Here is a 123771-nt window from a genome sequence, read left to right on the forward strand (position 1 = left end):
AAAAAGCACTACTAATTTCAGTAATTTGTTATACAAAGTTCCTTGGAGACAAACAATATACTCGTCCCACAAAAAGCTATATATATAGTAAACTCATGATAATTATAAAATAGATGAGAGTGCATAAAAAGTTGGATCTACTGCTATTTTAGACGTGTATACTTTAAAGAAGTGAGAGTACATAGGCGAGTAGAGCAAGTGCCAACTAAAAATGAGTAAAATATTACCTATCATTTGCCAGAAAGAAATAAAGTGAAGCCAATAATTTTTAGATAGTAGAGTATTATTTTGGTCATTGGTAGGTGTGGGAAAAATAGGAGAATACACATATTTGTTAGAAATACATCCCATAAATATTTCAAAAATTAAATTACTCAAACCTACACTGCATGTACTTTATCTTTTCTTTAATAATTGCTATATTTCTCTTATTTAAAAGTTTAAAATGAATTGTTACATAACTATTTTCAGTAAAATGCTATCTCTATTTATCTCCTTATTACATGTATCTCTCTTTTTATCTTTTTCCTATTCTTTACTATGTGTGCTCTCCTACATGTAGTAATTACTCCCTCCGTCCCAATTTATTTGCTACAAGCACTTTTTCACAAAGACCAAGGAGGTAGTGGGGACCATTGACATAAATGGAATTAACAAAAAAACAAATAGGTAAATTGTGGGACCTATGTATTATTGTTAAGTTTAGGTTAATGTTCTGTCTCCCTTTCTCATTCATCAATCGAGTATATATATCCATCCTGCATCTAGGGGCCCATTAGGGATAACATGCTATCCCAGAACTCTATCTTAAATATCTAAAGATAATTCCTAACACCCTCCCTCAAGTGGGAGCATGCAAATCACGAATGCCCAACTTGGACAACAAAAATTCAAACTGAGTCCTACCAAGTGCTTTGGTAAAAATATCGGCCAGCTGAAACTTAGTAGGAACATAGGACGGACTCACAAGACCTTCAGTCACTGCATCACGAACGAAATGACAATCTGCCTCAATGTGTTTTGTACGTTCATGAAACACCGGATTCTGGGCAATATATAAGGCAGATTGGCTATCACAATATAATCGCATGCCTGTAGGATGTTGAATTCCGAGATCACCCAATAACTGCTTCAACCACTTTAATTCACACACAATAGTAGCCATCGAACGATATTCTGCTTCTGCAGATGATCGAGAAACTATAGGCTGCTTCTTAGTCTTCCAGGAAATAGGAGAATATCCCAACAACACGAACCACCCACTCACAGATCTCCTAGTAAGAGGACAACTAGCCCAATCCGAATCACACCAGCCCTCCAGGCGGAGATCACTGTCAGAACGAAATAATATGCCTTGGCCTGGATTTTTCTTCAAATATCGAACTACGCGTAATGCAGCCTCCCAATGAACCACCTTAGGCACCTGCATAAACTGTGATAAAATGTGAACAGAATATGCTAGATCAGGTCTCGTAACAGCAAGATATATCAATCTGCCCATCAATCTACGATATTTCTCCGGATCATCAAACACAGGACCCTCTGCCACAGCCAGCTGATGATGCTGCTCCATAGGAAACTCAGCAGGTTTCGCCCCAAGTAACCCTGCCTCCGTAATGATATCCAATGCATACTTTCGTTGACTCATAAAAATTCCCTGTGGCCCCCTGGCAATCTTAAGACCAAGGAAATATTTCAAAGCTCCCAAATCCTTCATTTTGAAACATTTCCCAAGGTAAGCTTTGAAGTTCAGTAAAGTATTCTGATCATTTCCTGCAATAATCATGTCATCCACATAGATGAGAACATTCAACTGAATATTATTCCTGGTAAACGTAAACAAGGAATAATCAGAATATGACTGCTTAAACCCATATGCTTTCAAAGCAGTGGCCAATTTCGCAAACCAACATCTAGGTGCCTGCTTCAAGCCATACAATGATTTCTTCATCCTGCACACTACACTAGTACAGAAAACGCGATTTGCGTCGGATGTGAGGCGCCTATTTGCGTCGGACATGGGTCCGACGCCAAAGGCCTCGACGCAAATAGCCCAGACATGATCTGCGTCGTATAATATACGACGCAGATATATTAGCTATTTGCGTCGTACCGTATATACGGTGCGACGCAAATGACATTATGTGAACAATAAAAAAACGCAGTACTAAAGCATTTTCATGCTTTAGTACTGCGTAGGAGGAAAAAGAAACAAGCCAAATCTCATCAAAAAACCAGATCTAACATACAACAAAATGATGATAATTAAACCTGACAAATCTCATATAAAAAAACCAGATCTAACAAACAACAAACGATGATAATTAAACAAGTGAACATTGCATTGTAAAAAATCAAAAATCTAAACGAAAATTATACAACAAAATCTAAACGAAAATTATACAACAAAATCTAAACGAAAAAATCTAAACAAATATCAAAAATTAAAAAATCAGATCTAATATACAACAAAATACGAAATTAAAAAACTAAATCTACAATATATACAAAACAAATTACATTATAAAAAACATTGCAACGGTTCGATGTATTCGAGGGAGATGACTTCGAGAAGAACCATTTCCAGATCTGCAAATTATAGAGTAAATTTAAATCAGAAAATAAACCCTAAAAATGCCAAAAAGTAAACAAAAAAAAGATATAAAAAATAAAAATAAAAAACGAAAGGATTCGCCGGAAATGACTTCGAGAAGAACCATTTGCATGAACTAAATTTTTAGTTTTTCAGATCTGAATATGAAAATCAAATTTTCAGATTTGAAAACTAAAAAGAAAATCAGATCTAAAAATGAAAAAACATATCAGATTTAAACATTGAAACAACTTCGAACCTGTCAAAGCGAGAGACTTAGTGTGATTCGCCGGAAACTAGAAAATCAGATCGTCGTTTAGTGTGATTCGCATAGAAGGTCGCCGGAAAATATAAAATAGAAGTCGTCCGTTTAGTTCGCTTGAAACCGTTCGCCGGAAAATAGAAAATAGAAGTCGTCCTTTTTAGTTCGCCGGAAAATAGAAGTCGTCCTTTTGAGAAGGAATGTGAATTTGAGAATTTCAGATCTGAAAAAGGGTAGAGAGAGTTTGAGAATTTCAGATCTGAAAAAGGGTAGAGAGAGTTTTGAGAGATGCGTTGAGGAGGGAGAGAGAGAGAGAGAGAGAGAGAGAGAGAGGTGCTGAGAATAATTGAGAGAGAGGTGTGTTGAGAATACCGCGCGCTTTAGGGTTTATCAAATTAGAAGGGTAGGTAGTGGGCCTGGCCTCATGGCCTATGTGCGTCGCACACTCAATAGGTGCGATGCAAATTATCTACCTGATTTGCGTCGCACAGACACGGAAACGACGCACATTTGGCTTTTGCAACGCATGTAAAGCAGGTGCGACGCAAATGGGCCATGTTGTGCGTCGCACTCCTCCTACATGCGACGCAAATTCCAGCTGTGCGTCGTTTCCGTGTCTGTGCGACGCAAATCAGGGGACGCAAATCGTGTATTCTGTACTAGTGCTAGATTAGACTTATTTTCCTGAAAACCAGGTGGAATTTTCATGTAAACTTCTTCCTCCAAATCTCCATGTAAGAAGGCATTATGGACATCCATCTGATGAATGTCCCATTTCTTGACTGCTGCAACGGCCAGGAAAGTACGAACAGTAGTCATTTTTGCTACCGGAGCAAATGTTTCGTTATAATCAATCCCTTCCACCTGATGATGGCCAAAGATAACCAACCTTGCCTTCAGTCTCTGAAGGTTGCCTTTCTCATCATACTTTTCTGTATACACACACTTACTCCCCAAGGCCTTCTTTCCTGGAGGAAGTGGCTGTAATTCCCATGTGCCCTGATTTTCCAGAGCTTGTATCTCAACTCTCATGGCCTCACGCCATCCTTCATGTTTCATGGCTTCTTTAAATGATTTTGGAGGGCGCCCTGTAGTTATAGCAGCTAGAAACCTGCGATGGTTAGCAGAAAACTTCTCACAGCTAACATAATGTGTAATAGGATATGGGGTACCTGAGGACGTTGTCGAAGCAGGTGCCTGAGTTGATGAACTTTTCTTTTTCACTACCGTATGAGTAACAAAATCCTGTAACTTTTTATTCGGTATTTTGGTTCGTTTTCCTCTTCCCAAATCCTCCACATCGCCTGTTCTACACCCTCCCTGGACAAGGGTTTGGGCATTTCCCATGGTAGGCGCCACCTCCGGCCGCCCACCTTTCGTCGGAGGCTCCGCCACTCCCGGCGTCGCCTCACCCTCCTGATCTCCAAGAGGACCAACCTCCGGTCCTGGTGTTTCCACAAGGGGCATACTCATCTCCTCCTCACAATAAACCGCATTATTAGGAACTGCATGTGACACTGGTACAGGTGCAGGCTCACTAAAGGGGAATTTATGTTCAATGAATTTCACATCACGGGAAACAAAATATTTCTGGGTATCTAAATCATATAATTTCCAGCCCTTTTCAGTATAAGAATATCCCAGAAACACACACCTTCGGCTCCTACTGGCAAATTTATCACCCCCATGGGAAATATTGTAGGCATTACACAAACACCCAAAGATCTTGATATCGGTCATTTTAGGAGGCTTATCAAACAAGCACTCATAGGGGGTTTTATAATTAAGGACGACAGAAGGGGTTCGATTTATCAAATGACAAGCTGCCTGCACACAATCCCCCCAAAATTTTAAAGGAAGATTAGCCTGAAATCTCAATGCCCGGGCAACATTAAAAATATGGCCATGTTTTCGCTCCACTCTACCATTCTGTTGGGGGGTTTTAACACATGATGTTTCAAAGATAATTCCTTGGTGCAAAAAGTACGGTTTGAGGCAATTAAATTCTGTGCCATTATCAGTGCGCACATATTTAATCTTCTGGTCAAATTGGCGATCAATCAAAGCCACAAAATGCAAGAACATTGTTTCAACCTCCAATTTATTATATAGCAAATAAGTCCATATAGAACGAGAATAATCTAGAACTAAAGTCAAGAAATAAGATGCACCACAAGTAGACTTTGTTCTATACGGACCCCATAAATCACAATGAACTAATTCAAATATCCGACTAGCTCTACTATGACTCCTAGGAAAACTAGTTCTAGGTTGATGAGCACGAAAACACACATCACAGCCATCTTTAGTGCAACTACTAACATCAAAGGGACTCACACACGGTAAATGCCGCAAAACTTTCTCCGAAGGGTGACCCAAACGCTTATGCCAAATATCAATAGAGGCCAGGCCGTCCACAACGTTGATCTTCACCTTTAGAACACCCCGGAAAAAAAAAAGTCCATCTTGCCGCTCACCCGCTCCAATCAGCGTCCTCGTCCTGCGGTCCTGTAATACACACAATGTTTTAATGAACTGAACTATACAATTCGCCGAATCTACTAACTGCGGAATGGAAATCAAATTACAATCTAGGTTAGGAACAAATAAAACATTATATAGTTTCAGATTTCCAGGAAGTATAACATCTCCCTCGTGGGTAGCTTCTGCAGAACTACCATCTGGCAAACCAACTGGACATCCAGGAATTTTCCGTACAGCACATAAATGCGAGAACTATCCTGTCACATGATGTGTAGCACCCGTATCAATTATCCACAAACACTCACCAGTCATACGATCTTTCGATTTAGGCATGTTCAACAAGTCTAAGAGATTCTGCCACTGGTCAGGCGAGATTCCTGCCAAGGCGGGATCTGGTTTGGGAATATTGGTTTCTGTAGATTCGGTCATGGTTGTGAAAAAAAAAAATTCGAAGATCACGTTGTTGTTGGTTTTGTTTTGTTTTGAGTGGTTTAGGGTTTCGGTGTTTTGATTTTTTTTTTCTTTCTTCTCGTCGATCTGTTTGATCGATTCTTCTCGTCGATCTGTTTGGTCGATTCTTCTCGTCGATCTGTTTGATCGATTCTTCTCGTCGATCTGTTTGATCGATTCTAGGTCGTGTGTGGAGAGGATTTTTCTCAACCTCTGGCTCTTGATACCATGTTAAGTTTAGGTTAATGTTCTGTCTCCCTTTCTCATTCATCAATCGAGTATATATATCCATAATCCTGCATCTAGGGGCCCATTAGGGATAACATGCTATCCCAGAACTCTATCTTAAATATCTAAAGATAATTCCTAACAATTATATATGGAAACATTTACAAAATCAAGAAGGTAGTGATGGCAAATTTGTATATAAAGTGTGGGACCTATGTACTATATGTGGAAATATTTGCAAATGTAGCAAATAAGTTGGAATTTTTTCCTTGAATAATGCAAAAGTGGGTTTTAATTCCCAAAATATGCCCAAAAAAATTAAAATTCCCTGTGTACCGTCCACGTAGGATGGCACGCGAGAAAATTGTTTTTTTTTTGTTTTAACCCACCGAAACCGCTACTCAAAGTAGCGGTTTAATTTTAAAATAAACCGCTACTCTGAGTAGCGGTGTATACATATAAACCGCTACTCTGAGTAGCGGTTACCTGCGCAAAATATGGTAAGCAAATATCAGTTTTCATAATAAACCGCTACTCCGAGTAGCGGTTTTACCAAAGTTGAAAAAAAAAAAATTCTCGGCACTTGTAAACCGCTACTGCAAGTAGCGGTTTTACTAAAAAAAAAAATTTCTCGCGTGCCATCCTACGTGGACGGTACGCAGGGAATTTTAATTTTTTTGGGCACATTTTGGGAATTAAAACCCACTTTTGCATTATCCAAGGAAAAAATTCAAATAAATTGAGACACCCCTAAATGACAAATTGTAGCAAATAAATTGGGACGGAGGGAGTAATAAATAACGGTGAAATGGCAAAGATGCAATCTTCAAACCTTTAAAATGTTCTTGTAAACCAATCAAGTTGTAGGAAATAGGGATCATATACATTTCTAGTATTGTCCATGTCTCTTGAACCAATAGGAAGTTAGATGAAACCATCGGATGAGCACAAAAGTCAATATATTAACTTTCCCTCTGTGTTGCATTTGAGCTAGCTACTATGACTTGGTACGTGGTAGTTGCCTAGTTGGTAGTTGGTACATAGACACATATTAGGACATAATAATCTCACTAGAAAAAAATAATAGTACATAGTAAAGTTAGTAATAAATTCTTGAACAATCGAGTGGTCTTGGCATAATGGTTTTTCACTTTGTCCCTTAATTAATGGTCGGATGTTCGATTCTCAACCTTTGAGAATGAAAAGAGATTCTTGGCCAACCCTTTACTCTTAAGTGAAGCACCCGAGGCGAGGAGATTAGTCACTGCTATCGACGGTGGATACCTTGGTTGTTAAAAAAAAAAAATTCTTGAACTACACTTTCGTCGAGGAGATGTAATAATTAGAGCAGTTAGCACCTTAAGAGGAAAATATCTTGCTGACCAACTCCACCTTGCCTGTTATCTTTATCTTTGACTTCTTAAAGGACTTCTCCTATAAATTGTCCTGCAAACTCGGCCATTGTAACATACCACGTACAGTACAAAGTAAAGCAGAGACAATTGTTGAAATAAATTAACATGGCTAAGTACATGAGCTACTTCATTGTTCTTGCTCTCCTAGCACTTGTCCCTCTATGCTTCTCTCACAAAACACAAGGTGGGTATCTTTACCCCCGTTTTTACGACCACTCCTGCCCACAAGTGCAACACATAGTTAAGTCTGTTGTTGCTAATGCGGTTGCAAGGGAACGAAGAATGGCTGCTTCCTTGCTTAGGCTCCACTTCCATGATTGCTTTGTGAAGGTATTTGCATCAAATATACCCCTATAATATACTTTGTTATGTAAATGTTATTACACTGATTTTCACAATGCCAACACACAAGTTTGACCATTAAAAAGTTGATATTTCAGTAAATATATACGTTGAGAGTTGAGACAACTCTAATACTCCATCCGTTTCATTTTATTTTTTACACTTTGATATTTTACACTATTCACAAATTTCACTTTGACCATCATCTGTGATTTTATACGCGGATGAAAATATAGTCATGTGAGATCTTGTTAGATTCATCATAACATGTATTTTTGTGATTTTATACGCGGATGAAAATATAGTGATGTGGGATCTTGTTAAATTCATCATAACATGTATTTTATTAATATGTACTTTTTATAATTACAAAACTAAAGATATATGTCCTCAAAGTTTTGCATTGACATACGTGAAAAGTGTAAGTGTGTAGATTAAAATGAAATGGAGGAAGTACTACCATTTTACATAATAAAATGTCTGAATATTTGAAAATAGGATCAAAGAGGATATAAGAATAATATGTGAAGAAGTCTGTTAAAATTTCAAAGAACAAAGAGGGGTAGTTTTCATCTTATGGAGTTTTTGTACGCAATTTTGGTCCAAACTAAGTACTTAATTGATAACCAAGCATTTTTGTAACATATATTAGGGATGTGATGCATCATTGTTGCTAGACAACAGTGGAAGCATAGTCTCGGAGAAGGGTTCCAACACTAACAGGAACTCAGCTCGAGGGTTTGAGGTCATTGACGAGATCAAGGCAGCAGTAGAGAAAGCATGCCCACATACTGTCTCTTGTGCAGATATCCTTGCTTTAGCTGCCAGAGATTCAACTGTTATCGTAAGCATAATATTATTCGTTATTGTTGCTAGTGAAATTGAAATCTAGTTGATAATCATACGAACATAATTTGTCAAAACTTGTATTCCACTAATGCTGTCACACTGCAGGCTGGTGGACCAAACTGGGAAGTACCCTTAGGAAGAAAGGATGCAAGAGGAGCAAGCTTGAGTGGATCCAACAACGACATTCCTGCTCCTAATAACACATTTAACACCATTCTTACCAAGTTTAAACGACAAGGTCTCGATCTTGTTGATCTTGTTGCTCTCTCAGGTATGTTTTGAAGCATACATATTTCTCTTTTATCTCGTTACAAGTTTCTTATAAGTTGCGACACTTTCTGTTTCACGCTCTTTAACACAACTTTGGTCATTAACATTTTGAATTATCTATTAGTTAAAATTATTTTTAAAAAATGTTTAAACTATGTACATTGAGACAAATCTAACGTATCAATAATCTAGAAGCGACAGTAGTGCTACTTTTTTTTATTTATATGGGTTAAATTTGACAAATTGAAGTGTTGGTGCAGGTGCTCACACAATAGGTAATGCAAGGTGTGTGAGCTTCAGGCAAAGGCTGTACAACCAGAACGGAAATGGGCAACCAGACCTCACACTAGACCGCGCATATGCTTCACAGTTGCGCAACCAGTGCCCGCGATCTGGTGGTGACCAAAACTTGTTCTTCTTAGACTATGTGTCTCCCTTCAACTTTGATAACAACTACTACAAGAACATCTTATCTAACAAGGGACTATTGAACTCCGATCAAGTTTTGTTAACCAAAAATCCTGCATCAATGCAATTAGTGAAGCAATATGCAGAGAATATGCAGCTTTTCTTTGATCATTTTGCTAAGTCCATGGTTAAGATGGGTAACATTTCTCCATTATTAGGAGGGAAGGGTGAGATCAGGCAAAATTGCAGAAGGATTAATTCCTACTAAATGAGTGGATTCCCCTGTATTTTCTCTGTTTTGTTGCTTTAGTTGAAAAAATGGTGTAATGTACGTTGCTAGCTTCTTTTCATTGTTCAAGTAATTGAGAAATCTATGTGTTTTTGCTGCTTGTGGCTACTATGAGAGAAATTTGTATATCAGTATTTCAAGATGGGATATTATTAATTCATTGTTGACCACATGACTTGTAGTTTTTGTGTTTTTAACTACTACCTGACTTTGTTAACCAAATTTTTTAAAAAAACTACTGGCTTCTCCTTAAAGTTCTTAGGTGGACCGGGTTTACAATAATATATTGTGAGCCGATACTGATTATATTACACAAAAACATACTATAATAGATGAAAATTATCTGTATAAAAAACTAATTATGGCAAACAAAATTGATTATACAAAAGCTAATTATATCCATACAAAAACTAAATATATATATATATAAAAAAAGGAAAAAAAAACTAACTATATCAAATAAAAACTAACTATATCAAATAAAAACTAACTATATCATATGATGCTTACTATATTTAATAGTAAGTTATTGTATACCGTGTTGATGGAAATCTTGCACTACAAAATCAAATGTGAGTAATTATCTAGGAGAGAGGTAAAAGAAGTTTGATAGTGTTGCCGTGGCTGAATTTTATAAAGGAAAAATTGACAAAAATAAGCCAACCTTTGGCCCATCTTCCCCAAATAAGCCAACCTTTCGAAATTCCAGATATGATACAACATTTGCATCATTTTTTCCAAATTTAGGTCAGATGACCTATGACCGATTATACAGGTAATATTTTTGTTTTATATTTTATTTCTTTAATTTTCTTTATTTCTTTATTTCTTTATATTTATTTTTTCGCTCTTTATTTTTCTGTCTCCTCCCTTTCAATCTCTTGCTTCTCTCTCCTCCCTCTTTCCTCATCACCCATCGCACCTCCGACCACCGGACCTCCCACCCATCGGATCACCACCCATTGGATCTCCACCGTCACAGCGTCTCCTTTCTCTCTCTCCCTCCCTTCGATATCCTTTCTCTCTCTTCCTCCTTCGAAAGTTGGTTGTGGTGGTTTTGCTTTTTTGTGATTTCAGGTTTGTGTGGGGCAATTTCGGGCATAGGTATGATTTTTGGGGAGGGTGACGGTGAGTTTAGGAGTTGCATTGTGGTTTCGGGTTGTAATTTTTGGGTTTGGGGTGGGTGACGGTGTGTTTAGGGTTTCGAGGTGGGGTTGGGTGGTTTTAGGCTGAGGGTTTTGGGTTGTTGTGGGCTCGGTGTGGCTTCGGGATGAGGTTGGCTGCGGGATGAGGATGGTAATGGGTATGGTGGTTTCGAGGAGAATGGTGGTGAGGTTGGTTTGGTGGTGTGTTACGGGTTGGGGGTGCTTATTCAGGTTTTAAGTTTTGGAGTTCGGTGGTGGTTTTTGGGTTTGGGCTGGGTTAGTGGCGGTGGAGGGGCTAGGTTCGGTGTTTAATGGTGGTGGTGGTGGTGCTGGGTTCGGTAGTGGTGGGGCTAGGTTTGGTGGTGGTGGTTAGTGGTGAAATCTGAATTAATTTTAATTTATAATAATCATATATCATTAATCATAATTAACCTTGATTTATTATATTTATTTCTAATCATAACCTTGATTTATTATAGTTAATTTTAATCAATTATTATTAACCTGTTACAACCTGTATTAGTAGGTAAACCTAAATCAGAAGCCTAAATTTGGCTAAAATGATGCAAACCTTGGCTTATTTTTAGAATTTCAAAAGGTTGATTTATTTGGGGAAGATGGGCCAAAGGTTAGCTTATTTTTGTCAATTTTTCCTTTTATAAAACAATAGAAGTATACTTCTATCCATCAATCACTATGATATTGGTTTAAAAATTAATGTGCAATGACAAGTTCTAACTTTTTTTTTGGGTGCAAAAGACTAAAGAGGGTCAAAGCCCCAAACAAGTTTTAAGTGTGCAAGCAAACAAATTTAACTTACCTCTCTATGACTCTATCTACCAAATTTTAGTTCATATAAGCAGGCAAATGACCATGATACATCAAGAGAAAGCAAAGGCATCTGGGTGGACTCAGGTGGAGTATTGGAACATTTAAGAAAAATAAAAAGAGAGGTTTACAAATAAAAGACATATTTATACTAATATATTAAAAGGCGTGCGTAAACCAGGAACGGTGCCACGTGGCGCTCTTCATAGGGAGTTTTAGTTCATGTAATCCATGTATAATAAAAAAAATTAGAAATTGCATAGTATAGATTTTGATCCCGTAATCTCAAGTTCATGTACTAAAGTTTTAACCACTAGACCAAATTGTATTTAGTGCTATCATATTAAAGTACAATATTAATAAATGAAAATTTTCTTATCCCGGGCATAACCCGGGCCTAATAACTAGTTTACTAATAAAAATGGGTTGAAGTTACGAGTAGTCAAGAATTGACCTAGATATGTTTTAATTTGGCATATATAAAGTAAGCATTATGTTAGGACGGAGGAAGTAACAACGTTATTCCTCATTGCCTTCATCTAGACATGCTTAAATCATCTTGTATCACATTAAGAGTTCAATCTGATAGAGTATAAAACTATTCCTATGACTCTAATTATCAGCTTAAATTTTTGATTAAATTGATCATTTGACATGATATCAGAGCCCGGGTTGTTGACTTGTTGGGCCTTTCATACAGGACATTTGTCAAGCAACTGGATAAGGGCCTCTATGAGGATTATTATTGTGTCCCTAATCAATTGCCTTAATTCTAAGAAAACTCGCATGTGAGGGGGAGTGTTGAACCTCATATATGTTGTGCATATGTGAGTTGTCCCACATTGAAGAAAGAGGAGAGAAAGTACCACAATATAAGCTAGAGGAGCGCGCTACTCATATTATTGTCAATTGGTTTTAGTATGAAATCTCAATTATGATGACATTTTGGGAATTCAACTATTTTCATGAGGATATTTTGGGCATAATTATTGATTGAAAATAGAAATAAGACTTATATTTTGGGACACCTTATAAAGAAACAGGACTTATATTATGGGACGGAGGGCGTGGGCCTCTTCGATAGAAGCACTTTCCTTTGTCTTGGTCCCAATTCAACTACATCCGATATAGCATTGAAAATAAGTGGTTATTGAGTTCGCGGAACACAAACTTAATCTTCAAGTTCAGATAGCAGGACAGTGAAGAAGAGGTCAGAATTTGATTCTCTTTCACTATCAAGAGTGGAAAGAAACCCTCAACAGAAAGTGTCTTCTGATCGCTTTGGAGTTTAGGTAAATAGACAGAAGATCACCCTAAGGTAAGATGATGATACTGAACACCAACCCAATCGGTGGGGTGGTGTCATGAATGAAGACAAAGCAATCGACCAAAGAAGAAGATCAGGTCTCAATACGAAGCCTTTGTTACGACACAACGTAGACCTCTATTATATAGGGATAGATGTAAGGTGTCCGGCCAGAGTGAGCTTAGGGGGCGTAGCTAATGCCTTCCATATAAACCTATATAATATGAACCTACGGTTTAATGCAACTTTTTAGACATCTTTGGTGAATATTGTGTTTCCTATCATATAAATAAAGAGAAACACTCTAAAAATCATGTATATAACATGTAAATTATGAAGTATAAATAATGAGTTTTGATTTAGAAAAGTTCAATTGTAACTAACAATAATCGACTAAAATCACTTTAAGTTAGTAGCAGAATTTTCTAAATCACTATATGCTATAAACGCATAGGGAAAGAAAAATTACTTAACCAATAAAATTTTAAGTTTAACTAGTTAACTTCAAATTTTAATCAGTTTTGCAATGAAAAAGGAAAATTACTTCTAATTAATAATAACCAGTTCACTTTTTTTTTGAGGGGATAACTAGTTCACTTTTTCTTTTTATTTGACGGAAATTATCCAATTTAGTAATAACTAAACAAAGAGAACATGATATAAATTTGTTCTTGAACGAGGTACAACAGAACATTTTAGGATATCCTTCCCTTAACGAAAAAATAATATAATCATATACTAGTGGTAGATTCATTACTACTCTTATTAGTGTAAAATTTAAAATGCTCAGAGTATTCTAAAATTGTAAGTATTACAATAGTGCATCACATAAGATTTGATTCAGCTGGAATCCGAATCCTCCAGAATTTTAATGAAACTTTATAAAGTAGAGTTGTATCTTAACTTTATATTTTAAAATTAATGGATCATATTGGTGGAACGGAAAAAAAAATAAGAGGGTGAATTTCGATGAGAAATATAGGAAGGGTTTTGGAAAATTAATATATAAGTCATTAATTTTTTATTCAATGGTTGATATTACTCAAACTCTACCTTTCAGTTTTTTTCCGAACTTTAAAGGACCCAAACATACTCCGCTTTATTGTATGGTAGGTTTTTATGGAAATGTTGTAGGGGAAGCCGGAAAGGAGTAGTAAAAGTTTGACCAACTCTCTTACTTTAATTTGTACTCTTCCTTTTGTTTGTTGGTTGCGAGAGAATGAGTCTCAAGGTGTTAATTACACACCACGCGGGAGCCTCAACTAATGAATTGTCTTTACTAGCTTTTGAGTGTCGACAGTATAACTGTTCCATGACTATTCCATTATCAATGCTTCGTCTTGCATGAAGATGAAGTTCAGTAAGAATTTTAATTTTCTTAACATATCTTCAGATTGTTTGGTCAAAACTCAAAAGTGTTTATTAAGTTAAAATCTCTTTCCGTTGTTTCATTGTCCTAACTAATCGGCCATCAAATCCAATTCATAACTTGAAGAATTAAGCCATATTGAGGAACTTCAAAGAAGACTGTACTACATCCAGTTTTCAGAATGTTTGATGCTGAAAAATAGTACAACGAAAAAAATGTAATTAATCTTTCTAATCTCTCTTTTTCTATAGATAATGGCTTTTTTCGAGAGCATTCAGAGTACCACGTGGGTTTGTAATATTATAATTTTCGGATAATAAAAATAGATTATTAGATGTTTTGAAAAATTAGAAGATAGAATTAGGTTCTAAAAAAACTACACGTACTATTATTATTATTATATAAATTGACCATAATTTTAATTATACAAGTTATAATTTATAGTATTTATATTATTGCATCTGGCTTGAAATGTGTTTTAAAATGAGACCCATTTTCAATTATACATATACTTAAATTATAATTAGAGGTGTTCGAAACTATATATCTTCTTTTCTGGATAGTTGGTAATGAAACCCTTGATCTAACCTAGAAAATTTCAGGAACCAAAAAATAGGTATCGGATTTACCGACTAAAATTACTCCCTCTGTTTTTTTTTTATTGTTCTCACTTAGAATCTTGACACTATTCATACATAGAGAGAATCTTCTCAATTTTTTTCAATTTATAAGAAAAAATATAGTCATGTGGGATCCTGTTTGATTCGTCTCAATTAGTACATTATTAATATTCAATCGTTATAATTCTTACTAATATATGATGAAAGATATTTAAGTTCAAAGATGTGCATTGGAAGATGTGTAAATGGAAAGTGAGAAAGATAAAAAAAAAACAGAGGGAGTACTAGGGTATTCAAGAAAAGGTTAACATTGAAAATATTTTTTTTTTCAATCATACAAAATATATAATATTTGTAAGGAAAGTCCATACTCTCTACCAACTTGCCGAATGCAAACTAATTATTGCATTTAAGATAAACAACCTATTTACAATTCAAAAATTATTAAAAGAGACGGTTTAATTTTACTATAAAAGTAAACCTAGTCATTAAATGGATTAAATTAGTCACTGAAAGAAATTGACTTAGTCACTGTTAGGCTAATTCTCTTTTTAATATTGGGCTTACTATTGCCTAATTTTAATTTAAAAGTAGACGGTCTCTTACGAGACAAACTCTTTACAATTAGATGTTGCTTCAAGATGTTTTACAAATTTAACAGCACCCGATTTCAAAGCAAAATCTCAACAAAATAAAATATTGATGCAACATGGAAATTAGATTTCTATTAATAATTAATACTATTACTTTTATTTCTAGAAATTTGAAATGTCTCCAAATCACTATAAATTAAACCAATTCTAGGGATTATATAGGATCTTATGTTACCAAATACCAACCTTTAGATAATAATTAGTAGTTAATATGATATTATGTTTACCAAAGAAAAAGTCAGTGATATTACGAGAGCAGAGTCAAAATCTTGTTTTATCGTACTTTATTGTAGTACACTTTCACTTGGATGGCTTAAGAGTTGATACATAATTTTGTTGTACGACATTTCGAACAGTTAGAACCTTAAGAGAACAATTAGCTTACCAACTGCACCTCCCCTGTTTTCCTCTGTATTTTTTTTCTTTAACATCTCGAAAAACCTCTCCTATAAAATCCCTACACACCCATCTCAATATCTCATCATAATATAACAGAAACTATTCAAAGAAACAACCTTATTAGTGCTGAAAACACAAGCATTTTCTTCAAGTATCTAAGCAAACATGGCTAAGTCCATGAACTACTTAATTGTTCTTACTCTCCTAGCACTTCTCCCTCTATGTTTCTCTTACAAAACACAGAGTGGATATTATCTTTACCCTCAATTTTACGACCACTCGTGCCCACAAGTGCAACAAATCGTCAAGTCTGTTGTTGCGCAGGCGGTTTCTAGGGATCGAAGAATGGCTGCTTCCTTGCTTAGGCTCCACTTCCATGACTGCTTTGTTAAGGTATTTGCATGATTGCATCAAATGTATCATATAATGCTCATCATATTGGACTTAGCAACACTATTTTAGTCTAGTTGTTAGAGATAAAGTGCGATACTAAAGATAAGATAATATTATATCCTAACTACTAATATATCCTACAGATATTTATTATATCTTTAGTATCGCACTTTATCTCTAACACTAGTCCACTACTCAAAACTTAAACATTAATAGTTTTTGGTGCATTTTTTGTTAAATTTGGTAGGGATGTGATGCCTCATTGTTGCTAGACAACAGTGGAAGCATAGTCTCGGAGAAGGGTTCCAACACTAACAGGAACTCAGCTCGAGGGTTCGAGGTCATCGATGAGATCAAGGCAGCAGTAGAGAAAGCATGCCCCCATACTGTTTCTTGTGCTGATATCCTAGCTTTAGCTGCCAGAGATTCAACTGTTATTGTAAGCATCAAATTACTTAAACACTTTTCCAAGTAGATTAAGTTGAGCATGATATCAAAAGTACACAACTAAGGTTTATAACATTGCAGGCTGGTGGACCGAACTGGGAAGTACCCGTAGGAAGAAGGGATGCTAGAGGAGCAAGTTTGAACGGATCAAACAACGACATTCCTGCTCCTAACAACACATTTAACACCATACTTACCAAGTTTAAACGTCAAGGCCTTGATCTTGTTGACCTTGTTGCTCTCTCAGGTTATTTTCAATCACCTTATACATTTCATACCATATGAATAACTGATGTAGTTGGTAAATTGAAGTCGGAGTAGTACCCATGATTTGGGATCGAATCTACTACCTACGTCATTTCCTTTTTGGCCTCCTAAACACCGAAAAAAGTACATAATAGATTATGTGTTGGCCTTGATCCATAATTATGAACAAAATTTAATAATAGGAACCAACAATGGGTCTCACGACTAGGGGCGATAACGAGCCTGACAAGCTTGCGAACAGTTCAGGGTCGACTCGGTCAAAGCTCGGCTCATTGTGACTCAGCTCGAGTTCGGGCTCGGCTCAAGACTTAAACGAGCCGAACTGAGTTAAGCAAAGCTCGGCTCGAAAGCTCGTAGACAGCCCAATTATTATTTTATACTAAAAAAATTATTTATATATATTAAAAATTATATTAAGTGTCCATAATCGAGCTCGAGCCCATAATTGAACCCGAGTTAGTTCGAGCCGAACCTGAAAACGAGCAAAAACTAATCATGAGTTCGAGCCGAGCTCGGCTTCCCCAAACTCGTCGAGTTAACGAGCCGAGCTCATAAAAAGTTAGACGAGTTCGAGTCGAGCCAAGTGCTATTCGGGCTCGTTTAAGTGTTCATAATCGAGCTCGAGCCCATAATTGAACCAGAGTTCGAGCCGAGCCTGAAAACGAGCTCGAGCCTAGCCGAGCTCGAGCAGCAAAAACTAATCCCGAGTTCGAGTCGAGCTCGGCTTCCCAAACTCGTCGAGCCCAAAAAAAGTTAAACGAGTTCGAGTCGAGCCAAGTGCTATTCGGGCTCGGCTCGTTCGATAAGCACCCTACTCACGACATTCAATGTGTGTGGATAGAAGCATGGTACATGAATAGTAGGGTAATTATAAAATTTAACCAATACAATGTATTTTATTCATCCACCCTCATGATACATAAATCTTGGCTAATTGGCTTCCCTATAATTAATTAACAATCATTCATCATAGCACATTCCTTGCTTTTCCTTTTCTTCAACTTTGCGTTGAGATTGACGAAAATAAGTGTTGGTGTACAGGTGCTCACACAATCGGTAACTCAAGGTGTGTTAGTTTCAGACAAAGACTCTACAACCAGAACAGGAACGGGCAACCAGACTTCACCCTAGACCAAGCATATGCTTCAAAGTTGCGCAACCAGTGTCCGCGATCTGGTGGTGATCAAAACTTGTTCTTCTTAGACTATGTGTCACCCTTCAACTTTGATAACAGCTACTACAAGAACATCTTATCTTACAAGGGACTGTTGAACTCTGACCAAGTTTTATTAACCAAAAATCATGCATCAATGCAACTAGTGAAGCAATATGCTGAGAATATGGAGCTCTTCTTTGATCATTTTGCTAAGTCCATGGTTAATATGGGTAACATCTCTCCATTGACAGGGGAAAGAGGTGAGATCAGGCAAAACTGCAGAAGGATTAATAACTACTAATAAGAACCTTTTTATTTTCTGTATTTTGTGGCTTCATGTAATTTTTTTTCTTCTTTTCTCATTACTTAAGAAATTTCATATATTGAGTGTTTAAAGCTGCCTATGGCAAGATTTGAGAGATATTTATATATCAGATTTTCCAGGTGAAATAAAGTACTACTTCATTGCTAAACTCGTCACTTGAATTTTCTTGTTTTGTACTAGTCTTTGACCTTCACGCTTCGGCTTCCCTATTACTCCCTCCGTTTCACAATATAAGGCACGCACGAGGTTCGAGGTCGAACTTTGACCGTTAATTACTCTTAATATTTGTTGATAAAAAAATTTAAAAAATAATATTATTATAGTATTTTTCAAGACGAATCCAACGATATAATTTTTATAATTTTTATTTATCGTATTTGAGAGATATTTGTGGTCAAAGCAAATTTTCGTAAAGCGTGAATGCCTTATATTTTGAAACAGAGGGAGTAATATCTTCATGTATCAATAAATAACATTTCTTATACTTCCTCCGTTTTCTTTAGATGTTACACTTTCTATTTTAGGAAGTTTTAAATTAGATGTTATATACTTTTATTTTGGGTAATAACTTTTCTCTATCTCTCTCCTATCACATGTTCACATGGAACCCTTTTGTTTTTCATTCTCTCTATCTCTCTCCTCTCCAAAAGTTACCTAGGAGTCCGTGATTTGAAAAGTGTAACATCTAATAAAAAACGAAGGAAGTATAATTTTGACATATGAGATTGATGATATAAATTGAGATGAATCTAACAAAATTACATATTACCATGTTTTTCCTTACACATAATTTGCAACACAATGGTCAAAATATGTAGATTAGAAGAAGAAAAGAGCGTATATATTTTCACAAATTATTAGAATAGGCGGTTTAATTTTAACATAAAATTAGACAAAACCAATACTGAATTTTATAACAAGTTTATTCTATTTCACTCTAACCCAACAATATCCTAGTCATCCCTTCTCTTCTCCTTCCTTTATTTTCTTGATTCTCGAAATACAACAAACAATTTCAAAAAATAGCTTGAAAGTGTTACCGTTCGAATTAAACCAGTCACTAAATGGATTAAAGTAGTCACTGAATAGGTTAGAGAATGTCATTACTCAATAGATTAAAATGGTCATGAAATAGATTAAACTGGTCCCTAAATAAATTAAAATATTCACTATATAAAAAAGATGACATGTTCTCTTCTTCATATTAGACGTGGACCGTGCCTAATGTTAAACTAAAAGTAGACGGTCTCTTACAAGACCAACTGATATATCTTAGCTTTAATGGAGTGACTTGTTCAACTCACTTAATTTACTCCTTATACATTTTACACAATAGTGTCCATACTCTGCCTTAGCCCTTAGGTAACACAGTAGCCACAACATTCAATATAATATAGCTTTCAAAAAATCATCACAGTAGGAATAAGACACAATTCAAATTCCACCAATTATTATATTCAATTAAACAGATAAGATTCAAGCACTAATTAAAGAGAGGGATGAAATTACAATAGTTAATACATTATTGACCTATGCTTACTTGACGCAATTGCAAGTCCAGTGCCATCTCCAAGATCAAAACAAGTTTGTACAATAAACTTAAACATCTTTCAATACTATTGAAGTACTAGAACTATATACTTGATATAGGAACGTAAACTAGTAACAATTAAAACAAACTTATCTAACAATCATGGCGTGAGAAGATCACTGCCCTACAGTTGAATTTGTCTCGCAACAACACACGGACTCACAGCCATCAACCTCCAGAGATACACGGTTTCTGCATTTCCGGTGTTGACAGATTGAGAATGACCTTGAATATTGCTCAGAATAATAGAGGAGAAAGAAAGAGAAGAGAAGAAGATCAGATTGTGCGTGTTTCTGTGTCCCAATGAATACCAAAACACTAGTATTTATAGCGAGAGGAAAACCAAACGAGATCAGTTAATGGTTGAAATCGTGGGAAAAACGGTCAATAAATGGGAAGAATAATGGCAGCAGATCAAGAAAGAAATTAGAGAAAAACCGAAATATTAAGAAAGATTAGGGGAAAAAACAGATTGAGAACGATCTTGAATATTGCCCAGAATAATAGAGGAGAACGAAAAAGAAGAGAAGAAGAGATTGTGCGTGTTTTTGTGTCCCAATGAATACCAGAAGAACACTAGTATTTATAGGAAGAGGAAAACCAAACGAGATTAGTTAATGGTTGAAATCGTGGGAAAAATGGTCAATAAATAGGAAGAATAAAGGCAACAGATCAAGAGAGAAATTAGGAAAAAACTGAAATATTAAGAGACATTAGGGGGAAAACGGTAAATTAAGACTGATAAAAGCGGTCATTAAATGCTGACAAATAAAAACCCCTCTCTCTCTCTAAGAAAACACTTCTCTGCCTTCTCTCTAAAAACAAAACCCACTCACCCTCCTAACCCTAGAACTCGCGGAGATCCGGCGCCGCGCAGGTCTCCGGCGAGTCTCCGGCGAGTTCCCTTGTGTTTTTACTTCGTTTTTTTTAAAAAAAAAAAAATTCAGTCGGTTTTTCTTTTGTCCAGTTCGTCGTCACCACCCTGTCGCGGTTTTCCGGTCGGTCCAGTTTGTTCTCGGGCGCCATTGTCCCTCAAACCCCGCCGCCTCCTAGACGTTTCTTCATTTAAATTTCCACCGCCCTCGTCGGCACCTCGTCGCCTCCTTGACGCCCACCGTGAGTTAGTTTGTTTGGGCTTCCCCTTCCCTTCCCCCTTGTTTCGTGGTTAGGTTTCTTCCCCCTACCCCTAATTGTCAGGTTTGGGCTTCCCTTTCCCCCTCCCCCTTCGTGTTGTGTCATGTTCACTGAAAAGTTGTAGGGCTTCCCCTCGCCTTCCCTCTATTAGTGTTTTGTAGGCAGTTAGTTTAGCTGCAGGCATCCCCTCCCCCTTCCCCCTTAGTGTTGTGTAGTTGTCCTCCGGTGGTTGTGCCTCTAAACTCCTTCACTGTTTCTTTGCTTCTTCGAAGTACGTCCGTTTTTGGGTTCTTGGTGGGAATCGTATGGTGGTGTTGTTTGTTAATTTAGTCTGCTTGATTTTTTTGTTACTTGGAGGTAGTCTTTGTATTCAAAAGGTTGGCTCTCGTTCATGTTCATGTGGTTGGTTAGGGTTTTCGTGGCAAATGATTCCATGTTTGGGGTTTGTCTTATCCGATTATCATAATCGGATGGTTCTTCGAGTTCTAACCTTGGTTAGATCTCAAAATCGCTTGGTAATGATTTTTTTAATCATTGCCTTGACAAAACGATATCTGAAGACGGCTCCCCAATTTGTTAATTGGGTTTCTAGCGCGTCAACTCATTTGCGTTTCTCCTTAAAGGAGAAGCCAGTAATACCCTTCCAAAAGGGTATTGAGTCACACAGGAATGTGACTCTTTCACGGAACATGACCATAGAATTCCATGTGACAAGAGGTCAGTGGTTTTGGTCCTATTGCGAGATTCTAATCTCGCAAGTATTTGGTTACTCCGCGTATGAAATCAACCCTCTCTGTCCACTCTTTTCATCAGGGTTCTGGCGATTGTCATCCACCAGAAGAAGCGGTTCATTAAAGTTCTCTATCAACTCAGCCCTCCAGATCGAGCAGTCTTATTCTAGTTTATGTTTTTTATGTTTTTGTAGCTCTTATGTAAGAGCGATTATAGCTCAGTTTAGTTTTTATGTTTGGTTGATTGTATTAGCCTAGGTTGTACTTTCGTTTTTTAAATTAATGTACACTTTCTCGATGTCAAAAAAAAAAAATGCTGACAAATAATTAACCCAAAAAGAATAAAAGATAGTTAAGTTTATTAACTAATACCCTTCCAAAAGGGTATTGAGTCACACAGGAGAAGCCAGTAATACCCTTCCAAAAGGGTATTGAGTCACACAGGAATGTGACTCTTTCACGGAACATGACCATAGAATTCCATGTGACAAGAGGTCACTGGTTTTGGTCCTATTGCGAGATTCTAATCTCGCAAGTATTTGGTTACCCCACGTATGAAATCAACCCTCTCCGTCCACTCCTTTCATCAGGGTTCTGGCGATTGTCATCCACCAGAAGAAGCGGTTCATTAAAGTTCTCTATCAACTCAGCCCTCCAGATCGAGCAGTCTTATTCTAGTTTATGTTTTTTATGTTTCTGTAGCTCTTATGTAAGAGCGATTATAGCTCAGTTTAGTTTTTATGTTTGGTTGATTGTATTAGCCTTGGTTGTACTTTCGTTTTTTAAATTAATGTACACTTTCTCGATGTCAAAAAAAAAAAAAAAGGCTGGCAAATAATTAACCCAAAAAGAATAAAAGATAGCTAAGTTTATTAACTAATGCTCAAAACCCATGGCTTGTGTAGTAACACCAATCACCACATATTCAATAAAAGCCTCATTACACAACTCAAAGGATAGAGGAAGAGTGATGATTATAAACCGTACTCTTTCCTTCTATTCTTTCAATGTGGGACAAGATAAAATAGACTCTTCATATTTTTCTAAAGCGAACTTTGAGTTTCTAGTATAAACTCTTATAAACTCCAACACTTGACTCAAGTAAAAAGAGTAAGTTATAACATCAGGAATGAACCAATATATGTTTATTTCATTTGGAAGACTAATTTACATATATTTTTCTCAGAACTTGCTACAGTAGCAGTCACTCCTCTTGAAACAAACAAATTATGAAATTACTTGAACATGTAAATAAAATCAGAGTAAGTTACACAATTTTTCAACTGAAACAACAAAACAGAAAAATAGAGAAAATACAGATATTTTGCCCTGTTATGAACTCTTAGTAGGTATTAATCCTTCTGCAGTTTTGCCTGATCTCACCTCTTTTCCCAGTCAATGGAGAGATGTTACCCATCTTAACTATGGACTTAGCAAAATGATCAAAGAAGAGTTCCATATTCTCAGCATATTGCTTCACTAGTTGCATTGATGCATGATTTTTGGTTAACAAAACTTGGTCAGAGTTCAATAGTCCCTTGTAAGATAAGATGTTTTTGTAGTAGCTGTTATCAAAGTTTAAAGGGGACACATAGTCTAAGAAGAACAAGTTTTGGTCACCACCAGATCGCGGGCATTGGTTGCGCAACTGAGAAGCATACGCTTGCTCTAGGGTGAAGTCGGGTTTCCCATTCCTGTTCTGGTTGTAGAGCCTTTGTCTGAAGCTTACACACCTTGCATTACCTATTGTGTGAGCACCTGCACCAGCACTTCTTTTTTGTCAGTTTCAACCCAGATACAAATGAACGAAAAAAGGGAAAAAGATGATATGCAAGGTTTGAATGTACAAACTCTTAGTCCTATGTTGTAATACTTCAACTCTTGTACCCTTCATATGCTAACTTTGATTGTATTATGTAAGATTTGGATGTGTCTCAAAGTATAATATGTAAGATTTTGGATGTTTCTCAAAGTATTCTAATACAATGTATTACATTATTTTGTAATAGATATTGTAACATCTTAATGGTCAAACTTTGTGATGGTAACAAGATACAGAGAACTACACATGCTTGAAAACTAACCTGAGAGGGCAACAAGATCAACAAGGTCGAGGCCTTGACGTTTAAACTTGGTAAGAATGGTGTTAAATGTGTTGTTAGGAGCAGGAATATCATTGTTTGATCCGCTCAAACTTGCACCTCTTGCATCCTTTCTTCCTAAGGGTACTTCCCAGTTTGGTCCACCAACCTGAAGTTATTGCATATCAAAATTAACTGTTATTTTTGTTATTTCTTCAACTTAAATCTAAGAGAAGAGGTAACATTAGAGTGTGTATTTCGCCAAGTGCGTGCTACAAATTACTACTCCCTTTGTCCGATAATATGTTTGTATTTCCGATTTATGCAGTCAAATTTTACAAATTTTTGACCATATCAGCACAATAGACAATATGAAGTTGCAACAAACTAATGCTTACAATAACGGTTGAATCTCTGGCAGTTAAAGCAAGAATATCAGCACAAGAGACGGTATGAGGGCATGCTTGCTCCACAGCAGCCTTGATTTCGTCGATGACCTCAAACCCTCGAACAGAGTTTCTGTTAGTGTTCGATCCCTTCTCTGAGACTATGCCTCCACCGTTGTCTAGCAACAATGAGGCATCACATCCCTGCAAATATTATTTCAAAAGTTAAGTACCAGAAAGCTCAACTTACTTGTTACTAATTGCATAAATATGAGCGTCATTATATTTCATACAAATACCTTAACGAAGCAATCATGGAAATGGAGCCTAAGTAAGGAAGCAGCCATTCTACGTTCCCTCGCAACCGCCTTAGCAACAACAGACTTGACAATCTGTTGCAGTTGCGGGCACGAGTGGTCGTAGAACTGCGGGTAGAGATACCCACTTTTGGTTTTGTGAGAGAAGCATAGTGGTGGTGCAAATGCTAGGAGAGCAAGAACAATGAAGTAGCTCATGAACTGAGCCATGTTTGTTTTGACAATATACGCTTATGTTTTGTAAACTAATACTATTATTGACTTGATTTTGAATGCTTTAATTCGGTGATATGATATCCTGAGATGGGTTGAAAGGGTATTTATACTAGTAGTCTAGTAGAAGTCTTCTAACTGTCCAAGAAAAAGACAGGAGGCACAGGAAGAGGTGAAGTTGGTCAACTAAGTTATATTCGCTCTAACTAAGATGCTATAGCTGCTCAAATTATTGGAACAGATGAAAGTTTCATGCAAAATAATGACTTCCCTCCCTTCATTCGTCTCACAATACTTTTTACACGTTCATTTTTAATATGATCCACTATCATTTTAATCAACCATTGATTCACATTCTCTTTACTCCAAATAAAATAATACCATGTTAAATATAGAAGAGAGAAGGGAGAGAATAATATGATGTTATTATTGCTTGTTTCATATCATAAAGATTACAACCCTTTATATAGAGAAACATAACATAAATTTAACCTAACACAATTTAACCTAATGGGCTATGCCACTCATACTACCTACTTATTCTAACCATTGGCCTGCACGATCTCTAATTTCCACCAAATCTATTATAATATTACTTCAAATAAAATGAGGGGTATATGAAAATTTTGAAAAGTTAAAAAGATATACCGTATACGTTGTAAATAACACTACCATTCAAAAGAGATACTATCAAATGTATGTTGATTTCTCTCTAAAAGTTATTCAACTTTATATATGTATAATATGATTAGAATAGATGTAATAAGTTTGGGATTATTTTGGTTCAAACTCTTCAATGTTCAAAGATTCAAAGCATATGTAATACTTAGAAAATAAGAGTTGACAGGAGTATATAAAAAATATTATCATGAGCAGAAAGTTACATTATTTTTGTCCTTGGAAGGAGTCCCTTGAGTTCCAGTGAGCTAGATAAGACCTACTCAATGTTACATTATTTTGCATGAAACTTTCATCTGTTCCAATAATTTGAGCAGCTAGCTAGCATCTTAGTTATAGCGAATATATCTTAGTTGACCAACTCCACCTCCTATGTCTCCTGTCTTTTTCTTAGGCAGTTACATCTCTACTACTATTAATACCCTTTCAACCCATCTCAGGATATCATATCACAAAATTAAAGCATTCAAAATCAAGTCAAATAATAGTATTAGTTTACAAAACATAAGTGTATATTGTCAAAACAAACATGGCTCAGTTCATGAGCTACTTCATTGTTCTTGCTCTCCTAGCATTTGCACCACCACTATGCTTCTCGCACAAAACCAAAAGTGGGTATCTCTACCCGCAGTTCTACGATCACTCGTGCCCGCAATTGCAACAGATTGTCAAGTCTGTTGTTGCTAAGGCGGTTGCGAGGGAACGTAGAATGGCTGCTTCCTTACTTAGGCTCCATTTCCATGATTGCTTCGTCAAGGTATTTGTATGAAATATTTATAATGATCATGTTAATATAACTTGGTTTCTTTTTTTTTTCTACGAACCAATATGTAAGTGAACTTTTTTGGTTTTTTAACCTTTGAAACAAAAATTTGCAGGGATGTGATGCCTCATTGTTGCTAGACAATGGTGGAGGCATAGTCTCAGAGAAGGGGTCCAACCCTAATAAAAACTCTGTTCGAGGGTTTGAGGTCATCGACGAAATCAAGGCTGCCGTGGAGCAAGCATGCCCTCATACCGTCTCTTGTGCTGATATTCTTGCTTTAACTGCCAGAGATTCAACTGTTATTGTAAGCATTAGTTTGTTGCATTGCTACTCCATGTTGTCTATTGTGCTCATATGATCAGAAGCTATGTAGCATTATTGGTACTTCTTCTAGGTCACGTACTCGTACCCGCACCCGTACCCGATACGATATGTATCCTGTATATATGGGTACGCGTACCCTTTCCTAAAATTTCAAAATCTTGCCGTTTTCTGTCCACGTACCCGAATCTACACTGTACCTGTATCCGTCTATGTGTAACCTAGGTCAAAAGTTTGTAAAATTTGACTGCATAAATCGGAAATACAAACATATTATCGGGATAGAGGGAGTAGTAATTCGTAGCATGCACTTGGCAAAATACACATTCTAATGCATGTTACGTACCTCTATCTTAAGTTAAAATGAAAAAATAACACTTAATGTTATTGTACAATAATTGCAGGTTGGTGGACCAAACTGGGAAGTGCCCTTAGGAAGAAAGGATGCAAGAGGAGCTAGTTTGAGCGGATCAAACAATGATATTCCTGCTCCTAACAACACATTTAACACCATTCTTACCAAGTTTAAACGCCAAGGCCTCAACCTTGGTGATCTTGTTGCCCTCTCAGGTTTGTTTCCAAGCATTTGTAGTTCTTTGTATCTTGTTACTCTGTTTTTAAGAATTGCTAACACTTTGACTTTCGTATTTTCTAATCACACAAATTGACCATTAAAATGTTATATTGTATAAAAGTATAAAACAAGTAATAACTAAACGTTGTGCTAGTAAGTATACTTTGAGACTCTCTTAGGTGTGTTTATCCCTCAGACCCAAACCCAAACTTCAAACTGTCCCACATCAGCTTTTCACTAATTTTTATTTTTCAAATTCACTCCAGACACATCCCCGTTTTACACATTATCCCTCAGACTCTATCCATACTCTCTACCAAAAATTTAACATATGGCAGATTTGTACAAAGAAAAAAATAAAAGACACGTGGCAGGTTTTTGGTGGCCTAGAAAATATGAGTCCCATATCAATAGTCTTAGGTGGAATCTTAATTATCCAAACCCACCCCAAGACTATCCCCATTATATTAGATGAATAACGCTGAGTCTTTACCAAGACTATCAAAAACTTCTTGTAAGACTTTGCTCCAGACTATGCGTTAAACATACCCTTAAAAAAATGTATACATTGAGACACAAATATATAACCGTCAAAGTTAGCAAATAAAAGTTGCAAAAGTCAAAACGTTACATAGGATTAAGAGTTCATACACTTAAACCTCAAATATCAATTTTTCCCTGTTTTCTTTCTTTTTGGTGTTGATATTGACAAAAAAGAAATGCTGGTGCAGGTGCTCACACAATAGGTAATGCAAGGTGTGTAAGCTTCAGACAAAGGCTCTACAACCAGAACAATAACGGGCAACCAGACGTCACATTGAACCATCTATATGCTTCAAAGTTGCGCAACCAGTGCCCACGATCTGGTGGTGACCAAAACTTGTTCTTCTTAGACTATGTCTCCCCCTTCAACTTTGATAACAGCTACTACAAGAACATCTTATCTTACAACGGACTATTGAACTCTGACCAAATTTTGTTAACCAAAAATCATGCATCAATGAAATTAGTGAAGCAATATGCTGAGAATATGGAGCTCTTCTTTCATCATTTTGCTAAGTCCATGGTCAAGATGGGTTATATCTCTCCATTGACTGGGAAAAGAGGTGAGATCAGGCAAAATTGCAGAAGGATCAATACCTACTAAGAGTTCCTAACAGGTCAAAATGTTAAATGTGTGTGTGTTTTGTCTGTTTTGTTGTTTCAGTTGAAAATTTGTGTAATTTAGCCTGAATTTCTTTACCTGTACAAGTAATTTCATTATCTGTTTGTTTGAAGAAGAGTGACTGCTACTGTAGCACGTTCTGAGAGAAATATGTAAATTAGTCTTCCAAATGAAATAAATATATATTGGTTCATTCCTGATTTTTTTTTTTTCGATTGGGAAATTAAGTCAGTTCAAGGACTAACCCCTACCAAGGCTACTAGCCTTGTAGGAACTACCAGCACATTGGCTGGTAAAGCATGCTAAGGAAATACCCCAACATAGGCTTGTTCAGTTCACCTTATTTTTGCTTATTTCAGATCAGATCAGATCAGAAAAAATAAGTTCAGATCAGATCAGTTCAGATCATGCTTATATTTAAAAATCATTATATCTTCATTACATATTAGTAAAATATAATAATTGAATATTAATAAAGTACTCATTGAGACGAATCAAACAAGACCCCACATGACTATATTTTTTCTTATATATTGAGAAAAAACTAAAAGATAAGATCTTGTAATCAGATCAGATAATTTCATGTGAACGAAACATAGCCATAATGCTGGGGGTAAGGATCGAACCCCTGGCCTCAAGGATCAGAGGGGAGTACTCTACCACATGAGCTAGCTCCTCATCCATTTGGTTCATTCCTGATGTTATAACTTCCTTTTTTTTACTTGAGTCAAGTATATTAAGTTAACAGTCACGTATATGAAAAAAGAATTAACATATAATAATGGTGTATGATTAAACTTTCCAATGTGTTACTACTTAAAATTAAGCAAAAAGAACCATTGAACAAATATTATACCACAGATTTGAAAGATAAATTAAAAAGATATCTAGACAGTTGGAATTCCGTAAAAAATTAGCAGCAAGTAGTTAGATTTTCCTAAATGTATCATATAAGCTTAGGTTGAGTAATATTCCGTAAAAAATTAGCAGCAAGTAGTTAGATTTTCCTAAATGTATCACATAAGCTTATGTTGAGTAATACTCCCTCAATTTGTTTCTATTCTTTTTATTTAACATGTTTGGTAAAAAAATAATATAAAAAATTTTTTTATGAGAAGAAATTGATCGAAATAAGAAAACTTTTCGAAGGTTAAGATAGTCTTGGATACCATGCAAAAAAAAAAAAAATCAAAACACTATATTACGAATCGAAGGGAGTATAAACTAATTAAAAAGTCTGAGCTCAACATGCAACATCAAAGGTTAATTTGATTTCTCATATTCTAATTTTGATGTAGTCAGATAGAATTTTATAATCCTTGGAGACCATGCAAAAAAAAAATCATAAGTTAAGATAGTCTTGGAGACCATGCGAAAAAAAAGTCATTATATTATGAATCGAATGGAGTAGAAGCTAATTCGAAAGTCTGAGCTCAAGATACAACAATAAAGGATACTTTGGTCTCTCATATTCTAATTTTGATGTAGTGAGATAGAATTTTTTTAATCCTTCCTTCAATTGAATATCTTCTTGATAAGATAATATCATAATAAAGTCATATAATAAATTCCCCTATGGGCAAGCAAATATACATTGCATGTGGAATAGTTGTTACTACTCGAAAATCTACCCCCGTCCAATCATCCTAAATTCCAAATCATTTCTATTTGCACCAAGAAGACAAAATAGACAAAATCATAAATGATCAACCTAACCTAAATATGTACCTTGCTCAAAGAGACAAGACTACTCTGGAAGTATTTGCTTTAGTGCAGCTTTGCAACAACTAAGGTAGAAGGGATCAATTCCAAACACATGAGATAGTCTAAGGCTAGGAGAATATAATTATCTAAGTTTTCGTTCTCCTTTAATTAGGAGACTATGCGATGCGTGCGTCGACAATCTTAGGTAGTTATATACAAATGTACGTATTTTTTTTATCTAAAATTATTTTGATAGTGATGTAAATTCTTGAGGTTCTTTTGTAGATGTTATTATCTTTTTAAATTAAAGGTGAATGATTTTTAACTGTTCAATACCGTCACTGTAAAATTTGGTAGATGATTTGATAATTTTCTTTTTAGCGACTTTAGTATAGTTCTTTAACAATTATAGATGTTAATAAACCATATTGTTTGAACTTTGTAAATATGAAATAGTATGTTATCACGATTCTAATTAATTTAGTGAATTGATTATGTCAATCTAGTTTGTTTTTAATGGTATTGCATATTCCATATTTGACCTACTCATATGGCAAGTTTCATTGATTCTCATTTTTTAATTTTTTATAAAAAGAAAAATATTATTTTAAATTATTAGAGGGTATTTTAATCACTTCAAAAGAGGGCACCACACCTCCTACCTTAGCTTATATAATAGAGATATATATTTTGATTGAAGGCATTTCCAATATAATATCAGCTATGTAATGTGACGTCGTTGCTACCATTCTCGAAATCAAGACCATTAATTAAATGTATATAGCTAATTATCTTTTGATTGGTCTTGTAAGATCGACATTGCGTGATTTTAACTTAAAATTAGGTACGGCCCAAGCCTAATATTACGGGGAGAGCATGTCACTTTTTTTTTAATATAGTGACTACTTTAATCTATTTAGGGATTATGTTAATCTATTTCGTGATCGGTTTAATTTATTTAGTAATGACATTGTGACTAGCTAGTCTAATTCATTTAGTGACTAGTTTAAAATATACGTTCAGTATAACTACCAAGTTATTTTTTTTTGAAATTATATGTTGTAGTTCGATAATCAAGAAAAAAAAGGAAGGAGAAGAGAAGAGATTACTAGTATAATGTTAGATTAGAGTGAAATGGAATGGACTTGTTAGAAAAATTCAGTCTTGAATTCATCTCATTTTATGTTAAAATTAGACCGTATATTCTAATAATTTGTGATTACCTTTACATATGATGCAAACAACTTAGTTGTTGATACTTGATCCATCTAGCTTTATAGCTTTTTCTATCAAAAAAGAAATAAAACATATCTTTTCCACATTACTTGAATAATGAAAAAAAATACTACGTCTTTTTTTAATTGCTGCATTTTATATATAGCCATTATTCACATGACAATCGAGGGAGAGGTTGTACTTCAATGGAGTACTATCCCGAATTTCAGGACATTACCCAGGGTTCAAATCCTCATCCCAACAAGGGAATCTTTATAGTAGGCCTGGGTGTACCATACTCATGGTACACCCAAGGCTATTTTCTCCGAATGAGCAAAATGAGCAAATGAGCAAAATCAGCAAGCATTTCTACTCATTTAAGAAAATGAGCACACTTTTACCCAAATGAGCAAACTTTGTCATTTGCTCATCATCATCTTCCTCAATTTCAGATCTAGAAATTTCATTTTTTTTTCGCGAATTTTAAATCTCCATTGTTGTGTTTGGAAGGTTTGAAAGGAGGAGAGAGAGAAGAATTGAAACAACAACAACAGAACAATTGAACAAATGAACAACAATGAGCAAAACAACAAGAATAGAACAAACGAGCAACAATGTCATCGTCGGAAAACGCTAACCCCCAATCATCTTGAGAAATTTCAACTCCAATTTCGACAAAATCGACAAATTTCAACTCGTTTCTTTTTTAGATGAATAACTCTTCTAAAATGAAAAACAAAACTAGAACCATTGAAAAATTCATCAATTTATTCAAAAAAACATAAAATAAATGAAATTTTAGCAAGAAATAGGAAAGACCTGGGAGGAAAAAGAGCAGAAAAAAGAAGAGGGTTTGTCTCTTCTTCGTCAATTTCAGGAGGATCGATATTCAAGTCTGCCAAAACGACGAGTTTCATGAGTTGTGGCTGCTTCCTCGAGTTTTCTTCCATGGTTGACATCTCCATCTTTATGGGTTTTGTTTTTCTTTACTTTTTCACCGGTGGTGAGAGATAGAGGAGTAGAAATGAGCAGCGGTAGCATCACTTGAAAAAATGGTAGTGAAAGCACGTGGAAGAGGAGAACATGTGGAAGAGGAAGAGGAAAGAGAGTAGGCGAAATTACGAACGTTCCCCTGAAGTTGTAATTTATTACAAAAATACCTGGGTGTACCATGCTCATGGTACACCCGCATGGTACACCCGGGTGTACCATGAGTGAACTCTCCCAACAATATATTGCGATATTTGCTTCTGGGTTGTTTAGCCTTATACCAATATTTGAACTGGTGTGTCTTGCAAGTTAGTAACCTAGCAGGGGTTGGTCTTTGGACTAATTATCTTTCCTAATAAATTTTTATTTTTCACATGACAACTTTGACCTTCTTTAAATTATGTACATCAAAATAATACATAGTTATGTGAAATATTGTTTGATTTCTCTCAATGCGTATGTTCCAAATATATAATTTTTAGAAAAAAATTGTCAAAAAATACTTGATTCTGGTACCATGTTTTTTTTTACCCCCTCTCTTTTTAATTCTTGTACCATGTTTCAATGTTGCAAATAAAAAATAGAGGATGTGTATGTTAGGTATGAGGTATCACCAGAGAATTTTGGATGTCAAGCATGCTCAATTCACTATAATATATATTAACAATTTTTTGCCTTGTTAATTCCTTATAACATAAACTAGAATTTCCGACTTGGCATTCAGATAATGAGATCAATGGGTTACTCTTTAGTTAATGTAACAGGTGCATTGAGGATGCAACTCCAACTAAAGTAATTGTCGTTTTCCCAGATTGCTCAAACGCTTTTTAACAAATTAGATGAATCGAGCTTAATTATGTTATTATGTTATTGGAAATTTGGAACTTGGAAGGAGTCGATATAGAAGTCACGTTTAGTACTCCCTTCGTTTCTTAAAGATCTTCTCACTTACTGTTCCCACAGATACCAAGAAAAATCAAGTTGTATGCGGCATGGTGTGAGTAAAGTAGGAGAGAGAAAGGGGTTAAGATAAATAAACAAATAAAAAGGGGTTAAAGTAGGAGAGAGAAAGGGAGTAAAAATTGAATTAATAATGTAGTGGTGGACCATATGATAGTGACATGAGAGGGTAAATAGGGAAATTTGTTTTGCCAAATAAGGAATAAAGCAAAAGAGGGAAGATCTTTTGGAAACACCCTTAAACGGAAAGAGGAAAGATCTTTAGGAAACAGATGGAGTATAAGACTACCACGGGTCAACTTGGAGCAGTTGAAAATTATTCGCAATTGACATTTGAATCATTTGATTCTGCCATCATCAACTGCAACTACTCTCATCTCATCAATTTATTCATGATTTACCGTACTGATGTTGGAATGTTACACACCCTCACAAACAATAAGTTGATATAAAATAAAATAAGATAAAATAACATAAGATAAGATAAGTATAATTAAGATAAAATAAGTTGAATAAGACGGACTAATTATGTTAGACATTACAATAAATCAGAATATAAGTTTAGATTAGATAACATAAGTTGAGATAAGATAAGTTGAAATAAGTTAAATCAAACAGAATTTTAAAAGGAGTTTGGTTCAATTAGAGGAATGAAAAGGGGATGAAATTAAGTAGAGCGGAGAAATGATAACAATAATTGCTATAATTTAACATGGAATGAAAAGGATTTTGTAACTACTATAATTTGGAGGTAACATATTGGGATTTGAGTTACCCTCAGTATGGGTAATGATTAACTCACTACACAAAACAAAGGAGTAATGAATTTAGTAAACTGAATTTGTTTCAGGGCCCAACAAATTCCAACCAAACAAGACCTTAGGGTGAGAATACCGCAGGTCTGGAGCACAAAGTCTGAGGGCAGACTTTGGGGAGTTTTGCTCCAGACTGCCGGTAATCAGTTGAAATGGGAAGGTGAGTCTGGGAGTGAGTTTTGGTTTTCCAGACTTGCTTTGGGCCCCACAACTGATTTTTTTTTTTGTCTTCCTTCAATGCAACAAAACTCATAAAATAAAATAAATGTTATATAAAATAATATATTCAACTTTTGGTAGAGAGTCTGGAGTGAGTCTGAGGGATAAAGTGTAAAACTGGAATGAGTCTGGAGTGAGCCTGAAGAATAAAAAGTAGGTAAAAATTAGTGGAAAGCTAATGTAGTACAGTCTGAAGGTTGAGTTTGGGTCTGAGGGATAAACTCACTCTTACCCTTTAGAGAGCATGTTACTTGCACATATGGGTTCTTCATAATCCTATAAAACAAAATTGATGACCTCACATATTACAAATTGTGTTTAATCCTCTCTCTGGTTTAATTACTCCATTCACCTCAAATTTAACATTTATAGATACACAAGTTTCATTATTAATATCTTCAATTTCTAATCAACAAAATCATAAAAATTTAAGCATTGAATACATTTCTTTAAATGGAAACAGTTTAAAAATTCAAGACACATTTTCACGTCAATTGAGGTAATAAATGCTTGATTCAATATTTTATTTCCATTTTAAGCACCTTATACATAGCCCTAAGGGCAACGTATATCATTTTCCAAAATTTAAAAGGAGGTGTTTGGTTAATGCATTTTAAGTAATTTTTTCATTAACTTTTGACTTTTTAATGTGATCAGAAGGACTTTTTAATGTGATCAGAAGGTAAAAAGATATTTAGTAAAAAAAAAATATTAAAACAATTGAGCCAAAAGCTGGTTTTTGCAACTTCTTTTGCTAGCTTTGGGCTTTTGCAATTATTTTGTACTAAAGCATCAACATTAACAAGCTCATTTTTCAAATACTTTCAAAAACAGTCAATAATCAAATCAGCCAAATAAAACAACCATAGACAATTATCAAACATCCCATTTATAAATTTATACAGTAGTACATATCCGACAACCTTTTACATAATAATTATTTCTATATATTAGTAAAACAATAAAATCAAAGTGCATTTTGTGAATGACACAAAACCAAAATGAAACAACTAAACAAAAATTAAGCCAGCTAATACTTCTTTGTATTGATTGTCACCTTTTACTAATTTCTCCAGAGTATGGATATAAAACAACTAACATTACTGATAGACAACCCCTAGAATCAAGCATAGGACTATTCCGATGTTCCTGCCACTAATCGATCTAATTATTTCGATCTTTTTGATAGCCTTGATGTCCCACTAATCAATCTTAATTACTGAGGAATTATTGGAAGTAATCATAGACCATTATCATTTTATTACGGATGACAATTTTGATTAGACATACTAATCAGATAGTCTATGCGATTGTAAAATGCAAGGATGAGTATCTTATTTTTTAATTCATGTTGGTTCAATGATAATTTCAAGCGATTCAGAAATAAAAACTATAGTACTTGTTATTTTCTTATGGGTATATGTGTTTGATTCGATCTATCCTTTAATTCTTAGTTTCCCTAATATCATGTCATGTCAGATGACCAATTTTACCAAAAATTAAACTGATGATTAAAACAATAAGATATGTTTTATATTATTTCAAAGTCTAGTACATCACTCATATCGAACATGCATCCCATCGAAACCCCCTACTATAGTCGTTCTACATACTACTCCCTCCATTTCCTAAAATCTTCTCTCTTTTCGTTTAAGTGCGTTTTCAAAAGATTTTTACTCTTTTACTTTATTCCTTATTTGGAATTTCTTTTCCTTTTTTACCCTCTTATGTCTATATCATATGATCCACAATTACATTATTAATTCAATTTTACTCCCTTTCTCTCTCCTACCTTTGTTTATTTATCATTTTATCTTAACTCCTTTCTTTCTCCTACTTTATCCACCCCACACCTCATCCAAATTTATTCTCATTAGTATGTGTAGTAACAATAACAAGGAAGATCTTTAGGAAACGGAGGGAGTACAACACATGGTAGATTGATTATGCCACATGTCACCTAATAATAAGAGAAAGATTAGATATTTATCTAAATGTAAATAATAAATAATAGATAAATTGATAGGCGACACTTCATATGAAATTACAAAAATAGTCCCCACAAACTCGGATTACAATATTTAGGCCCTGTTCTTTTAGACTTATTTTCAGTTAATTTCAGTTGTTATTATTATTGATAATATTATTATTGTTATTATTATTATTATTATTATTATTATTATTATTATTATTATTAGTAGTAGTAGTAGTCCCCTCAAAAAAATAATTATTATTAGTACTACCACTATTATTATATAATATTATGATTGTTGTATTTATTATTTATTATTTATTATTTATTATTTATTATTTATTATTTATTATTTATTATTTATTATTTATTATTTATTATTTATTATTTATTATTTATTATTTATTATTTATTATTTATCATTTCCTCTTGCTATTATAGCTGACATAATTACCATATCAACCAACTTTTAGTCATGTTTTATGTGTCCACATTATTATATTTGTATCTTTTAAATGTTGAGTTTTCCTTAATATATTTTAATGAAATTGGAAGGCGTATCAAATACGGAAAACAACATCAACCCTGTTAGAACAAGAGTAATCGCAATGGCAGAAAAAAAATCTTTCAAGATTGTGCCGTGGTAGGAGACCACTGACTTGAAAGCAATTACTGCCCGACAACGGTGGTAATCGATCTTGGCCGGAATGCTCCCCAAGGTTAACACAGGCTAAAAACGGACTGCCACACATGTGCTCAGTCCTGGGTCCAAAATTTCAATCCAAGGGTCATGCAATAGCAAACCCAAACCAATCATGACATCCAACCACAATAGCATCTCAAGTACCAACTCAATAGAAGAAAGGAGGGAGGGAATATAAAAACAAGGAGAGATTCCCTCCCACAAACAATGTGGGACAACAACAAAATGAGACAAGGCTTTTCCAAGCCTTAACTCCAAAAACCCAAAACCACGTTCGGATCCAAATACTAGTTTTATAATCAAACAATGGAATTATGCAAAACTTGGCAAACAAAAATCAGTGGGATTATTCCATTGAAGCAGTCCCCTTTTCATAAGAGTGGATGTACATTGTTCGTCTCTCGTAGTAATGATTAATACTCCAACTTTATTAAAGACAATATCCCCGGCAGGCCCTATGATCACATTCTACTATATTCTTCTTATTAGCCTGGAAAGCAAAGCTCACTGTTTCTAGGTATTAATTACTGCAAATGGTAAAAGTGTAAAACGTCCACGACCAATAGGGCTAATTGCTAAAGACTAAAGAGGGCGGAAAAAGAGAAGCATGAAACTTTAACTTCTGTATTGGACAACGCTATATATATAATATATTACTTTCTCCGTTCTATAACTTTTGTATTGGAGATTTGGAGTAATAACGAACAAGATTTGTTTTTTTTTTTATTATTATTATAAAAGTTAATTGATATAAAGACCAACTTCTGCTATGCTACTAGTTTACGAGGCATATCAGCCAGGTCCGTCTCGAACTATATAGAGGCCCTGTGCGATTTCGTATTTGAAAAAGTCAATAATGTAATAACTCATCCATACTTCACATAATCATATTATGAAAAAAAAGTAGTCCAAATAAGTAGATAAACTTTTTCTTTTTACTACTTAAACTTTCTCTATTTTGGGGCCCTCACAATTAAGGGACCCTGTTCCATGGAACATGTTGAACATGCTAAAAGCCGCCCCTGATATCAGCTTAGAGGTAGGATACAAGGTTAAACATACTTTTGAGATGAGAATTCAAACCCTGAACAATATCCTGGAATTCGAGGTGGTGCTCCATTGAGCGGCCACCTTTCCCTCAACGAATAAGATTCATTAATGCTACTTTTTTCATGATTAATTGGGTCACTTTGCATTAATATATAATTATAACGGGTATGCTATATGCAGCCCTTAAGGTTGTATATAAGACATAAATATACTACTTACAATGAAAATAAGTTGTGAATTTTATGGAAAATTTTTGCATCAACCGATATAATAAATGATTAATTAATGCAACTTATTTTCATTTTTAACTTTTTATATACAACCCTTAAGGCTGCATATAGCTTTTCTCTAATTATAATTAATAATTTAAGTGTCCCGTATTAATGTTGCCGGGAGGGTCTAGGCGACTAGGCCTCTAGCTATCTTTAATATCGAGGTTGGTCCATCATGTTTTTATTCTCTACGTTTTCACCCAAAAGGCTTCATAGATGATCAAAAGTAATTTCATTTGTTTTTTCTAAAAAGAAATAAGGTGATTAATCATGCTACTTTATTCTCAGAGATAGCTGTACTTTCACTAAACTATACTCCTAAGTCCTAATAGAGTAGTTAATATAAACGTTAAATTGTACAATAATATTCAAAGCTTAAAATATATGAATGAAATCTTCCACTTTTTGACCCTAATATTAGATCATGTGCTTGCCGGATATTTTTTTTTTCTTTTTAATGTATTAACGAGCCAAATAAGGACATGTTCTCTCCATCTTATTTTCAGTTCAGTTCAATTCAGTTTAATTCAGTTCAGTTCAGATCAGCCCAGTTCAGACCAGTTCAGTTCAGTTCAGTTCAGCTCTTGACAATACGTTTACTTTCACATATCACTATTCATTTCAGTTCAGTTCAATTCAGTTCAGTTCAGATCAGTTCAGTTCAGTTGTTTTATGCCGAAGAGAACAGGCCCTAAGCGTGGGTATGTTGACGAGATTCGATCCTAAATATTGGACTCCATTTACACAAGATTTTACCATCTAATGTAGATTGACATCTATTGCTAGTCGGATGTATTTTGAGAGGATAAGAGTACTAACCAAAAATATATAGTGGATATTAGCTAGAATGATCAACATTGTTTTAGAAAATGGTACTCGGGCATGAAATTGGATCACGTCTATTTTTATAAATCACACAATGAAGAAACTAATCAGCTAAGCAATGTTGCTGTTAGTTTAGAGAGAAGGAAGAGAAATCTTATTCATAGAGAGAAAATGAAACTCTTACAATATGTGTTTTACAATCCAGGAATAGAGAGAGAGAAGAGAGTATTTATAGTTAGTTATAACTAACTAACTTCTATTTATTATAATTTACAAGATATAACTTATACACCCCCTTCAAGCTGGACCAAAGATGTAAGTCCAAGCTTGAGACAGAGTATGTTGTTGAGAATTCAGAGCCTTTGTTAAGATATCAGCAAGTTGATCAGCACTAGACACATGAAATGTTTGTATGAATCCAGCTTCTACTTGCTCCCTTATGTAGTGCATATCCCTCTTAAGATGCTTGGTCTTTTCATGGAACATAGGATTATTGGCCAAGTGTTCTGCAGATTTATTATCACAATGTAATGATATAGGAAGAGCAACAGTGACTTGTAAGTCTTCAAGAAGACCATGAACCCAGACAAGTTCAGAAGCAGCAGATGACATGCTCCTATATTCTGCTTCAGTTGATGATTTGCTCACTGTTTGTTGTTTCTTTGTCTTCCAAGACACAAGATTCGAGCCAAGAAATACTGCATATGGACTTAGTGATCTACTACTGAATTGGCATGCACCCCAATCAGAATCACTATAAGCATTAATATTGAAATCTGAGCTAGCAGAATAGAACAGACCTTGATCAAGTGTACCTTTAAGATACCTTATCACATGCATGACAGCCCTCAAATGTGGACTTCTTGGTGTGTGCATGAATTGACTGAGGTGTTGCACAACATAAGAAAGATCTGGTCTAGTGATTCCCAGATATAACAATCTGCCAACTAATCGCCTGTATACATCAGGATCTTCAAGAACATCACCAACCTCTGTTGATAATTTTAAACCAACTGACAAAGGAGTAGGAGCAGCTATGCAATCAACCATGTTACAATCAGTGAGAATATCAGTGATATATTTCCTTTGAGATAGAAAAATACCCTGATCATTCCTTTTTACTTCAATACCCAGAAAGTAGTTTAACTGCCCCAAGTCTTTTATTGTGAAAGCCTTATCAAGAGCCAATTTAACATCTTCTATTTGAGAAATAGATGTCCCTGTCAACAACATATCATCCACATATACAAGGACAACTAAAAATTGACCATGAAGAGATCTTGTGAAAAGAGAATAGTCTTGCATTGATTGTTTAAAACCAATAGACTTTAGGAATCTACTTAGTTCCTTATTCCACTGCCTTGAAGCCTGTTTAAGACCATACAGAGACTTCTTAAGCTTACAAACTTCTCCAATCTTAGCCTTTGTATAGCCAGCAGGTGGGATCATGTATACTTCCTCATCTAAAAAACCATGTAGGAATGCATTATTTACATCCAGTTGATAGAGAGGCCAATGTTTTACTGCTGCAAGAGAAATCACAACCCTGACAGTTGCTAGCTTTGCTACAGGAGAGAAGGTCTGATTGAAGTCTTGACCAGCAATTTGTTGATACCCAATAGCAACTAACCTTGCCTTATATCTTTCCACTGTCCCATCAGGTTTTAATTTGGTCTTGTAAACCCATTTGGACCCAATAGCTTGTTTGTCTTTAGGTAAAACAGTGAGATCCCATGTTTCATTGTCTTCCAAAGCTTGCAATTCTTTATTCATAGCCTCAATCCAATTAGGATCTTTCTTAGCTTGATTGTAGTATTTAGGCTCAATTATCTTACAAGAGTTTACAGCAAATGAAAGAGATTGATTATCAGAATCACCAGAAGTATGTTGTGTATATGTGTTAACAAATTTTTTCAGTTTCACATTGGGAATAATAACTCTTGAAGATTTTCTGAGAGAAGATTTGGTTGGATTACAGGCTCAATGAGTATCAGGAGGAGAAGATGTGTAGAGATAGAAGTAGAAGAGGTGGGAGAAATAGAAGAATGAGAATCGGAAGAAATAGGTTGAGAAATATTATGATCAGAATTATTATGATCATTTATATCAGAACAATGATCAATTTCAGTGGTAGGAATATCAGAATGAGGAGAAGATTTTGAAGATTCATTACCAAAGTCAATTAATTTGACTTTAGGAATATTAGAAGAAGCAACAGGTTTATCATAAGGAAATGTATTTTCAAAGAAGATAACATCTCTGGAAACAAATGTGTTATGGTTATTCAAATCATAAAGCTTAAAAGCCTTTTGTCCATAAGGGTATCCAATAAAGATACACCTTCTTGCTCTGGCATCAAACTTATCTCTTTTCACAGCATGATTATAGGCAAAGCATAATGATCCAAATACTCTAAGTTCAGTGTAAGAAGGACTCTTACCCAATACTTCATATGGTGTCTTCCATTTTAACACCTTTACAGGAAGCTTGTTTATAATATGAGTGGCAGCTAGCACACAATCACCCCAGAACTTCTTAGGCAAATGAGCATGAAATCTAAGAGCCCTTGCAATTTCTAGCAAATGCCTATGTTTTCTTTCAACTCTTGCATTTTGTTGTGGAACATAGGGAACACTCTTCTGGTGTATGATGCCTTTATTAGCAAACAAGTGAACACATTGCTCTTTTATCAATTCAGTGCCATTGTCAGATCTCAGTATCTTAATCTTCTTATTATGTTGTGTTTCTATCATAATAAGAAAATCACTGATAGTCTTCAAAACTTGCAACTTGTTGTGTAGAAGAAAGGTCCAAGTTACTCTACTGTAATCATCTAAAACAGTTAAAAAGTATGAAGCCCCATTCAAAGCTACTACTCTATATGGCCCCCATAAATCAACATGGATCAATTCAAAAATTTCAGAAGCTCTACTTGTACTAATAGGAAAAGGAAGTTTGTGAAACTTTGCAGGCAAACAAACTGTACAATTGTATTCAGTTAGACCTTCACACTTACAAGCTGCTATGTGTTTCATTTTGGACAATGAAGCATGTCCTAATCTTGCATGAAGAACTTCTAAAGACACATTATCTCTGCCTTTATTCATTATACTAGTAGAACTCTTACTAGGTAAAGAAATACCAACATCAAGATTATCTACTGTATTACAAGTAGAACTTACAGCATCATGATTCTTCCAAATCTTCTGAGTGTCAGCCAATCCTTCAACATCAAAGTAATACAATCCATGTTGTTTATAACCAGTTCCAATCACACCATTACTAGAATGGTCCTGAAAATAACATGTATCCTTAGTGAAAAATACTCTAACACTAGTATGGTCAATTAACTTTCCAATTGACAGAAGATTATGCTCAAATCCTTGCACCACTAAAAATCCAGTCAATGTTATCTTTTTGTTTAACATCACATTTCCAACCAATTCTACCATTCTATAGGTTCCATCAGGTAAGCCCACTTTAATAGGTTTTAAGAGTCTTGTTTTATTGAATAACAAAGACTCATCAAACACCATATGATCACATGCACCAGAATCAATTATCCAACTGTGTCTATCATTCTTTTTAAACACAGAGCAAGATAGAACATTAGGAGTTTTACCTGAAAAGCTAGCAAAAGCTCCAGATTGTTCTGTAGATTGCTTCTCCTTCATTGATTTCAAGACTTCTTGACATAAGGCTGATAGCATATCTGAATTCAAAGAATTAACAGCAGCCTCATTATCATCCAGAGGAGAATCACCTTGTCCAGTATTTGTAATATGAACATTTGCTGCAATTCTTGAACCAGGTTTGGAAGATTTAATGGCATTATACCATTCAGGATAGCCAATAATTTTAAAACATTGGTCTATAGTGTGTCCCTTGCCTTTACAGTGATCACATCTTTTATCTAACTTTTCTCTCTTCCAATATTTCCTTCCAGTTCCAGTATACTTCTGAAAAGTGCCTTGTTGAACTCCTCTAAACATTCGTTGTGCTGCCATGGCACTACTTTCAGCTAGGTGTTCAGAAACTCCAGTTATCTCTTTCTGTTTATCTATTTGTTGCACAATAGAAAATGCTTTGTTTAAAGAAGGCATAGGATCCATAGACAGGATATTAGAAATTGTTGTTTCAAAACCACTATTCAATCCAAGCAAAAATTGAATCATCTTATCTTCTGCTTCCAGATCACTCAACTTCTTCAGAAATGAACAAGAACATTTGTTCATAGCACCACAAGTACATACTGGAAGTCTTTTCAAACTCTGTAACTCATCCCACAATCTTTTAATTTTTCCATAGTATGCAATGATTGTCATATTTTCTTGTTTGAGAGAATCAATTTCTTTCTTCAATTGAAAGATCAATGGACCATTAGATTGTCCAAATCTTTCATGTAACTCATTCCATAATTCTGCAGAGGTTTCTACAAAACCAAAATCATCAGCCACATCTGCAGTCATTGAGCTTAATATCCGCTCTCCCATGTAATCAGCACGCTTCCATTGCTGATAGTTCGTTTCATTTTCATTAGGCATTACCAAATCTCCATTGATAAAACCTTCTTTATTTTTAGCAATTAATGCTCTTCTTACATTCTTGCTCCATCGCATAAAATTCACACCAGAAAATTGAACCGCAACTAACGCTGAGGTTGGATTATCAGAGTTTGAGATAAACAAAGGATCAATATTACCTCCAATTTCTGAATTCTTAGAATTTAAATTCTCGCCAGATTCTGTAGTAGAAATCGCCATATTCACTAATCAAAGAATTGATTATAAAATCTTCAAGAATTATTTCAAGATTCACAAGAAAATTCGAAGATTTTAGTTCATATAAAATGATGAACTTAATTTCATTTGAAACTGATCTCTTGACAGAGATCTTGCTCTGATACCATGAAGAAACTAATCAGCTAAGCAATGTTGCTGTTAGTTTAGAGAGAAGGAAGAGAAATCTTATTCATAGAGAGAGAATGAAACTCTTACAATATGTGTTTTACAATCCAGGAATAGAGAGAGAGAAGAGAGTATTTATAGTTAGTTATAACTAACTAACTTCTATTTATTATAATTTACAAGATATAACTTATACACAATATATCATCAAAAGTTAAAGCATTGCCTAATTGTCTATATAACGATGTACAATTTAGCAAACTTATCACATATATATAACATCATACATGATGCATATAGCAGTTACAAACTTACAACCATGTTGTTTCTTGAGGCCTTAAGCGGAGTAATTGCATATTTGCATGCAGTTCCAATTAGTATATCAAGTACACATGTAGAAGTATAAAGAATTTAAGAGGTCCCTCTTTTTCACCCAAAAAAAAACAACATACTATATAAGAAATAAAGTACTTACATTGCAAATTTTCAATTTAGTTAAAATATTTTTATGAAAATCAATATATTCATATTACACTATCCTATATTATAAATTTTATTGAAATGAAACAATGTTTAAGCTAAAGTTTTACTCTTTGTTTAGATAAGAGAAAATGGAATGAAGGTAATTAGGTAAAACGAGGCAACAAGTTCCCTTATTTGGATAAGAGATTGGAAGAAGGAAGGAGAAGGAGAAGGAGATCAGAAAATGATCCATTTTTCCTCCCTCTTTAACAAACATCATTCCTTTCGAATTAGACAGATTTAAATGAAAAATGAAGCTCGATCTTCCCTTCTCTTCCCTTTCTTTCCTTGTATTGCTTAAGCTAGGAATAATGAGGCCAACTCTCAACTATTCACATGTGGGATAAAGGAGTTTCATTATATTTACATGTGGAATGGATTAATCATTCCCCTTACCTCACACTTCACCTAAATGATACCGTTAAAAGTTCAAAACACAAAACATAAGATGACAAACATCACCTAATGATATGTCTTATTTGACCCACCTAAGACCTAGGTGTCCTCTTTTTGACATAACATTGCACGTTTTTATGGTAACTAATGCAATAAATAAGATGTCTTATTACCAACTCCACTTTTTTTTAACTTCTCTCACTTTTTTTCAAAGAAAAGAAATCTCCTACTATAAGGACGTAGAGCTTCAACTAATGTTAGCAAAAGCACCATTCTCAACTCTAAATATGGCCAAGTCTCTTAACCATCTCATTGTGTTATGTTTCCTAGTAGTTGCTCCTGTATGTCTCTCCATGAAATCCCAAGGGGGTCCTCTCTACCCACAATTCTACGGCCATTCTTGTCCAAAAGTTGAAGAAATTGTATGGTCTGTGGTTGCCAAGGCTGTCGCTAAAGAGCGAAGAATGGCAGCTTCCTTGCTTAGGCTCCATTTCCATGATTGTTTCGTCAAGGTAATGATCTTAAACACATATATTAAGTACTTGTTTGGTTGATACGTATACATAAAGGATTATATGTAGTACGGATTCTTAAAAAGTGGATAAGCGCGAAGTTGTTTGGTTGACAAAAAATACCAGTAATATGGAGAATGTTGTTTATTACTAAGTCAATCAAACAATCTTTGACACTCAATGGCGGATTTTCATTTGGGCAGGCCTGAGCCTGGCCTCGTAGACTTTTTTTTTAAAAAAAATTAAGCCTTGTAGTTTAGAGTCCAAACTTTAGCATATACAAACGAGTTACACGACATCATAATATGTTATTGTGGAAAAATCTGTCCCTGTAGCAAATCTTTGAAGATCCGCCACTAATGACACTTCCAGGGAATGTTATTCCTTAAAAATTACTACTTCATGGAAGCAATGCTCCTTATGTTGAACCAAACAAACATAAAAAGTACAACAATTTTGGTCATATGATTATTCTTTTACCTTGTTTCTTATTCTTTTGGGTGTACAATGATGACCACTGCAGGGTTGCGATGGTGGTGTGTTGCTAGACAGCAGTGGAACCTTAGTAAGCGAGAAGAGATCAAATCCAAACCGAAACTCGGCTCGAGGTTTTGAGGTCATTGATGAGATCAAAGCAGCTGTGGAGAAAGAATGCCCTATGACTGTGTCATGTGCTGATATCTTAGCCATAACTGCTAGAGATGCTACTGTTCTTGTAAGAATGCCCTATGACTGTGTCATGTGCTGATATCTTAACCATACATATGTACATGAGAATTATTATAATTCATCGTTTATAAATGTATGCAGACTGGTGGACCAAGCTGGGTGGTACCATTAGGAAGAAGGGATACTCTAGATGCTAGTTTGAGTGGCTCTAACTACAACATTCCTGCTCCTAACAACACCTTTCAGACCATCCTTACCAAATTTAAGCTTAAGGGGCTTGATTTAGTCGATCTTGTCGCGCTTTCAGGTATGTTAATCATATTTTTAGCTCTTTAATTAATGTAGAGAAAGGCTACATAGATAATCATTTGGCGTTGAACAAGAGAGAATGGAGCATTTTGGTGATTACACCTGTGTGTGTTTAAGAACCAACTCAACCAAAAGTTTAAGCGGATGGTTGTAGTCCAGGAATAGTATAATATGTATCACGTCCCTTCACGCGTTGAAGTGTGGATGCAACATGTCTCCCTTATATCTGGCGCTAAAATATTCAACTTAAAAAGGAGAGGGTGGATGAGTTTTGAACATGTAGCCTTTATGTCATGGTGGCTTTAGGTTAAAGGACCAACTCAATCAAAAATTTAACATGGTGGTTAGAATCACAGGAATAGTTACATACTCTTTCAAACTATTATAAGCTTATAATCCACACTTGATCTTTCGTTGTTGAACCGTTCTCTAAATTGTCTTTGTAATGATTTGTTTACTTAGTCTAAAAAAAAACAAAAGGGTACATTGATATGAAATCAAATTCCAATCTTGCGAAGGAAAAGAATGTCCTCCTTTTAGGAAAGTAGTGTTATTGTATTATTGTATAAACGGTGCTGATGGTGACTTGTTTGTCCTTTTAGGAGCTTTATAGAGTTAGGATACTCATAAATATTATGCGTACCAGTTTGTGGCTTACACAAGGTATTAAAGCTAATACAGTTACAAAAAGATGTTTTGAACAAGCTGGAAAAGACTAAACATCTCCAAACTAGTACATTATGTTTAACAAAGTAAAATTTACCAAAACGCCCGTCGTTTAGTTAACCAAAAGTTGAGGTAGGGTCAGCATGAGAGAAAGAATATATGGATTAGCAATTTAGCATCTTATTTCACTTTTTAGATGTCCAATAGTTATACGGTTACACCTTTCATTCCAAAATACTTATATCCATTTACTTATACAGGATCAAAAACACATCTTTAACGACTATTATAAAGATTATGTGAGGATATATATAAATCTAAAAAAATTCCACATAATAATGTTTTTTCTTAATAAAAAATTATATGGTTAAAGTTGATGAATTTGAGTTTAGAAAACAAATGGATAACATATGTGAAATACAAGGGCAGATCTAGGGGGTGGCCTACCCGGGCCTCGGCCCACCCCATGATCCAAAATATCTATAAGTAACTTATACTACCTCCGTTCTTTTTTAGTTGCAACGTTTGACAAGTTGCACTATTCATGTTCTCTTATTTGACCACATTTATTGATTTATATGTTAAACAAAATATAGTCATGTGGGGTCTTGTTTGATTCGTTTCGATGTAAGCTTTCATAATATCAAATTTTTATAATTTTTACTTACATACAATTAGAGATAAAACGATTTGAAATTGTACATTGGCAAGCGTGAAAGTCAAAATATTGCAACTAAATAAAAACAGAGGTAGTATGAGATAGTAATGTAAATAGGTATGGTGGAGCAGGTGGTTGGAGCACGAGTATACTAGGCTCAAGTCATGAGTTCGATTCTAAGGACATTTGTTTTTGGTTTTTTTCAAAGAAATTAATCAATAAGTTCGACCCACCCTATATATAAAAATCCTAGATCCGTCACTGGAAATAGATGGAGTAATTGATGATTTTTGGGATGAGGTTTTAACTTAAGGGTCCTTATATTGTTGCTTTTACAGGGAGTCACACAATTGGAGATGCTAGATGTACTAGCTTCAGGCAAAGGTTGTACAACCAGAGTGGAAACGGGCAACCAGACAACACTCTAAACCAAGCATACGCATCTGTATTGCGTACCCGTTGCCCGCAATCGGGTGGTGATCAGACTTTATTTAACTTAGACTATGCTACCCCTTTCAAGTTTGACAACAGCTACTACAAGAACTTATTGGCTTACAAAGGCCTACTCAGTTCTGACCAAATTCTAGTTACCAAAAATCAAGCATCAATGAACTTAGTGAAGCAATATGCTGAGAACAATGCGCTATTCTTCCAGCATTTTGCTCAGTCTATGGTTAAGATGGGAAACATTGCTCCTTTGACTGGCTCAAGGGGAGAAATCAGAAGAGTCTGCAGAAGAGTCAATCCCTAATGTGGCCATAAACTATGTTGCAAGGAAACAAGTTAAATAGCTTTCAGCCAATTTCGGACTTTATTAGCATGGAAACGGTTGGAGTTTCAACAAAACGTTTTGGAAACGGGGAAACTTAGGGTCCTGGTTTTCGTGCTTCTTAGAGATTATTTATAACTGTGTGTTGTATGACAGAATCACCTTATTTTGGGGGTTAAACTTTAAAGTGTTCATTGTTGTGTTGAGTGAAGAGTTGATATTCCTTGGTATATCTAAAGATTGTAAGTCAGATAGCATAGCAGTTTGTACGCAACTATGTGTATGTGTTTATATCTTCTCTTGCAATAAAAGATTGTTCCAGTGTAAAAATGGCTCTTCCTCGTTTAATTTGTATATACTTCCTCCGTTCTGAAAAGAATACAAAGAAAATCAGCAACCATTATACTACGACAGATAAAGCATTCAACCATAATCATAGTATGAAAGAGATAGATTAGAGTAGATGATTTTGGAACTGATGTCGCAGGATACCGCCAATATGGCAAAGACACCTCCTTTTAGTATATCAATCCAGCAACTCGAGTAATACTTCTTCATTCTCCTTTCACAAAAAAAATCATTGTGAAATAAAGAGGGTAATTTCATGTTTAAAAATCCTGCTTGAATCATATTAACCATCATAGATAGCTATTCTCTAGAGCTTGTTAACTTTGGCTTAGCCCAGCCTGCCAGCCATTATGTCAATGACTGAATTCAAGCTTTTAACCATGCATGTAAAATGTACTCAAGGAAAACTACCCAAGCATGAAGCAAAAGTCTTGAACAGCTCGAATTTAACAGCTTGGTATCATGGTGCAGACCCCAAGCTTGGGGCTAGCAAGCACACCAAGTAATCAAAAGTGTAACAAGAAACATTTGCCAGTTGAATCATGTGATGTTCGACACGGAAATTCCCTGCAAATTGGACAACATCAGAGCTGTACCAAAACAATTCTATGAATTAAGTCCTAACATGTAGTTGAAGACCTAGAGTGAAGGCCTTTCTCTAACAAGAAAAGCAATGTTAGTCAAATTTAAAAAGCATATGCTTCAGCAGCAGCATTGCTTTGACTGCAGACAATTAATGTAACATAAAAAGTTTAGTGATGCACTAGTGCATAATCTGGTTTTTCTTTCACCCTTAACTTCATATCAAACTTTCAACTAAAGACTCTAACTCAAAAACATGTCTCAGCTTAGCCCTGTAATCCAAGATCATCTTTTCTGTATCTGTTGCTTGCTCCATCTCTAAAGAAAGTTGAAAGTTCGAAACGTGAATTATCTCCTCAAGGTTAGCAATCTCTGCTCGTTTGATAGCATAGTCTTTTTCATAAACTTGCAGCTGATCTTTTATAATCTGAACTTTTGACTTTTGCTGAATTAGGCGCTGTTTCACATCAGAAGTTGGCCTCAGCACTGATATAGCCAGCTTTGCTTCATGGATCAGATTGACCCTGTTCTTGAGCCAGCCAACTTCTACACATTCTCCTTCAATATGACTGAGAGAAGCCAGTATTTCTTCAAGTTCATTCCTTGTGATGGCTACAAAATTAGTTGTCTTCAACTTTTCAAGAACTTCACAAAGATAGACCAAGTAAATTGAGCGAATAGCTACTGGTTTGTCACAGTTAACAGCTATATCCCCATGCTTAGAAAGAATAGATCTGAGAGGGTCAACATATTGAGGTTTAACCTTATACCCCCTAACAGATATGCTGCTCTCACCTTCTAGAGAGTCTACTTCAGATTCATCATCAGCATTCATTTGCTCAGCTATCTCAGTCAGATTCAAGCTTCTAGTTGGTAGGTTATTGTTCCTTAGGGAGCCACAGCTGACTCTGTCTTCTTGGGCATTATTTGATGCCACATCGTCCGCCCTCTGCCCAAATGTCATATCATCACCAATACTTTCCAGGTTTCCATGTACACCAGCCACAGGAAGATGTGCTATTTTCTCTGATGCAGATTGATGATGATGGCTACTCCTCAGATAGCAATTGACAACTCCCTCATTTGGGTTGTTTTTTGTATTGTTTAGCATCTTATTGCCATCACTAGGTGACATATCCTCATCAGAATGAGTGGCACTGGCACCTGAACACGAAAGAGGGCAAACTGTCATTATATTTCCATATTGATTATCCTCTCAATACAGGAAGGAATTTTAAAATTTGAGAAAATACCCTGATGCAGAGTTCCTTCTAGGTCTGCAGCAAATGCACCATGCATGTTCAGATCCACTGCTTCTGGATTCTGAAATATAAGTAAGACAAGTTTCGTATTGACATACAGCAATGGGTTTATACAGCAAAAATCTAAACGTGTAGTCACTCTACGTTCAGGGTAAAGGAACAGTAGCATAGACATTAATTTCAAATGCGTTAACATCTAAAATATACCTTCATTACAGAAAGTTGGATATCAGCTTGAAACCTTGAACCAGAAAGGTTTTCATCTTGTAACTGCTGAGTTTTCTGGATGGAGTTTGAGTTCCTTCCATCATTTTTAATACACTCATCTGAAATCAACTCTTCAGTCTCTTCTTCTTCTACTTTTTGATTGTAAGTGATACTGGTATCTATAACCCTCCTTGCCATCCTTTTTATCCCTCCTTTATGAGAATGCATAATTGTTACCTGACCATGATGCTTTAGCAAGTCAGGAAAGAGGAGCCTATCTCCTGAGCGCTTCAGCTGCAAAATAAGATTTTACCATTATATGGATGCACAGCAAGACGCGGTCTGTTGAAGTGATTATAGATTGCTCAAGTGCAGAGAGAGGATAGAACATCAACAATGCTCGTTCCATCACATAGCCTAATCGAAAAGTAACAATTCCAGGGGGTTTGGAATTTAATAAAAAGAAAACAATTACCCTAGCTCAAGGACTTCAAAAATCAACAAACGATCATGCCAAGATCCTCTAGAAACTTTATATTGTTAACCAGTAATCTGCATAAGTGCTCACAATATATGAATGACATCTAAAAGTTCATATCTTGGATAAGATGGATAAGAAGATCCTAAATAGGCTTATGCACTACTATATCTTGCATGTTAATGTTTTATATTCATGACCTTCAACTCAACTTTATATTTTGCATGAAATGGACCCTTAATCCATATTCATCCATTATATGGATGTTAAAAGGATAAAGCTCTAAACACAGTGTCTCACATTATAGTATTACAAAGGAAGTATGATCTTCCCAAAATGAATGGTTTGTTGCATTACTGCATTAGCATTTAGCCATCTAATTGCTCCACATCAAACAAACTGTTAGAGAGCCTATCTCAAGTACAACACATTTCATATGGTCCATCATAATCCAAGTAGGTTGCAGGATACCAGGAACGGGAACGGGAACGAATTTGGGTACGGGGACAGAAAACAACAAGATTTTGAAATTTTAGGAATGACAAAAACGATAATGACAAAAACGATATGTATCGTATCGGGCACGGGTACGAGTAAGAATAGTTGACCTAAAAGAAGTACCCGCGCTACCTACTAATCCAAAGTTTCAAATTTTGCTAAATTTTGGGCACCCATTAATATATCACTACTGAAAGCCTTAAACTTTATGTGGGTTTCAATCAAATTTACCTCTTACCCAACAAGCTAAAAACATCAAAGATCACATTTTTTTCAAGAATTTAGCATTAAACAAAAACCCCCCAAAACTCCACATTTCAAGTAAAAATATAACATATTTTTGAACACCGAAAAAAATTAGTATGAAAGAAAAATAGCACCTGGGGAGCAGAATGAGGGGAGTGATTCTTTCGAGTGTATGTTCGCTTCACATGATTGACTTTGTTTATTTCACCTGTTTCTCTAATTTTTCCTCTTCCACTTCGAGTGAACACCATTTCTGTTTACAAGAGAGACAACAAAGATGAGAATAAGACAGAGGTAATTTTTTTACAGAATTCTCTTGAAGCTTTAAGCTTGTTAATCTTTCTATAAAAACAAACTCAAGAAAAGAAAAACAATTGAGTTTTTCAAGTGCCTGTGAAATTGTAAATGGTTACTGAAGATGTAAATTTCAAAATTCAAATTTTGATGTAGCTCAAAGTACAAAAATGCAGTGTGAGATGTGAGTGTGTATGAGAGGAGGAGGGAGGTGGGCAGTAGAGTAATAGGAGTACTGAAGAACATGGAAATGGTGTCTGTAGTACTCTGTCATCAGTGGCGTGAGTAATAGCATGAGTCTTCATTTTGGGCAAAACACTTTCTTTTCCTAAACGGAAGGAACAAGGAAGGGAGAAACGAGTCATAACTCATATTCTCATAACTCATACCTAAACATTTGTTTTGTTGAGGAAAATGCCATCCATTTTTTGAATTTTTTCCTTGAATAATGTAAAAGTGGGTTTTAATTTCAGAAATATGCCAAAAAAAAATTCCTGTGTACCGTCCTATAGATTATTATTTTTCTACGCAAGTAAAACCGCTACTTGCTTGAAGTAGCGGTTTACTGAATTTTTTTTTTCTACTTAAGTATAACCTTGACGCTGAGTGATATAAACCGCTACTTCAAGTAGCGGTTCATTAATGAAAATCGCTACTCCAGGTAGCGGTTTACTGAAACCCCCAAATGTTTAGCCTATATTTCCGAATATGGGATGTCCATGGCCCGTCTCTTTTGCCAAAAAAACAGGTTGGCCCAAAATCGCTGGCAAAAGATCATGTTCAAAGCTCGCTAAATTTGGGTCGTGTCAAATAAATGTTGCCCACCTTTAGTTTATGTGATATTGTGATACCCATATGATTCAACTTTTGCTATCTTTTCATCTTACCTTAAAAAAAAACCAAATACAAGAGCTTTTGGTACCAATATGAGGAGTACAGGGTAGCAAAAGTTGTCTTCGATATCGCACGATATCTAACAGGCGATGCCTAACCAAACTCTCGTAGTAGTTGTTTGAACATATATGTGGTTCAGTGGTTGGTAACGTACTAACGTGGCATCATCTAGAAATAGACCCTCCACCTTTAACCTTTTGATCAACTAAGGCCCTCTTTAGTTCACATGTTTTTACATAGCTGAACTTTTTCTAACTTTACATAACTTATTTTTTTTCTCAACATAATTTATTTTTGTTGAAGTGAATACGAACTTTATTCTAAGATAAATTAAACATGTTCTAAAAATATGTTTTCTTCATCGCCTAAAATCTCCCAAACTTATCTAAAAGTATTGGTACTTATTGAAGTTTACTTTAAATGAAAGTTTATGTAATCTCTTGTTTTAGTCCAAATAATTTAACAGCAAATATAATACAATATAATTTAAGATGGATAATAATCCAATCAATAATCTACTCAAGAATGATATTTATATTATATGTAGAGATGTACAATAGACTCGGATGTATGGCATAGGTTTTGGACTCACAACCCCTTTGGAATAATAGATCATCGTTCATAATATTGTTAGTAATGCAAAGAGGTATATGTGTCATGTACTTCTTATGTGCAACAATGCAAGTAGGGGTGGATATATGATTTTAAGTTTGGTGTCCTAAGTAAACCATGTAATTAAAGAACATAATGAGAATAATAAAGAATTTGAACAATAATTTCATGGCACATTTGATGATGAGAACCGAGTTTCAGATTTGACAAAACTAAAATTTTATATTGTTCATGTCAGCTATTAAAAAGTACTTTCATTAAATTCTAGTCATATTCTATCCAATTTTTAAATATATGTAGCACTTTAATATCTCTTTTTTCTAAAGGGATACTTAAACTTTTATAACCCAAATACACATATTTGACCACATTGATGGCTTAATATAGTAAAATTCTCACATTTATTTGACAAAGGCAGTGAGATCATTGAAAATATATAATAGGAAAGTCTATGGTTAAATATTTTGAGTTAAACATTAGAATATAAATGCCTTTTAAGTCTTTAACTATGTTAAAAAGATGGAAAGAAAACAAAATTAACAAAGGAAAAAATGATGGATAAAAAAGAAAGAAGGAAAGGTGTAAAAAGGATCACATGAAATGAGAGTGAAAATAAATGAATCGTGCCCAATTATGTATTCATGAGCATTGTAGTACTCGCACGGATCACTTGATCATATTTAATTACCTTGCTAAAACATACACGCAGAAGTACTTTAAGTTCTTATTCTGTCGTTTGACGTGCAAAAAGAAAATTTCTTTTTGTTATTTATTTTAGGGGCTCGAGTCATCCAATACTCTTTATAGGTCCGTCCCTGATGCACGCATAAATTCATGATAAAAGAGAGTATGACATAGCCCATAGGTATTTAATATGGCTAATCATTCAACATTTTTTTTATATACAAAATCAATTATAACCCCTACTATTGTATTCAAAGCTAGTAAATAAGTCGGGTCATATACTCATATCATATTTGTATCGGATTCATCAGCAGAGGGGTTGAAAATTGAAATCCCTCAATTCTAACACAACCCATACATTAAACAAATTAACAAACCTCAACCCTAACCTGATCGTTTATTAAATGACTTACAACAATCACCCGATCTATTTCTTTGACCCGTTTATCAAGCGCGCAAATATATGACGAGTCCACACACACTAACAAGACCCATACAAGTTAAACCCGGATCAAACTATTGAGTATTGAGGCAAGCCCCTTCTGTCCTTCTTGACTTGGGTTGGGCCTTAGTAAGTCGTAAATTTCTCATTTCATCACCTACATCTTTTTAAACCCTACATCCTTCTTTCATCTCCTACCATAGTATACCTGCACAATACTGTGAAACCTAAAACTGCGAAGTAAAATTAGTCGGAAATGGGTCAATTCAGGGTGAGAAATCAATCACTCATCTTCTTTAATTTAAGGGATTTTTATCAACTTCAATGAATTTCTTTCTAATTTGATTTATTTTCTGGGTTGTCGAAAAATGGATGTGTAACAGTTTCACCAATACCAAGTGGTGGGAAGAGCTTTGCCAACAGAATCTGATGCGCATCCCAAGATCTATCGCATGAAGCTCTGGGCCACAAATGATGTTCGTGCCAAATCCAAATTTTGGTACTTTTTTTCTCATCTCTAATTTTCTCCTTTTTTTTTTTGGTTTTTGAGTTTATTTCTGGGTATAATGGAGATGAAAAAAACGTTTTCATTTTTGGTTTTTCAACAGGTATTTTCTGAGGAAGTTGAAGAAGGTGAAGAAAAGTGTTGGTCAAGTTCTTGCCATTAACGAGGTATCTATCTATAATAATTAAGATGGTTTCTTCCTACTATGTATTGATAACTAATCATATGTCAACATTGTGAACTACTCACATTGTTTAAAATAATAGTCAGCTATATGATTTTGAAATGTTTGGAATTAATTGTCATGTTTACTACTCCCTCCGGTCTTTATTAGTTTACTCGTTTCTTTTGGGAGAAACAATTTATGTTAAGGTTGAATGTATGTGTGATGGAAAATTAGTGATCCTATTTCAAAAATAGAAACAAAAGAAATGGGTAAACTAATAAGGGACATCTAGAAAGGAATACGGGTAAACTAATAAAGACCGGAGGGAGTACATAGCAATGCATTATGTTTCATGCTTGGATTTCTCATGATATGAGCGCCAAGTTTGTGAGTTGTGAGTGAGACGATCATAGGAAAGGTATGTTTTAGTAAAAATCATGTGTAATCTTTAGATATGAAGGGATGGATAATATGAGAACTATGTGGTATGTGATGTAGCAATGCTGGTTATAAGCTTACAATAGGAGTGTATTGGAGTTTGGAAGTATATTTTTGAGTTCCCCATTATTGTATTTGAAAGAAAGTAAAGAGATGAGAGAGAGTATTAGTTCCATTGCCGAGCGTGCTTATCTTCTGTAACCTCGTGATTTCCACACAATACTGGTGATTCAACTCTTGATTTGGCTGGATAATTTGAAGTTGAGAACTATTTAGAAGTAATTACAAATTTCTTTTGTATACTTTCATAGTGAAGGTGTAGATGTCGTTATGGTTCCAGTGGGGAGAGAAAGAGATGAGAGATAGAGATCATTTCCTCCACAAAGTATGTATATCTTGCGTAACTTAATGTTTGCAAAAGGATACATGGGTTTCCATTTAGGCTTTCTATGTGTTGGAGAGAAGTGTATGGTTGTTTTGGCTTATTTTTTTGGGCATAAATTTGATGTTATAACATACTATGTAATATACTTTCTATGCATGGGCTCATACTCTTTTGATCTGTCCACAGATCTATGAGAAGAACCCTACTCTGATCAAGAACTATGGAATATGGTTGCGGTACCAGAGTAGAACTGGTTACCACAACATGTACAAGGAGTTTCGTGACACCACATTGAACGGTGCTGTGGAGCAAATGTACACTGAGATGGCTTCTCGTCACAGAGTGCGGGCTCCATGCATCCAGATTATTAAGACGGCTACTGTTCCTGATGAACTTTGTAAGAGGGAGAACACCAAACAGTTTCACGCCAAGGATATTAAGTTCCCATTGGTTTTCAAGAAGGTTAGACCACCAAGTAGGAAGCTCAAGACAACTTACAAAGCATCAAAGCCTAACCTGTTCATGTAAGGGTTGACTTGAGTTTAACGCTCGTTTTTTTACTAAGAACAAATTGAGTTGCATTTTCTAGTTTCACTAGTTAAGGTATCTTGAGGTATATGATATGTATTTGCTCATAGACAGATTATGCATATTGTTAATCCAAAACTAGTTCTTTCTTATCATGTTCCTTTGATCATCTTGAATATGAAGACACTTTTTTCGAGCTCTTACTGGCAGTATTGTGTATTGTTTATGAACAATTGAACATACACCAGAATTGTGAAAGCGGGAATTTTGGATTTTGTAAATTCAACCTCACAGATTGAATTTAATTGTATTAGGTAAGAAGAATGATATTGAGAGTAAAAGCTTAGAGAGAGAAGTCTGGAAATCTCTATTTATATACAGCTTACAAGCTAGTAACCAAAAGCTTCTAATAGAAATAAGTCTCTAACAGAATCCTGGCTAAGCTAACAGATTCTGAGCTGAGCTGTACATATAACTTACAGATTTACAGAGTTGAATGGTTGATATATGACCATCTTTTTTTTGCGCCTAAACACTTGTGAAACTGGAAGCATTACTACTGCAAAATGCACTCCTTCCATCTTCATCATGCAAACTGGACACCATTTCTTTCACTTGGCACAAGTTGAATCTCTTTAATCTCATACTGATTGGGTTCTTTTCATTTCCATCATTTCTTTTTGATTTATCACTCTTTTACTTATTTTTGGACATCAAATAAACATGCAAACTAAGGAGGAAAAGATACAGAACTATTATTGGTCTTACACCAGTTGGCAAGTTGATGCACCCGCTTGACCTGCTCTCTTGAAACCTTGAGAACTTGACACCACTCCAGGGTACCTGCAAGTTGTTTAATTTCACTTACCGTCCATCGATTGCCATGACTTTAGAGGATGGTGATCGAAGGCAATGTACTAGTGTGGCTGAATCAGTTTTAATGCAAACCCTCATGCACTCATGTGTGGTAACCCATAATAGGGCTTGTAGGCAGGCAATGGCTTCTGTTTGCAGAGCTGAGATGGCTGGTCCAACATCTCCAGCACCAATAGTGTGGTTTCCGATTGTCTCTTCGAGAGTTCAGGCATGACCACCTTGTTGATGGACAGGATCCCATGAGCCGCATGAGTGTCGTTGCATAAGTATAACCGTAGTGATTATACTTTTGATATAAGGTGAGATAGAGAGGTCAGAGGTAAGAGCCCAATCATCCCCTAAATTCATGAGATGAACACACCTTGGAAGTGTAGGTGGGGATTCAACTTTCTTCTTTTTATATTAGCGAGGGAAAGTCATTAAAATCCCGTATTATACACTAATGGTGTTGCTTTCAAGGAAATTCATTGCATACATTGCTAAATAACAAATATTTGTCACCATGTAAATTCCATATATATCCAACGATGAAAATATGTGATTTATCTTTTCATCTCTTACATTTTGCAATATAATGCTTTAGTAAGAATGTAATAACGTCAAGATTGTTATAGTTTCAACGAATCCAAATGCCCAAACAATGTTTAGCAAGATTGACAATGGCCTCGTTTGGTAAAATTAGAGATTTGAACTTATATTAGAGGATTCAGCTAGTCAATCTTTAAATTTGAGTGTTTGGTAAAGAGAGATTTTGATTAGCTTATTGAGTCTGAATTTTTTTTTTTGAAAAAGTTGGGGTGAAGAGCTTTTTGACATTAGAGATTTGAGAATGAGTGTATTAGTTACATTTATGTCCTAAAGTTGTTGAAAATTACATGTCTTGATTGGTTATTTTACATAATCATATAACAATCAATTATCAGCTACTTACCAAATACATTTATACAAACAGTTAGTCAAATCAGCTAATACAATTAGCTAACAGTTAACAACTATCCGCTTATTACCAAACAGGGCCAATATCAATATATTGGAAATCCAGTCTAATTGTTTGCATTGATGACGATTATTTCATCTCTAGACAATATTACTTTGATAAAACATTTGTGAAATAGTTTTCACTTTAAGCTTGTTGCCTTTTGGCATCACATACTACAAATTTCAGTCAATAATTCTCGTAAATAAGAATAGGAGACCAACTTAAAGCATGACAAATTTGGCAAAATATGTAAAATTGAAGGAAAATTTGACTATAATAATCCCAAATTCCCAACTATGGTGTTCCAATTTTTATTTACTCTAGACTACTATGTATTATCTCAAAATAATCTCAAACAATATCCTCAATAACCATTAACTTGCCAAATAAAGATTGGTTTGACAATTTTTTTCCAGCCATTACTAAGGACGCTCTTACTTCACAATTTTTTTAATTGTTGTATTTTACCATTTAGATAATTTTTTTTTTTTGAGGGGCACCATTTAGATATTTTTTAGTTGCTACATTTGTCAAATATTTCTACTGTTAGTACGTGTACCCACATATTATTACCTTTATACCCTTATTTTGTTTCATCACACAAAAAGACAACTACTTTACGCTTTATTGCTTTATTTTTCGATAGTCCACACTTGTTTTTTTTGCCAAGTTTCCTACATTAAGCACAATAGTAAAACAAATAATTTCCCTTATAAAAAAAGAAGAAAGGAATTTCCGAATTAGAGTTTGGTCACAGTATTGGCGTATCAAACATGAAAAAGAACATATAAATCCCTTGGTGAGGTCGTCGGAGAATCCATCGCCGACGTCAAAATGACCGGAAAACGGGAGTGGGAAAACGCCACCGCCGGCGCCATCGCTGGTTTCGCCACCGTCGCAGTCATGCATCCTCTCGACGTTGTCCGCACTCGCTTCCAAGGTTAAAACTTAAAACTACTACATACACTTTTTCTATGTCCTCCATTTTCTTCTGTTTTTCACCATAATTTTGATTTTAATTTTAGTTTTATGTTATTGTTTTTGATTCATGCGTTATTTCCAGTGAATGATGGACGAATCGCGAACCTTCCAACTTACAAGAACACTCCTCAAGCTCTCTTCACCATCGCTCGTTCTGAGGTTTATTTACAATTTTCAATTTTTCTATGCCTAATTTTGTTGCTTCCAAAACCCTAAATGATTATTCTCTTGATTATTTCTGCAATTTTTAGCTTAAATTGAATTGTTTGACAGAAATGTGCATGTTTACAGTATTGGTTAATTTCTGTGTTGGAAATTAATTGCTTCAATTAGCACACTCTATGCTCTGAACTGAAATGATTATCTCAAATTTTGACTTTTTTGTGGTCTTCAACATGAATATGATCAACTATTTGTTACTCGTGTAATGTAATAAAATAGTTGCACAGTATAGATCAACATAGTTTTGATTGATTTGAGATGGCGAATTCAGGACGGAGTGAATATAGAGGTTGCTGTTTGATCTATGTACTTCTTTTTAGTTTGTATCTCTTATTTGAGACGGTATTTGTGGATTATTGAATTTCCAGGGTTTGAGAGGGCTTTATGCAGGATTCTCTCCGGCTGTTCTTGGATCATCCGTTTCTTGGGGACTGTTTTTCTTCTTGTAAGTTGGTGCTTAGTCAGTGGCAACTTTTATACTATAAAATTAAGCTCATTTGTGCTGCTGGAGAAACATAAATACATGTCATCTGTATATGTGACTCATGAGTCACCGTCGCCTGTGTTACTCAGACACGGATTGAGTGTCTACTCGGATACGGGTGTCCAAGTGTACAACTCGGCTATTTTGTAGAAAAAAGTCGGTTTTTAGTCTAAAATAAAGTATCCAAGTAAAGTGTCGTTTCGGACACGACACGACACCTCGTTTTTGAGGTAAATGAAAGTGTCGGAGTAACACTGACCGCCCCCTTTATTTCTTAAGGCTAATGTGTATACAATGTGTTTATTGAAGTAGAAGTGTTTTTCGTTTTTTTATGCAGCTACAGCAGAGCCAAGAAAAGGTATTCTCATGACACGGAGGAGAAGTTGAGCCCTAGATTCCATCTGGCGGCAGCTGCAGAGGCTGGAGCTCTGGTAAGTTCTGTGAAATAACAATGATATAGTTTCAAGCTTTTAGAAAGGGCATTGGTTTTCTTGTTTGAGATATTGAGTTGGCTGCTCTAAGTGCTTGTTGGAATAGGATAGAAAGCATCAAGTTAATAAACACAATCATCCAGATGACTGATATAACCGTCCAATGGAACACCTCTGTCGAAAAAGGGATATCTTATAACACCAACAACATGACCTGCCCTCCAAATTCGTGAATAAGCAGCCGTTCGTATGTACAAGTACAACAATAGAAGCTCTGCTACTTCAATTCTGTTATCAAAGTTGAGATAAAACTTTGTTCCCAACTGCACAGTGTAATTTGCCATACAGAGAAAGACGCTTAAAGATACATCAGATGTGTTTATGCTACCCCATTTAGCCAAATTTTCAAATGCTGGTCACTTTGTCTGCCAGAATATGAAGTATGTTTTTGGCAAGATATTTAGGCCTTAGAGTGTCCGCATTTTGATTCTTGAGTTCTGGCATTATTTCATGCACGTGAGATAAGGAAATCTGATAATCTTGCCTTATTGGAGCGTATCTGGTCCCAATAACTACTTGAACTCGCCTCTTTGTCACTTTAGAGGTGTGAGATGCTTGTTCTCATCATCGATGTCTCCTTGTCACTTGTTAGATTTGATGTCTAACCAGTAGATTTATAAATGATTTTCAGGTTTCTTTTTGCACAAATCCTGTTTGGCTCATTAAAACAAGATTACAGCTTCAGAATCCTCTTCACCAAACTCGTCAATATGCTGGTGTTTATGGTTGGTCTCACTTTTTATTCAACTTAAAATTGGCTGTTGGATGCTTTCATGGGTCATGTTACACTCTAGAGTTGTCAAACCTGTGAACTAGCAGATTTGATGGAACTATTGATCGGAATTCTTTTCTAATTAGCAAGTTTCACTTTTGCTGGGAAAGTATTTGTGAGTGCAGGTGAGTTCTAGGCTATAGCTACAGTTAGATAGAACTCAAAGACGGTTTGACTTTTGTATCATGAACTATGGCTTCAAACTCATTTGTTTATGCAGCTCCTGATGCTACAATAAGTGTAGTATGCACTTCATACAATTCAGTAATTCACCCATGCCTTTTGAATAGTAATACATCTTTAAAGTTGGAATTGGGCTATGCATCAGGAAATTTCGAAGCTAAAATTAAAGGCAAGTTCAAGTATGGGAAGTTGGTACTTACGTCGCAAGGGAGATTACAAGGTTCCGCTAGCCTAGTGGTTGAATTTTCTTCTGTCTCTCTGTGTTCCTTTTTTTTCCTTTCCTTTCTGGGTGGGGTGGGGATTGGGAGGCAGTGGCACCCTGTTCTGTGTTGTACTTGAGTGCAGGGTGTCCTACCAGTTCGTAGTTTTCAGGGTCCTCCTCAGGATATAAGTGTACAAATTGAGACTTGCTCTATCATTGTGTACATGTATTAACTGTATCTCTGTAGCTGTTGTATAGACCTCTTTTCAAGAGTTGAATGGGAGGGAGTTCATAATTGTTATTTCTTTTTTGTCACTCCAGATGCTTTTAGAACCATACTGAAAGAGGAAGGCTGGACTGCATTCTATAGAGGAATTTGGCCAAGTCTATTCCTGGTTAGATTTTTCTCACTATTTTTTCTTCAACCCTCTCTCTTTCCCAGTTCATTTTGTAACCTGAAATAGTGTGGCCCACTTTTGAACTAAGCATGCTGGATGCTTTTGTTGGAGATAATCTTTATGCAGATTTTTGCTTTGTGGATGAACTTTTTTACGCTTTTCATTTAAAGAAGGAAGTGGTTAACTTGGTATCTTGTGGAAAATACTTTGTCTGGCTCATTGATCTTCTCGGCTAACCATATAAATTGCAGCGTGCCTTTTGTTTATTGAAGATTGGGATATAAGACTTTTTCATGCTGTATGCTTACAATCATGCTACCAGCTAGTTATACTTTAGGCCTAGTAGTTTTGAAGTTTATTGGGCATCCTCGTTGGGCACCAAGGCTGCCTTTGGGGTTTCATATTTCTCAAACTTGCTTTCTTCCACAATGGCATGTTGGCCATCATATATACCTTGATAAGCTGAAAATATGGATATTATAGACCATTTTGTATTTAGTTGATTACAGATTTATGGACCATTTCAATTTCCAGTCTAGATTGCATGCTAGCCTTTGAGCACTGAGAGTGAAGATCTGAAAGTATTTCATGCCTGTAACCCTGTTAAACTGTTAAAATTCAAGAAAGCGCAGGGCAGGATTTATTTAGCTTTATTACTTCTTACACTGGTTAACTGAGATATTGTGCGTCCATAGCATAGCTCTGCGGTTAAAGGGAAAATTCTATAGGAACGCTATTAGATCAACGTTATTATATGGGTCGGGATGTTTGGCATTCAGAAAGTGATCATATGAGGAATTTGGGGTTAGTAAAGATATGTATGTTTGATGTATGTGATAGAACACCTTAAGAGATAGCATTTGGAATGAGGCATCTAGAAGTTGTTGGAGACTAGAGCTACGAATGTTAAAGGAGAAGACAAGTGAAAACCAGTTACATGGTTTGGGCATGTGAGATGTCTTGGTAAGGGTAATGGAGAGTTGGTATTATGTAGATTTTAAGATGAGTGAGGGAGAACAAAGATGACTTGGTACTTGACAGGGAATCAAGGCAGAGGATCTATGTGGATGACTGCTGGAGATTAAATCTTGATTCATACAGCCAACTCCATCCTATTGAGATGAAGACATTTGCATTGCTGTTGTTGCTGTAATCATTTCACTTAGCTGAGCATTGAGTTGTAATAATTTTACTTACTGTAAACTTCAAGATGTAACTCTGGTATGCTCATCTGTTGAACTACTGCTTTCAGCAGGTCTCTCACGGGTCTATACAGTTTGCAGCATACGAGGAACTGCGTACTCTTATTGTTGACTTCAAGTCTGAAAGGACCAAAAGTAAAGGTGCTGAAGTTTTGGTAGGTCTCGTTCTATGCTTTCAGTATGCAGCATCTCTCTGCACATGAAGCTCCATTTTCAAGTCCTCTGGTCTTTTGTACAAGAAAACTAAATTTTCTTTTAATATTTCTGCAAAACATAAATATGAGGGCCTAAGTGAGTGGGGATCGGTTTGATGTCTATTTGTTGGAAGTTAGAGTTCAGTAAAATCTAATCACCACAGTGGACTCAAGCTGACTCATATTTGTTGCCCTATCAAACAGAATTCACTAGACTATACCATTCTGGGAGCTTCTTCTAAAGTTGCCGCCATTCTCTTTACATATCCTTTTCAGGTAAATTTTACTTGATTGTTCTTTATTGTGTAATATCAATATGCTTGCTGTTCACTGATTTCTTCTGTGTTTTCACAGGTCATCCGATCAAGATTACAGGTAAGAATGATATTGTGGTGGGGAAGGGGGGTTAAAAATATTGTATTTTTGTGCTCTGATATCATGCTTAAGTCGACCTTTGAGACAAGCTGTAGTTTGTTCACTTTATTGTCTTTGTGTCAATTGAAATTATATGCTTTCTGATGCAGCAAAGGCCGAACACTGATGGAGTTCCAAGATATGCAGATAGCTTTCATGTGGTGAAAGAAACTGCACGGTGAGGCTAATCTTTGCAAATTTTATAAATATGAAGTCTGCATCTTATATCTAAGCAATTGTGTTATGCCATCTTGATACATGACTTGTTTCCCATTGCTCTGCCTTTAATCCCTTCTGGGTCAGAGATTAATTTACTCACCCATTGTCATAATTGGCAGTTGATTTTATCCTATTCCTGTTACATATTAGTGTGTTATGTCATTGCATGACCATCCCCAATTTAATAAAGATGGCGATATATTGAATTTGCTTTTATGAGCAAATTATACCAGAAAAGCACGATACTCATCCTACCCTGTATCCTTTGCTTGTCTTCTCCAAGGCAAAACAAGAGCTGTATTTTCATGATGGTTCTTTTTCTTCTTTTTTCACTTAATAGTAAATGAGCTGAAGTGTATATAAAATAAATATACAAATTTTATATGTATAGAAGTTCTCAAAAATCACCATTCATTGATCACAATCTTTGCAGGTTTGAAGGTCTTCGTGGTTTTTACAAAGGTATCACAGCTAACTTATTGAAGAATGTACCTGCATCTGCTGTAACTTTTGTTGTATATGAGAATGTTCTAAAGGTATTTAAATTGACTAGAAGGAAAGATTGATCAATTCTTGTTCATCTCCTTTTCCTTATATCTTCCGCTACCTCTGCTCCTTGATTTTTCCTTTCTTTTTGATTCCTCTCTCCTTTTCTGCGCCATTCTTGAAGTAGTCAACAAGTTGGATGCAGGACTAAAGAAATGATAGGGAATGCCAGTATAAGGAAAGAGTTCTGTCCTGTGTACTGGTAGTCATAGATAGCAATTGAAATGCTGCCTTGTGTCCAAGGGTTGCATTACATTTCACGTGGTTATATTACGAGTTTATGGCAGTTTTCTTGCAGTGTACGTCAAGTTATTGTGCATTCGTGCTTGTCACAGTTTTTTGCACCACCCTTTGTCATGTTCCCTTCGAGTGCTTGGATCCTCTGTAGACAACTTTTTTTCTCTTTTTTATTTGGGGTGGTTTTAACTGGGGTTTCTGTAATGAAATACAAGGCAAAGCATATCGAATGGGATTAGCTGAAGTTGAAAAATCCTTTCATAACAAGCTTCTAGAAAGCAAATGTACATCTGAACCGGAAGCCAAAATCTGAACCATGGCTAAGATTGTCTAAGTACATTTTGTCCCGACCCAGAAACACTAAAATTTAAAAGTATATGCTATTATCTTTCCTATACTTGCAGTGTCTGTGGGAAGAATGTCCAGAATACTGGTCGAACATAGTCTCCAATTCAGCACTCACAGAGTACTTTATACTCCAACGCATAGCAGTTCGACTTTTAAGAGTAAAAGAGCGTCACTGGTCTGAAGAATTATCTTGAAGAAAGGATAATATCTCATTCGACACTTCTTGTGGTTTTTCCAGTTGGATGAAATGGTGGCCGTCAAGAATGACAACTTTTATATCAGGGACGAGGGCCCTGAAGATGGAGCCTTCAATGTATTCCCTTGTTCCAAGAGTTTCAAAACCGATATCTTTTTTGCCGATAATGAACTTCGCTGGAACTGTTATCTTTGCTCCTTGCCAGGGCGCTAGCAGCTCCCAGTTCCTAAGACATGACATAGTTAACAAATCACAAGTCATGCACTGCTGTTATGAACAAAAAGACATGAGAAGGAAGTGATGAATGTATCTAGGAAATGGAGAAGTTTGTCCAAGTGATACAGTGTCTATGGGTATAGTTTCTAGCGCAATCTTTTATCAATGGTACAATTTAAGCCCTACCTCGATCCTTATGTGAGGCTATCCACCCAGTTAGATTAGACTTATATACTGTCTCCCCGCCAAACCCAAGGAGGAATCTAGTTTGCTCACCTCCTCCAAAGTATAGAGGGAGGAGTCAAGAAGTCAGACTATTGACCCTTGGCCTTGGAAAGGCCACCCACGGTACAATTGAGGCGTGTGGATGCCAATGGCTTAGTGCCTTGGTAAAGTCTTTTGTGGGTTACATGAAATCAGGGATTATTCCTTGTCTACATCATTGTCTTCTGTGATTCTGTATGCCTACTCTTTTTTTCTACTTCTTAGGCAAATGTCTACATGGTATATATCGTAGTTAACATAGGTGGAACTGGAAAATGCATAATCCAAAAGCGAACTACTTACAGGTCCATAGCGCGGTAGTAGTTGAAAGGGCCGGTGAAACCAGACTCCTGAAACTTGTCTGCATAAACCTGAAGTTCTTCTTCAGTGATCCATGGTGGTAACATTGACGGGGTCGGTAGATAGTCTATCATCTCCATTCCCTCAGGTGCTACCAAATTGTCTATTCTCCCTACTAGCAGGTATTTCTTCATCACTGTCAGATAGTCATACCTTGCAAATGCTGTCTCGGCTCTTCCTGGCTCCTACATATACCAACAGCTAATAAGTGTCAACTTTTTGCTGCTCAAGGGAGAGAGTGAAACAAGAGAGAGAGGGGTTACCTGGAATTGACAGGCATAAAAGTCTTCTCCAAAAGATCGTCGGAAAGAGTCAGTAGGCTTGGTGTTGGGATCTCTGGGGAAGTAGGGAACAGATAGACATACCACTCCTTTCACTCTATCAGGCCTGAAGAGGCTCAAGTGCCATGCTGCCGCAGCTCCCCAGTCAATTCCCACAACAAAAGCCTTCTCCAACCAAGTTTCAGATATAATTAGTTAACCTTTCATTGAACTACTTAAAGCAAATAAAGAGGGATCTTATATGTATATGCAGTTATTACCGTTGGTTCACCAAAGTAGTCCAAGAGGCCAAGAAGGTCAGCAACAATATGTAGCATGGTGTAAGAGGAGGGGCTGATGGGCGAGTCTGAGTCGCCATAGCCTCGTAAATCAGGGGCGACAACGTGATAACCATGGTTAGCAAGAAACGGAATCTGATGGCGCCAAGAGTACCATATTTCTGGAAACCCATGCAGCAGAAGTACAAGGGGTCCTCCTGTGCCTTGTTGCTCTGCTATGTGTATCTTAACACCGTTTGTTTTCACCCATTTGTGCTGGATTTCTCCTTCCATTTCTTTGCTCTGGTCTCTGGATCTGATCTCGTTGGTTGTTTCTCTCTTTTGGGATGGGTGCAGACTGCCGACTCCGGAGCGAGTTTTTCAATGGCTGCCCAGCTATCTGTTAGCCAGTATTTTAATTGTCCTCCTTAACTGCATGAATTTAATAATGAAACTTGGCGTTCATTATCTAATCTACGTACGCATGGTTGGTAAGTTTAAGGAAATTAAAGGATCAAAGTCAAGGAAACTTTGCAGGGAGCTGTCATCAATATATTTTATTAAGTACATGTATCCATCTCTTATTTTAATATGTTAGGAAATAATTGAGCTCAATTATACAAAGGCAAGATCCCAAACGGTTTGGTAACAACTAGTGGGTATGGTTAGCCACACTCTTCAAATCCATTGAGTTGAAAGACATTACAACTCATTAATTGTAGGCCAACACTACCATTCACATGTGGGTTGAGTTCACATACAAAATTGGTACGGTTTCATTGTAAAACCAATTGGTGATTGGTAGAGTAATTCACCAGTTTATATGTTGGTCATTCTCTCTCTAATTTTTTTAATGTGGACAACTAGTTCATAACTTATGTATAGGTTATACTTTTAGCACATATACATAGAAATTAATTAATTAGTTAATTAGTACTACTTAGGTCTTATTGACTAGCCACGCATGCTGTTTTATGGTCAAATATTTGACCTTTGGGTAAAATACTTATACACAATATTGGAATGGATAACAAAAAAAATCCTATCTTATATCGATGAATGGCTGCTCAGAAAAAAAAAAAGAAAAGGAAAAAGGTTTATCTCGAAGTGAATACCTTTAGGCCAATTTTTTTGGGAAAAAAACAATCTAACTATTGGATAGTAGTGCCAAGTTGCCAACCACCTGGCTAGTACCCCACGCTTAATATTATGACACAGAAGAAGACGGATAATTATGTTCTATTGACAGATGTATTAACATATCAATGAGAGTTTTACCAATGGGTGTGTAAGTAATGTTAAAAATATTGTTTGGTATAATGGTACAAGTATACATTTTGCAACCATTGTTTTAGGGAAGCGAATCAAGCGGCGGATTTCATGACTCATAGGGGTGACGAGACTTCGTTTTTATTGTTATTCGTTTTCTTCTTCCAATTTGATTTTTTCTTCCATCATCCAAAAGATTTCTCATATTTCATAACCACCTTCTCAAATTAAATAAAATTTCAGCAATTGATATTAAATAGCATTGTGCATTATAATTATTACATTAAAGGAAATATTACTTAAACAATTATAGAAGAATTACATCAAATATTACCAGTACATTAAAGGACAAAATTAATAAAATTCATACGATTGATACTCTATTACAGCAAGTAAACTAATTTTTTAGTTCTCCTAACATGTTTTAACATTAACCCATTTACAATAGGTGGATAGTTATTTAAATTGAGAATTCAGCCATGTTGATCTAACATGTTTTAACATTAGAAAAGTAGACACACAATCTCACATATCCACAAATTGCAAATTTTCCATATTATTATAGTTCATCATACACAAATCCTTAATTAAGCCCTCACTATCTATACTAATATATTAAAAGGCGTGCGTAAATCAGGAACGGTGCCACGTGGCGCTCTCCCTAGGGAGTTTTAGTTCATGTAATCCATGTACAATAAAAAAATTAGAAAGTGCATAGTATAGGTTTTGATCCCATGACCTCAAGTTTATGTACTAAAGTTTTAACCACTAGACCAAGTTGTATTTATTGCTATCATATCAAAGTACAAGGAGAATTAATAAAAGTGACTATTGTGACTTGAAATACATGTACCATACGGGATTTCTAGAGAGAGAGGCTCTGCCTTCTCTCTAGAAAACCCACCTAGCTCCCCTAATAGTAAATCCTAAAAACCCTAGCCTCCAAATCAATTTCTTTAGAAATCGAAACCCTAGCCTCCTCCCTCTTCTCTTTCTCCTAGATCTAACCATTGTTATGGCTTAGTTGTGTCTTCTAGTCCAATCTTCTCCTGTCCTCAGGCGGACTCTTTCTTTCTAGCCTCTAAATCTGCTTTTGCCATTTCTAAAATCAGTCAATTTGGAATGGTGCTCGCGGTGTGGGTTTGCTCGCGGTGGTTCGTGAGTGTTCGTTTGCTCGCAGTGTGGGGTCGTGTTTGCGGTGGATCCGGCGAGTGATTGGGAGCTTATTCATTTTCGGTGGTGCTCGTCTTGCCCCCGTGAAGGGTTCGACGTCGATTTGGGCCTGGGGAGATGGCGTGATGCCGCGGCGGAGCATTTACTCGAGTTCCTTAATGCTCATTTTTTCTTCGTTATTTCTGTCCTTGATGCTTTGCTTTAGAGGGTCTCTCTTGTGTAGACACCTCCTAATTTTCTCTCCTTATCAAAATAAATAAAATAAAAGTGACTATTGTACATTTGTACTCAACTTCCACTGCTTGCGGCCTAATTAACCAGTCCACCAAAAAGCCAAAATAGTCCCAGCACGCAGAGAAGAGAATGCCTTCTCTAGTCTCTACACGATCTACTGGCCACACCACCGGAGCACCGCTGCACCGAGGCACCGAGCCACATACAGTTAAACAATGATAGAGAAATAACTTGTATAGTTGGACTAGATTGACCTGTATGAAATTCCGATTTTACCAAACACTTCTTTTTACCGACCTTAAAAAAAAAATAACTACATAGTTTTAGCAATATGAACACAAGATATTAAAAAATTAGTAAATTTGTCATAAAAAAATGGAAAAACGTCAACCGTTGTGTTGCTCCATAGTCCATACATGCACCGTTTCATAATCCCACCTCTCTGGCTCTCTGTCTTCCAGTCTCTCATCCTGACTTTGTTCATTGTTTCTTTCCCTTTTAATTATTTGTTATTATTATTGTATAAACAAAGCAATCTACTGGTATTAGATTAGTCTAATAATTTGCTCCGTATTTAACCTTATTTCTTACATTCCCATGCATATTGACTAGTGACTACACTATACAGTTTAGACAACACAAGGCAAAATCATTAGCCTACATGTAACAACTAACAAGTAACAAGTAACAAGTAACAAGTAACGAGTAACAAGTAACAAGTAACAAGTAACAAGTAACAAGCAACAGAGGATTAATGTTGGTCTAGTGGTTGTAAGACCATCTTTCCACTTCTGTGACAGGGGTTCGATTTTCACACCTTACAGAGGAATCCCCGATTTTCCTCCTTTGTAAGGGAATTCTTCTTACCTTTTAAAAAAAAAAATTTAACAACTAACAACTATACGTATATATAATGTATTCAAACATGCAGATTTGTGTTGATATTTGAGGGTTTGGTGGTGTAATATGCTTACAGAAGACCCTTATTCTCTCTGCTTCTTCAGCTTCTAATCAGGTTTACGTTTATCTCCTGTTTTTGCTTTGTATTTTTACTTTGGGTCAGTTTGATTTGATGGACAATATTCTACGGGAAATGGTTTTTATGGAAAATATTTTCTGGTGGAATACACATATGAATATTAGTTTTCATTTGTTTAATTTGATGCAAAACTATTAAGATGAGAAGAGAAAAATGGAGAGATTGGAAATGACAAAGTGGAGGAAAATGATTTTTCTTTAAATTTTGGAGGAAAATGTTTATAAAGGGATATCAAACTCTTTTCTACCATATTTTTCCTTTTTAAATCTGTTGTCCAACCAAACAACGGACAATAGGAAAAATTATTTTTCTGAAAAACGTTTGGACAATAGGAAACATTGTTTTTCTGAAAAACGTTTTCCTCCAAAACTAACGGAGCTTTGCTACCATAATTTTATCTAAGGGAGGCATGTTTGTTCTTTACTTACTACCATGCATAATTTTAACTTAAAAATAACATCTGTTACTCTATTTTACATTCCTACCTCCTAATCTTCGTAATCACAGCCGAAGACTTACTTTCTCTAGTACCACTTTGTTTAATTGGAAACATCAAAATGTTTTGATGATACACTTTGTTTTAGGCTCCGTTTGGTAGGGCGTAAAATATTTTCAGTAATATAAACGCGTAGCATGCACAAAAAGTTTAAACTTGTCATAATAGTTAAAGAAAAGAAAAGGTTACAAGGATCATAAAAAGATAAAACAACGTGAAAGGACCCAAAAGTCATGTGCTTGGACGCCAAGTAATTAGCAATATCAATTACTCCATTATAGAATTATATATATACTCCTACATAAAATGAAATTTGTCTCTTCTTCTATCTCCCAACTATTATCTCCTAGCGTTTTAAGAGTGAATGAAGCTCCATATTTTCATCATACAACTGTTATAATCTAAGTGTTGCTTGTCAAGAACTCTTGTTCTTATCCTGTGTTCCGTTTATTTATTTTTTATCCATATGAACCACGAAGGTCGTATGCAGTACAAAGAAGAAGAGGGGGAATTCGAACCTGTGATTAGGCCAAGACATCCTTATATCTTTCTTCCGTTTATTATTGCACATAAAAAAGCATGCATTAATTAATTCCGTTCAAAATAACTCTTTCTTCCCCCATTCACTCAAAAGGTATTGTTCTAGATATTTTCTTCTACATGCAGTCATTAAATAGAATCTAATACTACCAAGTTTCAAGATATTCTCTGTATTTTTTTTTTGGAAACTGATGGTATTTTGGAAATCAGATAAAAAATCAAGGCGTATTTTAGAATGTTACTTTCGCTAATATTATGAAAATGTCATTGTTATATGCACTATGTGTAAGTTTCTCCGTTTTTTTACTAACATTTCATGCCTTCCTAAATGAAAAATTATAGCAACTAATCTTAAGATATCTTAGTTTACATATCTGATTATGAAGTTATCATTTTTTATTAGCTCACCAAGTAAGTTCTAAGCATTAAGGGAAAATCAGCATGTACGTAAATTTATTGCCAGATCTTTATCACTGTTTTTGCTTCCTGAATTTGTTGTAAATTAAATCCTGCCAATATAGAAAGTCTTGTTCACCTCATAAACAATTTTTTTGCAAATATAGAAATTTAAGCACACACATTAAAATATGAGATTTTTGTACATCACCTAAGGGTTTGTATTATTCAATCAAACATACACTGATAAAATGATAATATATCATGTAAATGCAGGTTGTACTAGGTAAAACTGAAGATGTGCTATCAAAATCTTGTTCTGTTTCTGGTAGTTTTTCTCTCATTATCACCAAGAAGTCAGTCATGGGGTTGGTTCTCGTCTTCATCAGATGCTTCTTCGAGTGAAAAACAGTCAGTAAACATAGATTTATCCAAAGGTTTGGTTGCTGAGTTTTCAGTAGATGCACTTAATGATCCAAAAGCAGCTGAACTGCTTGAAAATGCTAAGAGAAAACTTGGAGGAACAAATAAATGTTGGTTTAGGGCATATCAAGATTTATTTTCGACGTGTTCTGACATTTTTGCTGCTGAAGAAAAGAGGAAAAGGCTTGCTTGGCATTTAAGTGATTGTTTTCAGAAGGATACAGGAAGAAATTCATTTCCTTCTTGTGGAATTAAAACTGCCATGCTTGATTGTTTAAGGAAGTTGAATAATGATGATCACAAGACTTACCTTGAATTTTACCTCCAAACAAATTCTATCTGTCATCAGTTACAGTTAAGTAATACTTCCTCTGTTCCTTTTCGTAATTTTTGTGTTTTGTTTCTGTTAACGTTTGCACTATATGCTTTCATTGACTGTACATTTTTGATTGAATATAACAACAGAAATGTTATGTATGATGATCGATTTGTTTTAATGTATATCAATGGACAAAGTCGTGCATTGAAGAAAGTGGAAGTTAAAGTGTTGCTATTAGAAAAAAAGAAGCGGAGAAATTAGGAGCTAGTGCTTCATCTTTGCTTCTATGCTGTTCCTGTTCATTTATAAAGGTTTTGCCTAGAATCACTCCTTTATTTAGCCACAAAATACCCCTTCTTGTAAATTTATTTTTCATCACCTATATGAATTTTATTGGGTCTACAAAGTAAAGGCAGTGATGTAGACGAATTTCGACTCATAAGCTTGGGGAACTATGACCTTATTCCAAAACCTTACCAATTAAGCTCGTTGGAATTCGTCATTTTGTTAACAGTCTACAATTGAGACCTTTTATTCAAAGAACACAAAACTAACCTTAATTATCTGCAAATATAACTCAACCAAAGAAGGGCATTTCTACTATTTTAAGAAGTTGGCTTTTGTTAGATTGTAGTTAATTTTTGAAAGTTATAGATATGAAAAGAAGACTTGAAAATCATAAGAATAAGGGGTGTACCATTTTTATTTTATTTTTTCTGTGAAGTGAAACTATTTTAATAATTGAATTCCTTTCCTTTGCTCCTATGAAATCTGACAAGAATATGGTACAGGTCCAAGGCTTTCAAGTCTCAGTTAGAAGGACTAGTGAATGAACTGAAAGATTCAGCACAATTTGCAGAAAACAAATTAAAGACCATTGAAGAGAAATCTGATAATCTTCTACATAGTTCAAATGAAATACATGAATCTATAACATCCATCAATTCACAGACTCAAGTTGTTGGAGAAACTTTGAAGAACATGTTTGGACATTTGGGTGCTGTTTTAAATCACTCAAAAGAGCTTAATGAGACAGTTCAAGGTATTGCTATGTCGCAAGAAGAGTTGGTCGAGGGACAGGGGAGATTGAGAGAGAAACTGGAAGAAGATATGTCGAGAATTCAAGAATCATATGATGATTTAGGCCAAGAAATACTGAGTTTACAGAAAAAAGCTGTTAATGTGAAGCAGGAGGTGAACAAAGTTGGAGAACTTATGTCGTCGCAGATGCAAAATCTCCAAGGAAAAACTGATGATATTACTAATATGGCCAAACTTTCAGTAGAAAAGCAACATGAGCTTCTTCAAGGTCAATCCACGGCTCTTGAGGGTCTTCAGTCTCTGACTACCTTCCTATCTCAAGCATTACAGGAGAGCAGGTAATTTCAGTTCGGCTTAAGTAGCTGTTACTGGTAGATTTTGCAGTAAAAGTTAGCTGTTAGAGATTAGTTGTCTAAATGAGGAGTAGCTATTAGAACAGTCATTGGCTCATTGCTCGGTATGACTAGCTGTCGGAGTATAAAAGCTCAAACAGTGAGATGTATTCCATCTTCAAAAGCTACTCCAAAAGCGGCCCCTATCACGAAAGCTTTTTTAAACTTGGCTTTAGAAAAAGCTTCCTCAACCACTGTAAATAACTTGAAATACTACTGCACCAAACACCACTTGTCACCTTCGGTAGAGTTTTGACTTGATGAAACTTCTAACAGCTAATCAAAAAGCTTTTGCCGAACACAAGCCTTTGATCTGGTTTCTGATGACAATATTTTCTTTCATTTCAGGATTTCTTTGCAACAATTAGTGGACTTCGCAGATGGGCAACATCAAGAACTGTTGAAGCAGCAGCAACAACTTCTGCTAGCTAATGATCACTTGGCTAATAACTCAAAATCCATACTAGCAGCTCAGGTAAAAAAAAATCCCAAAATTATAGCTGAAGTTAGCAACTGTGCAAATATTGCACAATTAACTATCTGTGCATGTTGTATATGTTTTTCAGGAAGCATTTGAGTCAAAACAAGCAAGCATGTTTGCTGCCATTGATAAACTCTTTGCCTTACACAATGCTATGTTGCTCGAATCGAGACTTATCAAGGCTTTCTTTGTGTATACCATCTTAATACTTGTTCTCTACATGCTTACAAGCACAAAGCAAACTTATGCTGTGAGATGTAGGCTTTATATAGGTATATTCCTGCTTGTTTCACTCTTGAGAAGATCTCTTTCACTAGTAAATTCGTTCAAAGAGTTTGCTCACATATAATTATATTCTTGCTCATAACAGGATTATGCATTGCATTTGCAATAGAATGTGCAATACTGCGTTTTACAAGCAACGAGATCAAAGAGCACATCCATCTAAGAACAGTTGTGAAGCCACTTTTCGGACTCTATGCTATCATTCAACTTTTATACACTATTATTACATATAGGTATGTCTTTCTCTATAATTTAGCCAGAAAATACATCTGTAAGAGATGATAAGACGGGATTTCTTTAATTTTGTGTAATGCTAATTTTATTTTGATTCAATTATTGTAGGGACTATGAGACACTAAACTATAAGATGTTAGTCTCCCTTGTTGAAAAGGTAAGTGGGATGAAAAAAGGAGATCATGATTTTTCATGGAATGAAGATGAGGATGTGGACAGTGAAGTTGACTGGCTTTCTTGGGTAGAAGCTGAGTTACCTGAAGACATAAGTCTTAAGGAAGACCCAGATTATCTGCTACCAATTGCAGCTGAGGACATGGGAGAGAACTCAGTTGTCACCAGCACAGAAAGAAGATATAATCTACGTTACCGTCGATAAAAATTTTGGATTAAGATTTTGATTAAGAACATTTAATCAAAACATATATACATAGAAAAAATTTGTTACATTTTAGGATTAATGATAGTAATACAGTTATATAGACAAAATGAATAAGTTTTGTTCCTTCCTCTGTGTTATTTATGGGCTCAGGTTAAATGTATCACTTATATTAGTATATGCTAATGTTGGGACACAAGTTTTGATTAATATGTAATATACTTTCCTATAACAAAAACCGCAAATAGAAACATGCACCCAAGTACATGTAGAGGATGGTACACCCTCCTCTAAACTGCGTCATTTTACCATCTTATTTGATACAGAAGCGGACATCTATCTACTATTTGTAATGTATATATACAACGCCTTTTTATTTATTTATAATTTGCTGTTTTTATGCATTTCATTCAACTTTCAACAGGGATATTACACAGAAAAAGAAAAGCGAGCAGCAGGAAGTTCAAGGAGTACATGGGGCCTTGGGGTCCAAAATACATCACAAAAAAAAAACATGATAAATTTACATCCAAGCAAGGAATTCTGAGGATCGATGAAGTCCTTGTTTTGCAAGTGAGTTGGCCACTACATTTGAGGATCTTCCTTTGTGGATTATTGACATACGTACACCTTGATTGCCGACATTTCTAATGAAGTTGAGTATGAAGTTTAGGTTCCACTGCCCACTATTGAGGTCATTACACCATTTGACAGTGTTTGAAGAGTCAGATATAAATATCACATGGTTGTTTTGGATCCGATCACTATTTAAGTAGATTTTGATGGCACGGTGGATGACGAAAACTTCAACTGAGTTGATTTCCATGCGAGGGATTCAAGGATAAGACATGAGAAGGGACGTACACATTTACCATATGAGTTTCTAAGAACACCCTCAATAGCAGCCCAATAGAGCTTGGGGTCAAAGGATGCGTAAAAAGTTATTATACTTTTTTATGAATGGTTTACTTTTTCGGATGCATAATGAGCACCCTAGTGCATAATCCACACTTTGTGCTGCGGTGGTTGTGGATAGTGGTGGCTATAGAAGGTGGTGAGTACGGACTACGGAGGAAGAAGTAGAGGATGGAGAATGAAGAATAAAATACCATATGAACACGGTGGTATACAATAAGTCGGGCGTCGAATAGCGTGGATGAATTTTCTGCATATCATCCCCTATCATTCATCAACTTCAAACATAATTTGTCAATCTTTCTTCAAATCAATCTTCAGAAATCTGAATTAGGGACGATTTAAGATTATTGTTGATTGCAATTTTTAGAAAGTTTTCCAATTTCAACAACTCAAAGAAAAATTTAAGTTCCAATTTTGTAAATTAGGGTTATTAAATAAATTGGGTCTTTTTTCAAATTGGAAGTTTTTAGCTTCCAATAGGAATTGAAATAAATACTACATTGCAGATTATCATATCAAAGCTTCAATTTTGTCAACAATCGTTCAATTACACACATTTTATTACCAATTAGAACTCTGAGCCATACATGTATTTTAAATCCTAATAGGTACATGTATGGCCCTACTCTAGTACTCTGAGCCACCTATCTCAAAAGGAGATTAATATATCTATCCACTAGAAATAGACAATTAAAAAACTATTCACATACGAGTTAAAATCCATTAAGTATTAAAGTCATTTAGGACAAGTTTTTTCGGTCTCGGATTTAGGCATAATCTACTTAAACACCACCCCAACGCTAAACCCTTTAATCCCCATGAATAATCAATCAGGATGAAAGACGAGAATTATTTGATTTAGACCAAATACATGGTCTAACATAACAAAGTCTTCTTCACTCCTAAGAAAGCTAATTTTGACACCATTATTTACAAATCCTTCACAATTTTCTGTGTTTCTTTCGCATAATTTGTAATGATGCGGAGTTTTTGATTTATCAGTATAATTACTTTAACGATCCCGCTAATGGATGTCCCGGAGCGCTAGATAAGAAATATATTGTTCTACTTAATTACTCATATTTATACAAAATAATAGAATAATATATAATTCCGATACAAAGCATTTAAATGCATTGTATTGAAATTATACATTATTATATTATTTTATATAAATATGAGTAATTAAGTAGAACAATATATTTCTTATTTAGCGGACATCCGTTAGCTTTTGCCTTATTTTAATTAGCTCCTAAAAGGGGCAAAGAACATCAAATATGTCCAAATACAATGCCTCAGATAGAAGTTTATACAAGTGGCAAATGAGTGCAAAGATGATGGATGATACATGACTTTGACTATGCATGCGCAAAGTTCCATTTTTGTATTACCATTATTGCGGTATTCCGTGATTCTTAAGGTCTCTCCAGAGTCAAGTAAAGCTAATTGATCCTTGTCTCATTGACTATATCACCTTTCCACATTAATCAGCATGCATGCACCTTTATTAGGTTCTTTTGGATAGCCCGGTTACACCAAAGTTGAAACAAAATCAAACATATATACAAGGAAAAAACAACACAACTAAAATTAGACCAGAAGTATAAAATAGCAAAAAGATTGATTGTTGCTCATTGGATCAGTCATTCCTTTAGAACATCATAAAATGTGACAACACTTCTTCTAGCCCGATTTTTGTTTTTCCGTAACCCCCACTACCACCACCACCACCACCACCAGCCCCAAGTGCTGCTATATGACCGGAGAGAGAATGAGAGATACTTTTGGATGCACGTAATAATCATTCATTGACCATAATCGTGGACCTAGGAGTGGACAAAGCTCAAAATAAAGCTACCACGATACTCATGTTCTGTGGTTTGATGGAGTAGAGAATGCATCAATAATTCAAACTCCATTTACCAAAACAGAGTTTCACGGGTTGTTATGTCGGAAGACTTTGATAAGACTTCCCTACATCATTCACTATGCATGACCCACAGAACATTCCAGCACAAGTGGGAGAGCCATGTTCCCCTCACTTGATTTCTATTCCTAATAGATATGAAAGTACAAATTATAGTATCATGATAATATATATACTTCATCATACCATCAATGAAGTGTCAAGCCAAATAAACAACAGTGGATATAGAGACAAGAACTATAACATATTGCACTCTCTTAAGTGAGTATACGAGTGGAGCCATTTTCTCTATTTTTTTTAGAGAGGGAGGGGGTGGTTTATTCATACGAGCATACAATTCAAGTATCTCAGCATCCTCAAACCACCCATGGACAACCCAGCTTCATTTACCGTGACACATTATGAAGTAGCACAAGGTTCTTTCCTTCTATACAAAACTAAAGCCTTCCCGATTTACAATCAAACAGAAGGACAACAACAATCTGGTTGTCAACACAGCTCTCTTTCAATATGGTTTTACTCTTTCATTTAAATCTTTATAAGAGTTAGGAGACTAATCTGAAGTCATGAACAAGTGTGACAGAGATTTGTTTAAAACTTCATACTTTGTCATCATGGAACCACCACCTGGTCTCCTTTGGGGATCGTCCATTTCTACAATTCTTCACATAACGATCATTATCTTCAGGCCGTTCCTGCATTGTCATTTTTAATGTTAGTAACTTTCTCTATGTCACTATAATCGCAAACAGAAAAGTAATGAACACTAGATAAGTAAGTTAGCAATCCATTAAATGAATTGCAGATATATCGTTAGAGTGGCTTGTTTCTTCTCTTCAATGGTACAAATACTTCACATATACATATCTCCACACAATGATATCATTAGAGTAGCCTAATTCCAAAAGCTTTAAGAATTAAACAAGGCGCACCTTCACTGTAGAGCTCGATAGCATTGAAAGAATGCTAATGCAAATAGAACTCACTGTCATAGCTGGGGACCACGAATCATACAGAATATCTGCAACAAGAAGCACCATAATTTTATAACCTGATTCATAGAGTAGTCTCATCCGCAAGTAGGTTTAAGTGTTTCTATATAGACTTTTAGGAAATCCAGATTGTTGCCAAACTGACGATAAACTATTTAGCAGCGATGACCAATAACAAAATTAGGGAAGTGGGCATATGATTCACTAACTTGAGACTAGACGGCTAGCCAATGATCAGATTACAACATCAATATCTTGTTGAGAAAAGAAAGTTGTAATCATAAAGCGACAGATATGAGTAGCTCCTATTAGATCCATCTGCTCAATGACAATAAGTCAATGAGAATGAGTGGCAAGGTATCTCCCATTGCTGATGTTATCACCAGGATAAGTAAAAGGCACGACTTCTGCCCCTTCCATGTAAAAAAACATGAAACAAATGGAAGCAGACATGAAACATAAACCAGAAGTCAAAAGATGCATGATGATGGCGTTATGCAGTCATGAAGCTAAAAAAGCTTTTAAAACTGATCAGGTGGTTTGTGGATCAATTAACACAATGATCATTAAAACTCAATCTTAGAATTGATACCCTTAGCTCATAGCTTCATCAGCAAGCATTTTCTAAGTTTGTAGAGAGAAAAAAGGCTTTATGACTAATTAGGTGGTAGGTGAGTCATTACATAAAAGATCAAAATGAAATACAAGTATGGCAACAACAACAACATAGCATAGATCTCGTTGAGTTGAGTGGTTTTAGTGCGAAAGTGACACCAAAAAGCTTTTCAAAGAACATCCAATAATGGAATGATCTATAACAACAATACAACAATCCTTTTGTAGTTAGAACAATTACTTCCTAAATTAGAGTGATGACGAAAAGTACCCAGACGGGCTAATACAACTAAGTTGATACCAACAATAGTCATTCGAATAATCGGAACAAATGACAAAACCCATTTCAAAAAATGATAGAAATGTAACCCTCATATACAAAAGTTATGGAAATGAAGATTTTACCTAAGCAAATATGGCCATTACTATATATATGAGGATGAATCGGCGCCGGGGGCAAAAATATCACCTGTTCCATCAACAACAAGAACAATCCCACTCAATTCCAAATCATCATCATCAGAAATACCCAATTGATCATAGAAAAAAACAACTATTTCATTCTCCTTGTAGATTAATAAACAAAAATACCCAAGTCAATTTGATAAATCAATTATATATGTAGGCAGAAAAATAATAGAAAGGCACCTGAGGAGCTTCCATGGGATAATGTTCAGGAAAATCAACTTGAAGTTGGTATGTCTCATTTACATACAATGTTCCTGGTGCTCCATTTACTTCAATTATCCACCTTTTTCATTACAAATTTCAAGCAAAATCAGGACAGAAAAATGAATACCCAGATTCCAAAATCATACAACCAAAAGAACCCATAATTTTAAATTTGATCATTCAAGCAAAACCCTAAAGAGTTAAAATTTAAAGGGGAAAAAAAGGAAGAAAAGATATTACCTTTGAAGATTATCAGTGACTTTATGCTTGAAACCAGTAGGAGGATTAAGCTGCCACTCAGCGAGTTCTTTTTGAAGTCTATTACTTGCTATTTTGCTTAGTGTCTTTTCAACATCGCCAAACAATAAAATTTATGATCAGTTTGTGAAAATTAAAGATGATAATTCATATTTAATCAAACTACAAATGAATTATGAAATTGAATTAATTGGGTAAAATTAGAAACAAAAAAAAGGGGGAAGAGAGAGAAAGAAAGAACCTTGCGAGAAGTTGTGGAGGAGGTGGTCATCTTCCTGCAATTAATTTGAGAAAGAAAGAGAGAGAGAGTAAACGAAGGGAGGGGGAGAGAGAGAAAAAGACAACAATTCAATAATCAGGGAAAGAAAAAAAAACGTAAGTGTTTTTTTTATAATGGATTCAGTTTTGTCTCCTTAGTTACATTCTTGTACATGTGGCCCAAAATTAGACAATCACTAATTAAGGAGTACAAATTACAATAAGTCTTATATTACTTATTAGTATAAACAAATTGGGGAAAATGATTTCTTAACAAGTCAAAAGAAACTTATTAACTATTATATATATATGTTATTTTCCTAAATATTTATATATATATAACTTATTCAAACAAATTATATGTTATTTTCCGAGTTCATTCATCATACGCCGTGAGTATGGAATATACAAGACTGATCCTAATTTGAATAATTAAAATTTTGTTGTTTTCCTATCAATTTATGAGAAGTTTGACTTGACAAAGACGGAATTAGGTAAGCAACTTCTCAATTTATAAAATTCATAATTGATTTTATTAATTTCGGAATTTTAAGTAGCACAAAATTGGACGTTACGGCGTGATAAGTTGTTCAAAAAAAAATTCTGAAGGAATTGGGGATAAACATAACAATTTAAATGGAATTGAGATTAGAGAATTTTATTAACTTAGTAAAAGTGTTAGAGATCAAAAAGTTTTGTCTATGTTATTATAATTACGTATAAATTATAATTATAAGATTTTATCATGCTTTACTTTGAAAAATTAAACGTTAAAATGATCATAGTAGATTGGTGGCCAAACTCTCACATTTCATTTTAATGGTCATATGTTAGATTCATAAACATGTGTAGAAGCTCGACAAGAGTGCCATATGGCACTATATTGGAGAGTTATGTGACATTTTTCCTTTGATAGAATCGTCTTTTAATATATTTGTATGGATTATGAAAAGTATTTCAGTTTTTGTATTTTTGATCAAACAAATTTTCATTATTCTACTATGTATAAATGACATCCGCCAAACAATCATCATATTGATCATTTGTGCCTTAATCATTTTTACACGTACCCCTTTGGTTTTGAAAAAAATAAATTTTACGCAGTTCTATTTCAAGCAACTCTCATAAGTATATTTTTTTTGGGTATCATGTCTAAAAAAACTTAAATGGAACCGGTGCACACTAATTTAGTGTGCACCGGATCGATAATTTATAGTAACTGCATATAGTGAGTTTTATAGAGATATATTGAACTTATATACAATATAGTAGATTTTATTAACGGACAACATATAGTGAAGTTATATGAAATATAGTGGAGGATTTAATTTTGATGTTTTAGTATACAGGTAGATGTAGATTGTGTAGTATATCGTAACACGTGCTTTAACATATAGAAAAATGTAGTTTCTACATGCATGATATAGCGAGTGTCCGACAGATACAGTGAGTTTTCGCATGATATAATGAATGTTTGAATGATATAGTGGATTATTCAGAAATTATATAGTTTCTGCCTGATATAATATGTTTCTGAATGACATATTGGGTTTTTTCATGATATAGTGGGTCTTTGAATGATATAGCGGATTTCTGAATGATATAGTAGATTGATTAGAAATGATGTAGTTTATGCATGATATAGTATGTTTCTGCATCATATAATGAGTTTATGTATGATATAGTGGGTTTCTACATGATGTAGTAGACATGTGAATGATATAGTGGATTGTACATAAATGATACATTATTTTACCCTCGTACACGCTAATATTAACGTAAATCGGATCCATATACTGATACAAGTTAGATTATATCATGTCAACCCTTTGTCTTTTTCTACCTAACATGTTTGCTTACTAATTTTCTCTCTTTATCCACTACTAAAGCTTTATTTGGTAATTTTACTAGTTTTCTTAGTAGCCTTTTGATTTTGGGTTTTTCATGTGGCAAACGACCATATATTACGTTTGGTAATTTTAATGCTTCTAAACCAAAAAAAAAAAAAACTGCTTTGATTAACTAGTTGAAAGGTTTTAAATTTGCATCTAAACAGCCAATAACCAACAATATATTTTATTTTACATTTTTAGAAACAACCAATGTTATTCATTGATCAAACAAGTCAACTGAATGTGAAGCAGCCAACGACCAATTACTAATTTATTCTCTCCTTGTTACATTTTTAAGTGATAAAGAAAGAACAATCTGTGGAGCTTCCTTTGCAACAAACTCAAGCCATTTTGTCAAGGCAGTAGGGCAAGGGTGATAAGCTGCATCAATTTTATGTGATTGTGTTGCAGGAAAGTTTTATCAACAAATTTGTTTGGGAGATCATTCGGGATGTTGCGTATGTGTATACTCTATAAGAGGGAAATTAGCAAGGAAAAAAATTATTGGGAAGTCAGCTTCCCCCACATACATTATCTTTTTTTACTCTTTCGAAAACCCGTGGTAAGATGAATTTCCTCTAAACTATCCTCGCACAGGGCCACATATATTCCTATTCCAAGTGTGTAGATTGCAGGCTTGCAGCTTAGAGCCTTGCCATAAGTTGTGAAAATACATTATTCCTTCTTTTTTCCTTTCGATTTTTAAAACCCCACCCCGCTTAAAAAAATAAAATCCTTCATGACTAGAAAACAGTTTATTATATATTCATCATTTTAGCATATATCTCCCTGACAAATCAGCAACTAGCATCTATTCCCCTCATATTTTTCTGGCCACTGCTAACCTGTCTTCGAATAATGCATATAATCGTATTATATACCATGGTAAGTGTTGTGGAATATTCTAGGATGCAAAGTTTTGATACATTAATTGAACATTACACATACAGTAGTGCATGAAGAATATGGTATCATTTCATTCCAGGTGGAAGTCCAATTTCCAGACAAATTCCATCGGAGATATAGCTTCTTTTAGTTCTGGTGATATATTACAACTTTCAAATGTCAATTTCTGTTTCTTATTGATATCATTTTTCTATCTTCTGTTGGTTCTGACGTTCTGTATACTTAAGATCCTGCTCTTTCTTGATCATCGGAGAAAGTATTCGTTCTCATCCTGCATCGTCTTAAGCAAATACGATAACATAATCAAATCTTTTTACCCCTCTTTGCACTGAAGGGGGTAGAATCATAAAGTAAGAGGGTAAAGTGGAAAAATCACGCCCTTACCTCAGTGGTTAACACTAAGATGATGTGGAAGAACTTTATATGGGTTTAGTATGCCATTTGGATCCATCAATTTCTTAAGGGAGCCCATCAATTGCACCTGTGTCAGATATTCTCAGGAGTTTCAGACCTTTAGGCAAAGTCGTGTAACGAGAACATATGCAAGAAATGGGTGCATAAATTGGACATAGAATAGCTATACAGAAAACAATCTCACTAAAAGATTAAACATGCAACAGGTTAATCTGTTATGTTGCATTTAGCATGATTTTCAAGTTTGCTGCCATCTTGTCAAGTATGTACTTGAGAATTGTGCAATATAGCAAGAAGGGCCTCGCATCATTATGTATTCAATTGTCACAGGCTCATGGCCTAAGCTAAAACAAGCTACTCTGAGAAACTCAGATAACAGTGACAGCAGTCAACAGTCTAGGATGCAAGGTGTATCCTCAGCAATTCTCGCAAGACATACTTTAGCAATAACAAAAAATGGCAAAGACAAAGATGAATGAAAAGTTACACATTTTCTATTCTATCCTTTTTTTTTCCTTTTGGAGGGGAGGTCAAGAGAGATGCATGCAAGCGGTAAATGTCAATACTTACCACTTCAGGCGACTTGCTGTAGTAGATCTTATTTGCTTTCATCAGTCCAACCCCATGCTCAGCACTGATACTCCCACGATGCTTAGAAGTCCACTCATAGACAAAGGGCTCGATTTGTGCTAAAATCTGCAATATCCACACTCATCTGAGAAACAATGTTTAGCATGGTTTTCTACCGTTCCCACAAGATAGACAAGATAGAAAAACTTACAGCGTCATCATACTGAGGAGATGTTATATTAAGGTGCAAGTTTCCATCTCCCAGGTGGCCATACCCCACAACTTTGGCAGGGTGACCTACAAATGAAGCCAAGCTAATGCTAAGACAAAAATTTGGGAGAGCAGTCTCCCAGATCAACTGCTCACCAGATTGGTAGAACAAGATCATGACACAGTGCACAAGTAATATATATATATGATCTATTGAATGCACAGGAGACATAAAGGTCCTATCTCTTTCAGTTCATAGTTTGCATCATGATTTCACACTCTTGAAAAAACAATCATGGAGTAATTACTCTATAATCTTAGAGAAAGGGGACATTTCACATGGATGATGCAAGTTGGAGTTGGACTGCTTTGGTGGTGGTCTCATATTTATCATTCACCTAAAAGTTAAAACCCCTTAAATATAGGTTGTCGAAATATTCGCAGTCATATATCAGCATTTCATCGTAATCAAAAGATTCCCCATGTCTAACATCTAATCACACTGACAAAAGATGGGCAGAGAGCCCCATCTTATCCTGTCCTCTCTCAGGTTCCCCAAGAACCGATTTTTCATTGGGTCTACGCATCTTGATAGCCTTTCCTATGGAATGTTACTTTCTCATTCATATCTGCATCTATGCATGAGGCCATCGCTCCAGCAATGGCTTTGAAGTAATGATATGCATTTTCTAATCTTGGTCTAGAAAACTAAGAAAGGCATGCTATACCAACATTCTAAGGAAATAAAGAGGCTTTTACCAAGGCGTGTTCGCATTTCGTCAACAAGATCATACATTTTCTCCAAAGGTAACGATAAATCGTACTTGTATACAGCCCCCGACTTCATCAACGCTTCTGGTATACCCTGTAACACGGCAGCTTACATAAATTATAGTAACGGTCCGATGTTACGAGCCCAGTGAAACAGATAGAAGATAAAAGATGTTTTTTTTCATGATCCAGTTACATATATAATGCAAGATAAACTGGAACACCTCCTTTTTACAGAGAGATAAACAGAAATGGAACAGGTTGAGCAAAAACTGCAATACTTATGAGAATGTATAAGCGTACAGGCATGAGACAACAACAAATTATAGATAGATGTCAAAAAGATCTTGCGTACAGTTTCTCTTTACATGCTTTGAGACGAGTTCATCTGCAACATACTGAAATCAAATTCTAATTATCAAAGGATTGAAGGCTGTCATAGTAGAAGGCCAAGAAGACCAGAATAAGTATATGCAATTGTAGAAGATAACTACGGCTCCATGAAAAATTATCAATACAATAACAATTCAAGAATAAGTGAACAACTTATATGAATCGGGAAATCATAATTCAAAACTACATATCATGGGAAGTAACAGAAAAGGGGTTAAAGTCGAAACCTCGCGGATACGCCAAAATGAAGATACTTGACTAATGTCTTGCGCAACCACACCATCTAATATCAAACCACTTTCCATCAACCGAAACAAGAACATCTCAAGCTTCTCTCTGGACAAATAACCATCATCCAAATTTAGACCTATCATTTACTAGTCATTATTATGCAAGCTATCATGTTGACACCAATTTGAAACATGTAAGAAGACTGAACATACTATTCTTTAGAGCTGCAAAGAGGGTCAGTTAGGAATCAGGCTGGGGGGGGGGGGGGAGACAAGCCCAGACAGGTAATCTTGGACACCCTGCTTTCCCTTTGCAAGAGCTTTTAACTAATTGATGAAAAGTATATACACACAAATGTATATTTCCTCCGTTCTATAATATATTTTAACATGGAGGGGATGCACAATTTTTAGTGAGCACATGTGATGAGGAGAGAGATAGAGAGAGATAATAAAATGAGAGACTCATGTGATGAAGAGAGAGATAAAGGAGAAACTTTGACTAATTATTTTGAAACTTCCAAAAGTTCTGCGTTTTTTCTTAAATACAGAGAAAGTATGGGGTAAAGAAAAAACAAACTTCTTAAAAATTATTGAAGGAAGAGACTTGTGTAGTAACCTCAAAAAAACTACCATGAACTCACATCAACTGCTGAATCACAAAGATAGCAGTGAATCAACACCAGATACAATTGCTCCAAAGATACTTTACCTATCATAGGATTCATCACTCCCTGTTGTCTCAATCAGAACATAGAAGTTGTGCATTACAGGAGGCAGTGGGTTTCTAACACCATCTAAATTATTCAAAACCTGTAACAAATCACCCAAGTCATATGTATCTCAAATGATGTTCACTGGACAGAAATATAATTGTTAAAAAAAAAATAGACAAGGCACTTTCTTAATTATGCAAATTCTATGAAATGACTTAAAAGAAAAGCTAGTGCATTCACCAAAGAAATCCAGAAATCTCACAAAAGTGATATTGCCTGAAGTTTTATTCAATGAGGCAACAATCCACGAAAGACTACAAAAATTACATATAGAATCATTTCCTTCACCACCATATATTATTGTCTAGCAAACGGGCTGTAAAAATGTGCCATCCAACTTGAGCTAGCTTAGATGCTAAGAAGAGGGGAAAAGCCCAGTCACACTCAGCTGTTTATCCATATTTGATCTAAAATGAAGTGTCGAGTGTGAAGTGTCCATACCCATGTCAATACTGGAGAAGAAATGAAGAGCCCGAATAATATAAATAAAATCCAGCTTAAAACAAGCTGAAATTATAAGGTGCCTAACTAGCTCAGATATATTTTAGCTAGCTAAAATGTGTCCATTACCAATTTTCCTATTCTCTAATTTTGCTACTTGATCAATCAAATAAAAAGGTGACGACAGTAACAGATTTCAACTAATTAAACAACTAGTTTTACACTTCTACCAAGTATTTTGTACATAATCAGCTAGCCCATCAGCTATTTTCATACCACCAAAATCCACATTGACCAAAGGCATGTGCAGGAAAAATCAATCAAATGGTTTGCCTGAAAACGATATAAAAATCCCCCACCACAATTATTAAACTCTAGAAAGAGAAAATTGTCCATGCTATATCTTGTATCTCTTTAAATACAAGCTACGTATAGCCAGACATGCAAATTGAACACAAGTTCAAACAGCAATCTCTGGCTACTAAGTACTAAGTACATGTATGTAAGTAAAGTAGCAAGCTGAAACACATGATGTAGCCTAGTAACTCCGTATCTGCAAAAAAGAAAAGGCTTACCACATCCATTGCATGACTATCCAGAAACTCAAAAGCTGATAATACCTCCCCAAGTTTCCTTCTGGCTTCAAATAGAAGTTTCTGCAAGCAATAAATGGACAAAAGAAATAAATGTAGTAACCTTGATCCATAAATTACTCTTAGACATCCATGCCAACTGCAAATGGAATTAAATTGACGAGCTTCTAATAAGAGGCATCAGTGACATGCTACCTTAATTGAAACTGTATTTGCTATAGAAAGAAGAAGATGATATACCACCTTGGAGATTTTACTGGATGGAAAAGCTTAACAAATGAAAGGCAAAGTTCAAACCATCTTTAAATCAGTTTCCTAGATTCCAGATTGAAAACATACTGCATACAATCTGCAAACTGATTGACAATCTAAGGTGGTGAATCTAAGGCTTCAAACTGAATGAGCAGCCAAGGAACTGCACTAAATGGCTTGCATAGTTCCAATTACTCCACTCAAATGACCCTTTTCAAGACCTAGTATGGTCATGAACTCATGATCCCCCGCAATTGATGCATGTTAGCAAAGGACAAACTCAAGTCGTGAGGTTGGAGACTCACTGATTGGAGAATGGAGAGAGATGCCATAATGGATGAAATACACATCGATCTAGTTCAAGCTTATCAGAAGATGAAATAGGCAGCTGACCTTAAAAGAAGGGAGGAAAACTTTGAGAACGGGGATAGAACTTAATTAAAGCTGCACCCTACAGCCAAAAGTCACTTGACAAGTGTTACTTTAAAAAACTCGCTGCAAGGTACTATGGACCTTTCAGGCTTTCACTATCTTTTAGAGGGTGGACGTTGTTGCCTACAAGTTATATAACTGTGTGGCTGTGTCAAGCAAGGTACAAAGTGCAAACAAGTGTAATGCCACACGAGTCAAGAGAACCATAGGATCTCTGCCTGTATACCCTTCTCTGCTCACACAATGGGACCTACTTAGTTGCTAGATGTGCATAATAAACATTAAGGCAATGCTAGTAGAACTGAGGTCCTAGTGAGATGGAACAACCTGCCTGCCTATAAAACCACCTGTGAGGATTTTGCGCGATTCAATAACATTTTCCTCCCTTTCACCTAGAAGACAAGGTGCTTACTTTGGCAAGGAATAATGTTAGCACCCACCTAACTAACCTTTTAGTCTACCTATGCAAGGCACAATAAGCAGTGGCAATCCTGATAGCATCCATGAAGAAGGGTATGTTGGATAGTCTACTATTCCTCCTGAACCAATTTATTTACCCCAAATACTTTATGCACAAGCTTTTCGAAATAATAGTAGAGAAAAAAAAAATAACTGGGTGGGTGTGGAGCTTTCACAGAGAATAAGTAGAGAAATATTACTGAAAAAAGGAATGCAGCGACTAAAAAGAAAAAGCGCAAACAGGACATTGTGGCAAATAAATTGGGACCGAGGGAGTACGATTTAGGTATGTGTCAAAAATCAGTTATGCAAGAGGGCAAGGGGAATGTTAGGTAAGATTGTATTTAAAGGGGAGCCAAGAGAGAGCGAGGATCTTTCAGAATGTTAAAGCATTGCTTTTGCGCATGAATCAGACTTCTCAAACTGGTGACACAATCGGTTTCTATGCTGAGCAATTGAGCATCAACCTCTCTTTTCTTTCTTCCTTTTATTTATTTTGAATCACACTTCTATCTTCTATCTTCTTCCTCATGCTTTTCTCTCCGTTGTATTAAAGCAGAAATCAGTTCATTGCAGGCGCATTAGGGTGCTTTTGAGATTTAATTTCACTTAGGTCATGTTTGAATAGCTGGTGATGCACTATAGTTGAATGCAGACACAATGAAGAAAAGGAAGATGAGTTAGGCGGTAGTAAAAGAGATAATGTAGTAATGTAAGGAAGGGGAGATGGAAGGGGGAGCTACCACCCTCATTTTGGGGGTAACACATTATACCTCATCCCCATCTAGGCATCTACCACCACCTCCCTCCACCATCATTCTCTTTGTCTTTTCTTCTAAGTCATTTAAGGTTGTTTTCCAGCAAAATTTCCTAGATATACAAGTCATGCTTATATGAGCTAGACAACATTACAACAAATCATTGACTTTACTAGAGTACTTGCTAGCTACCTGACAGCTGAGATAGTCATTACATGCCAAAAAAGCAAGGTTGGTAGCAGACAGCTTCGGAGGAGTAAGAATGGAAACTTTAGTTACAATACCAAGCGACCCTTCACTTCCTGCAGTCAGAAACACATATATATTTACCAAGGTACAGAAAAGGACTCTTATTATTCACCTACTTGGACTTCCCAGAAAGAAATAGAAAACTATCTTCGCCACGGACCTATAAATAAATGCTTCAAGTCGTACCCAGTGTTATCTTTACGTAACGTTCCCAGCATGTCCATCACAGTACCATTGGCTAATACTGCTTCAAGGCCTACAGAGTAATTCCCATGTAAGTGTTGTGCTAGCAGCTGATTCAATGGTATCATTTCTGATATCAAGATTAAAAAAATGACAGCACCTAGAGCTCAAAATTTTCCCATACAAGAATAGATACAGTTCTCTTCCACAACCAAAGATTCTATATGCGCACTTCTACAGAAAATAACGTAACACAAAACAAGTACTCAGGCTCCCAAGATATTGGCTCCCAGCTCCTTAAAGGTGTATCATACTATTATCTACAATAAACACTTTGCAAATATTCTATGCATCATGCGCATGGTGACATAGTGGAGATTAGCTACATTACAGCACAAGTATAAATTGATGAGTTAATTGACTACCTTACTCAAAAAGGACAAGCAAATATGCTAGCACAACAACATAATAATTTATTAATACTACCTCCGTTTGTTTTTAATTGTTACACTTTACTTTGGGGAATAACCAAGGCAAGGCACAATAAAGCATGTCAAAAGTGCACAAAAAAGCTAATTTTGTTTTGGGAAATGAAAAAAAAAATTAAAGTATTGGAGGAGAGAGAAAAGTTGGACAGGTGGAATGATTTGTAGTGGGTTAGTAAAAGGGGCAGTGGGCCAAATGAGGTACAAAAGTGAGTAAATGTGATATGACATGTTACCATATATCAATAAAGTGAAAGTGTTGCAATTAAATAAAACCGGTTTAAAAAAGAAGTGTAACAATTAAAAACAAGCGGACGTAGTACACGAATAGCAAAGGGAAAAAATGCATGAACAAAGGCTAAAGATTGCTGACATTTTTTTGGGCTCTAGCCTTTGGTCCTCTATCTATAAAATCCCAGTGACAGCCTCCCTGCCCTAGGTGAAAGAGCCCTTGGCCAACCAACATGTTGTTTGGCCTTGGCAAGTGGCAACTAGTTAACTATCCAAAAAACTTGAATTGTCTAAGCCCTTTCCGATAATGTGTCTACTCAATATTCTATAAACGTGCCCTGCCACAAACAGTGGATGTTAGAAGAAAACTGAGTGGGCAAGATTTAGCCTTAGCCTCTTTTTCTAAATTAATACTTCCACCGGCAAGATTTTAGCCTTTAGCCTCTTTTTCTAAATTAATACTTCCACCGTTTCTTTTTACTTACAACATAGCTCCTTGGCACGCACTTTACAGAGAAGATTAGAGAATATAAACAGACAAATTGATCAAAATATTTTAAGCCTTAACATCGTAACTCACTGCTCTTATCGGTATTTAAGTTATTTTGATTAATTTGTCCCTATACCTTCTCTAATCTTATCCTTGAGTTGCGTGCCAAGGAGCTGTGTTGCAAGTAAAAAGAAACGGAGGAAGTAAAATTTAAGCTACCACAGCCTTTGTAAAATATATCTGGATAACACAATTTTTATATTTAATCTTAAAAGTTTGGGCCAAACCTTAGGCCTCAACAGAGATCTCCCCCTGCAGTTAAATGTCTATCAGTGCCCTACTATTTATCCAGGCTTATCCTGTCTACCAGCATGTCCATGGCGGTTACCAAGCAGTTACTTGGATTAGGACACAAGCTAGACACACATCACTAGTCACCCCAAGGCATCCCTTGGCAAGCAGTTGCCTTGCAGAATACACCAAAGTCAGTAGCAGCAGAGTGTGCACGCCATGCATGTACGTGGCTACACATGCACAGCCACACCACCATAAGCGAGCCCCAAAAGCCACCCAAAGGCCCACCACAAGTCTACAAAGCAAACGAGAACGAAGCCAGAAGACAACCACATGCACTAGGCTAGCACAAAACGAACAAAACCTGACACCGAGACTTTGGCTCACCTGAGCCCTACCCATTATTCATACTGACTCCTGAATCAATCTTCCAGGACCTTATCTCCCTGCCTGTCCACCCTTGAACAATCACTCTTTCTCACTCGTGCATTACAAATTTACAACGCATCTTCTATGTGTGCGATTGTGCATTTGTTCTACATAAGGAAAGTCACTCATAGATTCACCCAAAAGTCAGTCTAAGCATTTCTATTTGTTAATATTTCTTTCTTCCAATTTTAATAACATGACTTTATGAGGTAGCAGTAAAAGCAGTCATAACCTGTGAATTCTAATGTTTTGCCTTAGATGATAGCCTCATTAAGAGATTATGATTTCAATAAATGAATATTAATACATGAGATCCATCCTCTTTGGTTTACCATTCACTGAAATTGCGTCAGTGCTTACATTACAATAATCATTTAGGTCTGGTACAGCACTATTTTACCTTCCTTTCACTTAAAGATCTAAAACAATTCGAAAATGTTAATTTTTTCTGAAACCCATATTTAGTTCTTAGATATCTAAAGATCTGTAAAGGTCAATAAACAATAAAAAGGATGAAAAAAGATTGCCATAAGAAGAACCTAAAAACAAAGATACACTACCTAACACAGTTCCATGCAGCGACCCATAACGAACCAAGCGTAAACCACCAGCATTGGTTGAAACATTTCCACCTATCTGACAGCTTCCTTTTGCTCCCAAATCAAGAGGCATCACAAATCTAAAGCACGGAGTATTAGCAGAAGTATGACAAAACACCGTAAGAAAGTGCACTTCCGTACAAATGCTTGAAGACTATGGAAACCACCTTCAGAAATCATACTTCCAGACAAATGATTGAAGACTATGGATAAGTAATCATAACAGTATTACATGTAGAGATGCATGGCACGAAGTATACATAGAGCATAAGAAATTTTTACACCAATTGGGCAAGTTTAGTATAATACAACTTAAAGAATCTGCACATTCTCAAATATCAATTGACTCATTCCCCAATGACCTAGATTATGCAAACTGTTAGACACTTAATATACAATACAGATGTAGTTAAAATTAGCATAACAGAGCTTACCCTTCACTGTCCAGAAAAGATTCCAGATTCTCCAATATGCACCCTGCTTCACATACCAATATACCACTGACCTAAAAGAAAATGCAAGTAAATTATCAGCTGAATGTATTATATATAGTTTGGAACTAAAGTTGGAACCATATGTCACATTACATAAAGTTTATTCTCATATAGTCATCCTTCATTGAAGGCATAGTAAGAGGAAGCAATAGCAAACAGGTATTCGTTATGCATAACACATTTACTTTACATAGAGGAAATATGCAAAAGAATAAGGGCAAAACCAACAGTTGGTCTGTTTAAGAGTACATTATCAAATTTGTCACAGCTCCCAGAAGATCTTAAAGCAGTCACCATTTATGCCAACTCTCCGACATGAATATATGAATAATCATGTAATTAACTACAGGATAAAGTTTAGTATTATAGAAGGGTCATACCTTATCAAAAGATATGATCCTGTTCATCGAGCTCATGTTGACAATAATCTGCAATGGAAAAAGAACAGACATAATCAGCCAATATCCAAAACTTCAGACTAATGGTTAAAGTTAAACAAACTTGTGTATGTATATGTCAAGTAACTCAAGCAAGATCTTTAGAGAGTGATACCCGAAACCTAGGTCCAAAGCCCATATATATAATTTCCTTTTATGGCTCCCTGTGGACCAAAAACAAGGACTTGAGCACAATTGTGCTCAGAGCCGTCTAACAAGAGCCAGCAATATAAAGACATCAATAAAGACCATGCTATGAAAACTTAAAGACCACCATTCGAGCATACCCACAATGAAATGATAATTCTGAACTAATACCTGCAAGATGAAGAAATAAACTCAGAGGCATAACCAAAAAAGAAAGGAAAAAGATGAGTTGTGCTGTGCCAGACTCCCAGTCCAGTCAATTTATGACCAAGACAGCTGCCCAAACCTGCAGCAGAGATGACCATAGCACCCATGACAGAATATTGCTCTGGAGACCGGCTATCTCACTTACTCATATGCTAGTGGAACGCAAAAATGTTGTATTGACAGCCCTCGTGTCAAAAGCGTAAGCTTGCCAACTAAAAAAGGACTCAAACATAATGAACACACATGCTAGTAATAATAAAGTATCATTATAGCATTTAAAAAGTGCATAAGAAACTTTATCCTTAGTAAGAAGAACAATTCTGATTCCTCGTCTTAAAAGTAATACTGTTACCTCATCAAAGACAGGCACACTTCCACCAACAAGACCAGTGTTACCCCCTTGAGGGACAATAGCCAAACGTCTAGAGTTACAGTAACTCATTATATGAGACACCTGGAAAAAGAAGCATGTTAGTCAGAATGAACATCATCCATTTCTCAGGATAGTTAGAGATCTATTCATACAACATTTACTATTGGCCACAAGAAATACATCACATACTAAAGCAGAAATTCATTAACTAATGCCAAGCCAAATCCAAACAACACTACATGACTTGTTTGACAGCTATAATTAATGGTGGTAATGGACTAATGGTGATGAATTAAGAATAGTTTTGGGCTTGTTCGACAAAATTAGTTGTTTTAGTAGTTGTCATTTGTTGCAATAGTTGTTAGTTGTTGGAGGTTAGTAGTCAAAATAGTTTTTAAAACAGTTTGTGCTGGGTAAAATAGTTGTTGGATTATAAAAATAACAATAATGAGCTAGATCCTACCTTAAAAGGCTACCTATACCTCAAAAGCTAATTTGTTTAGTTTTTCCGAAGCATTATCATGGACATTTTTATATATGACTTCGTAAAGTGAATGTGGGAAGTACAATGTTGGAGCTTATATTAGCAAACATGAAGAAGGGGCTAAGAAAAATTTCTTCCGTTACATAAACAATCCATAATTAAGACTAGCTGGCCTTCTCGAAAAGAGAAAAAATCCAGTGCCAGATTTCCTTAATTGTGTGTCTATAAAAGATAATATGTTCAAAAAACTAAAATATATATAAAAAAAACTATTAGAGACACATACATAGAGACACAAACACGTATACATATAAACATAAAGCATTCAGCTCTACGCTTAATTTGAAAACAGAAAAAGAGAGAGTTACCTCTTCAGTGTTCCTAGGGATTAGCATCAGCTTGCTTGAGCCTTTGTACTTATGCATCCAGTCCCAGTTGGCAGGCTCAAGTCTATCTGGGTCCAGTATTACATTGTGCTCCCCTAATATGCTCTTAAAATAACTGATATCCTTGGAATTTATTTCTGAGAATGTCGAGCTCCTCTCAATTGGTGCGGATCCATAGAATCTTAACTGAAGAGTTGAGCTTCTCGGAGTACTGATGGCCTGATGAAGCACTCTAGAATCTATCAGGAGACCATGTGATGGCTGAATATTCTGCCTCTGCTGTTCAGTGTATGAGCATAATGACATAAATCTTTTGGCACAATTAATCATAGACCCTGTAAAAGTGTCACGTTATCCTATGAGATAACTAAACAAAAAAGAACTCGCACCAAGTAGATAATTCACCATGGTACTTACACTATGATCTTTCACCACTATTAAGGGACATTAGCCTCAAATATACGTAACACAGACCCCCTACTTACGTGGAAGCATATATAGTAGTATATTACCTCTTGGGTGAGAAAAGACTGATGAAGCACAATACTCCCAACCAGTGTGCCATAAAAACTTCAAATAGGAGATCAACACTCTGTTCTTCAACTTTTATATACTTAATTTTAGAAAAATTCAGAAAAGTTCATAAACTTCATAAAAAAATATTTAAAGAAAACGTTCAAAAAAAAAAAAAAGTAGAGTTAAGGTTAAGTTAAGAAGAATTTCTAAAAAGCTGAGAAAAGTTCAAAAAAAATAAGAAAAGTTTTAGAAAAGTACAAAAAAAAAAAAAAAACTTCAGAAAAAGTAAGACAAGTTCAAGAAAAACAAGTTTAATAGAAGAAACCCTAAGTCATATATGCAAATCCCCAGGTTTGTTTAGCTACTTCCTTGTCTCAGATATATTCATTGGTTCCTCCAGTGAAGTCAAGCAAATGTGAAAGACTGGGAATGGAATCTCCCTCTATGCCACAATAAATATCGCATCCGATAATTTGTGGAGAAAATTGTTAAATCTATTGTTATGCTACTCTCTATTTCACAATATTGGTCATTCAGCAGTGTCAAACATAGAATAAAGATTTACAAAAGTAATAAGGGTATACAATATTAATTAAAAGGAAGATTACCGGAAGAACCACCCTTAAGAAACAATCCTATTCTCACAACCACCCTTGAGTTAAAAAAAAATTCAAAACTAACCATCCATAGAAGTCCCTTTCATTCACAAGACCCCCACTTTTCTAAAAAAAATCATCTAGAAGATGATAGTTTTGTATGATGTTCTACGCAATTTACATCTAGATTTCAACCAAAAGAAATTCATCCCACAAAACCTATACCCAGGAGCCTCCATCACAGTTGCTACTGTTCTTTATCCCTCCTTCCTCATCTGTTAGCTGTTACCCTTAAACTCTGTCTCTCTTCTAAAACACTCCGACTCCAAAGCTTTCTAGTGATCATATTATGCCTCTTAAATCCAGAATTGACAAGTAATTTGCGCATTTTGTGTCTCTCCCTTCCCCTTTTCTCACTCTAGGATCTTCATATCTACATATTTATTCCCAACTGCGATCATAGACCAAAATTTTATAATCCTAGTCTACTAAATTGCAACCTCACTTTCAATGATCTCTCTAACATTGCCCCGCCTACTCCCTCCAATTTAGAATCCACTTCATCGTTCTCCATCTTCGCCACATAATTCAATTATATCAATCTGTTTACTTCACAGAACAATCTGTTTACTTGTGAGTTGTGTATGATACAACATAACAATCCTTTCACTTCGCATAAACGAAAAACCTACATATCATTCAATTAGCGTTCGAGTTTCTTCTCATAGAATTAACAAAACGTCCTAATTCATTTACTTCACGAAATTGAACAATTAACACATGCATTCAGTCAGTGTCCAATTCTCACAAAAGATCCGAATCGTTTCAATCAGTTCAATTCAAATTAATACAGTAATGCCACGAGATTGTGCATTAAACATTATCATTTGATAGATTCGAAATTCGCAAAATTAATAGAAAAGGTCTAGCTCAAACTTTCAATAATTCTAGCAATAATTTCAGCACCAAAAGTAAGTGAAGAATCAGTGATCATTTAAGAGACGAAACCTGAGTTGGAGAAGCGAGAAGTGATAGATGAGGTGGGAAGTGAAGAGCGATGATTCGAGAGAGAGCTTGAAGAAGCACGCCATTGTAATAGCAGCACATAAGCTCGTCGTTTCTCCATTTTTTCTCACTTTGTCAATTGTGATTGATTCTTCGTTTTTGAAGTTGATATCGCCAAGAGCATTTGTCAATCTCAGTGGCTTTTTAGTTTTTCGTAAGTAATAAGTAGGATACTTCATTGTAAAAGGTGAGACTGGGTTTATGGGATCGATGGGAGGAAAAGTGATGCTAAGACCAATAGACTATTCCATGTTGTTCTTTCTATTTATAATCAGTCTCATATGCACGTGATACGTGCAAAGACATATTAATATTAATATCGACATTAAAAGCGCTAAATGCACTTATAATACTATTTTTATTGTAGTTTAATTTGATCATTTATAAAAAAGAAATTAATGTGATAAATGAACGTGTACCATAATGTACTATAAGTTGAATCATTGGATGATACATGTCAATATCATTTTTTTTTTTTGAGGGTGTCAATATCTTTAATATATGTGTAATTCATTGCATAACATTACAGTGAGAAATGGGATAGTATAAGCCTATTTCTTTGATATATTTGAATTATGAACATATTTTTAAATAATGATGAGGTGATTATCCCAACTAACACGAACGACCACTATGAGTCTTTAAAGAAATAATATGATACATTATCATAATCGACGCATAAGACAATTATAAAAGGCAATAATTAAAAAAGATATACTGTCCCTTTTTTTTTGGTACGTTTATGTTAATATATGTTCTTTGAAATTGTGAATGCAATTGTAAGTTTAGTTAGAAATAAACTTTGTAAGTTCTTACTTTTTAATTGTTTGGAATTGCTTTAGTTTAGTATAATTTTCAATCAAAAATATCTCTTTTTAAGCATTTTTTTGGAAAATATTTTATGTGTACATTACATCTTATTATTATTAAGCAATCTTAAGTTTTCTTGTTAGTTATTACACATAAATATAGATCAAGAAGGAATTGAATATTTTATAATTAGCATTGTTTGATTAGGGAAGGGTAGAAAAGTAATTCACAAGAGAACGTCGTGGCTCACCTTTGGCTTATATAATAAAGATCTAGTTCTTCATATTCATATTGCTCTCTTCATATGGATTAAGGGTGCGTTCTTTTCACTTTATTGGACCTGAACTTAAGTGAACTGGACTTATTGGACCTGTACTGAACTTATCAGACCTAATTGGACCCGATTCAACTTATTAACCTTATTGGAACTTATTGACCTGATTGAAACTTATTAGACCTTATTGGACTTGATTGAAACTTATTAGACCTTATTAACTTTTAGCAATTGTAACTTATTAGACCTTATTGGACTTGATTAAAACTTATCTGAACTTATTGGACCTGAAACTTCCAATTTATTAAGGTGAAGAGAATGTATCCTAAAAACGTGTGTACCTACTAATTTGGGTCTTTGGGATACTCAAGTACTCAACCCTTTTCCAACCCAAAAGGAAAAAAAAAATAGGCAAGTGTTTGAGCTCTATCCATCCAAAAACAAGGCCGATTGTGGTCCTCACAGTATAAGAAGCTGAGTTGCGCATTGAGTTCTTCAATTGTTCATCCATGGCGTCGTCTACATCCTTAACATCATCATTGGCGTCATCTCATTACGCTTTCTGCATCAAATTCCACAGACGATGCGCCTCCTTCACTCGTTTCCGCTGCTTCCACCGCCCTCCCACCACCAAGTGGGCCACCCTCACTCCAACCCCCGGCCCCACACTCTCTATTTCTAGAAACTTCTCCCATCTTCCCGATTCCCTTAATCTCCGTCATTTCATGCCACGTACTTCTCTCTCTCCTCCTCACATTCTTCCCGAGTAAGTTCTCCTCCTTCATTTGCTACTCAGCCTATTATTCATGATTCTTTGATGTGCTCATCTTGGTATTTCATCTTATTCATTGTTATTGCCCTTTATTTTTGTTTAATCTTTTAGGCATAGAGAGAGCCACGAGAGTAAATGATGTAGACGGGATTTGATCGTAGGTCTTTAACCAACTAAGCTAGTTGACATCTACATTGTTATTGGCCTTTATTATACTATTACTTTCTTTTTATTAGGTTTCACTTACTGTTAATTATGCTCATTTGGATGAATTTAGACTTTTACTTTACTAAAATGTTGTAAATTGAAGCATTTTTTCTTTTTTGTTTTTCATATATGGATTGATGAGACTATATGACTTTGATTTTATTGAAAATAAAGCTTTGCTGAACTCTTGATTTGGGTTACTATGATAGAAGTTGATTTTTTGGTATGTTAGGCCTTGTCAGTTGTCACTCTATTGCATAAGAGAATGAATTGAGTAGGATTTACTATACAAGCTTGTGCTTAAACTGTAGTCTTATAATGACTTGTTGTGCAATTAAGTAATTATGAAGTGGTCTAGTCCCATATAAATCCTCCATCAACAAAAGCTACACCACCGTGAGGCGTGAGCTTTGTGAATTGGGTTGTTAAGACTCACAATTTCCAGGTGGACAATTGCTTTGTGGTTGGGGTAAGCTGTAAGCATATCTTGATAATTTGAACCCTGGAATCATTTCTATAGTTCATTTGCTCTACAACAGTCCAGGACTCTAATGTCATTTACACACACTGCATCTCGTTCTCCATCGTTTTATTGCCTTAAACCAGAGAAGCTGGTGGATTCTTCATTTTTGGGTGGTGCTATGTTTTTTAAAAATTCATCTTTTATGGAAATTATGTCTTTTATTCTGGCTTGATTGCTTACTCTATATATGTTCTTCTAGCACTCCAGAAGTTTCGCAGGTTCTTCAAAAGGGCCGTGTTTACCATGAGACATATGGATGTCAAATGAACATTAATGACATGGAAATTGTATTGGCGATCATGAAGAAAGCTGGTTATACTGATATGGTTGAGGATCCTGAGAGTGCGGAGGTCATTTTTATCAATACTTGTGCTATTAGGGATAATGCAGAACAGAAAGTATGGCAACGTCTAAACTACTTTTGGTTTTTGAAGAGGAATTGGAAAATCAATGTTGCCCAAGGAAGGTCACAGTCTGTCCGCCCTCCTAAAGTTGTGGTGTTAGGATGTATGGCTGAGAGGTTAAAGGATAAGATATTAGATTCGGATAAGATGGTAGACGTTGTCTGTGGACCTGATGCTTATAGAGACCTGCCGCGGTTACTTGAGGAGGTAGATTATGGTCAAAAAGGGATAAACACTCTTCTATCTCTTGAAGAAACTTATGCTGACATAAGTCCAGTTAGGATATCACAGAATTCAATCACTGCTTTTGTCTCTGTTATGAGAGGTTGCAATAACATGTGCTCATTCTGCATTGTTCCATTCACAAGAGGCAGGGAACGTTCACGTCCTGTGGATTCGATTGTTAGAGAGGTGGAAGAGCTTTCGAAAGAAGGGGTCAAAGAAGTAACACTTCTGGGGCAAAATGTAAATAGCTATAATGATGCATCTGGGGTTGAAGAGGGTGTTGATCCTGGAACCAATTGGGAACTTAGTGAAGGCTTTTCTAGTATGTGCAAGGTGAAATCAACAGGCCGGCGTTTTGCTGACCTATTGGATAGGCTTTCCACTGAGTTCCCTGAAATGCGGTTCAGATTCACATCCCCACACCCCAAAGATTATCCTGATGATTTGCTGTATCTTATGCGAGATAGACATAATATCTGCAAATGCATTCATTTACCTGCACAATCTGGAAACAGTGAAGTGCTTCAGAGAATGCGACGGGGCTATACGCGAGAGGCATACTTGGATCTTGTAGAAAAAATTCACAAGATAATTCCAGATGTCGCACTAACAAGTGATTTCATATGCGGTAAGCTTATTGTGCTTGCAAAATATATTCAATTTGTCGTTTGCGTCTTAGTACTTTAGTTGTGGAAAAAAAAAGGCTATGGATTGCCATCTTATTCTTTTTGGTAACCTTTGATCAACTTGGATAGCTATAATTGTGTAAAATTTTGTAAGAACTACTCCTCTGTATATCATTTGTGCGTGTTTGCAGATTTCACGCATGATTCCTGTAAATTCCTTTCTCTGTACATTTTCTTTGGACAACCTTCCTAATTTACATTCTACAAGGCTACAAGTTATTATTCAGGCAACACATGTTTGTGCTGTTAGATCTTATTTTTTAAAACAGTAGTGTCATATGAATGCTATTACTATTCACCCCAAATCATAGGTGATTACGTAATTGTAGTTGCTTCTCTTTTGGATGCCTCTGTTTTAAGTATTACTTCTGCATACCTTTATCTTGTGAGTTATCTTCAGCAATCAAATGCAATTGCTCATCATACTTCTGGATACTGAATGTAAATCAGGCATGTCTATATCTCCTGAATCATGCTTGGAATTTTGTGCAGGCTTTTGTGGGGAAACAGAGGAGGAGTTCTCTGATACGCTGAGTCTCATCAAAGCTGTTGGCTATGATATGGCATACATGTTTGCTTATAGCATGAGGGAGAAAACCCATGCACATAGAAATTATACCGATGATGTCCCTGAAGATGTCAAGCAAAGGAGACTGACAGAAATGATAGAGACCTTCCGTGAGAGTACCGGTCAAAGGTATGACTCTCAGATTGATACGATCCAGCTCGTGTTGGTTGAAGGCCCCAATAGAAGAGCTCCTGAAACTGAGCTGACTGGTAAGAGCGACAAGGGTCATAGAGTTTCATTTAAAATGATGCCTCTGCCTGATAGAGATAGCCAAGATGTGAACGAGCGAACCCCTAAAGTTGGTGACTTTGTGGAAGTTAGAATATCGAGATCCACTAGAGCATCCCTGTTTGGGGAAGCTCTTGCAATAACCAAACTGAGCTCTTTCTACAAGGTTGCAGAGCAAGAAGCCATGGTTTGTGCTGAAAGAACTTGAGGTTGAGATTTTCTTGCTTAGCAATACCATCTGTAATTTACTCTGCACCTTCCCTCTTGTACTTGGGAAATTTTGGTTAAATATAGTATAAATCAACCAATTTTTCTTGTCCACCCTCTCCCTTCCCCTCCCCCCCCCCCCCCCCATTTGGGCTGCCACCAATGCACTTCATAATGGAAGAATATATGAATGCTTGTTTTATCAAGGAAACCAGTAGAATAAGCAGGCAATGGCAATGTATTTTGTATACAAATTTTTGGTTAAGGTATTATTGATATGAATTTAAACCGGTATAAGTAAAAGAATACAAACTGAACTCTATGCTATAATGGTATGAACTATTTTTAATTGTGCAAAATTATAATGGTACGAACTGACACTTTCTACAAGTATAACCAGCCAGGTTTGCAAGCTAGATTTCTTGGAGGGAAGGGGATGGTAAGGGAAACTTCACCTCCAAGGAGCCTCTAGTGAGGTTTGATTCTATGATCTTGAATTTATAAGGCCAAACTTTTACCACTAAGTGAAGTTTTACTTGGTAATTGTGCAAAATTATATGGTGCTTATTGACAAAAAAAAAAGATAAATGTAAGCGAAATCATACTATTCCACGTTGAAAGCTTTTACGAACAAGAAAAATGTAAATAAAAATCATATAAGTCAATATATTATAAATCTATAATGTCTTGAAATACTCTTTCATAGAAAATCTATAGCAATATATAAGTATAATTGATGTCAAAAAAAAATATATAATTATAATATTCAGTTAGTATAAATCTTCTATTATTCTTCAATTAAAAGCAAATTACATACTTCCTCCGTTTTTTTTTAGATGTTACACTTTCCTAAAACAGCATGTTTCAAAATAGATGTTACACTTTTTTTCTTTTCTAAATTAGTAAAAAAGACCAACTTACCCTTACTTATAACAATTAATCAAAATAAAACCTATTTAATTTAACCAAATTTAACTTAAATTAACAATTAACCACCATCCATCTTCCACCCACCCTAGCAATCCAACCCCCTCCCCACCACTGTAGCAGCCCCCCTCCCCACCACCGCACCACACCCAACCCGTCGAAACACCACCCACCCGTCGAAAACCCCACTACACCCGTCGGAAAACCCCACTACACCCGCTGAAAACACCACCCAGCCACCGGAAACCCCACCCACCAACCCGAAAACACCACCCAGCCACCAAAAACCCCACCCCACCAGTCGAAAATCCCACCCACCCACCCGAAAACCCCACCCCACCCACCCACCCACCCACCCGAAAACCCTACCCCACCGAAAACCCCACCCACCACCCACCACGAAAACCCTACCCCCACCGAAAACCCTACCCCACTCGTCGAAAACCCTACCCCACGCGCTGAAAACCCCACCCCAGCCTCGAAAACACCACCTCTACCGCCGAAAAAACCCATCAACCCCTCGAAAACCCCACCCGTCAGAAAACCAGTCGCGCGACTGCAAGGGAAAGAGAAGGGGAAGGAGGTTGCGTGTTTAGTAGGGGAAGGGGAGGGAGAGGGTGTCGGTGGTCAATTTGGTGGCGTCGGTCGGTCGGTGGTCGATTTGGTGGTGTCAGTGGTCCATTTGGTGGCATCGGTGGTCGCGGCGGTGGAGCACTGGTGTTCCCCACTCCCTTTAATCCCCACCCTTAGTTTCTCATAATCCCTCATTGAAATTTTGCCTAGGTAACCGAACTTTTCAAAAGTGTAACATCTAAAAAAAACGGAGGAAGTATTAGTTTATAGCTAATAGTTAAATTTGTATATTTTGTACATACGTGCGAAATTGATTCGTAATAATTTTGTTATGAAAGGAAAAAAGACAAAAACAAAAAGAATCCTTAATAAAAAAACTACTCATAAGTAACATTTTCAAGCCACTCTATCCTTTATCTGCCCCCCAAATTTACTTGAAATGAATAACATCGTCAACATATTATCTTGCTTCAATAATTTCATTAGCAATCATAACTTTGTCATTTATGATCAATAAATGTTAGTACTTTCGTATACAACGTTTGTGGGCGATTTTAAGTATTTTATATTCAACGTGATTTTTTTTATTTAGAAATGGTGAACGTCCGGCCAGGACGATCTCCCCATGGCACGAACGTCCGACCAGGACGTTCCGGCCATGGGTGGAACGTCCTGGCTGAATGTTCGCCCCATGGCCGGACGTTCGTGCCATGGGGGGATCGTCCTGGCCTGAAGTTCGCCATTTTTAAAAAAAATTATGTTGGTGGTGTGGTGACGCGAAGGGCTGGTGGTGGTGTTGGGGAGGTAAGGGATGGCCGGGATGGCAAGGGTTGCCGGGATGGCAGGGGCTAGCCGGGGATCATAAGTGGTGGTGGGGATGGTGGGTGGTGTGAAAAAAGAAGAAGGGTAAAATTGTCTAAAAAAATGATTTTTGGGCGATTTTAAGTAGTTTTGGGGCGATAAATATAAGTTGAGATAGATGAAAGAGAGGATCAAGTAAGGTGAAAAAGGAGAGAGAAACAAAATAAATGGTAAAAGAATTAGCAAGGTTCCCTTGCTTATGCGGAATTTTATTCTCTGATGACTCATGAAGTCATGACTCATGAGGGCATAGTTCATGTTCCATACACTTGATCAAAATTTCATATAAACTCGCCTTATCATTGATTTATGGTATGACGATGGTAATTTGTTGTACTGAAAAGATTATTTATCTTAGAATTGATCTATTTAAGATATAAAAAAAATCATGACAAATCATCTAAAAGTGATTCCTTTAACTTATAGAAAGAGTCATTTGTGGCATAGTTCACGTGATTTAATTTAGTGAAAGTATTGGGTCAGACCGTCTGACGTATTGTTTACTGTCAGACGGGCTGAGCCCAATACATCTTCTCTCTGCTTCACTTTTTAGGTCACATTCTCTCTCATCTTTCTTCTTCTTCTCTGGACTGCAAAATCACATTCCTCCTTTGTTTCTCCTTTATTTGTTGCTCAAAACTGAAGCCTGTTGCTCAAAACTGAAGCCTGAAGGAATCGAAAAAGAAGAAAGGAAAAAAAATAAAAAATAAAAAAGCCGCTGATATTCACATGAGACTTACATATAACATATCCGAAAAGTCACCAAATTCTAGAATTCTTTTTGTAAAAACAAAAAAAAAATCATACCATAACATACTGTTGAGGAGAATCCCCAATTCTGAAGAGAGAAAAACAGTTTCCATGATCAACATGAATCATAAGCAACAGAAACAACAACAACAACAACAACAACAACGTTGTCAATGTTCTTCTTCCAACATCCATGGAGTTTTTCACTGTGAAAATGGAGCGAGAAAGTGTGTGTATAAGCAGAAAGCAGAATCCAAGTCAACGAGATTAGGGACAATTATTAGTTGAATTTTGTATTTGAGAAAACAGGAATCACGTTTTGAATAGAGTAGTCAAAAAAATCAGCTAAGAGGAATGAAGAAGAAGGAGAAAGTGAGAGAAAGCAGAGGTTAGTGTTTTGTTTTTCAGTTGGACTTTGTTTTGTTTCAGTTGGACTTTGTTTTCTTTCAGTTGGACTTTGCGTTTCTTTCAGTTGGACTTTGTTTTGTTTCAGTTGGACTTTGTTTTTTTCAGTTGGACTACCTGAAAAAAATGAAGACTACCTGAAAAAGAATGAAGACTACCTGAAAAAAACGAAGACTACCTGAAAAAGAATAAAGACCAACTGAAACCCAAAGTAAGTCTAACTGAAGTACAAAAACCAACTGAAAAAAAAGAAGACTAACTGAAAACAAAATGAAGACTACCTGAAAAAACATTAAGACTACCTGAAAAAAAATTAAGACTAACCTGAAAGTCGTCCGACCAAAGATTATGGTCGGACGAGTCCGACCAAAGATTATGGTCGGACGAGTCCGACACAATACGTTCTCTTTAATTTATATAGTGACCCTTTTAAATAATAAACCGAGTTTATCTTACCAGAATTTGATTTTATGGCATTCTTACGATAGATCTTAGTATTACTTTTAGAGAAGGTATTGGGTCAGACGCGTCTGACCATAAATATTTGGTCGGACGACTTTAAGTTGGTTTCAATTTTTTTCCGATTGGTCCATTATTTCTTTCAGTTGGCCCATTATATGTTTCAGTTGGTCCATTATTTGTTTCAGTTGGTCCATTATTTCTTTCAGTTGGTACACATATTGCGAAACAAAGTCCAAATGAAACAAAACAATAAGTAACTGAAACAAAACAATAACCAATTGAAACAAAAAAATAACCAACTGAAAATGAAAAATAGGAAAAGAATGAAGACTGAGATTAAGAATTTCATGAAGATCTGGTTATTCGCAATTGGTTTGGCTTGTTACTCCATATTCCATAAGCCAAATTTCTCAAAACTTCGAACCTCAATTTGTTGTGAATGGTGGAAATCTCAAGTAATTTCATGCGATCTTCCCTCTTCCCCTTCACAAGGGGGGTCTTCGTTCTTTCTCTCTCCTCTGCTTCTGCATTTGCTTTCGGCTCTTGCATGGAAGGCTGGTACTACTGCTGCCTTGGCCTTGACCCTTAAACAATTCTTTCATTCAGATTTCAAATCAAGGTGTTGGTAATTGCTACGGTGGTGTGTGGAGGTACATGTCTTGTTTTATTATTGGCTGCTATGTTTCTGTTTGCGGTGCATTTTTATCGACGAAGATTGCTATTATTATTTGATCATAATGCTATTGCTGCCAATCACTCTGTTACTGATGCTGTTATTGCTGCAAATATTCCTGATTATAATAAATGAAGATTGTGGAATTCTATTTTTTGTTCTTGGAAGCGCGGGTTTTTCATTTAATTGGGTCAACCCGTCTGATAGTAAGTATTTGGTCAGACGGTCTGACCCAATACTTTCACTTACTTTTATATATTTTACTAGTAAACAACATATCTTTATTATATAAGGGAAGGGAGGAGCAATGATATCCTCTTTTGAAATGCCTATTTTGCCTCCTTCGCTTTCTAAATTACAAAAGAAATGTTAAAATCAAAATCGACACTCAAAGAAAATTACCGAAAATTAATTTACAACACTCACTTACAAATCACTTAAAAGAAGAAACTTTACAAATCACGCATACAATTGAGAAAATCACGTTATAAAAATCACGCAAATCACTCAAATAATCAGGAAACTTTATTAAAACTTAAAGTTAATATACAAACTAAAACTAATAACCTAGAACGTCGATACATATAAAAACTTTTACAAAAATTTACTTACAAATCACTATTCTCAAGAACCATTCACAATTAATGGTGGGTCATGATAAAAAAATAGAGGTGTATTTATAGTGAAATAAGAATTTAGAAGTTAGACAAGTAAAAAAAAATAACTTTTTTATAGTGTTTCCTATACATGAGGAAACTTTTGCATATATTCGGACCTATCTTTTTCTATTATATAATAGCGATTAATTATCAACGTAAAATTTTTTATGTAAAATATCATTCAAAAATTAAAGTACAACATATCTCTATTATATAAGGGAAGGGGGAACTATGGTGTCCCGAATGAAGAGACTATGTTACCCCCTTCCCATTCTAAATTACAAATTCACTTACAAATCAAAGGGGGATTCAAACAAAAATACCAAAAATATAATTATAACAATCACTCACAAGTAAACTAAAATCATAAAATTGCATAATTTACGTTATGCAAACCACTAAAATGAGGAAACTTTACAAAAACTTAAAAATTCACTTACAAACTACAACCTATGAAAAAATTGACTTGAAATCAAAATGTCCACTTTCTTTACAATTTATGAAGTACATTATAATATTAAAAATCATAAATAAATTCAGTAAAATTTCTATTTTGTTCATAGAATTTAACTTTGAAAAGTAAAAAAAAATACAAAAATAATGGTGGGAGACTTAGGTGACAGAAACTAAACCAATCAAAATTTGCAACTAAAAACAATTATGCTTCGTATGTCTAATGTTCAAATTTTGACCTTTATGCCGAAGAAAATCGAGTTTCGGTTTCGAAAAAAAATTCAAGCACGCGTGCAAAAAGTTCTAGTATTCATCTTTGGGGGTGTAAGTGGATTGGATCGGATTGAACTTTGCAAAATCTAAATCTAGTTCAACGTTTTTTGGACTTGAGAAATTTAATCCAAATCCGTTCCAAATATTTGTTGAGTTCAGTCCAGCTTGAAATTTTTTTTTTTTTTGAATCTGAATTTAGTCCAGTCCGATTATTATAATATACTTTATCCGTTCTAAATAAATGAAACACTTACCATTTTAGGTTGTATTAAAATAAATGAAACATTACTTTATTTGGTATCCACTTTTGTGTATCTCTCTCCTCATCACATGAGTCCCTCTTTTTCTCTCTCTATCTCTCTCATTGCATATATCCCCGGCCAATACCATACGTTTCATTTGAAACAGAACGACGTAGGAAGTATTAATTTTTTTCCTATCCCTTCGTCCTCTATTAGTTTACCCCTTTCTTTTGCACAGAGTTTTAGGAGAAATAATGTTGTGGGTCATAGAAAGAAAAACTATTATTTTATATTAAAGTTAAATGTATGTGTGATGAAAAGTTTGTAGTCTCATTCCAAAAACAAAAAAAAAAAGAAAGGGGTAAAGTAATAAGGGACACCCTTAAAAGGAATACGGGTAAATTAATAGAGGAAGGAGGAAGTAATTAGGTTCACAATGTTTCCCATGACTGAATCATTGAAATTTGAAAATTTGGACCCGTTACATTAATTTCATAAAGTAATTTTCATATATGAAATTAAATTCTTATAAAATGCAGAATACAAAAGGAGCCAAAAGATTAAGGTAACTTTTGTCTTTTCAGTTCTCACTCTGGACTTTTGGAGGGGAAGTGAAAATTCTAGCGCCACGTAAGAGAATTTAGAGTGGGAACCTTAAAAAGTCCAAACCTCAACAATTAAAGATTATTTCAAAACATACATTATATATATATTATGTTCAAATAATTTTTTGACTGGATTGGCCTTATCGGACTCCAGATAAGTGAGCCCAAATCTAGTACAAAAATATTTGGACTTAAAAATTTGAATACGAGTATAGTCCGACAAGTTCAAGTGGACTGAATTGGAATAAGGACTTTTAACAATACACTTGTAAGTTATACCCCTAATCATTTTTTATATATTAAAAACTTTATATATTTTCCTAAAAAAACTTAATTAACTTCCCTTTAAAAAACGTAATCATTTTTTCTTTGTGTTTATTTATGTTCTTCTTATTTTGACTTTCGCTTTTGAAAATGCACATCTTTGACCTTAATCGAACAAGACCACATATGATTATATTTTTTTTATCGTATATTGAAAAATTTAGAAAATTCTCTGTAATTATAAATAGTGTCGAGATTCTAAATACTAAATAGGACCAACAAAAACAAAAATAAGCAGGAGTAGTAGCGTAGTACATAATTCGCAATTTCGCATTGTGTGAATGTTATGGTCCCTCATCCCCCGCGCGCTCTCTCTCTCCCGACCACATCACTTGTCGCCGGCAACGAAGAAATTTTCACCACGACGCAAAACGCAAGGAATCCGACGTTCTCCCTGCCCATCTTTAAGTCAGTGAACACTTTCTCTAATCTTCACTTCCTCCCTTTCCCCTCATCTGAATTTCTGTACGTTTTTTGTAGATTCTCTATCTTCTTTTTTTCCCATGCAGTTGTTGTTGTAATGTTTGTATTTTCTAGGAGTTCTATATATTGACGAGTTGGATTTTGGGTTTCATTTTACTTGTTCTATTTTTCTTGTTCACATTGGTTATGTTAATGTATGCATACCACCTGTTCGATGAAATGCCTCTTTCTTTTTAGTTATGGCATTAGGGTTCCATAATCGATTTGCATAGACTGATTTAGTTCTCTTTGTTATGGTACTTGATAGTTGATTGCATTGTTGTTGGAAATTTTAGTTTGAACAAAGAGTTTGGGTTTTAGCCCACAACTTCCCACTAAATTTAGCAATAATTGTAATTGATTAAATGAGATTTAAACAACTTATTTTTGGTAGAAAATCATTTTCTAGGAATCCTTTGCTATCAAAAGCTTTAAATTTTAGGGGTATTACAACCATATGTTGTAAGAGATACTTAAATTCTAGGGCTTAGAAGTAGCTAAATCATAATTTTAATGAACAACTTGAAATCAAGTGGTCCACAATCCACATAGGTCTCATTCTACTACATGATTCAAATGATAGAAATACTTTAATCATTTTAAAGCATAAAAATGAACTTGATTCTCAATGAGTCTCTATAAGCTCCTACAACATAATTTAGCTTCTTTTAGTTGCTCTCTTTCCTTGAGAAGTGTTGAATTTAGAAACAATACGAAACATACCTGGGTGACCCGAATAAGGAGGAGGATAGATTTGGTCCAAATTATAAGCCCAAAGGAGGTTTCATACTAAAACCAATTGGTGATAGTAGGAGTAACGCCTCTACCTTATAAAGTGTAACAATCTCTCCTCTTTCTCAAATGTGGAACACTCACAAGTGGGCTTTCAATGGGTTTCAGCAAGTGGTGCACTAGAATTCCAAAGCACGTGAAAACTTGAGCAAAGGAATAAAAATCAGATGAAAGTTGGTAATTTATACGCCATGCGATGGCAATATGATTTTAGTTTGAAGTAATGTTGTGCCGCACGGAACGTAATGGAAGTGTTGGAACTTGGAAGTGGGTTTCATACCTATCTAGTGTAGTGTGTCTGACACTAGAGTAAAGATACAGTGAAGAGTTAGGGGTAACGGCAGGGATTTAGTAACCATATTGATTTTATTAGTGATTGTCATAATGCAGGTTCTGCTTATGCTTTTTGTATCAAGTAAATGACTAAAAAAGCTCTGAATGGAGAAGATTGATATGTGGCATATTTTATGTAGTTAGTTGATTCAGGAAAAGTGAAGACAAACATGTTAGCAGCAAGGACATCATTATGCAAAGTGAAGTATCTTCACCAAGCAGAATCTGTAAGAAGAATTTTGACTTCCCCAAGGCTTCTTTTGTCACATTCTTCATATTCTAATGCTCCTGGAAAGGCTACACCTCTGCAGGTTTGTGACTTATCCCCTTAGCTATGTCATTATTTGCTCGAGTACAAAGAAAGAGGCATTCATCTTCTTCTTTGTTAGGCCTATAGTTAAAATAGGGTTACTAATTGTTTTCAGGAGAGGAGAATGATTGACCGGTTTAGGTTGCATGTTAAGGGAGGTGAAGGTGGAAGTGGAAATGGCAGCTTGCATCGTAGTCGTACTGATCGCTATGGCAAGCCTGATGGTGGGTGTTACACTAACTGGAACTCTGAATTTGTGGTGATTGTGCTTAGTGATGATCATGGGATTATTTATTTGATTTTGGTTGATAAACAGTCTTTGTTTATCCCCAACTTTACAGGTGGAAATGGTGGAAGAGGTGGTGATGTGATTCTGCAGTGCACCTCTGCAGTATGGGATTTCCGTGGTCTGCAGCATCACATTGTATGTATCTGCTATATGATGTATTTTGGGTCCTTGAACATTTTAACTAGAAAATGTTGTTAGTTTGATTGATCCACTATTGATAAATACCATTATGGGATAGTAGAATGGAGGAAGGGGAGGGCATGGAGCCTCAAAAAATAAGATCGGTAGCCGTGGAGAAGATAAGGTTACGATATCTGAGCTTTATATGTTCTTGATCTTTTTTTTTTCAGGGTCATTTCGTTTTACTAGTATCTGTATGTCTGTGTTGTGGTTGATTGATTGCTCAAGTTTTGTAGTTTGTGCTGCAGGTTTTGCAAGTACCTGTTGGTACTGTTATCCATCTAGTGGAGGGTGAAATCTCTTCAACAGTGGAAAAACTGTCTTCTGGGACTCATCCTTGGGATGTTCCAGGTACTGTGACTTCTGATCTCCTCTCACCTGAATCAGAGATGGATCTGGTGGAGAATGGTGCACATCTCTTATCTTCTTCTACTAATAATACTGCTGAGAGTTCAGCTTATATCAGGCCTGACTCTACTGTATCTTCCATTAAAACTTGTTCTCCACATGGTAAACGAACATATAGTGGGAAAGCATTTTTATCCCAGTATGATGATACAAATGATTGCGAAAGCTTATTGGCCGACGATAGTGATCTGGAAACTGATAGTAGTATGCCGGAAGAGTTTCTAGAAGATATACAATATAACATTGCTGAATTGACTGAAGAGGGGCAGCAATTAGTTGTTGCTCATGGGGGAGAAGGTGGTTTGGGCAGTGTGTCATCTGGGAGACGAAGTGTAAAGAACGTCAAAAATATAAATCATGGTTTTGAGAGGAATGATAGCCTGGAAAGGTCTGATGATGATAACCCACCTAACATAAGAATTGGTTTGCCTGGATCACAGGCTAGTCTGATATTGGAGCTCAAGAGTATTGCTGATGTGGGCCTTGTGGGAATGCCAAATGCTGGCAAAAGCACTCTTCTGGGTGCTATGTCTAGGGCTAAACCTGCTGTAGGTCATTATGCATTTACTACCTTGAGACCAAATATAGGAAAGTTAAAGTACGATGAACTTTCAATATCAGTGGCTGATATCCCAGGACTCATTAAAGGTGCTCATGAGAATCGTGGTCTTGGACATGCTTTCTTGCGACACATAGAAAGGACAAAAATCCTAGCATATGTGGTAGATCTGGCTGCTGCGCTTGATGGCCGCAACGGGATTCCACCATGGGAGCAACTCAGAGATTTGGTTTTAGAGTTGGAGCATTATCAAGAAGGTTTATCGGACCGCCCTTCTTTAGTAGTTGCAAATAAAATTGATGAGGCAGGGGCTGAATGTGTATTGGAAGAGCTACAGAGAAGGGTTTGTGGTATCCCTATCTACCCAGTTTGTGCAGTTTTGGAGGAGGGGATACCGGATCTAAAAACTGCTTTGAAATTGCTTGTCAGTGGTGGAGAGCCTGCTAGACTGAGACTAGATAATATATCGGTAGATTAGCTATCCCTTTATCGAGTCATTTAAGGCGTGGAGGGAAGAAAGGAAAAGATTGAGAATACTATGGAGTCATTTAAGGTGTGGAGAAAGAAAAGAAAAGATCGAGAATACGATGATTGGAGTCTTCATATAATCCAGTAATGTTTTCTAGATCAAGTTAGATATAGTGAAAAATGATGATTGGCTGTTCTTTTCTAAGAACTAGTGAGCTTTTTTCAAATGAATGTCAACACATCAAGCAATGCATTACTTTATTATCCTTTTTTAGAATTGTTGAATATAGAAAACAAAAACATTGTGTTGGCTCATGATTGAAGCCAATTGCCATTATGTGATTTCACTAATAGGGAGTCGTTTAGAACAAGTCATTCTTTCTATATATGATGCTTAATTCTACATAATAATCAATGTCAACTTGCAAAAATGCCAAAGAAGCATGATTCATGATGTTTTATTGCAAATTTGGTGGAATTATTCAACTTTGACTTTGATTAGCTTTTGAAACGAACATCATTCAGTATTTTTTTTTTCAAGTTTTGTCTATCTAATTTTGTAGGATAAGCTTATATAAAATTTAGTGACAGAGATAGATTTAGAGATATCTGGTTGTATACTCTATGCTAAAGAAGTTGTAGTCTGAGTCAATGGTTCAGTTTCATCCTCCTATATGGGCTTCATGACTGAAATCATCTAATTTAGACATCTTAGTGAAAAAGAAGAGGAAAAAAGGGGAATAAATTTGGATGGATTTTACGAAATCAGAAGCTTATGAATGTATGAAGTATGATCATATGCTTTACACAAGAAGAATGGGAAAAAAAAGATGGTGAATGCCCTGAATGGCTCCCCCCACCCCCAAAATTGTATACATGTAGAAGCACCCTTTAAATTGTATATAGTGCTTCATATGAGTATGGTCCTTTTTTGAAATAACTATAATTGAATTTATACTAAAAATGAACATGTTTTATACTTCATCTGTTTCATAATACTTGCAACGTTTCCCAATTTAGGAAGCTCTCTATTAATAACATTGTCATTTTCGGCAATATATTCTCTCTTTATGTCTCCTAGCACATAGATGTTCTTTTTTATCTCTCTCCTCTCCTTGGTCTTTGAGTACATCTCAACGTTGCGACTTGCGAGTATAAGAAAACGGAGGAAGTATTCATCTAGAATTATCCTTGTGATCAGTTTAAGTAAAGTGCAAATTCTTTTGGAGGAACCATGTGCATGGTGCTTCCAAAAGCATTGTGTGACGATTTCCCCATCCCCACTTTCTCACTTTTGATCTGATGGAAAAGAAAAGTCGAATTAGAACTGTGGTTAAAAATCATTGAGTTGCAAGTTGCAGAACTAAAGACGTATTCTTGTTTTAGATAAGGAATATAATGTTTGATAGTGAGTAAAAGATTCAGTTATAATAAGTGGTTCTCATTGATTTTATCTCACAAGAAGTAACATATAATACGAAAGTTAAAGTCTTTTATGTAACTTTCAGCCGGCGATGCTTATCCTCCACCACTCTTTTTATACTTGTATTACAGACCTTTGCTTTCATTGCTTGTTGCTGACTTGTTTGTGGGGTACTGTTTTGAGTTGACATGGTGAATAGCCAAGATATCAAACGTGTATGTATGAGATGCTTACTAAGTGCCTAGAAATGTTCTATATAAAGGGGTCATTGTTCATAATACTGGATCATCTCAACTACATTAAAAATCAACCTCTTCTTCAATATCCTTTCTTCCCAAGCGTTATTTGCATTCTCTGAAAAAGAAGATGGCCCCAAGGACCTGTGGATGTGGCGACAACTGCAACTGCGGTGACGACTGCAACTGCAACAGGTATATAATTATATTTCCTTCTTGATGATTGGAATTCGTAAAGCTCATGCTTCTGTTTGTAATTTATCGATCAGTATTCTTCCATTATAGATTGACTGATTCCCTGTTATACAAAAAAGGTAGGAAGAAAGCGTAAGGGTCGTTATTAGTCTAGTCTCTTTGCCATTTGAAAATATTTTATGGATTATTAAATGCGCATTATAAAGTTTTCGAGAGTTAAAAAAATTGGATTTCTCGATCCTGTTGTTATTGCCTTTCGACAAGTGAGGGAGCTCTCGAAAGGCACCTGAACGGATACTTGTGCTTTTGTATATTTGGCTTAAAATCTATGCACCCTTGACAAAATTGTTCTCCTGTATGTCTATTACCAAGAGAACCTTTGCACATGCAGGAAACTTCTACTTATAAAGGCCTCCCAGAGATGTTTGTATTACCCCTCTTCCATTACCAGCGTAATTTGACTTGTCGATCCCAACTAATGATGTTTAAATGAGTTCTTGTGCTTTGCAAATTAGAAGGTCACAGAAGACACCACAATACCCCAAACATTGGGTTGACGAGAATCGAAACCTGAGGAGCTCCCACTTGGTTAAATGAATAGGTTGCTTAGGAAGAATGAAACTTGAATAAATATGATTGCTGATAAATATTCCGGTTTTACTCCCACGTTCTCCAGCCTCTCTTATTAACCTTGCTAAAGAAAATGTGATTTAGAGTTGAAAATGGTGCTGGTCTTGCTTTAATGTGGTGTCTGAGCTTGACTGTCGGCTGTTAACTTCTTCGTTTTATCTCCAGGATGTACGCAAAGGCTGAGTGCGGCTGTGGAGATGACTGCAGCTGCGACCCATGCACCTGTGATTAAAGACGAGCATCCGTCTCTTATGTATTATGAACGATATGTGTGGTTTCTTTTCTGTCAGCTATGAGAGAGAAGAACAAAAAAGTGTCGTGTGAACTGAATAAATGGCCATAGCATCTGGAGATCTGGTGTATATCTAGATCTGTTGGTGTTTCATGGTTTATTTGATTGTCTATGTATTTTACTTCCACTGATTTCTGTATTTGAAAAATGAGCTAGAAAAAGAAAACATTCAGGTGCAATTATATTACTGTGTGTATGATTTCGCTCTGAATTATGTTGATCATGGTTCTGTGAACTTCTCCAATTACATTTCAATATATATTACTATAATTAAAGCATGTTAGCAGACAATAACTATCAATTGTCAAAAGTCTAGGTATATGGTCATTCGAAATTTCTACATACTTACAAATTCACAATAATAATGAAGTTGATGATGCCAATGCACTGTACTAATTCAATGATTTAAAGAGTCCTGGAGATGGGATGTAACAAGAGAAGGTTGAATTTGTCAATAGCCTCAGTTTATTTTTAAAGACATTGACTAGAGAGTAGAGACCAACACCAAATCTCTATGTATTATTAAACAATAGACTCATGTATTTTGTTTTGGCGTCCTTTGGCAGTAGATTCAAATGCACACAATGCGTGATTCTAATGGAAGAATACTTTTTTTTGTATTACAGGGATTCAGTCAATCTATAATAGAAGTAAGCGTAAAGACTGCGTGATTCAAATGCACACAATGCATGATTCTAATGGAACAATAGATCCATATATATTTGGTAGATAAATCGAGGACATCTCGTCATAAACTTAATTCCGAGACATGATACTAATTCATGACATAGCTATTATATCCAAATATTACTCAACATAATTTTTTTTAGTAAGTTTCTCTAATAAAATGAACCAATAAGTGTAGGGGTGTTCGCGGTTTGGGTTGGTGCGGTTTGAGATGTAACCCAACCCAAACCGCACATATACGGTTTGACATTTTTCCAACCCAAACCGCACCGCACTTTTAGCCAAACCAACCCAAACCGAACCGCACAAAACGGTTTGGTGCAGTTTGGTTTGCGGTTTAACCATTTTGTCCTCCGCAACATTAATTTCGTAATCTAAGAGTAATAAAAAAAATTGTTAATAAATATAAAGAGTCCAAATAAATATGAAGTTGACTTCATAATTAAACATAAATAATAATTTATCATAAGTGTCCAAGTTCTTTACCTCAAACTACTTTTTTCAGTTGTATACTCGTATGCCACCTTGTCAGGCGTGTTTAATTTTTTTAGAAAAAAAATTCATATAAAATTGCAGTTTATGGTGCGATTTCGGTTTACAAAAATTAAAACCCAACCCAAACCGCAAACCGTTGTTTGCTTGAAATCATAACCCAAACCGCAATTTTAAAACCGCAAACCAACCCAAACCGCGAAAAAACGATTTGGGTTGCGGTTTGGTGCGGTCCAGACCGTATTCTGAACAGCCCTAGATAAGTGATAACGAAGTTCACTGTTATTTCTCCTTAAAGTTGAGTATTGAAAATTTTATATTTATGTGGATTTACAATAATTTGGAGGGAAAAGATATAATATGAAGGCTCTTTAAAATAAATAAATAAACCTATCAGAGACGGAGAGGTGTAATTTTTGAAATATTGTAGATTAATTAAAGAATTTTATTCTGTTGTAATCTTGTAACAGAGTACTCTTTATTTCAAAATGGTATAAAACCTCTTAACATTATCAGAAGAGGAAACACTTTTTTTTTAAAGGGGAGAGGAAATGCTTGGTGATAATCAATATTGACAATAATACACAAAAAGGACAAAATAGAACTTTTATGCAATAATACACAAAATAGATTTTTTTTTTTCTGGTAAGATGAATAACTTTGGGCCGTCCTTGTACAAGGCCCAACCCAGAAGCGTAGGCACTTGAAAGAAGGGGGTTGTAACTTGTAAGGGCAATTCTCTTCTAAGTGCCCCTCACTTGCGGGATTCGAATTCTTACCAAGTGAGCTAAGCTAAGCGAAACTGGGTAGAATACCTATAAATATGTAATATTATATGCGGCACTAATTTTAAAAAGCTTGTGAACATTCTTCAAACTTATAAAAAATCTTAATTTTGATCAGCACAATACAGTAAATGTCAAAGTACGCAAGTAACGCAACATCTAGAGTTCAGCTTCAGATTTGGAATTACTCCATGAGATTGAGTTTAGAGAAAGAAGAGAGATTTAGATTGCATTATAAGCGAATGAATGTTTACATCAAAGAGAGCTATACTTATAGCCTCTAACAACTAGCTAAGTAAATGTAACAAAGTAAAGGAAGTAAAATTAACTAACTAGCTCACGTGGAAGCAGTGGCGGATCCAGGAATTTATGAATAGTTGGTCACTACCGACTAGGTTGCATAGAAATGGCTACGGGTACGGGTTCAGATACGCGTATCTATATAAGATAATCCATGAATTTAAAGAAAACTACTTCAAATAAAATCAATTTATGACTAATAATAGTTCATATTACAATAAAATAGTACCTAAAAATAGTATTTATTACAACCAAATAGTACTTAGAAAATATGACAATTGTTCTCGACGAGTTTTCATATTTTGATATCGATTTATAATATCATCCTTGCTAACCTTCAAAAACATTTCTTTCTCCGCATAAGTAATCAAGCAATCATTCAACATTTGATCTCCCATCTAGTTGAGAAGGAGGAGGAAGATTTTGTTCATTTTCAAGCACATAATACATGATACATCATTCAAAAATGATTTCTAAAACATTCTAATTCCTAACCTTAGTAACATATTTCATAAATCACAAATTCACATCAATTTCCAAATCTTAATTTCCAAATCACAACACAATCGTAATGGCATCCTAATCGAATTTCCAAATCACAACACAATCAAGAATGATTCAATCAAGAATGAAATCAAATTGACAAAAATTCACAAATAAACATCAATTTTCAGCAACAACTTACAACCCAACAATGATTCATGAAGAATAATTCAACAATTTTCAAGAATGATTCAATTAAGAAGGTTGAATTATAACTTTAGAAGAATACCTGAACTAGCGTGTCTGCCGCCGCCTGCTGCCGCCCGCCTTGCAGCCGGCCTGCCGCCCTCTGTTGGTGTGTTGGTCTGTCGCAATTCGCAAATCAAAGACCCCAAATCAGATTCTTTTTGAGACAAAAAAAACCCTAACAAAATCAAATAAAACAAAATCGAAATCCTAACAAAATCAAACAAAACAAAATCAAACAAAATCAAGCAAATAAAAAGTTCACCGGAAAACTCTCCAGCAAATCGAGTCGACTTTGTTTTGCGAATTGCGAGACGATACACGGCACTGCTACTGTACTGCTACTAGTTAGGGTTATCTGACTGAAGTGCGTCGGGAAAACTCACCGGCAAAGTCAGTAAGTCACCGTGCGTCCGTGCGGGCTGCGGCGCTGCTACACTTCTACTACTTAGGGTTTTTGGTTCGCGAAGGAGAAAGAGAGAGAAAAAGGAAGGGTATGCTTTCGCGTGTGAAAACGCTGCAAATGAAAAAAAAAAAAAAAAATTTCAAAAATAATAGTTGGTCACGTGACCACACGTGACCCTAAGTAAATCCGCCACTGCGTGGAAGAAGTTAGTTACAAGAAGGTGAAGGTGAACATGCAATTAGGCATGAAACCTTGTGTAATGCCATTTAGCTTGAAACATAAAGCAGTGGAATGACTTAGGAATCTTACAATGACCACAGAAGTACAAAATAACTTCTCTTATTTCCAGAACAATATCACTTTGTGCTTTTTCATTAGATTGATAATAAAGATATTTGTGTTAGGCGTTCGACTGAAAAGACCGAGAAGAATGGTAAGGTTTAGAAAACCTGTTGTTAGATTGATCATAAGAATCAGTGTAACATAATTTCCTAATCTACCCGCGAACTGCGATCTGAAAAAAGCGAATTATGGTCGTGTTCGCATATTCTCTGCCCATTTTGGATGATCCGCGAATTGAAAAAGTGAATTATATAGCGAATTATGTTACACTGATAAGAATCCTTCTGTCAACAATAAAAGCATGAGACTTATTAGAAGAATGAAACTCATTAGCAACCGTTTCGTGTCTCTCTTCTTTGAATAAGAAGTCTGTTAGCATGATTAACAACAACTAGAGGCTACATCATCAAGATATTAGCCCTGACTAATTGACCATATCATAGTGCTCATTCAATTTTATTGAAAACTGAATGAGTCTTTGATTCTCTCTAGCTGTTAGCAGCTTCTTGTTAAAGTTACGTTACCGCTACAAGCCTAAAACCATTATAAGTACAGGTTAGTTCTAAACCATTTTCAGTTTTGTAAAACATTGTGCTATGTATTCTGGGTCTTGTGAAACATCATATAATTGTTACTCCGTAAAGAACAATTGTGGACCAGAAGATTGTCCATATCTTTCTTCAGGATTGCTCCAATTGTTTCGTAGTAGAGAAGTATAGAACATGCTGATATAGCCTTGAATTATCAGGCGCTAAAATCAATCAAGCGCGAGGTCTCTGTTTAGGTTAATTAGAAGCGCAATATAAAAACCGTATAAGGCTATAACTAACCTATGCCTCTATTATTCTGTAATCTATACTCTTTCTTCTACCAACGTTGTTGCTTTATTGCGATCGTTATAACAGAACACTATGAGCAATAATAGGATATAAAGCACTAAGCAACGAGATTATAACAAGAGTGCCATAGACAAAACTGAGTTTGTTTTTAGCAAACAATCCTATAACTAGCTCTTTCCCAATAGTTGTACTTGTATCCATTGACATCAAATTTTGTAGGAACATAACACACTTTAAGACTATCATTAGGATGAACATAACATGGTAATGACTAGAAAGATCTTGTCCAGGATCTTGATTAATCAGATTAATTGTAGGATTCTCCATTATTGCATCAGACATAAATTTTGTAAGACAGGAATTGAAGCAGATGAATGATAAGATCATAATCTAAAGGAAAATTACTCTCAAGAAATCAATGAGATCAAGAACAGTGATAAAACAAGAATTTAATCAAAATAAGATGAAAAACTGGATGAATTGCAGAATTTGTAACAGAACTAAAAGTTAATGAATGAAATTAGCAAATTCCAGCAGAACTTTTGTGACACAATCAACGAGTTTGAATCAAACAATATTACGAGAATAGTAGCAATATAAAGGCAATTTCTTGAGCTATGAATTTGCAGCAAACCATGAGAGAAAATTCCAGAATTGAACTTACAAAGCAACCTCTGGAAAGGAACAAAAAAAAAAAAAGAAGCGAAATTCAGCTTCGAAATCATTCTTTATTATCTCAGCTCTCATACCATGTCAAAGTATGCATGACTTAGAGTTTAGATTTAAATTTGGAATTACTTAATCACAGAGAGTTTAGACTTAAGCGACAGAAGAGAAAGATTTAGATTTACAAATTTATCATACATACGGATGTACTTAAACATGATATATACAAGGCTATTTTTCTTTTTTCTCATTGCTCATTTGAAATAATCTAAATGAGCAAAATGTATTAAAAAATGAGCTAAAATAGTCTTGGAGGTGTATAATCAATGAACATTCAATAATATATATGATCAAATTTAATTCTTGCTAAATTTTAGTAGATTGAAAACTAACTATTATGCTAAATATAATATTATAGTTGTTGTTATGGTAAGGTAGAGTGAGAACTATGTGTATTCTTTTCATTTAAAAAACCCTCAACTTAACTTAATAGACTTGATTGATCTTTATTAAAACTTATTTTAAGTATTATTTTAGATCTGATCAAACCTGGTTACACTTGAACTGAACTTATTAGATCTGAAACGAACTTATTTTATAAATTGAAGAGATTATACCCTATACTAAAGAGCGTACAGTAAAAGCATAGCACAACCAAGATGTGCAAAGATGCAATTTTTTTTCCTGGTGTTATGCATGCAAAGATGCACATATAAATGTTTGAATTAAATGTTTTATGTACCCTTAACACTAAATATTGCAGGGTCTATGGATGAGGATGACTATGATCAGATTAGTGCTTCAGTCGTAACTTAATGCTCGCAGCAGAAAACACAGTGAGCCACCCTACGCCTTGATGGCTTGATCTAGGTGCTATGCTGCTATACTGCTATACTATATACGTTATATCTTTCTAATCTTTATTATATCTTCTGGTATTCCTACGCCTTAGCAGGAATGAAGTATCTAACCTCCAGCTTCTGTCTGGATTATCAGAGACAATTGGTATATGAATATGGAGTAATGTCCACATTTAATTTGTTATAGGGTGCAGGGACCTTTAGACCGGGGTGCCCTAAATTTTGTGGAAGTTATAACTAAAGATCTTTTTATAATGTGAGCGTTAGAGACTCATGATACGTTATCTTCACCTGAATGATCCTAAATTTATCAGAACTTATTTAAATTGAATTTATTGGACCTGAACTGAACTAGTTATTAGGTCCGGGCTATACTCCGAGTAAGAAAAAATTTC

The 123771-nt window shown here is 35.5% G+C and overlaps 14 protein-coding genes across 32 annotated transcripts; 9 read left to right on the forward strand and 5 right to left on the reverse strand.

Moving 5' to 3' along the window:
- Positions 1-7460: 7460 nt before the first annotated feature.
- Positions 7461-9760, forward strand: LOC104895082 (peroxidase 72). The gene is made up of 4 exons (XM_010681492.3): positions 7461-7762; positions 8427-8618; positions 8729-8894; positions 9154-9760. The coding sequence occupies exons 1-4, from the start codon at positions 7538-7540 to the stop codon at positions 9567-9569; spliced, it is 999 nt and encodes a 332-aa protein (XP_010679794.1). The 5' UTR covers positions 7461-7537; the 3' UTR covers positions 9570-9760.
- Positions 9761-15923: 6163 nt separating this feature from the next.
- On the forward strand, positions 15924-18646 carry LOC104895081 (peroxidase 72). The gene is made up of 4 exons (XM_010681490.4): positions 15924-16303; positions 16551-16742; positions 16832-16997; positions 18059-18646. The coding sequence occupies exons 1-4, from the start codon at positions 16076-16078 to the stop codon at positions 18472-18474; spliced, it is 1002 nt and encodes a 333-aa protein (XP_010679792.1). The 5' UTR covers positions 15924-16075; the 3' UTR covers positions 18475-18646.
- Positions 18647-23084: 4438 nt separating this feature from the next.
- Positions 23085-25018, reverse strand: LOC104895080 (peroxidase 72). The gene is made up of 4 exons (XM_010681489.3): positions 24721-25018; positions 24434-24625; positions 24039-24204; positions 23085-23712 (listed from the first exon to the last, which is right to left on the reverse strand). The coding sequence occupies exons 1-4, from the start codon at positions 24946-24948 to the stop codon at positions 23297-23299; spliced, it is 1002 nt and encodes a 333-aa protein (XP_010679791.1). The 5' UTR covers positions 24949-25018; the 3' UTR covers positions 23085-23296.
- Positions 25019-26054: 1036 nt separating this feature from the next.
- Positions 26055-28648, forward strand: LOC104895079 (peroxidase 72). The gene is made up of 4 exons (XM_010681488.4): positions 26055-26386; positions 26508-26699; positions 27121-27286; positions 28022-28648. The coding sequence occupies exons 1-4, from the start codon at positions 26159-26161 to the stop codon at positions 28435-28437; spliced, it is 1002 nt and encodes a 333-aa protein (XP_010679790.1). The 5' UTR covers positions 26055-26158; the 3' UTR covers positions 28438-28648.
- Positions 28649-45212: 16564 nt separating this feature from the next.
- On the forward strand, positions 45213-48918 carry LOC104895083 (peroxidase 72). The gene is made up of 4 exons (XM_010681493.4): positions 45213-45517; positions 46041-46232; positions 46328-46493; positions 48158-48918. The coding sequence occupies exons 1-4, from the start codon at positions 45260-45262 to the stop codon at positions 48568-48570; spliced, it is 1029 nt and encodes a 342-aa protein (XP_010679795.1). The 5' UTR covers positions 45213-45259; the 3' UTR covers positions 48571-48918.
- A 609-nt stretch (positions 48919-49527) lies between these two features.
- LOC104895084 (hypothetical protein) lies at positions 49528-52882 on the reverse strand. 4 transcript variants are annotated; one of them, XM_010681495.4, is made up of 5 exons: positions 52740-52882; positions 52344-52462; positions 50988-51281; positions 50772-50841; positions 49528-50682 (listed from the first exon to the last, which is right to left on the reverse strand). In XM_010681495.4, the coding sequence occupies exons 1-5, from the start codon at positions 52747-52749 to the stop codon at positions 49736-49738; spliced, it is 1440 nt and encodes a 479-aa protein (XP_010679797.1). In that variant the 5' UTR covers positions 52750-52882; the 3' UTR covers positions 49528-49735. The 4 variants fall into 4 exon arrangements, with proteins under 4 accessions (XP_010679797.1, XP_048493752.1, XP_010679798.1 ...); XM_048637795.2 differs by having other exon boundaries at positions 52770-52879; XM_010681496.4 differs by having other exon boundaries at positions 52601-52877.
- Positions 52883-55249: 2367 nt separating this feature from the next.
- On the forward strand, positions 55250-57353 carry LOC104895085 (60S ribosomal protein L18a-2). Its single transcript, XM_010681497.4, has 4 exons — positions 55250-55406; positions 55519-55634; positions 55744-55807; positions 56816-57353. Exons 1-4 carry the CDS (start codon positions 55392-55394, stop codon positions 57155-57157), a joined length of 537 nt encoding a protein of 178 aa, XP_010679799.1. The 5' UTR covers positions 55250-55391; the 3' UTR covers positions 57158-57353.
- A 2351-nt stretch (positions 57354-59704) lies between these two features.
- LOC104895086 (folate transporter 1, chloroplastic) lies at positions 59705-68048 on the forward strand. Of its 4 annotated transcripts, none has more exons than XM_048637786.2 (12): positions 59705-59952; positions 60076-60152; positions 60584-60660; positions 61037-61130; positions 61822-61915; positions 62669-62742; positions 63998-64102; positions 64346-64417; positions 64496-64516; positions 64666-64733; positions 65208-65310; positions 65448-65622. In XM_048637786.2, exons 1-12 carry the CDS (start codon positions 59847-59849, stop codon positions 65469-65471), a joined length of 915 nt encoding a protein of 304 aa, XP_048493743.1. In that variant the 5' UTR covers positions 59705-59846; the 3' UTR covers positions 65472-65622. The 4 variants fall into 4 exon arrangements, with proteins under 4 accessions (XP_048493743.1, XP_048493744.1, XP_010679800.1 ...); XM_048637787.2 differs by lacking the exon at positions 65448-65622 and adding an exon at positions 66887-68048 and having other exon boundaries at positions 59706-59952; positions 65208-65236; XM_010681498.4 differs by lacking the exon at positions 65448-65622 and having other exon boundaries at positions 59706-59952; positions 65208-65394.
- LOC104895087 (uncharacterized) lies at positions 65793-67773 on the reverse strand. The gene is made up of 4 exons (XM_057396070.1): positions 67483-67773; positions 67205-67387; positions 66885-67126; positions 65793-66327 (listed from the first exon to the last, which is right to left on the reverse strand). Exons 1-4 carry the CDS (start codon positions 67771-67773, stop codon positions 66075-66077), a joined length of 969 nt encoding a protein of 322 aa, XP_057252053.1. The 3' UTR covers positions 65793-66074.
- A 2835-nt stretch (positions 68049-70883) lies between the features above and the next one.
- LOC104895088 (protein GAMETE EXPRESSED 1) lies at positions 70884-76523 on the forward strand. Of its 5 annotated transcripts, none has more exons than XM_048637808.2 (7): positions 70884-71170; positions 72903-73403; positions 74160-74747; positions 75150-75276; positions 75368-75554; positions 75653-75800; positions 75910-76523. In XM_048637808.2, exons 2-7 carry the CDS (start codon positions 72925-72927, stop codon positions 76178-76180), a joined length of 1800 nt encoding a protein of 599 aa, XP_048493765.1. In that variant the 5' UTR covers positions 70884-71170; positions 72903-72924; the 3' UTR covers positions 76181-76523. The 5 variants fall into 5 exon arrangements, with proteins under 5 accessions (XP_048493765.1, XP_010679803.2, XP_019105618.2 ...); XM_010681501.4 differs by lacking the exon at positions 70884-71170 and adding an exon at positions 71970-72324; XM_019250073.3 differs by lacking the exon at positions 70884-71170 and adding an exon at positions 72383-72515.
- Positions 76524-79169: 2646 nt separating this feature from the next.
- Positions 79170-81963, reverse strand: LOC104895089 (probable ubiquitin-conjugating enzyme E2 16). Its single transcript, XM_010681502.3, has 6 exons — positions 81804-81963; positions 81545-81648; positions 81281-81383; positions 81038-81101; positions 79958-80046; positions 79170-79720 (listed from the first exon to the last, which is right to left on the reverse strand). The coding sequence occupies exons 1-6, from the start codon at positions 81831-81833 to the stop codon at positions 79625-79627; spliced, it is 486 nt and encodes a 161-aa protein (XP_010679804.1). The 5' UTR covers positions 81834-81963; the 3' UTR covers positions 79170-79624.
- Positions 81964-84562: 2599 nt separating this feature from the next.
- Positions 84563-98793, reverse strand: LOC104895090 (D-2-hydroxyglutarate dehydrogenase, mitochondrial). Of its 6 annotated transcripts, none has more exons than XM_010681504.4 (16): positions 98526-98785; positions 96388-96740; positions 95515-95616; positions 94752-94799; positions 94312-94382; positions 93839-93957; positions 91327-91422; positions 91110-91219; positions 88999-89079; positions 87919-88019; positions 87204-87312; positions 86572-86677; positions 85814-85899; positions 85603-85728; positions 85003-85099; positions 84563-84889 (listed from the first exon to the last, which is right to left on the reverse strand). In XM_010681504.4, exons 1-15 carry the CDS (start codon positions 98641-98643, stop codon positions 85004-85006), a joined length of 1722 nt encoding a protein of 573 aa, XP_010679806.2. In that variant the 5' UTR covers positions 98644-98785; the 3' UTR covers positions 84563-84889; position 85003. The 6 variants fall into 6 exon arrangements, 5 of the variants coding, with proteins under 5 accessions (XP_010679806.2, XP_010679805.2, XP_048493786.1 ...); XM_010681503.4 differs by having other exon boundaries at positions 84563-84898; positions 98526-98784; XM_048637829.2 differs by having other exon boundaries at positions 84563-84898; positions 96388-96681; positions 98526-98782.
- A 1258-nt stretch (positions 98794-100051) lies between these two features.
- Positions 100052-103600, forward strand: LOC104895091 (CDK5RAP1-like protein). The gene is made up of 3 exons (XM_010681506.4): positions 100052-100432; positions 101368-102425; positions 102976-103600. The coding sequence occupies exons 1-3, from the start codon at positions 100176-100178 to the stop codon at positions 103485-103487; spliced, it is 1827 nt and encodes a 608-aa protein (XP_010679808.2). The 5' UTR covers positions 100052-100175; the 3' UTR covers positions 103488-103600.
- A 7315-nt stretch (positions 103601-110915) lies between these two features.
- Positions 110916-117452, forward strand: LOC104895092 (probable GTP-binding protein OBGM, mitochondrial). 4 transcript variants are annotated; one of them, XM_057395386.1, is made up of 7 exons: positions 110916-111101; positions 112338-112591; positions 112706-112814; positions 112932-113014; positions 113121-113183; positions 113308-116348; positions 117144-117452. In XM_057395386.1, exons 2-6 carry the CDS (start codon positions 112451-112453, stop codon positions 114502-114504), a joined length of 1593 nt encoding a protein of 530 aa, XP_057251369.1. In that variant the 5' UTR covers positions 110916-111101; positions 112338-112450; the 3' UTR covers positions 114505-116348; positions 117144-117452. The 4 variants fall into 4 exon arrangements, with proteins under 4 accessions (XP_057251369.1, XP_010679810.2, XP_048493791.1 ...); XM_010681508.4 differs by having other exon boundaries at positions 112425-112591; XM_010681507.4 differs by having other exon boundaries at positions 110917-111101; positions 112421-112591.
- The last annotated feature ends 6319 nt before the right edge of the window (positions 117453-123771 follow it).

The sequence above is a fragment of the Beta vulgaris genome, chromosome 6 (genome assembly GCF_026745355.1).
Source record: "Beta vulgaris subsp. vulgaris cultivar EL10 chromosome 6, EL10.2, whole genome shotgun sequence".
Lineage (NCBI taxonomy): Eukaryota > Viridiplantae > Streptophyta > Magnoliopsida > Caryophyllales > Amaranthaceae > Beta > Beta vulgaris.

Bases quoted from the DNA above. Each gene is read 5' to 3' on its own strand.
- LOC104895080 (XM_010681489.3), bottom strand. From the start codon at position 24,948: ATGGCTCAGTTCATGAGCTACTTCATTGTTCTTGCTCTCCTAGCATTT. The intron at 24,626-24,720 runs GTATTTGTATGA...TAATATTTGCAG, and splicing joins TCCATGATTGCTTCGTTAAG to GGATGTGATGCCTCATTGTT. The intron at 24,205-24,433 runs GTAAGCATTAGT...CAATAACTTCAG, and splicing joins CCAGAGATTCAACCGTTATT to GTTGGTGGACCAAACTGGGA.
- LOC104895089 (XM_010681502.3), bottom strand. From the start codon at position 81,833: ATGACCACCTCCTCCACAACTTCTCGCAAG. The intron at 81,649-81,803 runs GTTCTTTCTTTC...GATGTTGAAAAG, and splicing joins CCTCCACAACTTCTCGCAAG to ACACTAAGCAAAATAGCAAG. The intron at 81,384-81,544 runs GTAATATCTTTT...GTAATGAAAAAG, and splicing joins GTCACTGATAATCTTCAAAG to GTGGATAATTGAAGTAAATG.
- LOC104895092 (XM_010681508.4), top strand. From the start codon at position 110,975: ATGTTATGGTCCCTCATCCCCCGCGCGCTCTCTCTCTCCCGACCACAT. The intron at 111,102-112,424 runs GTCAGTGAACAC...TTATGTAGTTAG, and splicing joins TTCTCCCTGCCCATCTTTAA to TTGATTCAGGAAAAGTGAAG. The intron at 112,815-112,931 runs GTGGGTGTTACA...CCAACTTTACAG, and splicing joins TCGCTATGGCAAGCCTGATG to GTGGAAATGGTGGAAGAGGT.
- LOC104895083 (XM_010681493.4), top strand. From the start codon at position 45,260: ATGTTAGCAAAAGCACCATTCTCAACTCTAAATATGGCCAAGTCTCTT. The intron at 46,233-46,327 runs GTAAGAATGCCC...AAATGTATGCAG, and splicing joins CTAGAGATGCTACTGTTCTT to ACTGGTGGACCAAGCTGGGT. The intron at 46,494-48,157 runs GTATGTTAATCA...TTGCTTTTACAG, and splicing joins CGATCTTGTCGCGCTTTCAG to GGAGTCACACAATTGGAGAT.
- LOC104895082 (XM_010681492.3), top strand. From the start codon at position 7,538: ATGGCTAAGTACATGAGCTACTTCATTGTTCTTGCTCTCCTAGCACTT. The intron at 7,763-8,426 runs GTATTTGCATCA...AACATATATTAG, and splicing joins TCCATGATTGCTTTGTGAAG to GGATGTGATGCATCATTGTT. The intron at 8,619-8,728 runs GTAAGCATAATA...GTCACACTGCAG, and splicing joins CCAGAGATTCAACTGTTATC to GCTGGTGGACCAAACTGGGA.
- LOC104895088 (XM_048637808.2), top strand. From the start codon at position 72,925: ATGTGCTATCAAAATCTTGTTCTGTTTCTGGTAGTTTTTCTCTCATTA. The intron at 75,277-75,367 runs GTAAAAAAAAAT...TATGTTTTTCAG, and splicing joins AATCCATACTAGCAGCTCAG to GAAGCATTTGAGTCAAAACA. The intron at 75,801-75,909 runs GTATGTCTTTCT...CAATTATTGTAG, and splicing joins TACACTATTATTACATATAG to GGACTATGAGACACTAAACT.
- LOC104895081 (XM_010681490.4), top strand. From the start codon at position 16,076: ATGGCTAAGTCCATGAACTACTTAATTGTTCTTACTCTCCTAGCACTT. The intron at 16,743-16,831 runs GTAAGCATCAAA...ATAACATTGCAG, and splicing joins CCAGAGATTCAACTGTTATT to GCTGGTGGACCGAACTGGGA. The intron at 16,998-18,058 runs GTTATTTTCAAT...GTTGGTGTACAG, and splicing joins TGACCTTGTTGCTCTCTCAG to GTGCTCACACAATCGGTAAC.
- LOC104895079 (XM_010681488.4), top strand. From the start codon at position 26,159: ATGGCTCAGTTCATGAGCTACTTCATTGTTCTTGCTCTCCTAGCATTT. The intron at 26,387-26,507 runs GTATTTGTATGA...AAAAATTTGCAG, and splicing joins TCCATGATTGCTTCGTCAAG to GGATGTGATGCCTCATTGTT. The intron at 26,700-27,120 runs GTAAGCATTAGT...CAATAATTGCAG, and splicing joins CCAGAGATTCAACTGTTATT to GTTGGTGGACCAAACTGGGA.
- LOC104895090 (XM_010681504.4), bottom strand. From the start codon at position 98,643: ATGGAGAAACGACGAGCTTATGTGCTGCTATTACAATGGCGTGCTTCT. The intron at 87,313-87,918 runs GTAAAGTATCTT...TTATTTGTCCAG, and splicing joins AGTGATGAATCCTATGATAG to AGAGAAGCTTGAGATGTTCT. The intron at 85,100-85,602 runs GTAAGTATTGAC...TATCTGACACAG, and splicing joins ACAGCAAGTCGCCTGAAGTG to GTGCAATTGATGGGCTCCCT.
- LOC104895087 (XM_057396070.1), bottom strand. From the start codon at position 67,773: ATGGAAGGAGAAATCCAGCACAAATGGGTGAAAACAAACGGTGTTAAG. The intron at 67,127-67,204 runs GTAACCCCTCTC...TGGTATATGTAG, and splicing joins TTTATGCCTGTCAATTCCAG to GAGCCAGGAAGAGCCGAGAC. The intron at 66,328-66,884 runs GTAAGTAGTTCG...GTCATGTCTTAG, and splicing joins TACTACCGCGCTATGGACCT to GAACTGGGAGCTGCTAGCGC.
- LOC104895084 (XM_010681495.4), bottom strand. The intron at 51,282-52,343 runs GTGCTATTTTTC...CTTATTTTGCAG, and splicing joins CCCCTCATTCTGCTCCCCAG to CTGAAGCGCTCAGGAGATAG. The intron at 50,683-50,771 runs GTATTTTCTCAA...TTTCGTGTTCAG, and splicing joins AGAAGGAACTCTGCATCAGG to GTGCCAGTGCCACTCATTCT.
- LOC104895091 (XM_010681506.4), top strand. From the start codon at position 100,176: ATGGCGTCGTCTACATCCTTAACATCATCATTGGCGTCATCTCATTAC. The intron at 100,433-101,367 runs GTAAGTTCTCCT...ATGTTCTTCTAG, and splicing joins CCTCCTCACATTCTTCCCGA to CACTCCAGAAGTTTCGCAGG. The intron at 102,426-102,975 runs GTAAGCTTATTG...AATTTTGTGCAG, and splicing joins AACAAGTGATTTCATATGCG to GCTTTTGTGGGGAAACAGAG.
- LOC104895086 (XM_010681498.4), top strand. From the start codon at position 59,847: ATGACCGGAAAACGGGAGTGGGAAAACGCCACCGCCGGCGCCATCGCT. The intron at 61,131-61,821 runs GTAAGTTCTGTG...AATGATTTTCAG, and splicing joins CTGCAGAGGCTGGAGCTCTG to GTTTCTTTTTGCACAAATCC. The intron at 61,916-62,668 runs GTTGGTCTCACT...TTGTCACTCCAG, and splicing joins TCAATATGCTGGTGTTTATG to ATGCTTTTAGAACCATACTG.
- LOC104895085 (XM_010681497.4), top strand. The intron at 55,635-55,743 runs GTACTTTTTTTC...GTTTTTCAACAG, and splicing joins CGTGCCAAATCCAAATTTTG to GTATTTTCTGAGGAAGTTGA. The intron at 55,808-56,815 runs GTATCTATCTAT...ATCTGTCCACAG, and splicing joins AAGTTCTTGCCATTAACGAG to ATCTATGAGAAGAACCCTAC.